Raw genomic sequence first — 144,179 nt, 5'->3', positions numbered from 1 at the left:
TACTAATGAAACACATTTGTGGTCAGGAAAGCATCGTCCAAAAAAAAAAAAATGCAAAATGCGTCAATTTCCGAGCCCCACTTATGCAATGCATCAATGTCCCTAGTAGCATTCTATTGCTGGTATTATTCAAAATCGTATTCACAACACTTCTTTTTATCAATGCTGTTGTAACTGGTATTGCAAGAGTATTTCACCATAATATTTTTTAATTTATATAATTTGCATCTGCTTAATCTAAAAATTTCATGAACAGAATCATCTGGTATCCTGATTTGTATATTCCATTGTAAAGCATTGATTCAATACAATCGCCGAACGAACATTTTTAGTTATTTTATTACCCTATTGGTATATTTCATAGTTTTATGTTTATTATTTTAGAATATTCAAATATTCTTATAATAATGTCTATTCTATTTCTACTCTTATTTATTTATTTTTAAATAACTGATAGTTAAACGCTAATTTTAGTTTAAAAAAATAATAAATAATAATAACAATTTAATCACAGTCGTGACGATATTACATTAACACTTAAAGGGTTAATAATAATACAAGTTACAAAATGTATTTTATACTATTTTATATTATATTTATATTATTATTATTAACACGGTAGTCAGTGAATTGAATAAATATTATTAACTTACAGAGGTCGAAGCTGAACTAATTACAGCATGGTCAGCACTCAGCACGAGTGCTCAATTCCATATTATGTGTAGTAATATTTTTTTATCAAATTAATAGCTGGCTGCTTTAATATTTCCACAATCTGGTACATGATTATGTAATATTTCTTTAAAAATTATTTGATCATTGTTAGAATGAATACAGCCTTTACACTTCATTTTTTATATTGGTCACATTTCCATATAGACTTCAGTTCCAAATTATTCAAAAATATACATATAACCGTTATATTGTTATAATTTAATTTATCTTTGCCTTTTTCACTCTTTATAAATTCTATTATTATACAATAAAAAACAGTTGACACACACAATATCGCACCAGCATCGACTAACAAACACAAGTATGTAATGAAAAATTGGTATGACCAACGGAATAGATGACGATAAGTCGATAACGGCCGTATAAGCTTATCGAAGTTATTGTCACACCAGTTCAATGATCTCGTGTGTATATCATTTAATCTTTCATAGTATACCTAAATATTATTATATCTGTTGACCTCATTGTAAATTTGATTACTGTCCGTTATTTAAAAATAAATCAATAAGAATACTTGAATATTCTAAAATAATAAACATAAAAATCGGAAATATACCTAGGGTAATTAAATAATTAAAAAATTAAAAACGTTCGTTCGCCGATCAATTATCCTGGCGACCAATTATATTCGCGATCTATTCGCCCGCGATTCACCGGCGGTCAATTCACCGCGATCCCTATTAATTGCTTGATGTGGTTATATCTAGGTAGTAGGTACAAGGTACATACTACATAGATACTTTAATAAAGTAAGAAAGTAACTTTATATATGGCAACATTTTTAAGTATAAATACAAAATATATCCCATTGACATTGATTTTGTTTAAATTTCGTACAAAAATAATACGATAAACAATAAATCATTATTCTCATGAGAAAAAAAATTAAATGACATATTTTTTCGTAATGCAAATTACGGTTAAATGAGCTCAAAATACGAGTACCTACATAAGTTGTCTCTAATGCAAAAACACGAGACTAGTTTTTCAAGCTAGGATAACACGGTAATATCTGCAGTAAGCTAGAAACTTAGTAATTTTAGCTTCGTGTAAACTGAGCTAGCTTTGTTTTTGAAGTAGCAAGCTAGTGAATATTCTAAAGTTAGCATGTCAAGCCAAGCTAGTTTAATAGGATTGCGTTCAATTTTTTTTTTGAACTAGCTTCTTCCAAGTCAGAATAGGTGCTAGGAATAGCTAGCTTATCAAAAAACTAGCCTCGTGTATTCCGGGCATAATTTCGTCCGAGAAGGAGGAGCTGCACCCCCCTCCCGGAGACATACCTAAAAGAAATATCGAGGAAAAATACAATAATTTGTCGACAAAAATATTCCTAGTGGTTGTCGACGTTTTGTAACACTTGATAAAAATTAAATAAATTCGATTTTCGAATAAATATATTACACAGGAAATGAAAAAAACATATACCTAGCTAGTAGCTGCGCTTCATAAGTTCACTCCTATAATAAGTAAAGCCCTCATTCTTCGTAGAAGGGATTCTAACCATGACCTACACCAAATAAGCAGATTTTTTGTTAACATTAATAGTCTAAGGAGCGAATTTAACGAGGCGTTTAATGAAGTAAAGGACCTCAATATAAGTTTAGGTATATAAACGAATAGATACAATAAAACTACCAGTTTAAAAGGCAACGTAAATTAATAAAAAAAAGAACTGAATACGAAAACCTTGTATTGCACTTCATCCCGGCGCAGGATAGTGGTGCTTTATTTTACATTTCAATGTATCTAATTAATGATAATATTATTATGTGCTGGAACCTTTAAGTGTTACTTATAAAATTAATTGAGTTCCTCACAAAAACAATTTAAGATTAAAGGTTTTAAACGTTTACTGAATATGAAAATAGGTAGTAAATATCCAGGTATACATACATTATGTCAAACGTCAGTAGCTACGCATTTTTTCACATTATATTTAATCGTCTAATCTTAAAACTTAAATCTATACAAATTACAAAGTTAATTAAAAGAAATCTCGTTTAAAGTTCATTGTCACATGAATAATTAAAAAGAATCGTTGTCATCATTCAAATATATAAAGTTCTATAACAAATGTTAATTGTTCACCTTATAGAAATTGGTAAATTTTTTATGGTTGTAAATGATCATATAGCTTGGTAAATTAGTAATATTTAACTCAGTTTAAATGTATTAGAACTAAAATTATATATTTAGAATAAAACTATAAAAGAATACATTTCGAAATCTGATTTCATATATATACTTGCGGCACTTGCGCCTTGCTAACCGTGGAGACTGGGATATATGAAATCAATATTAAAAAATATTAATTAATATGATATATATTATATACAATATAGGTATACCTATATATTTATAGTCACATTTTCAAATTTGAATCTAAAATTAAAATATTTTAACTTTTTATAAAGTTTTTTTGATTTTTCAAATAGTAGGTATAATATATAATTTTTAATTATAGGTACTTTATAGTTTTGATAAATTAGGACATGTGGGTTTTTTTAGATTTTTTTATTAGATGGGTCACGTCTCACGTTAAGCATAAAATGTGTAGGTATGCAACATATAAGAATAAGGTACCTATCTAGTACCAGCTAGTAGTATCTATCTATTACCTAATAGTAATAACTAATAAATACTCGATATCATCTCTTAGGTACCTACAGTTATTATCAATATTGTAAAGACATAAAGATAATTTTAGTTTTCAAACGGGTATTTAAAATATTTTAAATACTTTTGGTTATTTTTTTGTAGATTTATAATTGACATAACATCTATAATATATTATAGTAATAGTAATACTATAGTATATTAGTATATTCTAAAAATCAATGGTACTACTAAAGTATATTATACATTTATGATTTTGTAATTTATAAATATGTATTTATTAAATAGGTAATTGTTTTTGCACTTCCGAAACACGATATTTTAAAGGTTATCGTCCGTAATGTACCTATATTATAATTGTTGGTTCTTTATTGTATAGATCAGAGTAAAAGTCAAGTCCTTATGATCTTATAGGAAATTAATATAACTAGATTTAGTTGTATAGAATCACTTTTTTTTGTTATTAGTAATTAAATATTTGACAATATTAATTAAAATCACAAAAATGAATAAGGAACTTGTTACTTTACAGTCCAACGCATTATTATTAGGTATTTAGATTGCATAATAAAAAAACAAAAAAAAATTATCTTATTATTACGTATCATGATTAGTTTGACTATTTGTTTCACTTAATTTATATCAAAAACTTGAACAATATCTATACCCGACCGGAAAAATAAATTATTTAACACTTACCTACAATATTAATTAATAATTAAAAAAATAAAAATATAACAATATTATATACCTATTTAAAATGCATAGGTAATTAAAATATGAAATATCTTTTAATTTTAATTTTTTTTCAGTTAGTTTAATGAATAATTTAAAATTTCTGTTTAGTTTATTATATTATCAAGAAAAACTTACCAACATGCAGATAGATAAACATTACAGATATTTAATGCTTCAGACCATTTTTTTCTTTGCAATTTTTTTTAAGCATTTTTAACAGTGTTTATTAAATAAAGGTTTGAATTATTATACCACTATATTAACAATATAATTATTGTTTTTTATCTAACAATACCTAATTTAAGGTATTACGTAACAAAATATACACTGTTGAGAAAACGATAAATTTATTCTATATTTTATATATTATATTACTTTTATTTATACTTTTATACGCGGTTTGATGTTTACTTACACCAATTACATCTATGCCATATGGTACTCGAACTAATATTATTTCTTGAAATTATTGTTTCAATTACGTTAGGTATTGGAATTGTCTCTTTTTTTTATAAAAAAAGAGATGGGCGAGTCCTTAGAATATTTATAATATTTACTATCTTAATTTTCTACAAACTATGAATAAATGTGAAAACTGAAATTTTCTTTTTTCGGTTTCAACACGTTTATAAAATTGGCAGTTAGAAGTTATCTCTATATTATTTTGGCCTTTGATAAGCGGTTGATTTTGTAACCCTAAAAATTGTTATTGCTTACTTATTTCTACTGTTGTAATATTTATAATTAATAATTTTGATTAAATTATAATTACCGCTACCGGTATATACTATTTATATACACGAGAGTTTATATAATTAGATTTGGCAGACTTAAACAACGTTTGTAAACAAATTTATGTAATTTAATATTCCGAGTTAGTTCGTTTGTGGGTATATCGTATACCTATTTACCTACGAATAAAAATAATATAAATGTGTAGGTACCTAGTATGTAAAAGTATGTTTTATTTAAATACATAATTATTAAGAACGACACTGTGATAATTATGTTTTCTATTTTTGTTTTTTTTTTTTTTAATTTATACATTAATTTTTTAAAAGTATTGATAACAAAAATACTGTAAAGTAACTAAATATATATCTTTAACATATATATTTGTTTATCATTACTTCAATGTATACGGTGAAATATATAATGGCATAGGAAGACGTGAACGAACGGAAAAAAAATCGTGTTTATGCGTTAATACACCAACCGAGCAGTGACCCTATGCAACCCTGGTACTCGAACCGCGGTATTGTTACATAAAACTCGCGGTGCGGCAGAGATCAAGCGGCGGCCGATGCGCGAGGGAAGTCATTGTGTAATATAAATTTCATTATTATTATAATGAGGTGGGCATGACCACGGGCTTTACAATAGACATTTCACCGACTACGAGCATACGACATTGTACAAACCGCCGTGTGAGTAACAGGGTCGCATGACCGGTGGCGGTAATCTTTATGATATCGTACGACTGTACGAGTGAAATAAATATTATTATGATACATACGCACTACACGCGCGTGACCCGATTCGCAGACGCAGCAGTGTCAAAAACGAATTATTAAATAAATCGTTCCGTTTGGGAAAATGTCAAATTGCATGTAATTATAATAATTATTAAGATACAGTAAAATAATAGTAATAATACCGACCGTCATTAAGATTGTTCACAGTACCTACCTATACGACATAAGATACAAATCATCGGGCCGGACAAAACGCCACGTGATTACAATAAAAATATGAATACTTAACTAAAATATATCTACGTCTTACATACGCATAATGTTTGTAACTATAAGTGTGTATAATATGTTATCAATTTATGTACCTATATATCATTATTTATTATTTAATCACGAAACAATAATAAATATCGTGTTCGCTTTGTAATAATTATATTGTCAGAAACCCGATGTATGTATCAATAAATTAGTTTCAAATTCAAAACGTGGTTTTATTTTCGTATCTGACTTTATATTTAACCACCATAGGAATATTACCAATATAAATATATAACCCACCTATGCTAATATTACTTACTACATAATCTAACCTAAATTATAATATTATGTTGCAACGAAGTATATGATATTGACAATATTGTAATACAATTTATATATTGGTATATATAGGTATAATATAATATAATATACAATGTATATTAATTGTATATAAATCTAGTGAAAAAAGGTATGGGAAATATATCCACGGAAAAAATAAACTTATTCATCTATATAAATTAATTGTATGAATTTCTTTCAAAATTGTATTAATTATATTATTATTATTATTTTTATTAATAATTGTTATAACTCTTAATCTTGACCTAATCTTCTATCAAACATCATCGCTTTTTATTTTGGAACCCAAAAATTATAATAACTGAATGATGGAATAATAGGTACCTAATGAACTATACTAAAATAAGTACCTATTATATATTAAAATGGTGTAGTGTATACACACCTCATATAATTCTTAAATAATCAATAAAGTAAACTTCAAATATAAGCACTAAAACTTGAACTAAACATTTTTGACTTTTATGAACTTTTTAATTTTTAAAAATGTCTTTAGTTTTTGAACCAAATAACTATTCAATGTTAAAAAATGATACTGCATCTACATTTTAGTATTATTTATTTATAATTTATCAATTTATATATTTTATAGGACATGAATTCATTTGTTTTCAAGATATTAATGTTTATCTACAAAATATAAAACTGTTTTTATTTATTTTATGACATTTATTGGCATTTTGCTAAGAAAATTTGGAATTCCATTAAAACCTTTCTAAGATTAAGATGTAAGCAAAGATACCTAATAGGTTATATACAATAAAAAATACTTGACTCTAACATTTATCCCCCCCCACGCAGTTATTAGAATCTAACTATAGATATTAAATTTAAGAAGTTAAATGTCTTTTTTTAGTGTGGTTCACACGTTATCCACGTTATTTTTTGTAGATTTTTTTCTATTTATTTTAGAATAGCTTTATAGATCATCGTATTCACTATCCATACGTGACGAAAAATAACTATTCAAAATTAGATAGTGTATTGTGTATACATTACCTGGCGAAAGCGAAAATAGCTTCATTTTCTGTGTTATGAGTTTATGACTAATGTAAAATAATAACAATAATAATAAATTCATATATCTCATAATATAGGTGATGCTTGTTTTATTTACTTCACATAAATAATACAATATATTATGTTGATTGCTGATACCTAGTACCTACTACAAAAATTAAATACTACATTTACTAAACATATTAGTTATTACTTATAAGTGGTATTACTGTAATTAGTTTATTATATTTATTGTATTTTATTATTATGTAGCTATTGACAGTATTGTAAACTGTTAATTTAACACTAATATTTATTTTAATAAGTAAATTAAATATGATTTAAGTTGCAGTATGAATAATATATATATATGATAGATGATACTACATTTTATTTATAAGATTCGAATAAAATTACTTGTACTACTGTTTTTTATTTAAATTTGATTTATTTGAACAAGATGAACTTATATGATTTTATATACGTCTTACTATACGTTATACTCGTGAGATAAAATAGGTATAAATTTATTTAGATTGAATATTGTTTATTGGACGATAAAATATAATTATCAGCTAAAGTTATCACAAAAAATAAATGTGTATAGAGTATTATTGTATACCTACTGTATATATAAAATTATATGTATTTGTTATAAAAACGTATTATTGTATATATGTAATTCAATTATTTTAACGTAAGATTGCAAAAACCTAAAATAAATATATGTTTATAAAAATCATAAATCAATACACTTTGTATTACCATATTATTAGATGATTATGTATTAGTTACCATATAATTTATTATTGTTATTTTTATTTTTAAAAAGTGAATTGTATCTATGTACCTATACGTTCAGCACGCTTTTGTAAGTACAGTGCTATACTTGTTTATTTCCCGTTATTTGTTTTTTTTTTTCAATAGTGCTATAGTTAACAATAGTAATATGATGTAAAATTGGCAAAATATGCACAACAATTGTTTTATATTATTTAATTATTATACTATTAAATATTTATTATTTTTTCTTACCTAACTACTATTATTATTTACTAAATTATTTAACAACCAAAAAAATAAATGTATTTGTTTATAAATTAAATTTTTTGCATCAAACATTTTCAATATTTTCAATATCTTAACGACGACGATTGTTCGAATGATTTATGATTATAAATCTAAAAAATATATTTATTTTTTTAAATACTGTGACACTTGCATTTAATTATTATTTATTTTTCATATCTCCAAATTATATACATTTTATTATTTCATTGTAACAATCGTTTACATATGAAACTACAGGATTTGTGTATCGTGTTCAATTATTGTTTTATGAAATAAAAAAAATTAAAAAATAACTAAAAATGAATTAGTTAATTTACTAAAAATGCATTTATATGCACGAAAAACCATTAATATGCTAATATGCTATTCTTGAAAAAATAGTAAAATACACAAAAATAAATACAAATATGAACTCATGAATTCCTAACCTAATCTAGTGCACTAGGTTATAGAACAGATTTTTGACTTACTTAGATATAAATTTGAAGTCACGGAAAAATATATACGATTTCTATATAACTTCTTATCCCTAGTTATAAGCTCATGGCATATATTATATCATGTTAGTCGGTCGGTCAGTATACAAAATGATGATTTTGAGATTTTGAATGTCGAATGTCTACTTTATTTAAATAGTATTGTATTATGATGGCTAGACGTATAAAGACATGTATAATTTAATATTTATATTAAAATTATTTAAATAAAATATACGAAACGTTATCATAACGACTATGGATCGCACACCTACCTATAAATATTACACGTATTTATCCGTTTAATGATAAATATTAGTAATATTACTCAGTTTTACGTAGGCGTAAACAATGTTATGTAATTGAATTAATTAAATTTCATTCAGAATTAGGGTATAATGTACTTTTCAATCATTTTCGTTATATTATTAAATATATTGATATGTTAGAGAAACTTAAGTACCAGCATATTATACAAAAATAAATTAAATTTCTAATATTTAAACTTTTTGAAAAGTTATTTTGGTTTTTTAAAAAAGGCCATGGGTAATAATAATCTTATCACACCCACAACCACGGGGTAAGATATGAATATATATCAATGTACAATATATCATCCACGAAGTACATATGATATTATATAGCTTAAGGGCTATAGTTGTACATATATATATATAACTTATTTAAAATATGATTTTCACATATACATTTTGAATAGGGATTTTGTCAACTGCAATATAATATATAGTTTGATACATGTACAGTGATTTTATTTCCCATACTCGTATATTCAATTTAAAGAATTTTTTAAATAAACTGCAGAATGAAACAGCGAGGATCATATCGTCTTCAGCGATAAACTATTTACGTTTTGAACGTACCTATATAAACATATTATATACATGTGCGATACATGATGTATAGCTGCATTAGTATAAAATATATTTATTTGGGGCTACGTATTTTTATCCAAATACTACATTTAGAAAATATTTTTTTCAAAAGATTTTATACCCGACCAGATTTGTTATATAATATTTATTGGTATTTAATCAAGTTCACGTCCACATTTCCGGGAATTTTTCGTAAGGTCTTATAATAATATATACGCAATAGCAATATGTAAAAAAAAAGACATAAAAGTCAAGTAATATATAATATTATATACTAAAAAATAATAATACTTAAATATGTTTTTTTAGTATGGATCTACATTAAACATTTAGATTAATATGTATACAATCATTAATTATATGTAATAGAGAAACATCTCGAATTTAGAATTAGATAAATAAAAATTTTCAAAAAAGTTATACACATAAAAATTAATATTTAATAGTTAAAAGTGGGTTTTTATTTGAAAAATAAAAGTTTATATTACCCCAGTATGTTTGTATTTCAGTTTAAACGAAATTCAGTTTTCAATAACATGCTCTTCTGTAGAATTTTCACTCAGGTTGATGGGTTATTATTTACTAAAATATTTTAATATCAGTTATGTATTTTGTTTGTCTTAAACGATTTAATAAAATATAAGTAGAATTACCTTCATCCAATAGTACGTATTATTCCTTGTGTATTGATTTTAAATAATGTATTGTAGAAAATAATAGCTTTCACATCTTATGTACGTTCGACTTTGACATATTTATTCACTTTTTTAAATAGTACAAAATATTATGTCTGGAAGTAACATGAGTTCCAAATTTTAATAAATTTATTTTTTAAGTATATGTAATTTTTTTTTCATTAAATGTATGATTAACAATAAAATAAAATGATTTTCGCGTGCCATTAAAATTTGGCCAACGTGCCATCTGGCCTAATCGTTGGCTATAACGTGTACACGTGTCATAGGTTCGCCATCACTATTGTAATATTATATACACTCGCACTGTTAAATTTGGTTGAAATGTGTCGCAATAACTTTTAATCAATAAAGTGTATTGTGTGATGTTCAGAAATGTAGTAATTCTTGATTTATAAAATATGTATAAGAACGGTGTTTCAGAAATTCAAAGTTAAAATGTGCGTATTTCTTAGAACTCGAGTGATGACAAGATTTATAGTCATTTATTTTTCACAACAATAATGTGGTCTCTTCTGTTTTCCATTCTTTATAATATAACCTAGCAGGATAATTTTTTTTCAAGTAAACCCTTTGATAGTTTGATTAAAATATTGCGTTACATCTGTATTCTAATTTAAAACCAACAGCTATGTATAATATATAATGTATGGTAGAGGTACGCCCCGAGTACCTGAGTAGCATAATTACACGTGTCGAAAAACAAATTTCACGTCATTCTATTTTATAATAAGCTACAAAGTACAAAATCATTCATTATCGTTTGACACCTGTGTACCTAACCTATCTATCTATATATATATGCTACATAATAATGTAACAATTGACTCCTGCAGTGTTGTAGTTCAAGCACGTAGTGACTAAGGGTTGGTCCTTATTAACCAGCTCATACATTTTTACCGTGGCCGCCTTACTATATTTAGTTAAGATAACCAAGCTAAATTGCAATCAAGAAAAAAAACACGGACTTTTGTTTAGAGCTTAGCGTGTAAAAATTTGAAATAATATTTGTTGTAATATTGTTTGGTTATAGTTTATATACCCATATATAATGAGATCAAATTATGCATAAATTGAACAGCGCAGCATAACCAATCATCATTCATTAGTACCCCGTATATCCGTAAGGTCACAATTAATTTCCTCGTGTATTTTAATTGAATTCAACATACCTACTATACCTATACATATAAATATTAAATACAGACGAAATCGTCGTTGAATCCAGCAATATCATTATAATAATATTATCAATTATTATTTATTTAAAATATATCTTATAAAAAAATAATAATAATAATAATAATACCTCGTGTATATTGTCCATATTGTATTATGTTTATATTGTTATATCATTTTCACTGTAATCAATCGGTATACGTTGTGAGTGTGTGGTAGAAGGCAGGAGTCGGAAAACGATAACATTGACCACTCGAGAAGTCGAGATATTCGTATTTCGAATTTATGGTTGGCCTTTGCAGTATGTAGGTTATCACGTGTCTAGAATATAGTGCAATATTGTATTTCTAAACTGTAAATTTGACTAAATTATAGAAAAAAAGTTCAAATGATAAAATATAAAAGTAGAAATAAGTGAAGTTCAACAATGTGAAAACTTTTTATAATACGTATTAAACACGATTTTGCTTGGACAATATTATATTATATACTACTTACGTGCTAAAAAGTTTAAACTGCTTGTTCCATAGGTTGTGACATTGCGACTACGCAATATACTCTGATAATAAAGGTATATAGATGTACGTACTACATACATCGCTGTTTATAGAGGACTAAAGTTTACTTTTTGTTCACACACACATTAACATTATGTAGTTGTGTATGGGCACCAATAAGTTTGTTATTATTTTTTCTACTGCGATGACCACAAAAAAAAAACAGACTGGCCATCCAGGGATATACGACGCGTATAAATATAATATATTATGTTTACAGTTGCAGTTTAGATTATAAGACGCGTGTCCATGTAATATATAAGGGCCGGTGATCCAGTACAGAGTGATTCAGCAAGAATGTTCACCTCTTCATGTACTATACTTAAAGAATATCTCGTGGTAATACAAACTTCTGTTTTTTAAATAAGAGCACCTTTTTTATTGTTAATTATTAAGTGGATAATTTTTTTGAAAATTTTTACACATTATTATCTAATTCAAAATTTGAGAAATTTTTAAATTATTAAAATATTTATGTTATATTATATTAAAATTTTAAATAACTAGAGCTCCCATAATATTTTAGAGATTTATTATCATGGGCCTATTAGCTTCAGTACACAAAGTCGAATAACTCAATAACTACTCGTTCGAATTTTCAGAAAAATTATCGATAAAAATAATTTAATTTATTAAAAGGAAAGGGTTGTCATTTGAAAAATATAAGTTTGTATCTTCCAAAAGACATACTTGTAGTATTACAAAAAATCTCAAGATTTAGAAAATATGGTCTAATTCTTTAATATTTATAAGTCCCAAAAACCAGATTTATAAATAACTTCATTATTGAAGAAGAAAAAGAGGATGAGTATACTTGGTGGATCACCCTGTATTTTACTATGTATATTATATTATAAACTAACCCTTTTATATAGGCTACTTCCGCACTCTACATCACCATGCAACGATCTCAACATACACAATATATAGAATGAGAATGATGGTCATCTCCAAGTCAACATACATGGGCGGTTCTATTATATTATACATTTATATAATATGTATAATATTTGAACTTTATTACGTAGGTAGAACACGAATTTTGAGTGTACATAAAATATTATTTGTAAGTATATATATAATGTTTTCAACACTCTGAGCCAACTTGAGCACACCGGACACCACGTACCAATAAATACCCATGTTTTATTTTTGGCAATGCAATTTTATTTTGTATATACCGGTAAATATTACTAGGTTTTGTTGTTATATTTGTTTCCTCCGTGTGAATGACCCAGATAATTCTACGTAGATATACACACATTCAATTACACATATACTGAATAGCTATTAAATGAATACATATAATAGTTTCACCTTTTTTGCAAAAATAAAATTCAATCGCATGTTTTAAATTAAAAATCTATCTATTTTTATAGTCTGTTGCGATTTATTGAGATACAAAAGTAGGGATTATACCTGTAGAATATATTAGTACGCCATCTTAAATAGGATAATGAATTCGACAAACTTTTTAATTAATAGTAATTATTAAAAACAGCTGTTGTAGACAAACACAAAGCATCAAAATATTTTGTAAATTATTTCATGTCCTGATTATGACAGTTTAAAAAGTGCTATGATTACTTAACTAACAATTTCATAAATGAAAAAAAAGCTTATTTCCTCCTCAATAATATTGGGTTATTGCATCGGTGAATTAGTCTAGAATCACTAATGCTTGCAACGTTTCACCTTTTTTAAATTTTATTAATATAATTTTTTCACAGTTGTGTACTTGTGTGTAATAATTTAGATCATTAAAAATTACTTTTTTTTGCGAAAATTATATTTAATTAATATAAAAATTAAAAACGCTATTTAGTTGAGTTTTTCTAGTTGTAAATTTGAAAGGAAACTGTACAAGCCAAAAAGTAAATGTTAATTTTTAGCCGAAAAAGAGGTTATTCGTTTAACCTGAATGTTGAATTTGTTAGCATAAATTACCATTTACAGTGTATTATATTATTACCATTTTATTAATACGAAAATAGTTTCTATGTAAATACTTGAGATTCAACCCTACTAATTCAGTGCAATATTATGCAAATCTAGATAAATAATATAATGTTGTTATTAATCAAATTTTACTGTATAGTATAATATGGATTGTAGTTTTTAATGGTATTTCTACATTTGGTAAATATAGTGGAATAGAACTGTCGCCTTTTATATTAGACGACCACCACTTTGATATAAATATAATATTATTTGAGAATATAATTAATCAACAATAATTAATTAATAACTTGCTACGGAATTTTCATGAAGAATTATGTAAGTAAATATATTACAAAAACTTTAAATTGGATTATCTTGTCATACAATTTAGAAACTATAAATTATTTTAATTGAAATAAACGTGAAAAATATTTGACAGGAATCAAGCTGATCGATCAATAAAACCTCATAACTGGTATTACTCATGTAAATACTGAACTTTATTATAATATCTAATGCAAACACATATTATACAGAGAACCTATTCGTGGGTGGATGGTAAGAGATTAATATAAACGATATCATTAGAAATTGAAAATTATTATATATAAATAAAAACTGTTTTGGATAACATTTCGTGAGGAGGTGTTTGAACCCCAGACCCACTTGTAAATGTTTCTAACCTATTGAACAATAATAATAATAACAAAAAATTAAATTGTATAGTATATAAAAAACTATATAATATAACTGATTACTGCATTCAACAGTAGGTACAGGATCATTATAATGTGTTATACGATTTTATTATTACTTTTATATAATTTATTATATTAGTGTTTATTGATTGTGGTTGTAAAGACATCTAAATACAAAAAAAAAAATCGATTTACAAAATATAAGTGCAACAGTTGCTTAAATTTGATATTGATATTTTATTAAGAATTGTACAGCACATTAAATCCTGCATAAGCAGACCTCATCGTGACTGTAAATGTGAACAGCGAAGCTGTGTACTTGGTGATGCCCATCGTAGTTAATTGTAACGGTTTTTGTGTTCTCAGAATCATTAAAAGACCGACCCGTGCTAACTTTGGATCCTTGCATTTCACTAGCTTGAAATAGACGCAATCCCCAAGTTGTTTGTTCTGTAATGTTATTAAATTCGGTAAATGTTTTTATTTTTATCAATTAAAATAGATTGTCAAGATGTCAATTTACTTTAATTCAATAGTTGGGTAAATAAATTTAATTTTTCAATACGCAGATTAGATTATTTATAATTTCTATATGTAAATATTATTGATTTATATTTACCATCGTCGAAAATTGTTCACCAATCAAGCAGTAGAAAAAGAACTGAGAAACCACTATAATAAGAAGAGACATCATTTTTATGTGAAACGCTGAAAAACCATTTGCCATTAATACGCTGCTTGCACACAAACACGTCATTACCATGACATATACGATGTCGACAATGAACAACAAATTGAAATACGATTTAAAATGACTGAAGTATCTAAATGGAAAAAAAGAAATATTTTAAACAATAAGCTATTAAAAGTATTTATAAAAATATATTTGATTTTACTAATTATTAACATAATATTATGAAAAATATTATATTGTATTTTTAAATAGAAATTTACGTTGGAAATATTTTGAAACTAAATGTATAAAGAAAGAAAAATATATGTTTAACTTTTAAACCATTAAAACAATTAAGGAACACTAAAACCTACAGTTGTGTATTTAATTTCGTATTGTGTAATCCTCCAAGACAAAATTAATTAATAAAAAGCTTTAAATATTTGTTAATCGTCACAGTCCAGTGCTGACACTAAAATTTTTATAATTATGCATTAGTGTTTTATTGATACAATTGTTATTAATTATTCTGAAGTTGTATCTTTAATTCGTTTTAAAAATTAATTGTTTAATACTAGTGGTTCTAAATAATTTTATCCAATATTGAATATTTAAAATTTCCCTGCTAACCTCTCAATGGTTACTGATAAAACATATTATATTTTTATTATTTTTAACAGTTTTATATTATTTTTATTTTATATAATATAATACATTTTATTTTTTAGTTTTCTTATTATATTCAATTTAATACTACGAGTTATATCAGTTTTTTCATTGTAAAATATTTATTTTATTCTGTTTTATAATGTTATAAGTAAGTTGTTGGATTCACGTCCTTATATTGAATAAATAAATAAGCATTAAGCATATACTATTCGTCGATCACAAAAAAAAAAAATAATAATAATAATAACTTTAACTTTGTATGTTACTGCTATTATATGATTTTTGGCAAACTCTTCAAGGCAGTAAAATATATCAAAAAGTTTATGGGATAAATTACCGTTGTTTTCAAATATCTATTAAATAAATCCATCCACCCACCTAGGTTTATTTTTGGCCCACTGAAACTAACTGACTTAAAATTGAAATCTCAAAAACAATATGCAATAAAACAATACTCGAATGCTGTACCTTATTTGAAATCGAACTAAAGATTTACATAAAAATTTGGCATTATAATTGCAAATATTTCAGGTTCAAATAATGTTTTATACGAACACGAACTACAATATTTAAACCACAACGCATCTAGTAAAAGCTCTAATATCTTTAATATAGCCAAAATCGGTTTAATGAATTAACAACTATTTCACGCATACATAATATAACACGTTAGGAAAGTTCACTCCGTGAGCGTGCTTAATATTTTGTTTTTAAGCTTATATTTTAATAAAACACAATAAATAATATAAGTAAAGTTAAAAAAAATGTGTTATCTATTTGAAAATATTAGCTGGGAAGACGAATCTTTTTTAAATACTCATATTGTGATGTGTACGTACTGGCATTTAACGGGTGGACGAATACAACAGGGATATAAAGTGCTCTGAATTTGTGTTTTGAAATCTAAAAATTTTTAAACACTCGCGAATAAATGTATAATCATAGTTTGTATTCATTTTATCACGAATTACATGTTTGTTTTTGACAGTTAACTATAATAGCTACGCGGAGAATATTGGTCGAGTGCAAATAATAGCTACGACGTTATTGGTATGCATCGTGGGACGTACAGCTGTATAGGTAAACGTAGCTCAGGTGCAACGTTCTCCCGATGAATATTAAAAAGCGCTACGGTATTTTGCGTAAATGCTGTACACGCGTGGGTATAGAAGTCTGATGGATTATTTTAATTTTTTCTCAGCTGTAGGTTATCATGAGTATAAAATATTGTTGCTCGTACAATAGTTTAAGATGGAAAAACTTCCTCCGCTTTATTATTCGTGTAACTGCAGTTGAAGTATTTTCGTTCGTTGATTGTTGTATTGCAAAAATCACTTTTTGATTAATGTGAAACAACGCATAAATATAAATATATATAGACGTATGTAAATGACGAGTGTACCCCTTTGATATTATTTCGGGGTTTTTATTTTTTCGATCATATTGGAGTGAACATTGTGAGTTATTTTTATGAATGAAAATAATGTTGAGTTTCTAATTCTGGTTTGGACGACTCCTATTTTTTTGTTTATACGCATAATTCAGTTTTTTTTTATTGTACTCAAAATTTGTAGTCTAGCTAGAAATTAACTTTTTAAATTTTTTTTAATAACTGGTATAAGTTTTATTTTCGAAAACTTTTCATGGCTGAATTGTAAATTTTGGTTCGTTAATTTTTACTAACCCCGATCGTCGAGTGTTTAGTAAATAAATTAATAGTTTTGACCTAAATTAAAATAACTTGACTACATTTTCACTACAATCGTTTAATACTATTTACTATTCTCAAAACTTAAATCAGAAATCTTATAAGGTTTTTATATATATATTATAATTTATATATGTAAAAACATTCAAGTAAGTGTTGAAATATTGTATTTACATAACATAATGAATTTTAAAGTAAATAAAGAACAATAAATTGACGATAATTTAATTTTTTTGATTTCATATAATTTGCATTGATTCAAGTTTTAAATTGGATAAAAAAATAGTAAATAATAATATTAGAAAAATTGGTGGAAAACATAAAAATATTTGTATGTAACACGGCGCAATGATTAGGCAATATAGCTACATAACTATGTAGACTATCATTTTACAACGTTCAAGTCCTATGCTCGATTTATTGTTATACGTCGTTTTTTGTTTTATACGTTTATTTGGAGCTTTGCCAATCTTTCATTTGAAATTAACCGTTTAAGTTTAATGGATCGTATTTGACAAGATACTTAATAAGTCCTGATGGGTTTTCTAAACACTTATTAATTATGATTTATTCTGAATGTTTTTCAACCAAACAATGTGCGATTTACGTAAACATTTTGATAGTTAAGATATTTGACTGCGTTCTACGTTGGAGAATAAAGTAGTGATTTTAAAACTACCATCAGGAGGCACACGCATCTCCAATCGCCAATCGCCGTATGCTGTATGTCCCACGCTTTCGACCTGATGTGAAAAATTCCCGAGCGTGTGGATTTCAGTCGATTGCGTGGTGAACATATGTCCACTTATAACACTATCATGACCTGCAATAGTTAAACTAAGGAAAACCATAGGGAGGGATCTATAAAAATTTTAAGCGTTTTTTTTATACATGTCATAATATTTGAATTACAAATATCTTTTTTTTTTTTTTAAATAAAGTTTAATTTTTCACGTATTATTTGAAATTCCAGACGAGTCGTACGTGTATTAGAATAGAAGTCACGGGTAACAGCAATTATGTGTATACAAATTAAAAATCAAAGTGTATGGCTGAGGCTCGTAAAACTAAAAAATATTCGACTTATTTTGACGATTAAAAGAAGGTTTCGATAACAGATTGATGCGGATATTTTAGGGTGACTTCTGGAGTTAGATAATTATCATACTATTCACGAATAGACGACGGATTACTGGTTTAAACTGTATTCGTCCCCGGGCAATATTTTTGGTTTACGGGATGATCGATTTTTGAAAAATCAAACTCCAAGCTGGTAAATACCGGGAACTCACGTGATGAGCGTCTGATGGTGTTTGACGCACTTGACGAGACCGTCGTACGCAGCCTGACGGCGGCGGTCGGCGTGCGCGTCCGGACGGCCGTCTCCTTCGTCGTACCACATGTCCACGTGCAGGTCGCGGATGGTGTCGACGAGCGTGTTCACTTGGACCTGCATCTCAGTGACGAACAGCACCATGGCGAACACCATGCCCGCGATGCTGGTCAGCACGCTCAGCGATACGACGAACTGGGCGGCGTACACGGCGACGTACCGGGCGACCGTCAGCCGCGTCCACGGCGTCCACATGCGGAATATGAGCGCGGCCGGCGAGTCGATGTCACCGTAGCGGGACACCCATACGACCGGTGCCATGCACATCATCACGTTGGCGGCGGGCATGACGGCGCCGTACGTGCGCACGAACCGCGAGAACAGCGAGTCCGCGGTCTCCTGGCGCCCGTCGTCCCAGAAGTCGCACCGCATCGTGTCCAGCATCCGGCACAGCCCGGGCCGCTTGTGCACGCCGATGGCGAACAGGGCCAGCGTGCTCGACGAGCCCGTGATGTACGTGAGCATCTCGACCGCTTCCTCGTAGCTGGTGTGTCGCACCGCCAGCGACGTGGTCACCGACGTCATGATGAACGCCCAGAACGCGCATATCAGCCACGGGTACGCGGCCGCGATCCGCTTGACTGCAACTTGAAAAACCACGACCGGTTCACCGCGTATATAATATACGTATTAATGTGCATATTATTATTGCATTAATATATCGGTGGCGAACTCGTCGTTTTCAAACGGGGGAGGTTTATATTTTGATTATTCTTAGATCGCGTTGTAACAAAAAACAAATAAATAAATAATAATAATAATATATATAGCTTGTGATTCTTTTATCGAACAGAATTCGTTATTTCAAAATCTATCAACGTTTTTGAAAATAATTTTTTTACCTAATTAACTAGTGTAAACAACGTTTTTTCAAAAAAATTACATTTTTTATAGTTCAATGTTTAAAGTTTAACGAAGTTAACGGAGTGTACTGGAACTGTGACCTCCGCTCACCACAGATAAATATTCTGCTTCAGAATATGAATTTAAAAATGTATATTGTAATTAAAAAAGTCAAAACAAAAAAAAAATTATTAAAGTATTATTTTTTTTAAACGTTGTTTTATTTCGACTACAAATATTGTGTGAAAAAAATAATTACAAAAACTAATAGTTTTTGAAATAACAAATATTGTTTGATAAAGAATCATTCAGTTTATCCTTTCCCTTACCCTTGCAGATGTTAGCGTTAATTATGCATATATTATCATTAATTTTGTATAAGACGGTGGATTTGTTTATTACGTATGTGTGATTATAATATATTATTAGTTACATGTCGGCATAAATCACACAGCAGGCAGCGATCATGGTAAATATGCTTACAATACTTTATCATATATATTATGTTTTATCGTTATTGATCAACTTTTTTTTAAATTTAACGCGAGATTGAACAATGCAATAAAAATGTTTTTACGTGCCGTTCAGATTGGCCAACATGTCACAGATATACGCCATCATTGGTCTATATGAATGTATTCGGTGGCAAAACCAGAATTCATTTTCTGTGGATTTATGCATTTTAAAAATAATAATTCTAATCTGAAATCGCAATACGTGCGATTTTATAATATTACATAGGATCCGTAAAAAATTCCCATATTTCGGAGTGGGGGACAATTTCTTAACACCGCCTAACTGATTGTTATATCATTGATAGTACTAGGACCTATAGTAGCTAGTTCGAGGTTACTATTTCGTAGGTATCCTTAAGGCTGGACATTAACAAGTTATAAAGTTATATATAATATTTTCGCGTTAAGTTTTTTCCTCCTAATATTAACTCCATAGATTTGGATTTCAAAAAAATTATAACCGGAAATATCAAATATTTGTTCAAACATTTTTAATATTATAATCTATAGCAGTGGTTCTTAATCTTTTTAGTACCGCGGCCTAAATTTACCCCGAAAAATCTTTCGTGACCCACACGGTTTCACTTTTCAAAAAGTAGTTATAAAAAACCAAATGTGTATTGTATAAATATGTATACATTTGTAATATATATTTAGTATTTTATAGGTTTATAATCAATTTATTTTCATAAATGTACTTTTAATAATGAGGTGTATGCGAAATGTATGCTTGTTTTCTGTTATGGTTAATAATAGTATTAACATTATAATTCAAAAACCTGTTCGCGACCCACTAAAAATTGACTGACGACCCACCAGTGGGCTGCGACTCACACTTTGAGAAACGCTGATCTATAGGTATGTATTTTAAATAAGCACCTACTAAATTACATTTACTGTTGAAGTGTTATGCACTATTGTTGGATTCTATAATAGTGATCGAAAAATGTGAAACGAGTAAATAAAGTATACTGCATAATAATAAGTTATAAATAATAATAGTTTAATTGCATATTCTCAGAATATAATACAATGGATATTATACAATAGAACAGCTATAGGTGTAAACGTTATTGAGTAAATAAAAATATATATGTTTACTCAGTATCCTACACATATTTCGTTTCAATATCCGTACTATAATCACTAATAATTAATATATTGCTATATTTTTCTAATAACACAAATATGTATAATTATATAAAAAATAATTTATTTGTGTGTAAGCAATAAGGATAACTATTTATGTATTAACAATTGAAACTTCGATGAGTAAATAATTTTGGCATAGATTTTTGGTTGATAATTAAAGCGCGAATACAGAAAAACTTAATTAATGACAGTGTTGAGTATATGGGCATTTTAATTATAAGATTTATATATCAATAATTTGCCGAGAACCCCATATTTTCATAAAAAATAAAACATATATAATCATATCATTAATACATCACAGCATAAAAAAACCTTAATAAATATTTTTTATGTGATAAGAACTAGCGGAAATTAAAATAGCCCAAAGTTCATTCATATATTAAATAATTTAATAATGAAACGTTTATTTTATTGTTTTACTTTACTTAAAGGAATCTATCATACATCTTACAAATTATGCATCAAAATGAGGACCTATTGAAAATGTACTTACATACCTGATTGGCCATTCACCATGTAATTTCATCGTATACATATGAAAAAATGACATTTCGTTTACATAGAAGACAAAATCGAATAAAGCTTACAATTTTATAAAAAAATATGAATAAAATAATTTTAATCATCAAAAATAAGTTAATACTGTTTGAGTCAATTTTAAACTTTTGTGACATTATTATTGCAAAATTTTTTTTTCTAATTTTTCGTATTCTTTTGCGAATAATTATACCTCTAGAATGATATATTATGTTTATGACTATTTCGATATATTTTTCGTATAGTACAAAAGACGAAATAAATTAATCAAACTAGTTGTCTTCTCCGAATTTAAAACAACACGAACGTACGTAAGTCCTAATATCAGTTCAAGTTTATTATTTGACCAAAATCAACATTCACCTGTTCCTTTAGTTGTCTCCTCACTATATTATTGTTTTTCTTTAGTCGATCTGTAAAACGAAATAAAAAATTACCTTTATTGCTATGGCCCGGATATACGTTTATTCCGTTCAAAAGCAATAACGTCAGCCAGTAAACGGACATTTTCCGTGCCGTAATATTCTCCGATGTTTTCATGATGTTGTTTGTTCGTAAAAAACACTGAGGTTGATATTTGAAGCGCGACAAAAATGATAATTGTCACAGTCATTTGGTTTTTTATAATTTAGTTTTTGTATTTTTAATAGTCGACTACCAGACGAATGAATAATTAAATGGAAAAGTTCACGGAAAATTACAGCCGTAGGTATTCCAAAAAACTTTTAATTTGATTGTAAACCGTGGCAAACCCGCCCACTGAAATCAGTCAGTTGTAGTATAGTATTATAAATGGATTACGATTAACTTATTCAGTTCAAATAATCCCGTTTAAAATAATATATTCAATCATAGTTCTATTTCATATATTATTGAGTAATAAAAAATAGCATCATTTTTTTTTTCAAATACATACGTTAAGTACTTATATTTATCAAAGTTACAATAATAAATTATGATTATTATGTTATAATGTTATAATTATGTTATCATCTACAAACGTATACAATAGAAAAAAATCATTAACGATTCGACAATTCGACATTAGGTTTATCTTCGTTTGAAATTTGAATAGAGTATAGCAACGACATTTTGGGATAAGTTCTGAAGTGTTTGGATGTTCTCGAGTTTTTCAACCTTTAAATAGACGGTAAAAATGAAAATTAACATATTTTTATAATTTTCTACAAATTATTAATAAAACTGTGGGTACGCACGTCGTAACGATACGTGATGACGGTGGATATACGGAATAAATATTGCATGAAATATAACTAATTTAATGGCAATATACGAAAATATTATTAAGTAATACTAATATATTATGTATTAATTACTACGAAGCCTCTGCAAGCATGGTGTGAGTTTACTACAATTTAATGAATTTCTATTTAAAACGAGCGTTTATACATCAAGAGCTTATGGACTTAATATAGATTAAATTATTATTCTATATTGATCTTAGTTAGGAACTTGAACCTTACGTGTCATTTCAATTACTTATCATATTGATAATTTCTATATGATGTAGAAATGTTTATTTTAGATTCGGTGCAAAAAAGCTACACTAAATGTATTTATTTTGTAATGATGTATTTTTTTATAAGTCTTAAAAATACTACCTAGTAAGATTATATGATATAATATTATATTATATACGAATTGTATTTGCTAAAAATTAGTTCAACCTACCGTACTACTAATAAATAATAGAAAAATAAAATACTTATATAAATATATAATATTACATCTTTAAAAATATAGACTAACAGATAGACTTAGTATCGTTTTTATCGTAGATAATGATTTAATATCGATTTTAAATTTAATACATTCATTATAGTAATTTACTCAATGATTAGATGTATTCAACACCTAATATACACCAGCAGAACTACTTCTCGGGTTTTAATTTATTTTTTACATCTCTCTTACTTAATAATAAAATAATAGATTCAAATTCTTAAATGGTACCTTAACTGGCTTAACTACCATTAAATTTCTATATGTCACTTAAAGTTATATAATATAATGTAAATGATGTACTCACTATTCACTATATATGTATTTTTAGGTTATATATATGGTGTAATCGTGTAATATAGCTTTTCCTAATTTAGAAATTAAATAAGATAGATTTTCACAAATTATTTTTTTATAAACTAAGTTATTTTGGGCAACATAGGTGGCTCACGGTCGTTGTATTTTCATTTGTCCTGAGTATTTGTTTTTAGAAGTTTAGCGTCGCTGCGTGTATGGTCAGTATGGGTCATGCAAATTGCAACACACGACTACCCTCAATAGTCAATGATGTCCACCGTTTTATATCTATTCCTACTTTGCTAATGATTTTGAACGTTGTTCCTTTTTTGTATTTTATTTATAATATAGTAGTCTTATAAGTAAAAATAAATGTTTTATAAAAAATAACAATATGTGGTTGTGTGATAGTTTTTTTTTTCATAAAAAAGGAATCTTGTGATCCATTTTTATAGGTATCCAAGGTGATTGTCCGGACAAATATTAAAAGCAAGATTGAATAAAAGACGCTTTGGGAAACTGTGAAAGTTTTCATGAGATTGTTCATATAGTATAGTGGAATGCGAGGTGCGCAGGTTGCTAACACACGAAGGATCGTTAGCTATTACACCAAAGTTTATAGATTGGAATAATATATTATTTAGATGTTTTGATAAATCTGAAGATGGCTGAAGGTTGAGCTAATAGTTAATAAATTACGATTAATTATGCTTTTTAGAGAGATTGTGAAATCAAAAATATTTTCCTTAGTTTATGTAGTATTACCTACATTTATAGAATAACATAATTTAATAATTATAAATTATTACCTATAAGGACTTAAGTCCTTTACTTATCATAATGTAATAAATAAATATATTTTGGTTTTTTGCAAGTCTTTAAAACAAGTTTATTCGATTTCACATGAACTATACTATAGGTATGGCATTATAATAAACTAAATAAACAATAGTAAGTTCTTACCTCGTTTCGCTGAAAATTTGTTCCTCTCAAATGATGTGAGTGCAATCGGTGCGTGAAGTTTAATATCCATTCGATTGTCATAAAAATGTTGACTATATTTACTATAATATTATTATTATTCCATTCAAAAAGAACCTACTGTTAAAACTCTACTTCGATTATTATTTACATCGAAAGTAGAGGGAACTGATAAAGAGATTCCTCCTAATTATTGGGCCGTCATTATGGTGCCTATACGTTACAACTAATTGGACAGGTAACTTCGAGGAACATACTTTGATTTAGTATTCTGTTTATTATTGGTATAGAATATAAAGGTATATTGTTGTAGAAACTTTGAAATCCCATACATGTATAAAATATATAATTCAGGTTTAAATAACACTTTCACTCTCTCCCAAACACATTATACCGAACATCTTTAGTATAATATTTTATTCATGGAATATTAAACGTGGGTGTTGTGTAAATTATGATGTGATTTAAAATATTATAACTAAAACTATTATTATAGCTATAAAGCTGTAAAAGATGAATTTCACTTAAATAGGTGAATTCTGTTAACACACTATTATTATTTTTACAAGTGTCATAATTTTATATTCTGATCGGATGAATGTTTTAATCAATGGTCAATGATATATGTCTTGTGTGTGTGTTTATATAATTTAAAGTAGAAAAAGTGTCTCGATATTTAATTTCAATGGTGTTGTCTAGTAAAAATTTGAATTTAGTTGATATTTTTGGAAGGTTCAAAATGAGAATCCTACGAATAATCAGCAAAAAAAAAAAAAAAAATAAAAAAAAAAACAGAACTTCGTACATAAAACCAGTTTTTAATTAAATCCATTTTGTTGTTTTCTTTTAATTCAAAAATAAATTACCATGGCCTTGAAATGTTCACAAAACTCATATTGCCATTTACTATTCATTAAATATAACTTTTAAAATATTTTGGGTTGTTTGTACTGTTAATAGATGTTCTAAATTATTTTTAAAATTTCCTAAACTTTTAAATTTTGGTATGATAACATTTTTTATTTTGTGTAAAAAATATTGATAATTTAATATACAATTATCCATAAGTAGTTTAAATACCAATCAGGTACTTAGCCAAATATAGGTTTTTACTCAGAATCGTTTTCCGTATACTTACCACGATTTGTCTATTAATTCAAATTTAACATATCCGTTACAGTGACTTACTCAATGGAGAGGTACAATTGACATAAATGTATAGCAGAGCGTTTTCCTATCAGCTCCCACTTTTCATTTTTTGTGTAATATAGTTGTATAAATTGAAAAATTGACAAAACAAAGTATTGTCATCGGTCATGTGCAACTGTGTTTATTATACATAATATTATAATATTTATTAAATTACACTTGCAATTACTTTACATTAAAATATAATTTTTATTTTAGATTTATTTAATAATTTACAAAATATTTCTTTATTTAGTGTGAGTTACCTATTAATATCAATTCTTCCTATAATCTTCTCATTCATAGTGGATGGAACACCTGAACACGAATTCTTCCTAAATCTAATACCTATGTGATTAATTTACACAAGTATATTTAAATAATGAGTTACGTAATATACATTTCCACTTGTATATAACGCCCCCTTTAAATAGTTATGAGAAGTTTCTTGAAAAGCTTGATAAAATTAAATTAGAACTAAGTTTGAATATTAAACAGTAAAAGTGTGACTTCATTAAATACTACTTTATTATATTTTTTATTCACTTTGATAAATCTTTGTAAGACACTTTGTAAAATAAAACGACCACACAGTATAACATCATCAAATACGCATATGTAGGTACCGCGTTGACAATTGTTTGAAATTACATGATACATATATAGCGTAAAACACAATAAACATAAATTATATCATATATATGACTCCAAAAAATTAGCAATGTATTATGCAGTTGTACATTTAAATCTGAATTTAAATTGTAAATTTAAAAACACTGGTAGGTACGTTACTATTAATAAACTTGGAATAAACAATAACATTATTATACCGAACGATTTTCTATTTTTAATAATTAATAATTGCATGAAACAATAGTTGGTAAAATTGAACTATATTTCTCATTTATAAAATGCTTATAAACTTTTGTTGTTTTAGAAATATTTTATTTCAGAAATAAATACGACAACATGCATGATACATATTATTCAAGTTGTCAATAATCAAAATTTTATATATTTCAATGAATTACATGTTCTTTTAGTGGTGGTTAAAAGTTTAAAGGATACATATTATGCATTATATACTTATCATGCAGTAGGCATATGTATATTATATGACATAACATTTAATATTTACGTTATTAAAAAAATAATAGTAGAAGAAAAAAGTGTTATAATTGGTTGAGACCGAAATCCGGAAATAATAGTTATGATTTTTGTAGACATAACGATACAAAAGTGGACATTAACTACTTCATTAATTTTTTGATTAATTTAAAAATATAATTAGTTCGAATGACTTTTTAAATAATTAAAATTTTTTTGTAGTTAACATTTTTTCATATTAACTTTTAACTTTGTGAGTTAAATTTATTATTTTATATTTTATTGTTATATATAACTATTAACTTCTAACTTATCTTATGTTCCCTTAGCTTAGCTTAACTTAAGTTATTTTATTTCACTAACTCCTTTGAATAGACATATATCACAAGTAGTTTTGTTAGAAACTACTGTTAGATCTAACTCTAAGATCTGGTATTAATTTATAATACTCATGTTACAATTTGATTAATGTGTAGGAAGTGCATCTTTAGTGTAGTACGCCATGCGTGTACATGATGGACAGAGGTATAAATTTTGAAGTGTAAAACTAATAATAATTAATGTATTTTTATTATGTTTATTATAAATAAATGAGAATTATTTTTTTTATATATTGTGAAGACACCTTTATTTTAAATAGGTAGTGGTTTTGTGGAATAAAATAAAACATCACTAATACGTAGCAAACTAGTATAAATCTGAGTCCATTGTTGGATTAATGATAGGCGCAAGTAAAGATTGACGAAAACTGACAGATACTGTTGATTGAGTTTGGCATATTATATATTTACTAGCGACGTTTCTTCTTTCCAAGTCCTGTCCATAAAATGCCTGGGTCGTGATTATTTGTACCACGATATGATTCCCCATCGTCGTATCTTACAAAATTTCTTACATTATCTGAAGGTTTACGTCCTCGGAAATAATTTCCAGGATAAGAGATATCTGAAATAAACATAAATCAAGTTATAATATTTTAATAACTTATAACAGAATAAAAGTTATTTAAACTACATATAGATACATTATAATATAGTTATTTAATAAAGTACCTATTTAAAAGTGATGCCTATATCCTAATGATTATAAAATAAATTAAGTTTCAAAAAGTCATGTATATTATATACAAACCTATATACAAATATAAACTTTTCTTTAATATAGACAATAAAGTACTAATATTTTAGATACTATCTGCACAATTATACTAAATCAAATACGCATATTTTGTACGAATTTAGTATCCTCAAATATTATATAAATTTAATATTTTGTTCTCAAAATCGTGTAATTCTTCAAATTATTTATTTTATTTTATTCACTACTTAAGCTTTATAGTATTATAATTACTTCGTACAATTCAATTTGGCGTTTGTTATTCTAGAAAAGTGTGGTCCCTCAGGACAACATTTTAATGAAAAAACAACAAATTATTAGGATTATTTGGAATGGAGATTATAATTTCATGATAATTATATTGTTGAAAAAATAATAATATTTAACTTTATAATAAAGTACTAATTAGAAAAATAAATTTAAAACCACAATTATAAAATACTATTTTACTACTACTAATTTATTTTAAGAGTCAGTTAAAGCTGAATATTTTAATTTAGCAGGCAGTTAAATACAAATAAACGTTATTGTTGTCAAAAATGTTTCATATATTTTAGCTGATCGTATGTGTTCATATAATTCACCATTAGTCGAGATTGGAAGAGTGAAGTAGAAAGGGCGTAACGTTATAGTAGTTCCCCTAGATGAATTCAATTATGTTTAACTAAACATTCATAAATCATAAATACATAAAAAAATGTTTAAATGTCAACTATAGATATTAAAAATATATACCTATATACCTATTATAATATATATATATATATTTATGCACACATCAAACAGTTTTTACATAATATATATGAGTTCCACATTTAATGAAATTGACCGAACAATTTATAATGGGTATCTACTTAAAAAACGTGGATTTAGAGATAGAAATATATGTGGGCCTGTATCCAATACAAGGTATTGAGGAATTAATACCATATTCCAATAAACGATACTTAACTAGTCATTGATAGAAAAGCACGGCCAATACGCGCTATCGGCTCAAGACTTTCGAGGCTTCAGACACACGTTAGGCAATTTCTTTAGACACTTCAATACTTTATCGCTTAAAATGTATACGACCTGCGGGTAAATAAGAAAGCAACGGTCTCACAAATTCAGTTCAGGCATAGCCTCAGGAACGAGTCCACGAGGGAAAAAAAATTATACTTATGTGTTCTCTTAGAATACTATAGACTCCTACACATTTATTCCCAAAACAAAACGTATTCGGAACTAAATGTATTTGTACGAACCACGGAATTGACAAAAACGTAAAACTAAAACCAGTAATACCCGCTGGGTACGTTTCTTAAATAAAGCATAATACATTTATTGGAATTATAAAAGTTTAAAATATATTCATTCCTAATTTATTATCGTCTCTATATAATAATATAATATCTGAATGTATAGTTTAATTTTAAGTTTAAAACCCGCATTATTTCGACTCGGCAAGTGAAGCCATCTCAATTTTTTAATACGCATATTTCTATGAGACTATACAAATCCTGTCTAAAATTTTTCCATTTTTAGGCTAATTAATCAGTTATTAGATTTTAAATACGCAAATGTATACTTTGCACAATTCAAATAACACACCTGAAATCAGTCCAAAAATTCCAAAATTTTTTATAATTTATGTTAAAAACGACATAAAAAGTATACTAATATTATTCTATACCATAATGAGTTGGATTATAAACTGTTTTATTTTAAATTATTGTTCCAAATGTATAATTTATTCACAGTTTTACATATTTATAATTTATTATTTAATACAGTTAACGGTTCATTTTAACAATTAACAAACATATTAATTTTATATGTCATAAAATAATGAAATCAATTTAAAGCTCGAAATATTATTTAACAATTAAGTTATAATATTTAACTACTAAATTTTAAATTGAGTATAATAGTTCAGTAAAATTAACATTTGATATTACACAAGTTAATTGATTTAGTTATTAGTTAAATTAATTTCGAATTGCTAATTATTATTTACTAGTAACTAAGTAGGTACCTTTTTAGGTTAAGGATTATTAAGTTATATTTTATAATATTTCATAGTGTTTTAAAAAATTAAAATATTATATTGAATTCCATTTTTTAATAAATTAGAATCTTAGACACAAATATAATACATATTATCAAACAAAATTTAGCTAACCGAGATTTTCAACAAAATATATGATATTAAATTCATAGAAATCATCTTGTTTCAATCCTATAAACCAGCTAGTGGGTTTATTTCTAGCAGGTCTAAGAGATTAAACATTAAAATACAGTTTTAATGTATACTATTATATATGGTAATAAATCACTTGAGAATATAATATTTTGAGGTTTAACATTATCGTCGTGTTGAATGAATATCGAATTGAAATTGTTCGGTATACGTAAAAGAAATCATCTTGCAGTTTATATATGGCTTGGCAGATTACATTAAGCTAATGAAATAATTGAGTAAAATTGAGTAATACACTGCAGGTGTTATCTGAACGTCGAGTCAAACAAGATTACACTACTCCATGTTGTTCTGTAGAACAATCAACTTCTAAATTATAATTTATAACGTACTTGGACCATTAAATAATTTATAATTAGATCATATTTTATTTATGAATAAGTGAAATTTCTAAAAAAAAAAATAAACAATTTAAAAATATTAGAAATAAAAATAAAATTAATTAATAAGTAATGATAATATAATAACCCTCTTGTGAGATTCACAATACTTAAAATAAAAGGTCTATAAGAAATGTAATTAATAATTTATTTTGAGTTTAAATAATAAATTCAATACGAATCTTAAACGAAAGCAGAGAGGACATAAAATATTGGTAAAACGTAATTTATTAATTATTTTAGAGTTCGATCACTTATTTAGATAAAAGGAGGGTTCCAAAAATATCATAGGGCCAACTTATAAATTGGAAATTTGACATACATTATTTTTTTATAAAGATCGTAGCAGAAATTTTACTTGTTTTTTTTAGAAAATGAAAAAATATAATAGTGAACTATATGACAAACTATTTACAAGGGAAATAAATTACTACTATTACTACACATGATTATGGATTTATAAGTATGGATTTTAATATAGTTTATTTTATTCATAAACCATAATAAATAAAATAATTTTTGACCATTAAAAATGATCAAAAAATAATGTAAACCATGCATGTTTATATTTAATTTATATTTTATATTACTTACTCATATAAACATGGAAATTACTACGATTTTATCAAATTTATTATGAACAGAAATTGGGTTACGCACCGAACGATTGTATAAGGTGTACTGCCGAACACAAATTTACCTACCAACCGTTGGTGATAAACTGACAAGTTATGCTCCGGCGGCCGACGTATTAAAAAAAAATATAAAGTATATTATGTAACCATGTATGTATATAAAACAAAATTGTCACATGTTCACGTCTACATTAATTAGCCACATCCTACATATAAATTTCCAACAAATTTCGTGGGTTTATAAGCGATCAAATCCAACCAGTATCTAAGCCGATTATTTAAATCAGAATGTTATTATAGCAGTGTATAGTATAATATATATTATAACAAATATTATAGCCCAGCAGAACAGCGAACGAGAAAAACAATTACTTCCAGACCGATGGGTCTGATGTATTAAACGTGCAAACCACTGGTCATTCGCTATTTCTATATAGGTACACCGGCTACAGCTTATTTGAAATCCGATTAAATATGACAGATTAACCTTTCAAGAAAACAAGCTTCCAATTATGTTAACTCCAGCTGGAACTCACTCTATATATTGATATTATTCATTACAGAAAATCCCCACAAAGTGCATTTAATTTATAATATTATGTAAAATTATTAGTTTAATATATTGTTATAGGTACCTGTCACTTATCAGTCATCGCCAATCAATTCATAAAACGAGGTAGGTTAGTTTAAGAAAATGAATAAAAATACATTCGCAACTAAATAATATTAGTTGATAATAATTGTACGATTAATGTTTAAAACATAAAGGTTTATTATTTTATATTTATAATTGAGTGCAAAATGTAACCGTTGTCTCCCATACACATATTAATAACAATAGTTATTTTATTTTGAGCTTTCAAAATATATGCGACACACTCTTATTTTATAACTATATCCGTTTAAAATTCCAAGTTAAATAAATACTCTCAAAAGATGAAGCATTATCAAGGATAAAGATAAGTTGGTGAGTTTGATATTTGTATACGGTTTCCGTTTGTCTTATGAATACATTGTTTGATGCGTAGAAATTATAAATAAGATACATTTGAAAAATATGTAAAATTATTATACCCTCTTCAAACAAGAAAACTACAAGATGACTAAACCTATGGTTAAAATGATAAAAATATATAACAATAAAATAAATGTTATAAAAACTTGAATATCGGTAGTTAATTTTTTCTATAAAACTAATAATGTTATTATTATACAATTTAGTATAGGTATCTGGTATACCTATCAATTCTTAGATAAATGAAAACATTTAAGCATACATATGAAAGTTATGCTATAGATAAAGTGTTATACATACAGAAAAATAATATAACATATGGTGATTGGTGAGGTTAAGGCGAGTTAAGGTGTCGTAATCGGTGACGTAATCTATAGTACATTCCTGAGAGTGAAATGGTAATTTTAGGTACTAAGTAATTTTTAGGCAATAAACTTGCCACTGATACATAATATAAATATGAAAAATAAATTAAAATGTGAAAAGGAAAATGTACAGGAAAAATTCTTTCTACTTGAAAAAGTATATTACTAAGATGGCTATTAATTAAAATATGACCAAGGAAATGTGAGATAATTCAATATTATAAAAAAATGACAAAATCAAGTTGCTTAATACAATAATTAAAAAATATTTAAATTGAGTATATCAATAAAAAATATTGTTATTAAATGTAAATTATTTTATTCTATAAATATTAATTTTTATTATTTCTGTGTATGTACATACAAGTGTAAATTCTATTACCTGTGTAGATAAGGATAAAAAAAAATAATCTTTATCATTATGATTAAGCTAAGTAATTTAAAGTTGTATTAACAATAAAAGTTTTCATCATTTGTACTTAAATGTACGCATTTTATTTTTATTGATTACCGCCTTGAAAAAAGAAACGATTGTTCTAAAAAAAATATAGTAAGCACTAAATAGCTTAAAACAGGGGTGGCCACTAACATTAATTTTGGGAACCACAAATTTATGAAGCTAATTCTAAGCGAGCCACATTATTAAGAGATTTTTATAAAATAATTAAAATAGTTAATAATTTTACTCTAAGCTTGATGAGACTGACTCGAAAGTCGCGTGCGGTTCGCGAACCTCGTTGTGGCCACCCTTGGCTAAGAATATTTAAGGTAGTATAACTACTTAAAAACGAAATATTACTTAACATTTACTATTTAATACATTTAATAACAAAAACTAACAAATTACAATGTATTAATATATTTTTCTTCTAATTTAATTAAATCGTGAAGTCCAATAAATCATAAATAGACAGTTTGCTGTAGAATGCTGTATTTTTAACCTGTATCATCCCATCTTATACTTACTGTATATTTATTTATCGTACAAATTATATATTTCGTAATAAATATAAAATAAAAGTTATTTTTACATTGGTTTTTTGGGCATTCCTTTTTTCGGTTATCTTTTTGGTCAATACAGTTTTTTAAAATTTAAAACTTTAACAACTGAACTTTTTTTTATACTCAATTTTAAATTAATGTTATATCAAACAAATAATAACTCTAGTTTGTCTTTATTTCAAAGAAACTAACTATAAACGAAATTAAATTTACATTGAAACTATGCAAATAGTAAAATATGCGAAACAAAAATTAGTTTTTAATTTAACTATGAGGTAATATTATGTTTAAACATTTTATTTCAAATAATTATTTTGTTTATTATATTTTTATTCATAAATTTGTTAAACAAATATCGTATAATTATAAAAAATAAAACTTTATTTTAATTTTTAGCATAGGCATAGTTTTTTACACAGTTGTTTATTGTAATAATAATTTTAATAATTTAAAATCACATCCATAGATATAATTATGTTCAATTAAACATGATAATTGTGAAGTTTAGTTGTTATAATTGTAAATTTAAAAAAACTGTATTAGTCGATGTGAGAACTATAAGTTTTTGTCGAAAAATGAGAATAACCGAAAAGGAGAAAGGTGCATTTTTGACAAAAAGGGTGACACCCATTGTTTTAAGTCTACGCAGCTATATTTTAGAACCATAAGCTTATTGATTAATACTTTGTGTAGGTACCCTTAAATTCGTAAGACAATTTATAACTATTTTATTTTAACATAAATAACAATATAATATAATAATTACCTTGGGTACCTTTAATTGAAAAAAATTGAAATAAAGTTTAGATACTACATTAAAATATAGGTATGGTATATGTAGGTAATTAAAATGTATTACAATGTAAATGAAAAACGATATGATGACCATTTTAAAAATACATTGAATTAAAATTTGTAAATTACTATTTCTTACCATATTTTCTTTGAATATTGTACTTAGATTGTTGGTTTTCTTTCATTTGCTTAACATTAGCACTTATATTATCAAAAAACTGCTTCAGGTCACTCATGACATCTGTTTAAACAAAATAATATTTAATAATATTAGAAAAAATATAGATGGAAAACATTTCATGTAATGATAATACATTTTTTTTTAAATTTTAGCTCATAAATTCTTACTTTTTTGGAGAGAATATTTTCAACTTAAATCGAGTAAGTATACATTAATAAAAATTGTTGAAATTAAATATGCATTTATTTCATAAATATTGAATGACACACTTGATAAACAGATGATTTTAATTAATTATTACTAAAATTTTTAATACATAAAACAGTATTATTTATTGTGTTTAAAAACTATGGAAAAATATTTACTCTTATACATTTTTCATAAAAAGTGAAAATTAATAACAAGAAAATTTACCTACTGTCTTAAATTTAATAATATTATTTGGAATTTAATAAGACCTTGTGCAAATGTGTTATATTTTTATTTAAAGATATGAAATGTAAGTAGGAGTATATACAAATACGATAGAAAGTCATGTAAAAATATTCTCTCATTATAAATAGGTGTTTACAATTCAAGCATAATAAATTCATGTTTGTCATGAAATAATACATATTTGTATTTAATGTTTATTGAATACCTTTATTAATAATATATTTAGGCACGTATATTTTAATATTCCTATTGTATAACAGTTTTTAATTTCATATAAATCATGTAATACAAATAAAATAATAAACAATTTTTCTTAAAAAATGAATTCAATTTCATTTAAAAGTTAAATTAAGAAGTTCTTAGTCAATAAGACATAGGAGAATAGTTGAATACAAAATATTATCTAAAGTAAATATTTATGATAATATGAGCTAATATAATTTTTCGTTCATAACTAGTAATTTGTGTTTATAGTTCAATATCATCAAAGACACCTATCTATCTCGTATATAGAGAACTCACTAACTTAAATTTTGTGAAAAATTACTTCATTAAGTACATTCATGAATATTATGATTAACCGCTAGCTTTAGGAAAGCAGATCCATGCGTGCTCATTTTCATTTATTATCAGATAAGCAAACATATAGCAAGAAACTTCTATGGAATATTAATGCACGTGATGAATTAATTATGACATAAAGGATGGCATTTTGGGAATTATTACAATCTTTCTTTATAGAACATATAATAATAGAATATTACATTTATACAAATTTATTTTTATCAAAATAATTATATATATATTCATGTAAAAAATGAAACAGTAAATAAATAAAAATGAGTGTATACCTGCTCTCTTTGACTTACCAATACTTTCATATGGAGTTAAAGAAGTTTGTGTTCGTTTCATCAGAGATGAAAATATGTCGGAACTTTTAACCTTCTTTTTATTTAATGTATCTTTTGGGATATTACGGTCCAATATTTCTTTATCAAAATATAGTAGATCCCATACTGATTTAAGATTACTTTTTTCGATTCCTAAAATAATAATAATAATACAATTTATAAATAATATGTATCATAATATATTTTGTTAACATTACAATATATTATTTAGTAAGTTTTAAGAAAATTGCAAAATACTGTGAAATGTATGAAAAACCTATATTATAGTTATTAATAATTCGGTTATATGAATAAATAATACTAGAAATATTGAAAATGTTGGTAATTTCTTAGTAACGCAAATATGTGGAATATTGTACATATTTCAATATTTGATATTGTAATGAATTCACCACATTATTTCCGAGTCATTATTTAAGCAAATCATAACGTGTAATATTAAATTATTTTTATTCGTTGGCGTTAAAAGATATATTTATGTACCTAATAAATATTAAATATAATCGAAAAACATTAAACAGCCCAAACAAAGTAATATTCCAATTTTGGAACAAATATACATAGGCGTTGTATTAGATTATGACAAATATTGTAGATAATTCCATAGTGGAATATAAAATCAATCCGATATAAGTACAAAATATATTTAAAGTCAATTGACAAGCAATATTAATTAGCTATTAATTTTAAGGGCGTCACCGTTTTCGGCCAAAATGTACCCTTCCCTTTTCGGCCAGTGTCACTTTTCGGCCAACACTTACAGTTCCCTTTTCAGCCAAAACTTACCATTTACTTTTCGGCCAGCACAGTTTTCTTTTAACAACTTATGAGTTATGATTATATCCAAAAATGTGATTTTTTTTAAATTATTACCTACCTAATACTTTATGAAAACATGATAAAATAAAATAATATAAAATAACAAAATGTTACAATAAAATGTTATAATATAATACATTATTCGAATAAAAATTAATAAAGTATTAATTATAATTCTTAATTCATTGATATAACTATTAACTATATAGGTATTAACCTAAAATCAACGAAATGAAGCTTACATTGAAGACTATAAAAATAATAAAATATGTCGTTACAAAATTGTCAAACTAATATCATATAATTATAAAAAATTAAACTTCTGTATATTATTATATTTGTATTCGACTAATGTATTATATTATAACATTTTATTGTATTTCCAATTATTTTATTTTATTATTATAATTATTTTTATATAGGTATTATAATACTTTATTAATTTTTATTTGACTAATGTATTATATTATAACATTTTATTGTATTGCCGATTATTTTATTTTATTATTATAATTATTTTTGTATAGGTATTATAATACTATATTAATTTTTATTTGAAAAATATATATCATATTATAACATTTTATTGTAACATTTTGTTATTTTATTATTTTTTCATAAAGTATTAGGTAGGTAATAATTTTTTTTTTTTAAAATCATAGTTTTGGATACAATCATAACTCATAAGTTGTTAAAACTGTGCTGGCCGAAAAAGGAACTGTAAGTGTTGGCCGAAAAGTGACACTGGCCGAAAAGGGAAGGGTACATTTTGGCCGAATAGGGGGCCGCCAAATTTTAAACTGACATTAACCAGACACTGACTACAGATAATAATAATAGGCTGAATAACTTTTTTGGACGAGGTAATAAATTTTAAGCAAAACTGGTACACATATTAGTGTTGAGTTCCGAGGTTGACGTTTGTGCATCATTAATCCCCCAGGTAAACAATTTTGTTAGTCGATTGCTTATCGTGCGTTCAAACAGTAAGCAGGTAGTACAGCTACACGATTGGATGATAAACCGATAACAAAATATGAGTGTAAAATTGAAATATAATAACAAATTCAAAAATAATTTTAATTTGATATTCAAATAGTTTTTAAATTGTTTATAAATGTAAATAATAAGCTACAATTTACAATACTAGTTAGTAGTTACAATATAATGAAAATGAAAAGTTACATTTTATTTTAATAATTTTTCAATATATTTCTTTAACAATATCAATGTGTATACAACCTTTAAAAAAATTTATTTATTACAATAGTGCGATGCGAAAACGTCCTACGCCCGTTAATCTGAGGATAAATAGTATACAGTACCAAGACTTTTACAAAACTATGATAATACATTATAATGAATTAGGAATAATAATTTAAGAGGACCGTATTGATTAAATCTTAAATAACTGAGCAGTGAGCTTTTTACATTCATTAAAATGTTTAAATAAACAAAAACAATGGTACACTAATAATTATGTACAGAATGATTCACCAAGAATACTCGACCCATTTTTTCATTCAATGAATAATTTATTCATATTCCGATTTTTAATTTTATAAAAAAAAATTATTAATTATATTAATATTAATAATACTATAATCACTTATTTATATAATTTTAATTAAAAATCCCAAAAATCAGATTTCGAGCAAATACATACATTATACATTATTGAAGAAAAATATAAGTGAAAAATGCTTGATGAATCAACTTGTATATCTATAGTAAACACATACTTATATTTGTTAAAAGTTAAATCTGGAAGAAATTAATCTTTATTTCATAATAATTTTTATTCGAAGCCATTCAAAGATAAGTATTATTAGTTGATTTAAAAAAAACTGTGGTTAGCGTGTTTATATCAACAACAATAAAACAACTATAAGTTTTTATTTTCAAGATATATGAAACGGTTTTTTTTTCAATTTACAATATATTTTTGTTACCAATGATCATTTTTCCTTCTTGGCTTCTTATAGAAAAGTTTATATTTGCCTTCTTTATCTCATTTTTATTATTTTAACCATAATATGAGCAAAGTACACAATACAACAAGTGAAATTCATATAGTTCAAATATGATATATATGAACTTAGATCCACATTTTTTCTATTTATATACGAGTAGTTTAACTTGATAAATAAGAAACAAAGATATGACATTTCATAACGTGATTTGGACTCTACCTAACCGTCCTAACCTAACCTAACCATAATTTATAGAATTAAAACCATCCATCTTATTCAAAACAATTTAAAATTATTTATTTAAGTTTTTAGAAAATACATATTATTGATAAAACAAATCTTTTTATTTTAACTTAATATCAATACTTTTTATGATTTATTTTGTAAAATAATATCAATTTCCAATTTTCAAATAATTATACAACTAAAATAGTTTTTAATCTTTTAAACTTAAGTATTAATCGTTTTATAGTCTATTCAATTTTTTTTTTTATTATTATTTTCGTACATTTCACATAAACTGTCGAATAGATAAAAAAAAATACCATACAATTTAAATTTTTTATGCACATATAACGTGTTATTATAGAATTTTATGTACACAAATCCAAACAACTTTTTGTGAAAAAAAAACATAGAAACTATAAATCATATGATCTTGCTCTAATATTTAAATCAAATTATTCAAGTTATTTTATCCTAAAAATATTTCATATTAGAATTCAAATATATTATTTTCAAAGTATTGTTTCATATAATAAAATATATAAATTAACATTTTTTTTTTATTTATATTTTTTATAACTTTGGATCTTCTCAATTTAAAATAATAAAAAAAATTTTCTGTGTAAGCAATAAATTAGAATATTATATTAGATTAAAATTTGTTTTGCATAAAGTTTGTTTTGTAGAAAATTATTTTTGGAGCACTTTAAAAATTCCAATAAGTTATTTGGAATAGTTACCTTTAAAAAGATTAGAAACTGATAACTGATTAATGCATTTGACAGTTCATTTTTGGAATTTTCAATAACTAGTTAAAATATTTACCATGTCTAGGTTCACCATGGTCCTATCGCAATTGTAATTCAATTTTTAAATGCAATGATTTATTGCTACCTTTATATTTTTAAATCACTAGCCTCAGTGGACACACATAACTCTCGTATTTTACGTTAACCTATCTCAGCTTTTCAATATACTAATACAAATGGTTTTATATAACCTAACACAGAATTTATAATTTAAAAATATGATAATTTATTTAATTTATTATAAACAGTTTACTATTGATATATTTACAACTCTAGATTTATGTAATATTTACATAAATATAATTATATTGTTTTATTTATTATAATAACCTAAAAATATATTATATATTACAAAATAGTTGTCGATTATCCATACATCATCAATACATTTAATATTCTCAACAAAGAAATAGAGTTGTTATGTTCAATTAATATCTATATATACTTATCGACAACCGAGAGAACCTTTTTAAGTAAATTTTAAGTGAAGTGGGGAAACTAAAAAAAAATCGAATAAAAAGGCCAGACAAATGTTTTTGATTATTATTCATTGTTATCGTAACACTAGGAACGCAAACAAAATATTCATAAAAATACACCTAGTGTAGGGTTGCCATATTTTATTTTACTTAAGCCGAGGCGAACATTTTTTTATAATTTATAAGGGACAAAATTTACCATTCCTCTACAGTCAACCACACATTTTAACATCCTAATTTTTTCTACACCCCACTCAATGGTCCGCAATCTATAATGTACATTTATGGGGTAAAAAGTAACTCAATGTTGCAAATTGAAAAGTAATTGACAAAATTATCAATTAGCAACGAGTTATAACAAACATTTTCGTGAATATAAATTTATAGACGTCGACAAACTGAACAATTTTTTTAAAACAGATTTCATTATCCAATAAATTAACCAATTTGCTTATTTGATAATTTATTATAACAATATTGTTTTTCAGCCAGAAACGTTTTGTAAAAGATAAAAATATTGACATAAATTATTATTGAAGTTTGATACCCAAATACTTTATCGGTACCCCGGGACAATATCATATTCAAAATTGGTACAGCCCCGACTTAACCTAATGAGTAATGACCAGCCCTCTATTAATTTTATCCATTCACTATAGTTACCATGGATGCCGATGTACAGTTATACATTTTATCTCGAGTTGCCTATACGATAAGTGAGACTATAATATAAACTATGGCGTAAAAAGTGTTAAGACGTCCAGTTTTTAAAAGTTTGTCGTCGTGTCCAGAAAATCTTAATTGGGATTTTAGTGCGTCCCAGAAAAATAATTTGTTATTATAAGTTCATAATGCATCATTTATATTACCGTTCTGTTGTAGCTCCTGTTTTCGTCAAACCTATTTATTTAATAATGATATATGGGGTGTTTAAAATTATTTAAAATATTGATGAAATAAAAACGGCTGATTTATTTTACACATTTTATAATACAGGGTTGGATTGGATACTGTGGGCTGCATCGGCAATTTAGTAACAAAGAGCCTTAGCAACAGCCATAATTAATATTAAATTCACTTCAAGAAGATGGTTAATTTTTTTCACCAAAAATGGTCATAAATAAACTTTATTATAATTTTTAATACTGAAGTCTGAAGTTAACATATTTATTTATGTTTATTGTTTTCTTTAATTAAATTAGTTTACAATTCATTTTCCAGTAATTTTCAGGAATCAGTTATTATCATTTACATTTTTAAAATTATTGATATCTCATTTGGTAACTTAATTATTAATTTAAAGCAAGGAAGAAAATTATTTTTATTCGATAAATTAACAATTCTAATTTAATAACATTGTAATTTTAAATTCCTAATGGATTGATAAATATATTGAATTTAGAAAGATCTATGTTTTTTGTGTCTATATACATGATAAGTAGTTGAAAAAAATTTTGAATTTCAACTTTAAAAGAGGGATAGAAAATTGGATCTAGTTTGTACTTAAAAAAAAAATTTTTTTTTCTATAAATACCAATAAAAATTATTCGCTTGGTAGAAATGTTTGAAAATTTAATACAAAACATCTAATAAATTGTTTAGTTCTCAATTAAAAATATCGAAAATCTATATTCTATAATTGTTTTTAAACCTAAGATAAGAGTATAGTACAAAATTCGTTATAAGTTTTTCAACCTAAATAAAAACTTCTATCAAATTAATTTTTTATGAGCATTTGAAGTTAAAATGTTTACGACATTAGATATTCATCCATAAAACAATAATTTCTTCTCAAACAATTGTTGATATTTTGTTGTTTTTCAAAAATAAAAATAGCAGTAGATACTTTAAATTTTCACAAAATGTTTATTTTATCATTTTTGTTATATGATAAAATGTTCATAATTGTTTAACTATTTTTGAACTATTCATAGGCATTACAAATTTTCAATTTTTTTTAGTTTTTCTTTTTATAACTGTTGATAAAAAAATTATTTACTGGGTCATTTTCTTGAAAATTTTAGTACAAGATTCCTCGTAAGTAGTTCATACTGAAACCATAAAATGTATAAAATATAAAGTTAATTATTTTTTATAAACATTTTAATTTCGAATTTGGACAAATTATTTATTAAACGATAAATATTAAATAATGATATCAATTATTTTTTTAAACACTATTCTCGGGAACTTAAAATCTTTACATATGTTATAGTATTATGAATTTTCCTATAAAAAAAAGGAATTTTTGATTAATTTCAATATATTATCTATTTAACAGAATGGTATACCCACTTATCTACCTTTTATAACCATGATGCTTTCATTAATAATGAAAGACTGGTCCTATATAGCTATAAACATACGAAGACTAGATATTGGCTTTTGAAATTCCATAGTAATGACCAGTATGACACTGTTATTATAAATAATTATAAAAGTTTTTTTAGATTAAATCGTTATTGAATACCTACAAATTACAATGTTTATTGTTTGCTTATTTATTTTTTTGTATTACTATAATAGAAAATTATTGAATTGTAATGGAGCCAACGATCCTATCAATATAATAGTCTCAATTCTGACAGATCTTTTAGATTTTGAGGAGAGCAATAAATGTATTGGTTTGAACTGTGTCGTGGGGGGGCACTGGTTCTTTATGCTAACAGACTGGTTCCTCCACTCAGAATTGTTTTTCATATTTAACGATATATCGATGAATTAAAATTTAACATAATATCCATTACTATGACATACTCAATGGCGAGATAAATTTACACCTACGTAATACGGTCTTAAACTTAAATTTATCAAAAAAAAAAAAAACTTGAATATATAAATTAATTACCAACATCATTGCTTAACTTTATGATATGTAAGCTATAATTCGTTATTGTAGTTTCTTTATGATTCCCGACAAATATAATATTTAATTTTTAAAAGTTAATATTCTTTTAATTGTTGCAGGGAATTTATTGGTTTTATAACGGAATGTGTATTTTTAATTTTCTCTGTAAATACTTGTTTGGTAGGTATATATTTCTCAAAAGTTTCATATAGCCCATGTAATTAATTAGAAATTTGATACAGGTATTGTGCTTTGGATAATGTAGTATTTGGTAATTCGGTAACAGTTACGAACAATATAAAATACAATAAACTATACTATAAAATAATTTTTATCAATGTTTAACTTTAATGTATGACTTAATAAACGAGTAACGACAGTCCTATAGAATTTAAATTTTCACAAAATACTTACATTAGAATTTTATGTAGTGAAAACTCGTGTTATTGTATTTTAAATATTCGCTTGATATATCGTATATAATGTTATAAAACTTTATTTTTGTTTATTTTTGTAGTATATTTATCTGTAAGTGAAAGCTGTATAAAACATTAAATAACATTTGAATGTGCTGTATTACGGTAATATAGGTATAATTTCTCATATAATTGTCTATTTAATCCATCCAAAACACAATACCATATTAAGTATGCTGAATTTAATATTTCTTTTTTATAAATGCCTGCTTTAAAGAAAATAATTGGAAAATGATACAAATGTTTTAGACGTTTCAAAAATGCCAGTTTCGAATATTATCCGATCTAAAGAATAGGTTTACAAAAAACTTTTGCAGCTGACATTTACGTTTTTGTACTAACACTTGTAAATCAATACAGAAATACCATAATTTTAAATATAAAAGTTACTATGTTATACATCAAAAACTAAAATATATTTTTAAGTGATTACATATTTTTTGAATCATGTTTGTATATACCATCTAGTATAAATACTATGGGTTCTGAAATATCATAGAAGGTTTTTACTGATGTTTTCTTTTTAAATAAAAGAAAACAAATTGTTGCTCCTCATTTATTATCGCGGAATGGCAGTTTTCATATTACTTTAGAGTGGATCTAAGTACGAATCATCAGCCGGAATCAAATTACTAAAAGTTTCAGAGACCGGAACTTATAAAACGGTCCACTCAACCGAGGTCCATGTAAAGTCACCCATATTTAGTGTTATGTATATTACAGGGGGAGAAGATCGCCATATAAAACAATAAATTAACATTTTCATTTTCATTTTTTAAAATGCGTGATAATTTCATTCTTGTTGTACATTTTATAATACCTATATTATATGCATTACAACAAAAAATGTATTTTACTCGGAATTACTTAAGAGAATATTTTTAAATGGTTCAATATAAAAACTAAAAGATTTCAATCCAAAGATATTTAATAGCGGGAAAGTAATATTATTTAATTCTAATATTTATTATATTGTATAAATACAGTCTTAAATAATGTAATTCTATTTTCTTTTATACCATTGAGGTTTTTAATTCAATATATTAGACAGATGTTTAGGAAAATTGTTTTTTAACTTAGCCTAATTTTTTTTGGTTTGATTTTATTAATTTTACTAAGAGGAATTTTTTCATTAAGATAAAATAAATATTGTCCGAAAAGGTCTTTTATAAAAGTATAGTATAAATGTTCTATTTTTAAATATTTAAATAAAAAAGTGTAAAAACAGATTAATACAATACAGTAAAAATTACTTAAATGCTTTTAATGATTCCTATTTGTTAAATCCTGTTAGTATTAAAATAGACTTAACATTTTAAAACAATGGGTCACGATTTTTTAGGAGAATAATTTAAAGGAAAAACATTATACGTGTATAATACACGGATCATTTATCACCATTTCCGAATGATCGGGGTCTAAAAGCATTATTTTGTTCACTGATGCAACGGAAACTTGAATTTAATTTCATAATAAGACATTTTACAACTAATATAGAAAAACAATTTAAACAATGTTATTTTTTTTTATGTAATACTTGTCAAGTTATATCACCCTTCTGACTTTATCAGAGTGATTTTTCATTATTTTCTTAAAAATACATATTAGAATCAACTAGAAAATCCAATATTATAATTTGTTTACAAAAAATAATACTATTTACTATTTAGAATAATTTTAGAAATAATACTTATTATTTGTTACTACAACCCTAATTTAAACATGATTTACAATTGTATAATCTACATAACAGTTATTAGAATATCCAAAGTATAACGGTGAACACTAAAAATATAGGCAGGAGGAACCTCATAGTCATAAAATTTAATTTTATAATTATTAAAGTATATTTATACTAAATAAATGTCTAAATAATAGGACTGGTAATATAAAAAACAATAAATCAACATTTAGAATTTTAATTAACTTTTAAATTACAGTTTTAAAAATTAAGTAATTTTCAAAAATATTATTTGATATAGGCCACATGGTATAAATAAATGTTTTTAAGTAGAAAAATTAAGTATGCATAATAATAAGATTTATTAATTTAATTTTACCTCAAATAAATAAATTCTCTATACATACGAGAATTATTAAGTTTTATTTCATTGCTACTTACTATTCAGTTTAAACGTTAATACATAAAAATAAATAATAAAATAAAACCTTATATACATTTGGGTTTTTTCAGGTAAAAGTATAAAAATAAAATGGTTGTGACTTTGAATTGTATAAAGTAGTTAAATATATTGGTTTATGAGTAAGAAAAAAAATATAATATGATATATAATATGATTAGTAGTAACCTATAATATGTATTCTCAATAGAATATTTTATATTTAACATTTATTACAAATTCAATATGCAATATGCCTATATCTATATAAAAACATTCATTTAAGTTTCGAAAACCAAATTTTTTTAAATAATCAACTTTAAGTTAGATGTATGACATAAATAATATAATTTATTTTTTTGTCATCTCCATAATTTTATTCCGTTCCATTTTATGTATATACACTTAAATATTTTAACATCAAAAGTACAATTTAATATTTTATTTGAATTTTATATTTCAAGAATTTTTTTTAATTTCAACTTTATGAAAATTCTTTATATTATTATTGTTTGAATTGAATACTATCTAAAAATGTTCAAATAAATGTATAAAATTCCTGAATGAAAAAATAAAGTTTAATTTCATGTTGCATTATTAATACCTAAGTTTTACTCTAAATATGTATAAGCAATATTTACAAAAAGAAAACAATAGTATAATAATTAATATTTATGAAGAAACGATTGAATTAAAAAACATGTGTATGGTAATAACATTTGAAAATATAACATATTAAAAATCTATTGTAGATGCAGTTGCTTAATAAAGTTAAAATATAATTAAGATTTCTTTTAGGAAATAAAACAAATCCATAACATATTTTTTGAATAAATTACGGATTGCTTTAATTCTATATTTCTAATATTTAGAAATAACAATTTTAAAAATATTGTATTACTATGGAAATTATGAACACATTGTATAAATATTTTCAATTATCGCTTCAATTGTTTAGTTATTTTTGTTTTAGTTTGTCAATGTATACATTCATATATAATATATGGTCTTGCGTTCTAATAAATTATAGATAATTATCGGTATAAATATTTAAGGACCATCAAATAGGTGTTCATTTAGTTTACAATAGTTCATTAAATATAAATTAAATATTATAAAAAATTGTCTATATTATTAAAAAGTGGTTTCCGTTAGTAAATAAAGGAATATAAATATATATGCGTAAAAACAATTTTTTTTTTTTAAATTCTAATATTTCAATATATTAATTTATTGAATACTGAGATTTTATTAATTATTATATTTTATACATTTATTCATGTGATTTAATATTTTTAGATAATCCATTTTGTAGGAAATATTTTTCAAAAAGTTTAAAAGTAAAAAAATAAAATAATTCATAGAGTTTTGACTTTTCAAATTTTAAATATTATTATTTTAGCATCTACGATATTTTATAAATCTCCATATTATGAATACTTAATATAGATATTAGATATATTATTTTTCAATTTCAAATTTTTAAACAACATAAAAACTAAAAAATGTATTCACTTTAGTTAAAAAGTACCTATTACAAATAATAGAAAGTAAATAAATATTACTATCAAATACATTATAAGTTAACATCATGAAAATATTAAAAATTTTATACAAATAAAAGTTACATATTTAAATATTGTATAAAAAATTTAGATTTGTTTAAAATATTTTAATATTTACATAAGTATTTAGTAATATAAATTAAAAGTAATTTATATTTTCATTTTTTTTTTAGTTTTCTCAAATTTTTATAATATATAATGCTATTTTTTTAACCATGAGTTTGTAATAAAAAGACATTTATTATCTTAAAATGAGAATTTACAAATAAGGGTTATTTTTAATTTAAAAAAATCAAACTTAATAATTTAAATACTTTTTAATTATTTCACAAAAAAATTATAAATTAAATAAATAAGAATTTCTTACCTCCTGGATTTTTGTGATTTATAAACCAAGCATTATTTTGATTGAGCAAGAATACCGACAAAGCCAGTGGGATTAGGACGTTCATGACGCGACGTTTGAACACGAATGACTTAATCTTCTCACCTAAGGGTCTGTGAAACACTAAACTGCACAAGTAAACACAGCCCATTCTTATGCCTCCCACTTCTACTTTATTCTTCAATATGTTGCATTTTCATTCTCGTTTGAAAGCCTGTAGTTATAATAAAGGTCTTTTTACAATCATTAAGTGTAAATATATTAATTTCACGTTTATAGTAATATTATTTATTGGTTTATGTATGCAATTTATTTAACAATTAAAAATAATCATTACAATATTTTGTAAATAATAAACCTATATTGATATTTGATATTTATAATTTTAATTTATAAAATAATAATGGTTTTAAATTTTAAAATTATACACTAAAATATTTGTATAATCCATATATTTAGTATAGTTTTAATATTTGTATATTCGTTTTAATTTGTATTATTTAACCGAAAAATTTATCATTAAATTTAAAATGAATTAAATTAAAATAAGTAATAAAATAAAATGTTGTTGTACAATTCTATAATTATGACTTAATAGCTATACAATAATAACTACGATACTATTCATGTTAAGACAGTGACGTACTCAGAGTTGATCACAACTCTTTTTTATCTACAAATTTGAAAACATTATTGTATTTTTTAAAATTGAATTTCAAGTGAAACTTAGTCTAGTCAAAAATGGTTAAAATTATATTAAAATGTATAACTATATTGACTTAGTATTTCTTTCGTAATTTTATATTTTTATACTTTTAGATTCTGAACGGAGTGATGAATGTATTGATTTTACAATGATGTGTTTTTTTTTTATTTTTATTTTTTTTTTTTTGTGTCTGTCATCACTTTTTGGAGTAGTAATAATGCTTCGATTTTTGACTTCTGCCTCTCTTTGAAAAGGAAAATTCATCTAGTTGGTACTTTGGGGGGTCAAAAAAAATGTCCAATAGTTTTCAAAAGCGTCGGGAAAAACCCTGAAAAAATAACGGAAAAACGGGAATTTCTATGCATAACCACTTTTCGACAAAATCGATATTTTGATTTTGCTGTAACTCAAAAACGAATCATTGTAAATACTTGAAATTTTCACCAAATGTTTATATTAGAGTTATATATTTACGATTAAATTTTCAAAATATTTTGACCTTTTTTAAGCTACTTATAGACAATTGAAATTTTCAACTTTTTAAAGTTTTTTTTCTTGAAATGCCGATAAAAAAAATTTGGCTTTCCAAAAAATCTTTAAAATTTTATACAAGGTTTATTATAAGTTGCACTTATCGTCACTTAAATCGTTAGTTATAATTTTTGTTTATAAGCATTTAAAGTTCAAATATTTACGAAATATATCAAAATCGCGAAAATTTGCAAGGAATTTTGAAGTTGAAATTTCATAAAACTTTTGTGATTTATACTTAAGGTTCAAAAATCCAATACAAGGTTATCCATAAGTTTTTCTTTAAGTAAATGTAAAAAAAAATTCCAGCGTCAATATTGAATGAAATAGAGCGTATGAAATTTAATTTTTTACGAAATCGCGTAAAATAACGATATATTACAATTTAAATATAAGTAATAATAATATAATATATCCAACTAATTATCATTGACTGACAAATCATCTCCGTTCAGAATCGTTTTTCGTATACAATGATACCCGTCATTGCATTCAAATTTAACACATCCACACGACCAGTGACCTACTCTCCATCTCTACTATACAGCAGAGCGATACCCACTTGCCCACTTTTTTAAATTATATATTCAAAATTCGTATTGTATTTTTCAATATCGTCTTTAACGATTAATTCTGTGAGTTTTTTTTTTATCATCAATAATTTAATTTAACACTACTAAATAGAAGCGAGATTTTTTTATAATTCATCATTTGTTTTATTTTCTATAACTTCTTTAATTTTATAGTAATAGATATTTCCAATTTAAATAATCAATTTTATATTATAATATCAACTATAATATATTTTGAATATTAATGATATTAGTTTGTTGTGAAATCAATCCGGTCACAATAATGGTGGGGGTTCAGTTCCAAAATCATGTATTACAGTCGACAAATTATTGGTATCTACCACTGATTCGATTCTTCCCTTACAGTAAAAACAAACACGCGAATAAAGTATGTGATGATTTATACATAATCTGAAAAAAAAATAAATACAATTTGTATCAATAATTTTAAAATATAATACATGATAATATCATGATTATTCTAGTTCTTATTTACATATTTTCTATCAAAATAAATAAATTAATATGAAAATGTCAATTGCTTATAAATAACTCAAATAGAGGCAAATTATTTTAAAATACACACCATATTTTGGTAAAAATCTCAAGTAACTATATTTATTCGCTTTTTTAATAATCGCAAAATACAAAAAAAATCCTGTTTTTCCTTTATTTTATTTTATTTTTTATTTTTTGGTTTACCCGATTTTTTAATAATTACATTACGGGGAATTTTTTACTTTTGACACCAACTTATCAACAAGATTTAATTTTCTACCAAATATCACCTTCAAAGTTTAAAATCAAAACATTTTACTGTCCCAAAAGATGATAACAAAAAAAGTGCAATTTCTTATTGTATAAGGAATTATGTATAATGTACCTTTCAAAACTAGGTAATATCATTAAATTAATTTATTGTAATTATTTGATTGGTGGTACTACAGTCGACCATCGTTATTATATAATTTTATTCAAGAAACTTTGATTCCCACAACGCTTTCTCTCTTAAAAAATAATATAAATACTATATTAAATAGACAAATCCCCAATGTTGCATTATATTCCACAGAGACTTATTATATACCTTTTAGTTTGTAAAAAATGTATAATTTTTAATGTTTATTGTATATTTTTGCAAATAAATTAATTAACATCGTCGCATTAATTTGTGTAAATAAGCAGTTAAGCACTTGAATTTTTATGCATTTAATAAATCATGCCCACATATTTTTCACTTTTGTATATCATACTTTATAATTGTTAGGTAACTATTAACTATAACTTATGAGTATTGAGTAAAAATTTTAGGATTTTTTAAAATTATGAATTTTAATAACTATTAAGTTGATTATATAAATATGCTTTACTTGCAACATTGATGTTTACACGGTATCAAAGTGACACCATTTTTATTTGAATAACATATTATACATAAATCCTCCTCGTTTATGCTTGAAGCCATAGATTTGTGACGCTTCATGTACCAATCCAAATGTTGATACATATCACCAACTTTTTTAAGTTCTTCCTTATTAATATACTCTTTATCTAATGAAGACAAATTATGTTAAAAATTATACTAAATATTTACTATAGCTGTAAACATAATTAACGAATATTTAATAATAAATGTAAACAAAATTGAATTAATTAACTATACATAGTGTTCAACAAAGGTTTATTGTTATAAAGTTGTGGAAGTAATGTAATATCTATTACCCTATTTATCAGTTTACACTATTAAATTTTTTACTGAAATACTGTATATGTAACCACTAGAAAGAAAATTATTTAAATATATAATATAATATAAACAAGGCCGGATTTCCCGGGTAAGTTTTATTTTTAATTAGTTAACAAAACAACATTGATGTAAAAATAATAGAATTGTTAAAATATTTAAGATCCGTTAAAATGTTAAAGCTTTTATTTTAATTCACGGCTGGTTTTAGAAATATTAATTGAGATATTCTCTCTCTCTGCCTTTAATTTCCTTAATACAAATGCTATAATATTTTTTAGTTCAGATCATCGAAAGTATAAATTGAAATTCACCAAATATTATACATTTAAATTTTACTTAATCGTTTCATAATTATAGACATTATGATTAATTAATAAACTAAATCAATATATTTAATTTTAGCAGCTATAATAGGTAGGTAATTATAAGTAAGTACAATGATAGTAAAATAATAAAATATAATTAAGATAATATAAGAACAAATATAGAATATTTTATCATAACTCTGATATTAAACAGGTATTAATAAATAAGAATTTTTTAATTATAAATACTTTAAAATATAAATATAATTTACAAAAATTCAAGGAAAATGGTTCATCATTTTCATTTTCTGATAATATAATAAAGTCCAATGATGACAAATCAAAATTTGGATCTGAAATTAAAACGTCTGTAATTTCTGGAATACTAGAAATCTTGCTTGGTCTCTCGGCGTTTTCTTCTGAAACTAATAAAGTTTTACGAGTTGTTTAAATCATGAATTTATATATTTTACACATAAAGTGTAGTGTATAAATGGAGTGTAAAATATAAACATTTTTTTACTTATTTATTTTATTGATTAAAAATATAATATTTTAGACGTTGGTTTTTTTTAATAATTTATGATATTTGTTCAATCACCCTGTTTATTTATTTCACCGTCTAACATAGATAACAAAACACCAGTTGTTGCTACAAGAATTGTAAACTTATGTACACATTCCATGTATGGTAAAGATGATGTCAAAATTCGGCTAAACGTAGAAGATGAGGCATTTATACGATTAAGAATTTGACAAATCAACTGAAAAACACAAAACAAATGTACCTATTATATTTTAAGAAATTAAAAAAAATTCTAATATTCTTTACAACCTGAAAGACTCTGCCAAGTGATCCTTCTTGGTCAATTATAATATTACGATCAAAATGAATCATCATTTCAATAACACGTAATAAAGTTACAGTGTAAATAAAACTTTTACCGCACATTTTTAGCTTATTCGCTTCTTCCGGCGAAATAGTAAAAGAATTGTTTTCATTTATATATTTTACCTGTTCAAATTGTAAAAGTAACAAAACTATAGTCTCATGTATAAAATGAAACTAACAAACTTAATGTATGAATATCAACATAATCATACTTCTTGAAATAAACTTATAAACTCAGAAAAAGCCCAGTTTAGATAATTCAAAGAGCTATTGATAAAATTAGACGCTGTTTCTTTGTCGGAAGCTATGACTGTCCGTATGTCATTTTGAAGCACAATCGCAGGTGGTCGTACTGTCAAAAAAATAAAAATAAAACAGTAATTATAACTATTACAAGAATGTTATAAAACTATAACCAGTTCCCATGTTAGAAAACACAATTTCTTCGAGTGCTCCTTGCGTAGAAATGTGTTTATTTTTTAGATGAGGTGGCTGTACATAACGGAATGCAAATCCAGAACCATACCAAATTAACATCAATAATAAATTGGTTTTTATCCATATTTTTCGTTCCGTCGGTTTAAAAATTGATTTGATCGCACGCAATCGTCTAAAAAATAATAATTTTCTTCGTTATATTAAACATATTTTTATTTGCATATAAACCATGTATAATTATATAATATACGAGTAGTACATATTAATATAGTATAGCATTAATTATAGTATATACATCACAGACCACAGTTATAAAAAATAAAAACAATCTTTAAAATATTTGACAGATTAAATTAGTTATATTGTTAAATATTACATATTATATATTATTGAGTCTTACGATTTTTCGGAGACTTCTTGAAGAATGACAATTGATTTGGGATGAGTTAAGTATAAAGTTACTCCTTGTATTATTATTTCTTTTGTTTTTGGATGGATTATTCTATGGTCATTGAAAAAGTTTAGTAGTAATTCAGCAATTAACTTAGCTAACCATTTTTTACCTAAAATTAAACTTTTATTTAATATGAAGATAAATATTTATTTAATATTAATATTACCAACTATGATATCATCAAACTTCTGGGTTATGTTCGTATAATCGGGTAATATAACAGCTAACCCTAATAGATTATCTATATAATAGTCTGGGACGAATCCGAACAATTCTTTTTCTATGTCTGAACAATATTTTAGTGTGTGAGAAATGATGGTGAGAATCCATTCTAAAATTTGTTCATTTGCGGTTACAAATATCAAACTCTTCAGCCAGGCTATATGTCTCGTTGATAAACATACTTTTTTTTCAATGTCCTAAACAAATATATAAATATTTTTATATTTATAAAAATATTTTGATATATCAAATTTTAAATATATAAAAAATACCTTAAGGGTATGCTCTAAAACATCCCTGTTTTCATTGGAAGTTTTTAATTCATAATCTACTAAAGCATAATCTATTGATAGTTCGACTAATCTTTCTTTGAAAGCTACATACTAAGAATAATACATTTAAATTAAAAATAATAATAAATTAATAATATGTTAAATACATGTATAACGTTATAAATATATATATTATGTTATATCTTCTTACATCAATTAATTGTCTATGACAAGCTACATGATATAAACATATTATACTATTTAGTAGCACAGAAAATATGTGTATTTTGTCAGTAGGTAAATTATCGAATGACAATGTTCTATTGACAGCACCAGCGATATGGGTGTTTGCATTTCTGTCTTCTGTAATGAGTCTTCTTAAAACAGTAATTATATCTGCCGGCGAATCGATCTCTATTATTGCATCCTCGGCTTGAAGCATATCGGCTTGAACAAAATCATATAACGCACTATGACTATAGGTATATGGCCATATGGGTAAATCAAAAAGTATTGAAGAAATATCCCTTTGAATATTTTAACGTTACTCTTAATTAGTATTTCACGTGATAAATGACGTTTAATTACGGGATAATATAATAATACAATATAATTGAACAATATTGAATACCTATAAAATTGGTATTATAATATGCAATTATTATTTTACATATGCATAAAACAATCGAATATTATTGTTTGATTCGTATAATTTATAATAATACTAATTAATACTATAGTAAAGTGAAGTGCAACAAATTAAAAACTATTAAAATGTATAAACTGTATAAAAGTAATACAATGTAGGTATGTAACATAAAATTGGAAAATCGTGCAGTCATTTTATTTTCCTAAATAATTATTCTAACAGGTTTCGCGCTATTGTTTTATTTTTCCGTGAATAATGTTTAGTATAATTTATTGCGATCATACGTCCTGTTTTGTGCAAGATTGTCCTTTTTCAGTTTTCCGTCCTACTGTCCTGACGAACTTCTTTCAGGACGTCTTTTGTCCTATTTTTTTTATATCGATGCTAATTATTCCGTATGAGAAATGTATTAAATTAAATATAAATATTTTAAAGTTTTAACATACTAATTGAAATTTTATTTTATTTTTGAATCAAATAAATTTGTTAACAAAACTATTTGTCATATTGTGTCATATTTGTTACATTATGTTGAGCGGTGAATGTAATCTCATCGGAAATCAAAGTTATTTTAAAATAGTTTACTTTTATGTTTTCGAAATTCGATATAATTTCAATAGTATTATATACATAAATCGATGGCTTAAGTTAGAACTATATAAAATTCTAATATTATAGTTAATAACTTAAAAATTAAAATGCTTAAAAAATGCGTATTTAATACTTCCAATTTATAAGTTGAATTAAAAAATAATGATACATATATATTGGCTGTATCAAGCAGTTCTTCGACTAACGTAATATAATTTTTTATTAGTAATCCAACAAATTAAAGCGAACGTATTGCAGCGGATTGGGTGTATTTTAGTATCATACTATAATACATAATCATTCGTTTCGGTTTAAAAATTATAAATTAATAATAAAAAAAAAAATCACGACAAAAATTTTCTTGTGCCCGTACAAAATGTGAATCTATAATTGTGAATGCAGTAGCTCATTTTGCCATTCAACAGATTTTAGAAGAACTGAAATCAATTAAATTCGCGAAAATTATAGTGGACATGCCGATCATAAATATTTTTAATTCAGTATTTTAACCCACAAGTAAGAATGAAAATAAAAGTAATAGAATTTAAGAATTTAAAAGGAGCAACATCAACTATTTTAACAGACTATACCTATGATGAATGTTTAAAAAAAAATTACAATTTATTAAATAAAATCGTTGCATTTTCAGATGATTATTGCAATATAACACTTTCAGAGTTAATAATATAGATATGATTATGGAAAATTAACGAAAAAACTATAATGATTAATTATATCACTTATAGAATGTATTACTGAAATTATTTTGTCCTGTTTTTTATTATTTTTTTTAAATATGGTCACCCTAGTGTAGTTCATGCATACACCATAAACGGCATAAACTACACGTGCTGTAATATACATGTTTCACTTTTGATTTTTGGTGTTTTTTTTTTTACCTCCTTTGAATATTGAATATAGAGCGAATATCAAACCTCTCAGTTTTCATACCGTTTTAGTGTGTAGTGTCCGTTTCAAACCTCGCACGTTAGGTATATTATGTACATTGTTTTAAAAACATAAATAAATAAATAAAAACGCATTATGACCAGCTTTACAGTGAACAATTTAAATGATATTTTTTATCAGGTGTTAATGTATATGAAATTATGAAATTATTAAAACTAACTCAACTTGCTCAATCCTTAAATCAGAAAAAAATAATTAAGATTTTAAGCAAAATACGTTTAAAAGCGCAAAGGTGATGGCAATAAATAATAATATCATTATTTATAAAATATGCTACAAATTGTGTATTTATTGAATAAATTATTCGGGTAGACATAATTACAAACATATTTTCCCGTGAAAGATATGATAAAAACTAAAAATAAATAATTGTTAACGACTAATTTACAATTCGATCTAAAAATTCCAACATCCTATGTATTTTAAATTTTAAAATACTAATATAATATGTAAGCTACTATAAGATTTAAATCTGCCACTCCGAATTGTTTATTTAAACACAATAACTCATAAGTTATCATTGTTTCAAATGTTTAATAAAAAATTATTGAGCCTATCCTTAAATAATCTTTACACTTAACATACAAATTCAAAATAATTGGTTACTATTCTATGTAAACAATTTTTTTGTACATATTTGATTACAACTTTGAAATTCAAACATTTGTACATGGGGTATAGTATAAGCACTATAAGCCAAATAAAAAATACTGTTACTCAAATATAATTGAATCAGAGCCAATAAATATATAGGCAGGGTATTAATACTAAACATTTCGTTATTGTCGTCATAATAGTTACCTTACTATAATTAAATACATCACTTGTAAAAATATTACTATTGTTATCATCATCATTTCGACTGTCAAACGGAGGTCCCAGTTTCGATTTGATAATTTCATTATATTTATTTTTCAAGTACGAAAACGTGCCTCCTATTCGTTCGATTCCAAAAAAATTGTAGTTTTTCAAATAAAAAATATTTGGGTGTATTCTTAAATCATTAACGTTTACTAGTTCTTCCCTCAGCAGTTCACGTAATAAAAATGATAAACGAAAGAATGTACTCAACAATACTGGACCCGGTTGTTTTAATATAGGATCATTCTAAAAAATATAAGGAAATTTAAAATACTATTTAAAACACTGAAATCACAACATTTTCATACATACATTATAAATTACTAATACAACTATTTTTTTATTTTAATATGATAATTTATAAAATTACCATCAAGTATTTTTCTAAAATATTAGTAGATTACTTTCGTAATTACATAAACACGGTCACTCCTTCCTGGAGAATTTTAAATAATAATAGCTTAATGTAAAAACTTTAATTACAACTATAGTAAACTGTAAACTATTTGATGTTTAACATATTAATCAATATTTGATGAACTATTTGGATGATAATATGAACAGTTTTAAGTTCCTGATTTAGACTCCGTGGAGCAACAATTTTAATACAGGATTTCAATCATAATCATGTCTTAGGCGCACTAATACGTGTACATAATTTGTATTCCAATAAGAACAAAAATCCTTTTCATAAATATTGTAAAATTAATATTACTGTTAGTTATAATTAACTAAATTAATAACATTTTGTTTGAAATTTTGAATATTAAAAATATTGAAATAATACAAAATCTGGTAAAATTTAATAAAATTCAGAAAAAAATTAATAATATCTATGGTAAAAAAAACTTATAATATTTACCCTCCAATAAATTATATTTTCTTGCGTAAAAATTTGGAATCGTCTGCTAAATAAAACTCTGGAGCTCACTATTGTGTCAGTTTGGTCATTGTCGTTTAATAAGGTTTTAAGAAATATTATCTGAAGTTTTTCTATTTCTGTTTGAATAAATAATGATTAAGTGTAATTAATTATATTTAATATGGTTTAAAAATATAAATCATAAATTACGAATCAATAATTTTTTGATTTTTTCACTCGCTTCATTGTAAGCCGATTTAGATTTTTTATAATCCTGAGGAAAATTTTTTATCAATTTATTTTGCATATCTTCTGCCAAATCTACATTTTCTATACTCCAATACACACGTGGTATCATTTTTTTAAGCATTTCGTCAGATGGAGAAATAATGTGTAAGAAGTTAGAAAACCTATAAAATTAATTATTTTTTTAATGCATATTATATCCTTTTATCATTTTATTACACAATGTAAGAATAATAATATTAAATGCTAAACTATTGACAGTCTATTATAATATCTTTATGTATATAGTATACCTATAAAATATTTCAAAAATAAAATGGACACTACACCCTACAATAATAATACGTTTAGTTTTTCAAATTCAAACAATACTGAAATTTATAGATAGGTAAATCTTTGATGAGAATAATTTTAAATAAGCAAAGGTTGTAATTACAAATATATTAGAAATTAAAAAATAAATGAATACAATACAATATTAATTACTCAATTAGTTTTGTAGTAACGCCATTGAGTCAAACATCATAAATTTAAATAATAGAGATACAATTTGATTTAAACATTTTAACATATAATACTTAATTTACCGATCTACATATTGTAACATGGTAGGATAAAAACAAATTTACTTTATGCAAAATAAAAAATATTTAATAAATAAAAAACCGATTATAACTTAATAAATAGTCGTTGATACTCTAAACCGAAAAATAAGTACATATTTGCAGCATTATTCATGACAAGTGAATAGTTATATATATATATTATATTATATAGAACAATAATAACTTATGAACTGTCAAGACATTCTTTTATGCTCAACATTGAAGCAATAGCATATTGAAATATGTACAATACATTTTGAAACACAATGTTTAACTTTCTTATTACTCATTTTAATTTTGAAATTGTGCTAGTATGATTTTGTGTTATTAAATGATAAATTGTAAATATAACACAATTCTTTAATGATAAAAAAATTATAATGATTAAAAAATGTAATATTATGAATATAAAATTTATTATTAATAAATTTATACTTATACTTGTACATTATGGTGTATTTGTATTATAAATTAGAATTGCATATTTTATGAATAATAAACAATAAACCAATACTAAATTCGTTTATTCATTTTAAAGTATATTTTCGAATTGATTATTATCCAATAAAATTTTACAAAAAAACTACTATTCTTGTAGCCACTTCCCTTGTTATCCAATCATCTCTAAATCATTTTTCAAATTATAAAAATTAATATACAATTAATGTATACAAAATGTTAGCAAAGATTTAGAGATTATGAGTGGAGAGGGGAGGGCTGTGTATATATAACAGAGCGCCAAATCACTTACTTAAAAAAAAGCTTTTTAGATGAAAACAATAGTTTATTAATTCTAATAACTTATTTTCAAATGTTTGTAAAATTTAATAATAATCTTTATTTGTCGGAATTTCATTTAAATTACAAATACAATATGGTAATATCAATACGCGCGTTACATTAATATTGAGGAAGGTTTAATGATAATTGTTTAACGTGAAGAGGGGATTTAACTCACGTAGTATTTACACTATTCAGTCTAATTAAGGTAAATTGTATAACTATATAGTACCTATATAATATGTATAAATGATTGAATCTTAACAGTTATGTTCATGTTTAATCTAATTCTAAATGAACAATGTTATAAATACATAATATATTATATTATTATGAAAATTTATATTTCATGTGTTTTTAAGCTGTAACATCTTATGAAAAATACAAAAAAAAGTCACAATTAAACAATTAATAATATTTTACTAAATTGATTTTTATCAATCAATATAATATATTTTCATGGCACCAAACCAATATAAGTACTAAGTAGTACAAGTTATACATATTTGACTATTGCAGTATTACGTAATAATTAACAAAATTATTGTTTCATGTTAATTATTTATTTATTACAATCAGAAAATTGAACCTTATAATATAGTACAGTTAACTTTCGTTTTGTTTACGAATACAGTTAATTATAATTCGAATAAAACCACGAATTACTACTATTATTATAACATGTAAATACTTCCAATTTATTCACAGTAATAATTTATTATAATAATCAATGGAAATCAGATTTCAGATTTTAATCAGATTATCGTACATCTAGAATTTTGTTATATTTTATTCAACTCAAAGTAATTAAAATGAGAATACTAATGAATAATGATGCAATAAATGTTGTTAAGATTATCCTAATGTTCTTCATTGAACTATTGAAATTTGAGTTCTAAAGATAAAACCATGTTGTTTTCATTTATTTTTGTATTTTTGTTATCATTATATTTATTTTTTATATCGATATATTTGATTTTAAACGAAAATGTAGGTTTTAAATGTTAATAATATGTTATTAAAATTATGTTAGTATTTTCCTATACTAAAGATAAAATATTTTATGTTGATAAATCTAAAACCGTGCTAAAAATAAACTAAATTGCTATTGAAATTTATTATCGGTCACATTTTCACTATAATTAATAAATCAAATACTAACAACGATAATATTATGATGTACTTATATAATCTATAATATAATAATATTACATACATTATACATTATTTTAAATTAAAATATTTTCCTTGGTTCTTTCTATAAATAACAAACACTCATGCATAACATTATATAAGTGCAATGTTCTACTAAAGAAATGAGGAATAATTTTAAAAAATAACTACCTAAATGTGGTACCTACTATCTAATGTAATTGTACGTTTAGTTATACAACTTCTAAAGCATTAAAAGTATAATATTGTCTAATTTAAAATAACAGTACGTACTTAATCTTGTCGAAAAAAATATTTATAATTGTCTCTTTTCTAGTATTGGTTTCTTGACAAATTGCAATTAGTAGTTTGAGTGCAGCTGTTTGATGAGATATGTCAAATTGATTTCTCCATGTACATTTAAATTCACAAAGTAGACAAAATATTAAACAATTCATGATGGAAACCATTCTATGTTTCTAGACAATTGGAAAACTTTATGATTACTGTACATTTTAATTAGTTGAACTTTTAAGGCTTTAACCATACAACAAAATAAATTAATAAACACTTCATATTATTCTATAATTAATGTTATACAAGCATAATTTAATATAAAAGAATAAAAAGTATAAACTAAAAAGAAAATAAATATTCCTGAGGACCATAAATATTGCGTTGTTTAAAATATGTTCTAAGTAGTAAAGTCTAAAATAATAAATATATATTTTTAAACGAACAACTTAAAATGAAATTATTTAGAGACTGTTCTCCAAAATTCTTATATAGGTATGTTAACTTCAAAAAAAATTTGAAAGCAGTAGAACTGTAAGTATAATTAAATAAAAATAACATACTAATACCGGCAAAAAATAGTTTTTATTTTTTATACTGCCATTATCTCAATTGTAAAATTCTAAATAGGTACCTTGTGAATACAGATCTTAATTTAAAACAAAACGTAATTTTCATAAGATCAAATCTAACCTTAGATTGAGTAAAATTATTAATTATGACTAACAACAATTGACTACCAGAAACCATCCTAAAATTTAAAGTTATTAATTTTTTACTGCTCTAAAAGGTGATAACAGACACAAAATAAAACACATCATAATATATCACAAATCAATATATTCAGTGCTGTACTCGGAATCTAAACGTACATATCAATTGTGTTAGGTATATTGATAATCAAATTAGTCAGCTTAATAAATTAATGACCATATAATATGTAATATCATGACGTGTAAAACGTAATATTATTAATCTTATTATATTTATTATATTCTTAAACATTATTTATCACGTTAAAATGTAACTTACAGGTATTATTTCCCACATTAATTCAAGAAGAACTATAAGCTTTTGAGGACTTTTTTTGTTCAAATTCTTTAAAAATAATATTAAGCAGCTATCTACAACAAATTGATTTTTCAATAAGTGCTCAAACTGACGAAATAATATATTTTTTATAATATGATTAACTCTTATTTTATCGTAGTGTTTCAAATTATTTTTCGTCTGAAATATAGTCACTAGAATTTTTGTAACATATTCGAGTATAGAAATATAAAACTCACATTAATTTTATTTAGACTGATTTGGCTTTCAATTAGAGAAATGATATTTTTTTCAAGACGTCTGAAATAATTTATTAAGGCTATTGGGCTAGTAATTATAGGTTTTGATCTCAACACTGGAAATTTAAATGGTCTTTCACCCAAATTAACAACTACATTTTCTTCATCGGAAAGAGTTAATGCAGGAAAATACGTCAAGTCGTCTTTGTTTAATAACTCTTCAAATATTACACCAAGTGATTGACCATTACTAAAAAAAATATAAATAACAATACTATAATTTTTTAAACACTACTTTTCTAAAAGTATAAACCTAATAAACATTTAAAAGGACTATTTGTGACCATTTTTTTTTTTAAGATGTTAAAGAAATGTTTATATCTTATTTATGTTAAGTTTCCATCTAATAAAATACAGCATAATAAATTCATGTTTATCAGAAACGATTTTGTATTATTTGTTTAAATATGTTAGTGCACTAAATTATTATCAAACATAAAGACAATAAAATATTATCTGTGTATGAATATTGATTTTTTTATAGCACTTCAATTATTAAGCGATTTACGAGCATTTAAAATATCAAAATTCAAAAATACACATAAATAGCTAAAAATTATAATATCTTAAAAAACTTAGGAGTTAGTATGATTAATAAAAAAACAACACATATATTACTTCGATTATTATGACATTTAAGAAGTGAAGTCCTATTTCAATACATTCTATTTTTTTACTGTAATTTGTTCAATCAATTATTTTTTTATTATTATTTTAATATACCTATTACTTATCTACTTTAAAAGTATACACTTTAAAATTCCAAAAATCAAGGTTTGAATAAATGCATCACTATTAAAAGTTTAATAAACTTGTATAGCTGTATATAAACATTATAGCATTGTTTCAAATCTTAACCCTGCCATTGTTTGTACAAGAAATTTTTATATGAACCAAGTTACACCAACGTAATGTTTTTTTTCTAACGTCTACCTAGTATAGTTTTTATTTAAACTTGATAAAAAAACTTATATAATTATAAGACAAATTAACTATACTGTAATAACAACTTTTTTCTCCTTGACATTTTAATGAAACTGTGTATTTTATTTTTTACTTTTTTAATACCAATTTAATTTAATTATACTATTCTACTTATTACAGAAAAATTTCAATTATAATACTTGAAAAATTCCATAGACTTTTTTGCAAAGTCAATAGTACAACCAATTATATTTCCGACTCTCCATTTTCGACCGTATGTGCACGCATTAGACATATTCCACTTTTCTAAACGATAACCATCAAAACCATACGAATTTTCTGTTTCTCCTGAAAAATTATAAGGCATAGATATATTAAATTATAATATTAACATATTATTTAGTTATAATTATTATTATTATATTATAGTATATTATTTTATATTATAATAAATCATCATCAATAATTCAATAGCTATTATAACTGTCTAATAGATTATATTATTTTTCGTGAAAAAATACCAAATACCTACTCCCAGTTCATCAGTAAAGGCACACCTCTGAGTAGCCCATCCTATGCGCATCGGTCCATTAGAACTTAACTGTACTTCATATTGATAGACATCATCATCGTTTCTTGTACCATGTGCCGACTTCACAGTGGCCATATTACTCCTTGAATACATCGTACCAAATTCCGTGAACAGCATTTGTCCATTTAAATAGGTTGAATTAAAAGATTCAACATTTTCAAAATATGTTTTTTCTACATTTAACAGTTCATCAAATTCTGATTTGTCAGCTAATATTTCCATATCATCTTTCAACTTATCTATGCTTTAATGACAATTAATATTCTCCATTAAAGTTTAGATAAGACACATATATTTTAACACTTTACTCTGAATAGACTTTTTCATTCTTTACCAACGTTTTTAATTTGTTTTTACCGTCTTTTCCAAATATTTTAGTTACTTCTTCGACCACAGTGTTTACTAGACAAATTTATTTAAAAAAAAATATATTTAAATTAAATAAATTAATTAAATGTTAACTATCGTAGTATTACACACTTAAACTAAAAAAATATATATAAAATATTTTAAAATAAATATTGTTTAAATACTATTATAGATGGTACTTAATCGAATCAAACAATGGTTTACCATCAATATGGTCAATATTTGAGTTCTCCATTAGTATTTTATCTTATGATTAATTTATTTCAAACAACTATTATGAAATAGATTATACGTTGTATTAATACAACTATACCAATACGTATTCCATGACAATTCAAACGATATATTTATTTTTTAATAATAATTAATAGGCCAGAAAATATATTATATTTGTGTTTTTTACTAATATTAAGTCTGCAACCACGATCAAATCGATCTACATCCTGCCTATTACACAAAAACTATAATTAATCATTAGTTTACACTACACAAATAATACAAAACGTATTGCTCATATGAACATGTTAAAACTGTACATTTTTAGATATTTTTACTATTTATACTGTTACTGGTGCCAAAAAAAGTTTGAAAATATTATATTCCTAGTTAGTAAATTAATATATTTAGCTATGGTGTTCGGTGTACACTCAGCGACGAGTGTAGGGGACTACTATACTGCAAAGTGACCTCGGATTTTTATTTTCTTGAATTAAAACATCCAGTAATGCCTAGGCATAATGTACCTATTTTTTTATTTCAAAATAAAATATAATTTTTTTTTCTGTAAAAATTAGCAATTATGATTTGTGATAAGGTCGATACGGAACTACGATATAGTGATAATTTATTAATATACTGCAGATCATTGATCAATATAATATTACATTACATAATATGTTTCAAATCTATGTACATTAAGTATAGAAAAACGGTATGTGTTTGTCTAGATTTGTTTCTTTTTAATCAGCCGTTGACTTATTGAATTTATTATAAACGTTTGGGATTTTACATCATAAACAGGGTAATCTACTTAACATAAGACATTCATTATTTAAGAAAACACTAACATTTTCGAAAATATATCTTTATACTATAATATTTTAAACATTTTTGAAAAAAAATTATAGTTTAACTATTTTTTAACTGTTTTTATTTATTTTTTTTTTATTCACAATAAACAGGGAAAGACCCTTTTGGTGAAAACAGTAATTTGGTGTATGAGATAACAATAATATGATCTGAATATTTAAGTATCTTACAGTTAACAGAAATTAGACTACATTAATACATTTATGACAAACAAATAATGAAAATAACAGTTAAATAATATTAATAATAAGACTAAATTTAAATAATTATTTCATATTTTGAAGCAAAATATTATTTAGAGCATTTCAATCTATTAAAATGAAATTTTGGACGTAGTTTATTAGTTATAAGTATAGGTATTTAAAGTTTAGATGAGTGGAATAGCGGACTAAAATTTTTCGAGCTAGGTAACTACTTCTGTGGCCCGGCACCACACTACTCCTCCCATCTAAATTTCTTTAAACTACTCATAAACTAATTACCTTAAATTCGACTTTTATTTACTGAAGTACCTTAAAAAATATTTTGTTTTGAAATAAAGAATTAAAAATGCATATGGGAAAACGTTAAAAATTTTAAAAATAGAAAACATATCTTATTTAGAAAAATAATGTTTTTAACGGCTTAAAATAATGTAGAAAACATATTTTCAAAAACATTAGCAGTTTTTGAAATAATGACTGTCTTATGTTAAAAGGATCACCCGATTTATTATATACATATCACTTCGTATAATATAATACCAATCGACTATCATGTGTGTAGGTGTAGAATGTAGAATGTTCTAGGCATTTCGCGAAGAAGTCGACGGTGAGTAATACTGAACGGTGAAGTCATTATTTAGATAAACAAAGGATTAAATAATACCTTATTCTATTATGGACACTATTATCGATCAACATTAATTATATATTAGATATTACGATGTAATCATAATTTATAATAATACACCTATTATGTAGATAGTACCTACCTATAACCTATGTATTAATGATGGGTACATGGGTCGCGTTATATTTTTATTGCTGTGTTATGTCTTGCTAAAACCCGATGAAAGTTCTAGAACATTCGCGTCTCGAATGATCTCCGCATTTTTTTTTTTTTTTGTAGGTATATCATACATTCTAGCATTATAAATAAAAACTTAATATCAAGCTACAAATTAATTTAAAAAACATCTTTAATATATATGTAGACTTCCAACTTTAATTAATTAGTTAACTATATGACATATGTATATATATTAAACAAAATGCTCAATAATAAGCATACGAATGAAATCAAAATATATGATTAGTTGAATTTAAATAAGTTCCTTAAATTATTACTAAATTATCAAAACAATATTATATATAGATATATATATTTATACTCATTATATTCATAATACACTATGCCTATAGTTAATAAAGGAAAATGTTAGTGTTTGGTTTAGAAAAGTATTAATTATTTTGTCAATATTTAATAAGATCTAAATTAACAGATAGGTATTATTAAAAATAGTTAGATTAGTATTAAATATTATAGCATTTTTCAGAATAATTTAAATTTATAAAAGTGAAAATATTCTATTTATATTAAATTATCTACCTACCAATGTCACTTACTTGTCGGTTTATATTTTACAAGTAGGTACTTAACTGTCTTAAAAATGATTGTATTATTAAAAAGAGGCGTTCTCAGGATTTTTTATTGGGGGGGGGGGGGATATGACAATGTATTAAAAGGTGAGCCGTAGAGGCAGCCTCCACATCCCTTTTTTAAATTTAAAAACAACATACATTCAATTATAACAACATTATATTTTTAATTAAAATATTAAATCTACAAAATTATATCAAATTTTCTTGATTTTTGAGCCATCACATCAAGAACTTCTTTGGCATCAATTATTATATGATATACGAAGTTATAATATTAATAAAATATGTACTCACTACTCCTTACTACTCCTTACTTCAGTCATTGAGTTTCTTAAATAGGTTAAAAAAAAGCTTATACCCACCCGTTATTTAGCACTAAAAAAAAGGCCATGGGGTGGTCTATCCCCCCCCCCGTGAGAACGTCCATGTTATTAAATATGTGTAGTATGCTAAAATGTTAACAATTTTTTACCAAACCACTGCATTAAAAACAGATTTAGAATATATTTAATATGATTTTAGTTCTAAATGATGTTATTGATTTAAAAAAAAAATGCTTAATTGACTCATAAAATACATGTGTAAAACTGTAAACGAATGACACACTTATGCAGTTTGTACCTATATAAAATATCCAATGTCACACCTCTTTGCTTACACATTATATTTTATAATCAAACTAAACCACTACACAAGACAGTACAATAATACATAGTATGTATCTATTTAAAATAATATGATTATATTTTTAAAATATTTACAATATTATTTATGTTATTTGTTTTGTTTAAAAAACAAAACAATGTATAGGTATTTAATAATAACATAATATACTAATCGCAATGGTTCATATTTCATAACATACTATTACTTATGTAGTTTATATAAACTTATTGAAAATTAGATAAAAACTATACGAATAGTCAATAATTGATTAAATTAAAAATCATAATATGTATATTATGATCAATACATTATATTAAATATATACATGGTATTAAATATAATACTATAACATACAGTTAAAATAGTTTTCCTTTACTGATAACATTAACTCGTAATATTTTTTATTATTAGTTAGGTACATGTAATATTAATTAAGTGAGTTAGTGAGTAACTTAGGTAGTAGAAAGTCAATGGTCTTAAAAAAAAAAAAAACTAAAGATTATAATTACCTGACGGCTGACAAATTACTACCTCCGTCATAACATTGTTTAAGAAGATTTTCTAAGATTGAATAAATTATTTACAATTCCATTAAAGATATCTTACGATGATAATACTAATCAGTAATCAGTAAAGGCAAATTACTAGTAAAATCACCTAATGTATTATCAATTCTTAAAAGAAGGATATACTTTATATGTGTCACTACATTCCTCATAAAATATGTTAGACACTGAGACAAATACAAGAAAACTTGGGAACTTGGTGTAAGTAATCTCTTCTTAATACCTGCCACACATATTCACAATTATTGATGTGTAAATAAAAAAAATCCAAATATACTTATAATTTTTTTGATATTTAACATCTTGCATTTCTGAATCTAGTCTGCAATTTTAAAGATTACACCCCTCCCCCACCCACCCCCAAGTCCTGACATTGTTGAATTTTTTTTAATGTCGCCCCAGATAATATAATATATTAACTACAGGTATGTATTATTTCAAAGATTTGTAAAATTATACTTAAAAAACATCTAAGATAATAATATAAGTTTCGTATTCAAATGTGAGGGGAAAGGAGTGGCTATTGGCAATATGTGTCTTCTATAGTACAATCATATTAAATTAATGTTATCTACGTAGAGCATTTCTAAATATTGTTATGTAATGATTGTTAGCTGTAGCCTATAACCCACAGTTATACCTATATTAGGTAGTAATAATATATGTTACCATATATTTTAAATTATTATTGTTTTTAACTTATAAATACGTATACCCTTTAGACACATATTATGCTTAAATTGTGATAATCCGTTTACTATATATATATATATATATATTTGTACATACAGAGTGTAACAGGAATATTTAACAAATAAAGTAACATTTGTAATGGAAATTTGTCAAATAGTCTTATTACACCTTATATATGGTGTAATTTTAATACTAGATAAATCAGAAATAAAATATATTTCTAAATTTGACTACATTTATTACATTTACAAACATACGAGTAAATATATAACTAGATACATATTTAACTTGAAATACAATTTTAAGACAAATATCAGTACCTAGTTGTTATTTATATTTACTTAACTATAATTCATAGAAATATGATCTAACATTTAATAAGTGAATAAAAACTAATAATAGCTAAAGTACTATATTTATTCACCATAAAATGTGTAATGGGTATAATATTGATTGATATTCAAAAACGTTTGATTATATGTTTTAATTTTTGACTGCAATAATTTTCTATTACATTTAAATTTTTCAAAAAAAATTTTCTAAACACGATATAGATTATAATACATTTTAAAAACCATCTACATGAATAACAGCATATTTGCCGAATTTTAACCAGTCTGGATCATTTTTTGATATATTTTCTGCTAAGCCTTCTGCTAAGCCACAAGTGATATCTGATTTCAATGTTCTTAGTGCCAGTAATTTAGAAGGTTTAAAACTTCCCACTGCTTGAGTAAAAGGTACAGTAGGCTCCCAAAATATATCACCGACTAATTTCCTGTAGTTAAGATCTCCTTTAAATATGATTAAAAATGACTGCGAAAGTTTGGAGTATAAATCATTATCTAATGATCTCATTTTATCAAAATTGAATGGTAAGGTCCAAAATTGTTCACTTTCAAATATCCATTGACCTGTAACAATAATAACATAGACATTGTTTTATTACCATGAATTTATTAAATTACTATTTACTTATACATTAGTATTTTATTGCCACATTGTAAAATTGATTAATTTAATAATTTAATACATTTAACAGATCAATCATAGGTCATTAAATCATGTTTAAAGACCGTTAGCTTACTTTTGTTTCATTAAATATTTAGTGATTATTCATCCGCCCGGTATAAATATTTTATTATATTATAAAATTAAATAGCCATAATGTAATTATACTATTAAAATCAGAAACGTTGCTTAATTTCTAGATATTATTAATCTATTTTTATATTTAATCTATAATAAAAATGTACATACTACTTGTATTTAGCACAGTCGCACAGATATATAAAAACAAAAGATTAGTCATTTGGCTTTTATTTTATTAAATAAAATCTGAACATGGACCTCTTTTATGACAAAAATTCGCCATTTTCAAGACTTTATTTCTAATTATTAAAATATTTGAAACTATATAGTTTTAAATCTTTTTTTTATAAAAATTATTTGATATCACATTCGCATAAATACCTGATTTAAAATAGGCTTCCCATCGCTTGCCTAATTCTTTTAATGTTTCACTTCTAGATGTATGAGCTACACAATTTATAGTAGCTGTAAAATCTTGAATGGTTACATCAGATACAAACCATGGTATAGCTTTTCCATGAAACCGTACAGTGTTTACAAATTTGTATGTCATCAAGTAATCAGCTAAACATAAGTCTGTGAAAAGTTCATAGCCCGCATTGTCCAATATAATATCTGAAAACAAATTCCATATAGATTATAGATAGAAGTATAAAAATTTTGTCAACACACGCGTAAAATACGTGTTTAAAAAGTAACACTTTAAACAACTTTAGGAATCTTATTAATATAAGCCATAGATTTAAAAAAAACAAGTACCTAAAATTTTATTGTCATTGGGTTCGTTGAGTGAAGCAAATAAAAAATCAACTACTTTAGATGATTCGTCAGCAAGCATAAGGGGTTGCAATGAATCAACCAAATCTAATGGGCTCTCCGTTTGTGCAATAGCATCACCACCAGTTTGAGAAAGATCGCAACGGTTTCCCCATAAGGAACACTTGATGATTTTCGGCACATCTTCACGAAGATCTTTTAACTGAACATCTTTTTTATTGAAATATTTAACTAAGAATTTTCCCAAAATATCTGTAGCATCTTCACAACATGTTAAAGCTTTCATTTTTTGCTCAAAAAATGGATCATAGTTTTTTAATAATGTACTAAAATATACAAAATAATTACATAATTACGTATAAATGTAATTTTAATGAAAATAAATCTATAATAATTTGACGAAAGTAATTTAAAGACGACCACTAACCTAGTTTCAAATGCTTCAAATAAACGACGATGTATATAACATTCAGTATACAACCAGTTTGTATATACCCAAGTTGGCCGATTTCCATCTTCGTCCGAAAAGTCATCAAGAACTTTATTCCAAATTTTAACGTCTATGTTATCAGAGTTTAATTCTCTAAATGGCGTATTACTTAAAATATCTGCTATTAAGGTATCCAATTTTTTCAAAATTGATGTAATATCATTTTCAGCTTCCTAAAATAATGTTATGTACAAAGTATTATACTAATTTACTCCATAAAACAGAAGACCAAAAAAACATTGATACCCATACAATAAAATGTAGAACTATATTATATGATATACAATAGTTAAGATACCAATGATATCATACGTTTTATTTTACATCATATTATATCATAATTTATAAAAAATTAATTTTATAAAATATAAACTAAATTTAATCAAACAAAAAAAATAGGTATTTTACAAAAATAACAAGGCTTTCAAGAATAAGAATTATTGTAATTAGCTATACACCTTGATGTAAGTTATATTATATTTTTAAACATGGTGAATACTATATTATCGCAAAACAAAATTAGTATATACTTGAAAAATATAAAGTTGTATTAGTAAGTATTCATAATATGCTAAAATATATGAGTTAAAATTAAAAATATAACTACAGAATACACAATATACTAATTGTTAGCAGAATTGGCTCAATTTAAACATAATGCAATTGAGGTAGTAATTTGCGCTTGAAAGGAGGTATTGATATTTCAATGTTTACTAGAACAATATTGTTTCTATTCTAAAAAATATATCCTTGTACTAATACGAGTAGTATAGATTAATTATGTAGATACAATAGGTACATATAGTAGTCAATAGCCAAATATGACATATGTGACATAAGAACATGTACATATTTTTATGTAGGTACTCAATATCTTGCAACTACAAATATATACCTAAACTACACGTGTTATTACCTAATGACTATTTTTTATGATTTTAATTAAATTCTAAACATTAATGATTTCTATATAAAAAAATCATATTTTTTCTAAATTAGTTTCGTATACAAAAATATTGTATTCGTTTCAAAGCTGGATAAAATAATGTGATTACTAGAACCATTCCTGTCAATAACTTTTTAATACTTCAAAAAATTATAGTAAAAATTATAAATTATTGATCTCTTTATAGCTGTTTGCAATATACAAAAAACACCATTACAAATAAAGAAAATGAAGTGTACAAAATTATTATTGCTATAAATATATTTAAATAATTTTATTGTCGAATATATGTTAATCATTAACATGGATAAAAATAAAACTTATTTTATGAATAGCTAAAAGTCATCCCAAAGATATTACATAAGTAGGTATATATAAATTGTTTAATGCATGAAAAAAATGTAAGATAATCTTCAACATAATATTAACATAAGTGATGACAATCATAAATAAATATAAGAACTAATCAGAGAGTATAATAATTAATAATGTTATTTTTAATATCACAACAATAATTCAATATTCAGGTCAAGGTTTAAAATGGTTTTTACTAATATAGTTATAAATATTTATAATAATAATCTTCATTTTCATTATATTAATCAGTAATCACTTTATACTTTCAATTTATACTAGTCTAAACTCTATAAGCAAGTGGTCAATCATGTTTTATAATAATCTGATAATCACACGTTAATCGATATTATACTTTATTTTAAACGTAAATGGAGTAAATACAATTAGTGAATTGTTGCTCATAGCTCATCAGATTAGAATCACAATTTAAAACCAGTATAATTATTATCTTAAATGTACATTGTACATTATACACTAACTGTGTATACCTACAGTATAGGTACACTATATAGTATACACAAAATGTCTATTAATATAATGCAATTATTATTATATTAAAAAATAATATGAACTTTGTAAACGAAAAAAATATATTCATCAGTCATAAATTATACACCTATTAATACAATTATATACCTATGTATCCTGCTATACCCGTATAATTATAAAATATTGCAGTCTAAGCCTATTAAGCATAGAATGTATTAATTGAAGTATGTAAATACATAAATTATAAATGTAAATTTAATACCTATGAATATAAAATGCAAATTACTAGTTATATTTTTATCATATTATCTTATATTATTATTGTAACAAATTGTATCTACTTTCTCAATAATTCATTTAAAAAAATTAGATACTTACCGCTCCATATTTTTGTAAAATAACATTTTTATTTGCTGATAAATAACTACCGGTTTTGGATATGTTAAATGGAGATAGTTTCGATAGTACTGGAAAAGCAAAACTCCTATGGACATTAATTAATAAAATAAATAGGTACTTAAACTTAACAAATTAAAAAAAAAAATTAAAATACCTCATGTACTTGGCTATTAATGGTTCATTCCTTGGTGGACTTTCGTCAATACACAGATTAAACAATTTACTTTCAATCGTCATTGTGCTGAAAATAATATTTTTAAATATCTATATTATTTTTGACAATTATTAACTGTACTAGTAAATAGTTTAATCATTTAAAAATTAATATTATTCTAAAATAAATTATATATGTAAATTGTAAGTATATACAAAAGTTAATGAGTTTCTAATAGATTTGAATAAAAAATACAAAAAAATTCACTACTGTATAATAGCCAGTAGGTTTCAAATTCCCAAATCATTGAGTAGACAACTATATAATGAATAATGAATTATTCTATGTACGAAAAGATAATTTTCAGCGAAGGAAACGGGTAGACAAAATTGTTATAGAAATGTCCGAATGTGTGATATCAGAGTCGTGACAACTCATGATCAGTTAGTAGTTTTTTGAGTAAAATATTAAGAATTAGTAGGTATACTTAGGACCTAGATACTTATTTGAATCATTTTTTAATTTAACTTAGAATGGAAATAAAATTATTGTATTGGCATCAACCTTTCTTGGCGCAAAATTATTGAATAATGAATAAAATGGGAAATATATTATAGACTTCACGTGTATTTGCTGACTATGACGATATTAATTATTTACTTAGCATTTATACATGTTACATCGACTAACGAAAGAGTATTCACTATTTAGTATAGTTATGTTTGTTAAAAGTTATTTCCAGCCACCATGACCATTAATCAGTTATAGATAATCTCAAGGCCATAGCGAGCAAAATATTTTGGGGAGTTTATAGAGTAAAAATGTATTATAATATGTAATAAAATATGAAATTATTATAAAATCTTATTTCAAGAAAAAATTCCGAGAGGGTGGGGTCTGAACCCTAAAACCCCCCTGGCTACAGCCATGAATAACTCGATTAAGAACATTGTTGACGATATTAGTACTAATCAAAACCGTGATAGAGAGTTTAGATTTGGGAAATTCTAGCCAAGCTGTCAAACCGTATAAATACATATGAACAGATCACATACAATTATACAAATTGTTGTAAAAATATTTTTACTGTTGTAATTTAGGAATATTTTCTAGAACTAAGAAAAATTACATTGACATTTTATTTTCCTTTTTTTACTACTTACGCGTACTATCATTTTAACATAATATCGTGTATTTAATTTATACCAAAAATTTATAAAACTTTATTATTTATAACTTAATTTATAAATTGTTGACAAAAACATTTTATAAAACTTTTATATATCTAAACCAATATACCATATTATGATATAAAAAGCTCAAAATTAATCTATTTTGAAAATTGTATTGTGTATAATATGTATTGTATAGAATTATAAAAAAAAAAAATATAAACAATAGTAGAATATTTTTTTTAAATTACAAAAATAAAATATATATATATACTCAATTTTGTTTAAGTTTATGGCCATCTTCAAATATTCATTGAGTGAATGTATTTTCGATATTTTTTAATTAATAAAAAGAAAACATAAAAGGAGCCTCGTATTAAATGTACAAGCTTTTTGATTGAGAAACCAAATAATTATTAACATAAATTGAAAAAAGTCTAAAATTTCAAAAGTTTACAAATAGCTCAAACCAAAATACACATAATTTAAAACCAATACATTTATCACTCCAAATAAAAACTATACTAATGAAATAGTGTTTTTATAAAGCTTCCAAGTTATTTTATATAATTGAAGTGTTGTACAATGATTAAAATATTGTAATTCGTAGTAATAGCATTGATTTAATTTGAATCGTATTTTTGTTTTCAAACTCAATGAAAAACTATACTCTTGATACAATATAATAATATTATATAAAATACATTTTTTAAAAAGCACTAAGATACATGATGAAATTTTCAAAATATTTAGATTAATGTTAAGCTATTTATACCACAAACCTATTCACAATTTGTTATGGTATTGCGCGATATTAACTTACCAATAAGTTATCTTAAAAACAATAATAAATTATATAATAATTATTAATTAATAATAATATAAATGCTATGTTTTCGCCACAATAAGTTTAACGTACTAATAGGAAAATAAATAATAAAATATCCTTAATAGTAGGTTCAAGTTTACACGTCCATTTCAGTAACCTACTTAATGACGATTAACAATGTACATACAAATAATACTTTACAGTAGAGCGCAACATATCAAAAAATTAAAAAAGTACGACAGAACAAAATGTATCGTGTATAGATTTAGTTTCTTAACTATGATCTACTGCAAGTCTATGACAACCCTCAACAATTCTTTTTCGCGCGAACCGGTTTTCAAAAATAATGTATATATAAACCTATGGGTGTTTATGAGCATCCTTCTCAAAAGTATATTGTAGTACTATTTAAACAAGTTAAAACATTTAATTCGTTAACCTAGGAAAATTTGAAATTATAAAATAGTTTTTTTTTTATAATCCAAGGTTTTGTACCTAAATAAACCTAAGGTTACATAAATCATAATAGCACTCTGTATACTCATAAAAATCCTAAATTGAATTTATTATAAACCCTAATGATCTTTTAAATAGGCACATATAACTTCGTAGATAACACCTAAATAAAATATTAGATATAAGTTAAAACTTATAATCTCATCGAATTGATATCTCACAATTTACAAGTCAGGTGAAGAATTTGCTATCAATTTTATATTACAAAATAATTACACTAATACCGTTTTACTTGTTAAAATAAACAATACACACGTTTGAAGTATAATTAAAATTATTGTTCTACATTACAGTACATTAGTTTCATTCGTGAGTGAAAAACTCAAAGATTGAATAATCTTACCTATACCTTAGGTTATAATTTGTAAACAATTAAACTTCAATGATATTGTTTTAATGTGTATAAGCTATGTGTTTACTTTTTTATTTTAATGATAATTATACTATTTGTGAATACTGAAATTATTACTATTTTATGAGTTCATAGTTCTCGTAAATGTTTTGGTAATATACCCACTCTTCATTGGGTATCTAATGTTCACAGTTCATGATTAATCTGATTGTTTTGTAAATTATATTATTCTTGTTATTCTTTCGAAGTGTACCATTTATCCGAAGAAAAAATATAACGTACCTAATGGATACACCACAACTAATGGTTTTAACGGTGTAAACAATTTTTAACGCCAGAATTATATTGAATACACAAAACCTAAATGACCTATTCAAGTTTAATGTCTTTTTATTTAAATTTATTCTAAATCAGCAAGTAACTAAAAATAATTTACTTACCTATGTCATTTTACAAACTTAACGAAATTATTTTGATAAATTATTAATTGCCACTCTTATCTAAATTTTTTTTCTAAATAAGTAAGGCATATTTATATAATAAATTAAGTAATGAGTTAGAAATATTTATATAAATTCCAAAAATTAATAAAATATTTAACTGATTTTGCAGTTTTATTATTGCAAAAAATAAAATTAATAGATATCTCCTTACTACCATTACCTATGTTATAGACTAGTACCTACTTTGTATAAGCATATAGTGTCAAAATATTGATTCTAAAGTAGAAAAACTGCAATAAAAATGTTGATATTACCTATAAAATTTGAACAAATAACTAAATTATGACACCACATTTTCGGATTTTGTAGAAGTTTGAATATTAATCAATTTAACTTATGATACATTATAAGTTAAAGTGTATTAGGTACCGTATATAACATGGGTCATCAAATGGCGGCCCGCGGGCAGGATCGGCCCATGAACACATTTAATCCGGTCCGCAGACAAAGAATAAATAACAAATAATATTACGACAACATTAAATGTATTATTGTTATAAATTATTATTTTTGTATAATATTATGGGTTTTTAAATAATGCAAACTATTAACAAATGTACTAAGAATTATGATGGCTAGAGAAAAATTTTCAGATTCCCAATGTGGCACTTCAAAAATATTAATTGTTGACTCCGGGTTATAAATTTATAATATACAAACAAATTATAAATAATCATCTATAAATAAAACATAACTAAAAAAATATTGTTCTGAGCTTCAAATTTATAAATTTATTTATTATCATAACTCAAAAGTAGGTACTGAAAACAAAATATATATTGTATTGACATACCTATCTTATCAACGTATACCATTATTATAGTAATACCATTTTTAAAACTTATATTCTACAGTACTAATTGTGTGTTGTAAAAATATTAATATTTAAAAATATGTAGATACTTATAACTCACTTAAAATTACAATATCGAATAAAAGTAACGAGAGAACATTGATAACGTTTTTGCCTTTAAGTTTAATAATAGGTAAATTAACTCTGATATTTAGTTAATAACACAAAATTAAATCGGATGAACGTATATTTTGGTATTTTATGAGTTAACTAGACGGGACAACATATGCGGATATAACGTTCTAATATAAACCCAAATGTTTTACCAAACAAAAATGAAATATTTTAAGTATACTGCCTATGCAATATGTATGTCATATTTTAACATTATCAAAGTTAAATAGTTAAATGAGTGAAATATTTTACTAAGAAATGTTCGTTTTCATTTTAGTAATTTTTCCAAGTTTCCATTGAAAAATTAGACTCAGCATATTGACCATAAGTACACATAAAATCCAATATATCGTGATCCGATGACGAATTTTATAATGTGTATAGTTCCGTATAGCATATTATGTATATAAATATAAATACTAAAATATCAATATTTCTCTAATTTATTGATATCTAATTTGACTTTTAAAATTTCTTGGATCAAAAAAAATAAAGTATGAGCTAAAACAGTATTTCACGTTGAACTTAGGATTTATAGAATACATTTCAACTTTTTTTCTACCTACCTAAGCTAAAGACAAAAAAGATTTAAATTCACAATAAAAATTATGTACCTATTTAATTTTGAAATGGATAAATGATAGAATATTAAATAATTTTTAAAATTAATTCAAAATGTTTTACATTTTATATCTGCTACCTGCTATGCATAAAATTATAGAAAGATAAGTAATAATAAACTGAAAGGTAAAGTAAATGTATCATTTCACTTTTTACTACCATAATTTATTTTATTTTAAATTAATATTCCAATATTAAGTATTAAATAAATAATTCAATAATTTACATTATGAATAAATCAATAATAAATTTATAACTTATTAATTAACGAGTTAATTTGACCGATAATTTTTTTTTCTTTTAAAATAATTGTATTACCTATAGATAGGTACCTAAGACCTAACTACATAATATATGATGTGCCATATCCAGTTAAAATTTAGAAACATACGTGTACTTACGAAAATCGTTTAATGTTGGTCTGAAAGAGCAATTTAATTTGAACGTCAACTGTCCTCGCCAAACGATACTTCAGTATTGGTTCTCGACAATTATAAGTTCGGCAGACAGTACCTATTTATATTGTCGTGAAAAAATTAGATTTTAACTTTGTCCTGAGCGGCTATTTATCAGTGGTACCACCAAAGCGATATAAAATGTTGTTTGACGATAAATATGAAATAGTGCGGGCAACATAAAATAATAAATGCGCGTCATTTTGAGGTTAGCCGATAACTCCTATCAACTACAACTACGGCTACCAAATACAAACAACGTCCTTTTCTATTCGTTCGTGGTTGATTCCCTTCATTTTCGGTAAGTACATGCAATTTTATTTTATCCGCTTGAATCCTGTAACTCAAGGCATTTATTTGTCTTAATTTTATTTGAATGTTTTTTATAAATCACGTCAAATCGATATTATAATCCTTAGTAGTTAATTTTTTAATTTTTATTTTTTAATTACACCCTACTTTCCTTGTTGCACTTTCGTTGTGATCATAACCGCAATCGTTAAACGAATCATCTTTTGTCCCTGTTTAGGATATAGGTAGTCAACAACTAAAGTCATCAAGATGGCTCCAAGCGGAAACAATATGATCCCAAATGGGCATTTCCACAAAGACTGGCAACGTTACATTAAGACCTGGTTCAATCAGCCAGCTCGTAAATACAGGCGCCACCAAAACCGTATCAAGAAGGCCAAAGCTTTGGCACCTAAACCAGCGGCAGGTCCTTTGCGACCGGTTGTACACTGCCCCACGTTAAGATATCACACTAAAGTTCGTGCTGGTCGAGGTTTTACTCTGCAAGAGCTTAAGGTAAATTTATTTGTTAGTATTGAATAATAAATATCTACTAAACTCGTATGTTCACCATTTATCAGGGTGCTGGTTTAAATAAACATTATGCTCGTACCATTGGCATTGCTGTAGACACCAGACGCCGAAACAAAAGTGTAGAATCATTACAAGTGAACATTGAACGTTTGAAGGAGTACCGTTCCAAATTGATTTTGTTCCCACTCAAGAGCAAGACCAACAAGATTAAGAAGGGTGAAGCTACTGTACGTATACATAAATAATTAGATTGCTCTTTTTTTTTCAGGATATTTCTTATATTGTATATTATTTTATAGGAAGAAGAATGCAAGACAGCTACACAATTGAAGGGAGTTGTATTGCCCATCCAACAGGCTGCCAGCAAAGAACCTGAAGCTCGGGCTATCACTGAAGAAGAGAAGAAGTTCAATGCTTTCAATGCTATTTGCCAGGTAAGAAAAATATGTTATAAAATTCTTATTAATGCACATTTTTAAAATCCACATTTTGCTATTTTATAAACGTGCGAGTCATAGGTGTGCAAAATTATCAATTATTTTGTTGCTTTTTAAAACAAATTTTTGTACTTTACAAAAATATTAATAAAGTCAAATTAACATATTTACAATTTATCATATTATACCTAGAATATTAAATGTACAATCCTTAAAAGAGTTACTCTTAACCATCTTGGTTTCATTCATGAGTAATTCTTGAGTCAACCTGTACTAAATTAAATTATAGATTAGTAATTTCTCATCACTTTTTTCTTAAGTGTTGTAAAACTATCTTTAAGACACAATTTGGGTTGATGCTGCTGTAAAACGCATAACTGTATGAAATAAGTAATTTATTGTTCTGTCTATTATTTTTTCTTTTTAATATGACTGGAACAAGATTTATAATTTATACCAAAATCTTAATCTTGGTAAATAAAAGGTTTTTAAAAATTATCACTTTCGTATAAATACACAGATACTTCATACATAACACAAATTAAATTATATCAAATGATAATACATTTTGTGACTAACTGCAATACCTCATAATTAACACTTCTCAAAAATATATTTTTGATACCAATAAACAGATAATTATAGTTTAAAGTACTTAAAACAGTTCTACCAATTTTATTATGATATAATTATTATGTATTTACTTCATCACTTAAAATTCACACGTATCTGTAACATTAGTATTTAATCAACATGGTATGCAGACAAATACGAAAAAATGTCGTACACAGACAATTGGTCCCGTCATAATTGTATACTCGGACAATTAGTCCCCGGCATAAAAGTAAAATGGTAAATACAAAGTATTTTTTACCAATCAACAAACGTTCTTAAAAATGTTTTTTCAATAATATAATACTTTTAAAATATAATAGGTAATAGTTATTTGTTTAAAAAATAAATGAAAATGAACATAATAATAAATAATAGATATCGTCAAAACCTGTAAGCGACAAAGAAAAAAACATTATTTCTATTTGCAATAGTTTTGATTATAACTTTTCCGTCATCTTTAAAATTATTTGTTTAGGCTTTCAAGATTTACATAAATTTTAATTAAATTTTGAATTTAACTTTTTACTTTTACGCCAGCGACTAATTGTTCAAGTATAAAATTATGATGGGGACCAATTGTCCTAGATCCAATCAACATATAATATATGATCTTGTATATCCATCGATCTCCTCGTGATACTTTTTTTAAGTACAATAATTATGCTATTAATGAAATATAATATAATACATGATATTATATTAAAAATATGGATTGGTTATTTTTTTAGAAACAAATTAATTAGTTTTTTTTATCCCTCCTGGACAGTTTGTAGTTAAGTAATATTTCAGTTATAAAGTTATGATATATTATTGCTGTTTCATTTGGAAATTTAACTAATTTGAATTATATGAAGTAAAACTATAAATTTGGAAGTGTTGATTATTTTCACTTGTAGAAATTCACTATTTCTGTGTTGATTATCTGAAAAAATATTGAGTTCTATTTTACTTCATTTCTAACTAGTCTCAAACAAGAGATTTACTCAAAATTGTCATGTTTTGTTACTTTTGTAATAATATATAGACATTTTAACAGTAAATACACAATAGTTGAATAATAATTTAAATTTTCAAATTTGAGATCTATATTTACATAATACATAATAATATCAAACTGATTAGGTACTCATTTTTATGAAAAATATTTGTTTGGCATACTAATTAACTCAGTATACTGAAATCTGTGATTTAGTCTCGCATTCAACCATTCAGATAATATTTAATTTATTTAATGACCTGATGTGTCACAGTCAGCTATTTCAATGTCTGAATGACATCATTTATTTATATATTAACCATAAAATATAGTTCTGTCATTTAAAACCATCCTACCCAAGTGAATATTGTAGTATTTAAATTGAATATATTATTACTTTATTTTATGTAATTCAAAGTACTTAATAACTCCATTATATGTATTTGTGGTTAATTAAAAATGTTATATGGTTGCAGGCAAGACTTGAAGCTAAATTAATTGGTATCAAAGAAAAGAAGGCCAAAGAAGCTGCAGAAAACCCAGATGCGGCAAAGAAAGCCACTGACAAGAAGGGTAAAGGAAAGAAGAAGAAGTGATTGGTGGTGTATTTTGTTTGACTTTTATAATAATAACTCAATAAAAACGTTAAACTTATCATTGAGTATTTATTTATTTTTTCAATGTCATATCAAAAATATTAAATTCTTAGTTGTTTAATTCAAAATAGATGCCAGAGTTACATCAGCTCAAATAACTTTTTCTATAAATTTCAAAACAAACTTAAATGCTAAAATGTTCATGAAAAAACAATTAGTTTCTTGGTATTTGAGAAATCACTTTTGGTACATATCGTGAATCATCTAAAACTTTCTGCATGTTTATATTTACACATGGAGTATGTATTTTAGGAGTAACTGAAAACTTAGTTCCAGCTATATCTATTTCATATTTTGCGTTTGGAGACAATATATAGTCATTTGTGACAACCATGTGATTCCTATTACGACTATCTGTAAAAGGTCGACGAATATATGCTAAACATACTAATTTTCCCATGGTGAAACCATACCTGAAATATAACACATATTTTTTTTCAATAAATCAAATTTTATAGGTGTTAATTGAAGATATAATATTTGTTATAAGTACACTTACCCAGCTGATGTTACGGTTCCGACAAATTTACCATTTCTGTAAATAGGTTCCAATCCCCAAGACCATATGTCCTTATCGGGATCTAAATCATCTAATATAAACATTACAAGTTTTTTGGTAATTCCTTGATCTTTTTGACGTTGTAATGCAAATTTTCCAATGAAATATTCTTTCTGTAAAAAGAGAAACATGGAATATTTTAAAATAATGTAGAGACATGAATGATACTTTAAAATATATATGATCACATACGTCAAGTTTTACAACATGATTACAGCCAGCTTCAAACGGTGTAGTGTCACGAGTTAAATCTTCTGCCCAAAACGGTATGAATTTCTCAATTCTCATAAACCGTTGTGTTAAACTTCCAACGTCCCTAATTCCATAGTCGAATCCAACTGTAATAAAACGATCATACACATGCAGTGCATATTCAGATGGTATATAGAGACAAAACCCAGGTTCACCAGTATGTGTAAAAGCCATCATCATAACATCAGAAGCGTAACCAATGTTTACAGTCTAAAATTATAATTTCAACTGAATTGTTAGCCATAGCTTTATTTTTTATTTTAATATAACTGTCAAATTACCTTATAGGTGAAAGGTTGTACATTAATGTCAACATCAGTTTGTGATAGTTCAGATATTAAAGCGCCTGCTTTTGGACCAATAATGTTTACGACGGTATACATTGAAGTTATATCTGCTAACTGAATTGATTCATCTTTTGGCAAATGGTCTTTAAGCCAATCTAAAACTCTAGTTTGTTGGCTAGTCGGTGATACCATTAGGTAACTGCAAGTATGTAATTTTATTAAGAATTTGAATATTATCAAAAAAATTTTCCCAAAAACTTAACATACATAATCAATGTTATTAATAAAGAAGTTTTTTCATTTCTCACCAATTTTCTCGTTCACGCACTAATAAACAATCATTTTCATAACCACCTCTTTCATTCAACATTCCTGTGTGGACAATACCGCCAACCGGAATATTAACATCATTAGTACACAAAGATTGTAACCATTCAACAACACCATTACATTGAGACTGAAATTAATGCATTATAAGAAAACATTAGTCATTAATAAAACCAGTATCTTTAATCACGTTCACATAAAATATAATGTGTTTACCTCGGTTTCTTCGTTCACATCTTGTTTTCCCTTAATGTATATATACAAATAATTATTACATAATATATGGTTTAATGTTTTATATAGAAACAAATTTAATACATAATGCATGAAAAATAATAAACATGTACCTATTTATACATATAATAATACCTGAATTTTCATTTTTGAAAACGAAGACATATCTATAATACCGACAGTTTCCCTGCATGCATAATATTCTTCTAACATAAAATCAAAGAATTTTGGTTTGTAAAATGTACCCGGTGGCATTTCTGGTGGAGATCCCTTTCCTGTAAAAAATATTTAATCTTGCATTAAATTAAAAGAATTAAACTTTACATAAGAACACTTATTTTTTATCTTTAAAAATAATGTAATATGTAGTTTTATTTAAATTATTTTTATCTACCATTATATGTTGTGTCAAAGTATAAAGGTCGTTCATATCCCATTCGAGTACCAAAAACTGCTCCTCTTTTTTCCAAAACACTGAACAACGGTGAACACCGTAATTTTCTAGCATTCTTATATTCATTTTGGTGAGGATATGGTATTGAATAGTGTCTTAAATAATAAATTTATGAATAAGGTACTAACATTTTTAAATTATTATATTTAATTTAAAGAACAAATTAAGAATTATTGTTAATGTCAAAAGATAGTTTAAAATTTTTTTTTGCTATAAACCTAATAGTGTCATTAAATTAAATCATTATATGGTAACTTTAAGTAACTTAAAACATTTAAACTTCTAAAGAAGATACTACACTCACATGTGTTGTCTTCTGTTCATCTTACCAATGTAAAACAGCAAAAATTATACGGGAAAGAGCCAACAAAGGTACATAACAACTAAAAAATGAAAATTCCACCACATAAAAAAGGATAACTTTAACTTTGAAATATTGTTTTTATTTTTTTCATGTAGAAAATACAAAATCAGTTATTTTAGAAATAATGGATTTTGAAACAATAATAACTTTGTTTATATAAGTGATATAAAAAAAAATAAAAACAATATTTCACAGATAATGTTCTCAACAATATTGTTTATCAATTTGGAGTCTTGAGTATCACTACAGCTTCAATGGTTCTATTTCGTGCAAAACAGTTTTTGCTATGTTTTACATTAATAAGACGGAAACAACATAATATGCAAGTATAGTGTCCTCTTAAAAAATAAAAAAATTTCATATTTAAATAATCAGAAAATCTATGAATAGCATACATATATTTGATAGTTTAATGTTGATAATACAATTAATGATTTTAGTATTTATAAAAACATATTATTATTTATAGAATAAAGTTAATTAGTTAAAAATAATACCTGCCAACTACTTCTTTTGTACGTTCTTGTAAATACATCCTATTATTATGAAGATCTAAAAATCGTTGTACATCAAAAGCTAAATGTTCTTGTGTAGGTTTTCCTTCTATGATCCATTCAGCCATTGCTTTTCCTATCCCTCCAGCTCCTTGTAATGGATTACCATTCATTCCAACAGCTACAAAGTAGTTGTCAATCTAAAAAACAATTGTTAGTTCATTTTAATATTCAATAATAATTAATATTTTATTGAATAGCTCTTTGACAGATATTCATAGTATGTTAGATACACATAGAATTGGCACCTTGTAAATATATAAAAGTTTAAATTGAAACATATTTTTATACACTTAGATAATAACTAAAATAAAAATTATCAAAATCTAGCCATGAAAGTGTCCGTTATTTAGATAGTTCTGTAAAATGATTTTTCTATAGATAAGTAGTGAAAATATTCCTAATTCCGAAAAATTGTCTGTTAAGGGAAGTTTCATTGTATTTATTTATGTAAGTTCATATTAAAACTATTTTATATCAAAACGTATATTATATTATTATTTATTATTTATATTTTTTATATTTAAAATTGAAAAAATGTGATTGGATACTAGCCAAATCCATTTGTAAATGTATTTAGTTTTATTTCAAAATAGTATTATAGTTTCATCTATCTACATGTAGGAATATTGAAATGTATTTATGAAAATGTAAATAAAATGAAAAACTATTAAATGGTTATATTAATAGTTACATACATAGTTAACAATTATTTTTCAATTTAAATTTAGCCACTAATATTATATGGAATAAAATTAATGTAACTTTTGGGTATTTTTAGAATTGTTAGGCTAAGTTTATTCGTAAATATCCTATTTCTACTTTAAAATATTTTACTTCTGGGGTTTCTCCCAAAATCCATTTTCCGTTTGGTGTAAATGTATCTGGAGAATTTGCTAATGTTGGATAAACAGCATCCTTAAGAATTGGGATCCGAGACATAGCTTTTTCCCAATAGGGCACTAAAACAAATTTAATTTAAATTATGTTATATTGTAACACACTATTTTAATTTACTTACTAAAATGTTTCCAATCTAAAGGCATATCTTTTTTCCAATCTGGTGGTATTAATTTCATATTAAGAAAAGCAGGTTTAGCTATTTTTTCAAATCCGCCTACTAGGAATCCGGAGTTAAACTCTCTGGCATAAATATGAGAATCAAAATCCCTTATACATGGTAAATCAACACCAATCCCGGGCAATGGACTAGTTGTAACATAAAAATGTTCTGCTGGATATACAGGCACCCTGACTTTAGGAGAACACAAATTTCCCACTTCTCTTGCCCACTAAAATAAATAACTTATCATTAGCCTTTGTTTTAATAATCATATCAGAATTTTTGTTTAAATATTGCTAAACTTAAAAGTAATTAATTAATTTTACCATTCCTGCACAATTCACAAAATATTCACAGTAAATAAACCCTCGACTAGTGTGCACACCCTTAATTCGATCTTCTTCAGTAACAACTTTCTGAATGTGACAGTTAGTAACATAATGAGCACCACCTTCAGAAGCTAATTTAGCTAATGATTTACATATTGCTTGAGGGTTTGCCACTCCATCTTCAGGTACCCATACTCCACCTTCTAAGTCATCGGTATTTAAAAACGGATGTAATCTTTTCAGTTCATTTTTTCCCAACATCTAATAAAAACAAATATTAGATAAATTAAGAAAGTAGTTCCAAAAATTAAAACTAATATTACTCTACCTCACAATGCAATCCAGTAGGTGAACTATATGCAATCCTTCGTTTTAAAGCTATCATTCTGTCTTTAGTTTGAGCTAAATTTAAACTACCGCATTGTTTTAAACCTAAATGCAAATTAAATTTAAACATTATAGAAATAAATGTGCAATACTTGTATTTATCAATAACATACCAATATCGTATCCTTTAGCTTCTAACTGCCTGTATAGCTTAATACTATACATAATAATGTTGCGTTCGGCAATTGGTTTAAATAAGCCCAGAGTTCCCGAACCAAAATGTGATGTCCCTCCACATGGCCTGAGTACACAATGGGGTTTACATTTTAGAATATTTAACTTAGCATTCAATAAGATACATACTTTCCTTGGTCAATGAGTACAATATCAGACCACCCATTTTCCACTAAATGGTAAGCCAATGAATTGGCAACTACTCCTGTACCACATATCACAACCTGAGCTTGAGTTGGGAGCACAGACTCATGAGTTACTGTAGAATGTGTACGGGTACAGTCACAACTGCTGAGGCTAATGGACAAACGGTTTAACTTTTTCAAGTACAATCTTTTTTGCCATCTGGTCAAGAACATATTTGAACCGAAACTATTCACAGACCTATAAGAGTGTAAAAAACATTACACATTACGAAACTACTTCAGCATCTGAGACTAAATTTTAATTAAAATTATTTATAAAACATTATAAATAATACCTCAGATGAGCAGTAGGAAATCGTATACGATTTTTATTCCATGTTATTTTAATTGAATTTTTATTTACTTTAAATTCTTCAATTCAAACTTCAAAGTCGACCAAGTCGAACAATTATTTAAAACTGATAAACGTAATACCGATAAAATGATAATAAGTAATAACGAGATAACCAAGTCTGATAACAAATTATTCAAGCACGGCTTTATAAAAAAGTTAGTTTATCGTGTCTATAAATTGTATCTAATTGTAGATTCAATATTGACATTTGTCAGATCATAGCATGTGCAATTATTACTTATGGACCATGGAAATTGGACATATAATATTAATATTATAATATTTATGCTAGACCGCCAGTTATTGTTGAATGGCGTATCAGAGGAAGAACTGACTCCCATCCCTCGGTGTAACCCATAATACCATTAAATATCATTGATAAGTACTAATACCACTATATTAATACCTATAATTTTGTCTATAGTACAGACAATACAGTAACACGTATCTACTACCTACATCATAAACTATTATTAATTATTCTAAATAGTTTCTTAGAGTATATATTTGAATACTCGATATCTACTTCTACATCTACACGTAAGTACTGAATTACTGATTATAATGGTGACTTGTAAGTGTAGTTGTAACGTTACAAAATTGTTATCTGGTTTTGGACTTGACACTTGAATATTTGATAGTGTATTTTACGATTTATCACTCGTTTATGTAACATACTAACATATAATTCGAAAGTTGTCAACGTGTGTTTTAATTAGTACTCCGTATTCCGTAATCTATTAAATTGATATCGACTTTATAAGAAAAAGTTTTTATATTTTATAAATTTTGTATCCATTAATAATCCCGTTACGGATTTATCATAATAGTTTTGGTCTTTTGGACTAAGTAGACAATAATTGTCACTGTATCTAATTAGGTACGATGTCGAACCAAATTGTAGCCAACGAGAGCAACAAGGAGAATGCACCAGAAAATGAAGAAAAGAAAATTCCCATATTTTCAATTGAAAGTATCCTTTTTATATTAATTAATTAAATTACGCATATTTAAATTATAATTTATGTTTCATTTATTTTACGCTAAATGTATAGGAATGGACAATATTAAAAACAGTTATCCTCCTCATGTACCAAAAATAAAAATAATAACTTGAGTAACCAAGGATTTTATGTGTAATGTCTTACCAAATTAATATTATATTATGATAAAGCAATTTTTCATACTCCTGTTTATAAATTATTTTTTTATTTTTTTATTTTTGCTTATCTGAAATCATTGAGATCTATCACTGCTTCTATTGAGCCTCAAACATCCTATACTGACCTTTCTCCTTCCCTGATTCCTGCTTTCTTCTTAGATTCCTACTTAAAAAATATATTTAATGTTATAATTCTCGAAAAGTTATTTAGTATCAAAGGTTACTCGTAATTAATAAGCAAAAATGTATTATTTTACTATTGCGATTCCCCAATATTACAAATTATATTAAATATAAATTATTACTTGGTATATTTTCCATTCATTATTGATTATTTTTTATGAATAATTACTTACTTATATATAAATAAAAATAGATTTGGCGACAGAACTGGAATTTAGTGAACTTAAATATATATAAAATACATTTAATATAAAAGTATTTAATTAATGTTAGATTTAATGAAATTAAAAAAAAAAATGGGTATCTAGTATTTAAATTTAAATATTCTTTAATAATATTCTAACAGTATTAAAGATTATTAAAGAAGCTCAACAGCAGCATGGCTTAAGGCACAATGATTATCAAAGATATAGGTAAATTTTAAATAGTTAATATATTTTAGATTAAAAATATTTAGAAATATTCAATTATTTATTTTTAATTTAAAGAGGTTATTGCACCAGGCGTATCAGACGTTTACGAAAAGTTATGCATTTACAACAGGGAGATCGTAGACATTTTCGTAAGAAAAATGTTACAGAAACCAATCTGACAGATGAAAGGTAAAGATATTCATGTAAATAAAAATAATCAATTATTTAATTGTAACATTCAATTAAATTTAGAGCTGTTTACATTCCATTGATGTTGGCTGAAAGAGCATGGAGTTATGCAATGCAACTACGAGTTGAAGCTAATACAGAACCGAGGAAAAAGTTCCATTTGGTATCTAGATTAAGAAAAGCTGCTAGTTATGCTATACAACTTCAAAAGCTTTGTGAGGTAGAGTTATTGTAATATTATATACCAATTAATATAAAGTTGATCATTTTTTGGGTAACAATAAATTTGCCAGCCAGAATTTATTGAATTAAATTTGAAGTTTATTAATAGGCTAAGTCAAAGGTTCCCAAACAGTGAGTAGTATACATTTATAAAAAACAATAATAAAACATAAACAATTTAATACTGAATTAAATATCTTTTATGTATAAGTATATAATACACTATTTGTCATATAATTATATACTGTACATTTATTACTCTTTTTGTTGATATTCAAATTCAAATCATTATCAGTTGGCAACAGTAGTGTCAATTGGGAAAGGGAAGGATTAGGATGCACCATTATTAATTTATATAAATAAAATAAAATTGTGTTTTAATTTTTATATTAATATTTATAATGATAATGATTATCATGATGTTGATTTTGATATAATAGCAATATGTGTAAAAGATTTTCCTATCGCTTTAATTAAAACAATAATTATTTCATTAGTAATAAGTTTACTGATTACTACATCAAATAAAAGGTTTGTTTTTATCGCTCAAAAGAGTAAAGACATATTTTGATATAATAGTAAATATTATTTACTCCCATAAATGCATATTAGTATCATGAACTTCTATTAAAATTCTGGGTTCAATCAAATATAATCTTTCCAAGAAATTTAATGTTACCTATAAAATTTGTCATACATAATATAACTACATTGGTAATAATAGACAATTACCAAATTTATCTTAGCAAACAATATTTTTAATTATTCATAATTCAAAGTATTATAATTAGGGTTAGGAACTTCTAGGAGTTTGCATGTTTTTCAATAATCATTAAAAACATAGCTAAGTAAAATATAAATTTGTTTCCTAGCAATACTAATGTATATTTAAAATGTATAGCTGCATATATTGCATAATTGACAATTATTTATATAAATTATTATTATTTAAGTTAAGTAATAAGTTTTATTATTTTATAAAGAAATACTTAATTTTAAATAGATTTTCTGGACCCGAAATATTATTATAATGGTTTTATTCATATAAAATAAATATTTTAAAATTATTGTTAATGTTTCTCGACAATCACTTGCATTGTTACTTATCGGTACATCGCAAGCGTGATTCAAAAATAATAATTAAAAAGATTTTTATTTAATACTATGATTTTTTTTTTTATGCATATTTACTATTTAGTGGTTCTTTAGCATATAAATGCATGCATGTTTCAAGGATTTTTAAGGCATGAAGTTCCTAGCCTTAATTATAATATATAAGATGTTCAAATAATATAAAAATTGTTTGTATAATATTATGTAAATGACATACATATTTTAATTCAAAGTATTTAATTAAAAAAATATAATAATTTTAGATGTTTGAATAATATGTTTTAATAAAAACAATTACATTTTAGTCAGAAAAATTTGATGCTCGGACTCAATTGGAAACTCAAGCTTATGTAGCTTGGTGTGAAGGAATGTTGCAGTTTGAATTACAAGAGTGGAAACCGGCCATTGAAAATTTAAAAAAAGCTCAGTAAGCAAACATTTTTAAGTATTACTTGTTTACAATTACAATTTTTATTAAAATATTAATCTTTGTCAATCATTAAATATCTTTCATGCAAATGTATATGTCCAAATACTGTATGTGAAATTTTAGTTTTACATTTATTAACATAAAATGTCACCTATTTTGATAACAATATTTTATTTTTCAGAATGATTTATGAAAAATTAGCATCCGCACTAAACGAAGAAGATGCTATTTTATATAGAAATCGTTATGAAGAATTAGAACCAAGCTTACGCTTCTGTGCTTATAACATTGGCAATGAGACAGATGTTAATCAACTATTACACTTACGTAATCAAGCACAAGGGGATTTATTAGTGACATTAGATGTTAGTTATTTTGACTAGTAAAAAAAGAATATCATAGTTAATTAAATAAACTATACATTTTTTATAGACTTTGATGGCACAAACAAGGGACTCATTAAGTGAAGTGACTTGGAGAAATCGTACAGTGCCTGTAAAAAATTCTCGTGTAAGAACTTTCTTATTAGCAAACCGTGATTTTAATAGTTTGTTGGACAAATGCACTACATTAGCTGAAAAAAGTGATTCATTGGAACAGCATTTAATGGACTGTAAAGATGCTATGTTAGCAATAAGGGATGACATTAAAACTGAACAGGTTAGATGTTTAAAGTTATTTTAATTTTGTTATTAGGTTTGAATTATATTGCTTTAATTGATTAATACACATTTTGTATGCAGAAAATGGATGGTTCTTCAACTTCTTCAGCATCATCATTACAGTATCTTCATACTTATTTGTCATTCATTCGTTTAGAAAGGTCAATACAGCGTAATTTGTTGTTAATTGAAAGCGCATTGGAAAATGATGGCAAACAAGGAACAGTTGTAAGTTTTAGTGCTGTTTAAAACTATAATTTATTTTTAAATAACTGTATATTCTCTTGAATTGTATCCTTTTAATTATTTATTAATAATTATTATTGTGACATAGGGAAGTAAGAAACTTCAAGACATAACTAGATTATATGAGATTTTGATACAAAATATTTTGGAGGAACAACAATTGCCTGGTTTGGAAGACGACTCAGATTTTCAAGAAAAATTGGTTATTAAAGCTAAAGCTTATAAAGCATTTAGGTATATTTTAAAATATTTCATCATAAAACTTTTCTATGTAATATTATCATCTTATTCTAAATTATAATTTATATATTATTAAAATAAATTTATAATTTTTTTTTAGATGCTATTATATTGGTCAGAGTTTAAGTACTCTGCACCGTTGGAGGGATACAATGGCTATGTATGAACGAGCATTACTTCATATATCTTCAGTTATAAATCAAGTTGATGATGATTTGAAGACGCGATTGAGTAACTTAGTGAACACCATCGAGTCTTCCAAGTATTGCGCTCATGCTCAAAGTGTTCTCGAACAGGACAATGAAGAAGAATTAGATAGTTTGAAAAATGCCAAACTTCAAAAGGTAGTATTTCAACATAATTATTGTTCAACATAATTGTTCATTTAAATACCTTAATTAATTTAGATGCCTTTAACGAAACGCTTGGACGAATACTACGAAGATTCGAGTATATTAGGTAAAGATCCAAATGTTATTAAAGTACCACCTGAAATGGAAGAAATACCGTGCAAGCCATTGTTCTTCGATGTTGCATTAAACTTTGTGCAACTTCCCGCGTTCAAAAAACAACAACAACCAGTTTCTGATCCGGCTAACAAAGAAGGAATTTCCGGATTTGTTAAAGGTCTGTGGGGTTGGGGTGGAAAAAAGAAGTGAACGTTTAATAATAAAACACATATTTTGTATTTTTGAACTTGTACAATCCAAAAATCAATATGGATAAAATACTGTACAGTCAAATATTTTATCTTTCAACATAGTTTAAATATTAAAAGTTTGTTCAAATAATGATAATAATATATTATACATCAATAAATTAATGATTAATTAATTTTTCTATATTATATATTAATTGTATACATTATAATAATAAATTACTGCTAATGAACTTAGTTTCATTGTTTTAATAACAGATATTTTTTAATATTAAGGAAAACATTGATAATGACTAATAACATGATATTTACAAATTCATAATAAATATGGTAATGGTATATTATAATGCACTCACGTATAATTTAATATTAGTTTATAAGCGACAGTAGTTACAAGAGTTGAATAACATACATATTATAATAATAATATGTATATGAATGAAAATCTTTAATTACAAATTGGCAAATCGTTTCGTGCTTTGACTCATTACATTCTGTCCGCCATGGTGTCTTAACACGTCTGTCCACTACTTTTATCTCTCCTGGCCGCATGACTTCTGGCGTGCTTCCTCAAATGATCTTTCCTGTAAAACGCACGGCCACACTCTACGCAAGCGTGTCGCTTCTCACCTGTGTGTACCACCTTGTGCAGAGTCAACTGCTCCTTGCGTTTGAATGCTTTGCCACACACCGTACAGGCATACGGCCTTTCGGAACTGTGGCTCTGCCTGTGTCTCGTCAAGTGGTCCTTGCGCTTCAGCCCGGCACCGCAAATGTCGCACACGAATCTCCGTTCCGTGGCGTGAGTGCCCAAGTGTTCCTCGAGCAAATGCTTGTCCAAATACTCGGCCCGGCATTCCGGACATCCGAACATAGTGGTGCCATCCGCGCAGCTCGTTATCCGTATCTGGCCGGGCTTCGGTTTGACCTGTGGCGGCGTTGTTGTTGTCGTTGTCGTTGTCGTCGGCGGACAGCGGTCACTTGCGGATGCGACGGTAGCGTTCGCTTGTTTGCTTTGTTTTTTCCTCTTCTTCGGGGGTTTTGTTTCGTCCCGCACGTCTTTACAGATCGACTCACCCGAGTACTTTAGGAAGTGGTGCAGCGTGAGCGTGGCCGGCAAGTGCGACAAGTAATCGGCCACGGTCGACCCGGGAGCAGCGATGCTCTGCCACGACGGTGGCATGCCGTTGGGCTGCAATGTCACCTCGCCGTCGTTGGCATAGTGCTGTTGCGACCCGGCGCCGTTGAAGTGCACCCCGCTGATGCCCGCGAAATCTTGGTCGATTTGCAGCGGACCGGAAGCGAAGTGGGTGCCAATCATGGCGAAGTCCATCTGCTGAAGTATGTCGCTCGAACGGAACGTGGAAGTCATCGCTGCTGTCGTTTATCTGTCTATCTGACTGCCTCGGTAGTTACCAATAAATCGGAGAACGCTTATCTTCAACACCGTTCCTCCGTGGACGGGACGACTCACGTCCGAGACCGCCGCTGCGATTGTTACGGGAAATTGAAAAATGCGATACAAGATGGCTGCGTTGATTTCGTATAATCAATAAAGTATTAAACATACAAAAAGAAAAACCATACGTACGCCTTTCCATGAGCAGCATTTTGGCGCCCTTTCAAACAACCCTTCCTGACCCCGTTATCAATACGCACTTGCACGACCTATACCGGCAGCGCGCCCCTTCGTCCCATAAAAGACCAACTGTGGCAAACCGTTTTAATATAGAAATCACGGCCATCACGTTTTATTTTTTAGTTTGTTTAAATTACGACCAGTATATTTACACACTCCAATCATCCCTGGCCAATGGTGGTGCCAATGTTTAAGAAAGGAAGTTGAGTCCGGGCCCACCTTTACATATTTCTGATTGGCGTATTCAGGTTAGCCGGTGTGGTATAATCGATTCGGGCAGCTAATTTTAACGAGTACATGAGTAGTTTCTCAAGTACAGAGCCGTCCCGTGGGAGGGGGGTGGCTAGGGGGCATGGTTTAAAGGGGCGCCAAAAAATTGAAATGCATAATGATAAATAAAATAGGGGGCGAATATTTTTAATTTTGCTCTGGGAACCAAATCTTAACGGCACGGCTCTGCATAAGTACCTAATTCATGAAATGATCAACGATAAAATTATAACGTACCCTGTAAAATAAACAAACTAACGAGTGACGACCAGCGAGTAATGAACATAAAATAACGTTTTTTATTAAGATAATTTACGCGTACTACTGGTTTAAAAGATATCTATATTTCATTCAGATTAATCGTATACTATAAAACGAGTTTAAACAATATAAATATTTGATGACTTAACATCTTAATTACCTACGTGTCTACGTGTATAGCTATTATAAATATTTAAGAAAATGTTTGATACATATTACGTTTAAAGGTAAAATATTTTTTATGAATATTCGGTAGGTGATTCAGATATTGTAAGTAAAAATAAATAAATATTTTATGTTTGTACTAAAAATATTTTTAAAAAAAAAGGAACTAGTTCACGTTCACGTTCCTCTTGTTAAAAAGGAACTAATTCCTTTCCTCGTTCCTTTTTAATGTGAAGTAAAATAAAATAAAATACATAGGTACATTTTTATATTATAATTGTTTTAATTTTAAAATTTTAAACATAACACATTGTTATATAGTAATAGCTTTAACTTTTGTAAACATTATCATTTTATCAATAATATCGTAAATAGGTTTATTTTTATACCTCTTTATATTAGCTACTAAATTATTTCAAAAGAAGCTATATATTTTTGATGATTTAATTACTTTTATTTAAAAAAATAAATGAACGAAGAAAAGAACGAAAAAAATAGTTCATGTTCCTCTAAAAAGTGAACGAAATTCCAATACATTCCTGATAAGTTCCTAAAAATGGAACGAAATTAAAGGAACGAATTCCTTTAAACGCGTTCCTTCCAGGAACTGACTATATTATACATATATATTTGATGTTTACCGGAACTACACATATTTATTGTGTGATTTTAATTCAAAATTGGTGTAAATTTATAAGTTTATTACGTATATACTATATACCAATTACCAATTTAGTGTATAAATTGAATTAAAAAATGTTTAGAATGCATATTTTACGTCTATAGGTACATAATATATATGTAGCACCAGTAATAAGATTTTATTAGTTTTTGCCGTTTTTGGCTAACTCAGATTCAATATATAAAAAACAAAAATATGCAGAAAATCAAAGTACACACATCTATTATAGGTGTATGAATATAATACCTATACCTATGTCTTATTTATTTTCGTAGTTATTTGAAAGGTTTAACATAAAATAAATGTATCGGAAAAATCAGTACTAGATTTTTGTAAAATCATGAAGGATCATAAATGTTTAGGATATGGAACTCATCACCCAAATAATATTCAAGCCTGGCAACAAATCTAATGTGCTAATGTGCTTTAACTAATGAGCTGAATGAGCAATATAATTTTAGGCCCAATCGATCTGTTAGTTGTTACTTCGAACTTGAGATACCGAAACCACATTATGAGCAATTATCCCATACACTGTATACACCCAACATTTAATAATCACACATTTTTAATTTCATTGATGTTTTTACTATTTATACATAATATTAATACCACAGATAACATTGATTTTTAAGGTGCTAATTACAAAACTGGAGGCGCAAACAGAGCCGTATTAATACCATTGAGCACTGTAGACACTGTGCCAACTGCCCAGAGCCTACATCAAAAGTAAGGGCTACGAAAATATAGCTAAAAATATAAAAAAAATAGTATTCACAAGTACCTATGTTATGAAATTCAATTTTTTTCCAGTGCCTAGGGCCTACGGATCCGGCCCTGGGTGCAAACCACACTAAACAATCTCCCTCCAAATCGTGACTGCTGACATAAGTTCTTTTTCACTACCTTCCCTTCATCTGTTAGGTTTTCTACCAACATTAACCTTAATCTTATGTCAATATTACCTACTATTCTAGTAATCGGATAAAACTTCTGAAAACCAGAAAACATATTCGAATTTCTCATGAAGTTTACTTGAAAACGACTTTTCTACTTTTGTGAAATTAAACTCTTACACTCTTCAATATTTCGTTTTTTAAATCTTAATTCTATATTTATCTTTAAAACTTAATTTAAAAATATAAGAATTTTAAAATAAATAACTTTATGATGAATTTAAATATATTTTCAAAAATTTTACCGAATATATAACTTAAAATTAGTACATAATATTATGCACAACTGGTAAAATAAAACTTTTAAAAGAAAACAATAATAATAATTTATATTTGTGTAGTGCAACACTTCGCTAATTCTTTTATGCTATGTCCAGTGGCGGATTTAAGGGGCACGGGTCCCCCCTTGGTAGTTATATATTCGTAGTTATAATAATTATTATAAGTCATGGTTCAGACATCAAACTGGCACCGTCTATTTTCGGATAATATAAAACGATAAAGCGATAATGATGACTGTAATCTTATCTTATCTTATATTTTATACTTGAGTTATACTTTATTTGAAGACCTACCTAACATCAAATCCTAAATATTGTGCTTATAAATTGATCACCATAAATTTATAAGCACAATAAATAGATGATAAATCTTTCATTACGTATGGGTACATACTAGACACCTTAGAAAATTGCCTATATCAAACTCCTTAAAAACAATCTTTATTTACAGTAAAAAATCATTGTATACAAAAAATAATTCTGAACAGATGCAATCAATCGGACTAAATATTAGTATAAAATATAGTATTATAGTCATTACTAACTAGATACTAAGTATATATGATTATGATGTCATCAATTATTTATATAATAGTTACTTTTTATATTATTATTATTTTTAATATCTGCTATTCTGCTAGTATAAATATGATAGCATTGGTAGCACAACGATTACAATAAAATAATGTAGGTACAGTATATAATATAAACAATCGGTATATTACCTATATAATGATAAAGCTTCCAAAACAAAAATGATTACAAGTTTTATAGCAGATAAAAATTGTGTAAATATCAATTAATGAAATCGAGGTTGAAAAAAATATTTAAAGTTTTCAGAGAATTTATTAAAATTAGACGTTTGACCTGTAAAGAAAACAAATACAATATGAGGGAGATCACAGATACTTTCATTTAAATGAAGTGTACAAAGTGGAGAATCATTTAAGCCAAGTTTGAAGGAATGATTTAATTTTAAGTACCTACGTCACATACTAAAACGATTTAATTGAACAATATTAATTATTAGTCTATAAGTTTAGGTTATTGAACAAATTTTTTTTTAATAATAAATTGGATATAATGTTTCTGTATCTCGAAGAAGTCTGCTGATATGTTTTCGCAGTATATTGCCATTATAGTAATTTATTGACTTATTGTACTCTTTTTTTGTATTTCCTATTTTAGTATTTAAGTATTTAGTATATAAATATAAATAAATACCTTGACAATAGATCGGCACAATGCACATCATAATATCATAATTTATAGTTTATATGTTTACAATATAGGTACATTCATTTTTATAGTCGCGGTAATACGTATAAATAAATCCTGGAAAAAATATTAAAGAAAACACCTCAAATTAAGAGCTGCGTAACGCTACTGACATCTGCTGTTTTGGAATTTAAATTTAATTAATTTAATGATTTATAAACTTATTTATTTATTTTGTTCATTAAATAATATATACCTATATTATCATTATTAAATATATTATTATTTATACATTGAAATTCAATGATTGAATCAGAATTTAATTAAGTATAAAAAATATATAGTACCTTGACCCAGGGTATCTATAAGGTATCTTCCAGGAGGAACGATTTTTTTATATAGTTATATTATTATATTTTACACGATGATATTTTCAAATGCATTGTTTTCGACAACAATTAGGTAATTCAACTTCTGTTTTACTAATCGTAAAATAAATTACTTTAATTATAGTAATATCATAAATCATAAAATATATATATTTAGTGATATAGCCCGATATAGGCTAGGCTGATTGACTGTCTTTGCTCAGAATTGTTTTTCGTATATAATGATAAATCATTGAATTCAAATTTAACACATCTATTGACTATTACAATGACTCATCGCATAACTATATAGGTAAAAAATTTTGAAAAAGGCTTTGATAATATTAAAATTCACCAAAAATTATATGAAATAATGCATTAAACGGTCAAAGCCCAAGTACGAGTATTATATACATTCCATAAATTTAACTAAAAAATAGATAATAGTCGGCAAATTTTCTGACGAGTAAGCGGACTTTGGCGTCGAAATCCAATTCTATATCGTTCTATGACCAACTTGAACTGAATCCTATAATTATATACAAAGGACTTGTATTGCTTTAAACGACTGAAGCTGTATTTGTCTGGCATAAGCTTCTGTGATGTAATCTGCAAGATTTAAGATGTACTACAAATAATACTACATATCTAATATTATATAATCTCTAGCGGTGGTCGTAACCGATTACAAAATTCTGCAGTACGCAGATTTCGAGTTAGTACGAATCTCATCAAAAGTATGACTTTGACATAATAGGTATAGGTAGTATACCGCAATGCTGGTACGCGAATGTCAAATGATGATGTCTTCGAAAACACAGACAGATATTTATATTACATACATTGCGTATTTGTGTATGATGGACGAGACACTATAGTCAGTAAAGATGCTGTATAATATGGCGCAACAAATGAAAATGTGCGTTAGGCTTATCGAGACCGGATCGGGCGGGCATATACGTGCGATCGAATACGACTACAATAGACATTGAGTTCACGGGCGGTCAAAACAGATGTGAGAACAATATTTTAGGACGCCACACCCGAACAATATGCAGGTATAGTTTCCGTCTTGCAACATTATACAACATAACATAAAATTTGTTTTCAACAGTACCGATTTTGAGTAGTAACCTGTAATAACTGAAGGAATAAATGTATTTCCAAGCTTAAAAGAATAAGGAGGTTTCTATATGATAAGTGCATTTTCGCACGGGTTTTTACAATTTTTAAATTACTTGTTTAAAAATTAAAATATCGTAAAAAATCAAAAACATATGTGAAAACATAGATAATATTCTTAGTATTAAATCTTATAAGTTATAATATATCAATTATCTACCCACTATTGTTAAAGATTATTATACAAAATTGGAACTGTTTATTAAAGTTTGAACACATATATTTGCCATGTCGTACGTTTGTAACTTTGTAAGACTAATCAGAGTCGTGCCGTGGGGGGGGGGGGGCTAGGGCGCATGATTTAAAGGGGGCGCCAAAAAAATTAAAATGCATAATGTATTCTTAAAAGTAATTAAAAGGTGTTCCAAAGTATAAAATAGTAAATAGTTATTTTTATAATAGGGGTATATCGTCTGTATAACGGCCAGTTATTACTAGGGCTGTGAATTTGACATTTGTAGAGAAGTGCATTTTTTTCGGTGACTGAAATATAGCTTTATAATACAAGTACATAACTTAAATTATGTAACAACAAATCCATTTATAAAACTTTTATTTTGTATTTTTTTTGCCTTTTTAGACCATATTTTTCTTTTTTAGTTCATTTTCCGGTATTTTTAATTAAATTCAGTCAACTAATATCTATGAAAACCTTTTTTGTTTTACACAGCTTGTAAATAGGCACGTCAAATTTATATTTTCAACTTAAAAATCAAAAGTCAAATAAAATCAGGTAACTTATTTATATATTTTTTTTTTATTAATAAATACATATAATATACTATAATTTTTGGCATTTTAAGTGCATATTTTAATGTTTTTTGGGGCATTAAATTCACAGCCCTAGATATTACTATAACAGTGTTTGAATTGGGAAAAAAATAAAAAGGGGATGTAAGTGTGAAAAAAATGTATACCCACTTGCCACTTGCATATTTAAATATCTTACTACCTTTATTGATTTGGATAAAATTAGAAGAAAAGGTATGGGTAAATATTTTTTTTATAAACAGGGATTTGTATCCGTCCCCTCTTAATTCAAGAACTGATTAAGACGATTAGGTACTAGTCGTTCCAACATAAAGTCCGCTTTCGTGTTTAAGAATGTGAAAAAGATACCAATTCAATCTGCTTGCATTTTTAGTTCTTTTTCGTTCGTACAAGGACTAAATGTGTAAAAATTCTCGAATGATTAAGACGACCATTGATTAAATACATTTTTTTGTATTTAATCAATGAGTAGGTGATATTAAAAAATGTAATTGATTTATATCACATACCTATCCTAATAGTTTTTTAGCTCTCCAATAGTGTATAGTTCCTTCTACAAGTGTCTGGGTCTATGTTTTTATAATTTATTTATCATTATAACGATACCTATTATTTATTACCTACGTATAATGTATAAATAATACGAAAAAAACGCCGCGTTCCAATCTCCCGAGAATACATGATCGTTTAAAGCAGACTAGAGGGCCTTGTCATTAGCCTGCAACACTTAGGAGGTGATGTCTCTGACCACTCAAGAATTTCTGTTTTTTCAATTACTGCTAAGGCGTGTTGACGTTTATATATCAACATATTGTACTTGAATTGTTTGACACATCTGAGGATTACTGATTAACAATAAAAACTGTTACACCCATTCCTATCTGACACACTTCCAAGTCGTATTAATTGACCAATAGCATCGACCATCATCGTGGATAACATAGCCAAATAATATGTATACTGGGTCAGACAGCAGATATAGGTATGGTTATACACACTAACTATATAATTTAACAAATTCAATAGCCATTTGCAATTTTTTTGCTTTCTACTTTACTAGCAGATAATAATGTATAATGACCTTGATGCCAGTCAAAAAATTTGAAAATTGAGGTGTTTGGACACTGTGGACGATTCTAAAAAATAAACTACTGGTTAGAATTGTATAAATATGTATGTTTTTTTATTCATGGTCAAAATCAACACGAAACAAAACATATTTTTAGTATAATTAAAAAAAAAGGGGGGATTTAGAAATTACTTGAATAAAAAAATAATAGGGTGATGCAAGGTTGGACAAGTTAACTAATTATTTTAACTCGTTAAGTTAATCCAGAAAAATGTAAGTTTAAAGTTAAAAGCTACTTTTTTTATTTATTTCTCGTTAAAAGTTAAATTGAAAAAAAAAAGTAACTTACTTTAGTTAAAAATAATTTTTTTTTCTTTTTTACGTGTAAAATTAATTACATGAAAGGTCATAGGAAACAATATGAATAAAATGTTATGAACAAATAATAATTGTTGACGACACAACAAATTTATTGCTTGATAGTTAATATATTAAAATCATTCTGGGTTTTCTCGTTAAGTTAGAAGTTACTTACGAAAATAAAAGTAACTCGTTAAGTAACTTAGTTAAATTTAACATAATTTTTTAACTCGTTAATGCCCAGCTTTTGGGATGATGTGACAAAAACGATTAATTAGCTATATAATTTTCTCTTTGAAATATCATACCTGGAATTAGAGTGACATAAAAATAAAAATGTCACCATTTCTAAGGCAATAGAAAATTATAGACATTTTCAAGATTAAATTTGGTATAAATAAAAAAAAAAACACTTGTTACCTTAAGTAAACCATCAATAAATACACAAATCACATGCATTTATTTTTATAAGTAAAACTAAAACAAAGAAAAATATGTTGTTAATCATTGATAATAAATGCATGTATTATTTAAAACCGTTTAACCAAAAATATTAAGACAAATTATAATGTAAACTGAATTAAATAAAAATGAATTAACCTAGCCCATACAACCAACAAAATTAATGTATTATATTTATACAATACAAAACATTCCTTACACATAAGTATAAATGTTAACATAAATATAAAAGTGATAGTAATTATTAGTTAATAACATTCAATTTTTCTGAAATTTTAACTAAAAAATATGTGAAATTGTCCTCATTCATATGGCTAACAAAAATAGCTGTATAAAAATTCATATCAAGTAAAAAAAATATTGTCATTTTTGTTGTAACATTTTAAGATCTAGATGATGATATGCACCTCTATTTACACTGTAACTTATCACATAGTTCACATTTAAAATTATAGAACATTAAACATATTATCTAGTATGTGAATTACATTTTTTTTTTGGTTTAGACAATTTTAATTGACAACATAACAAAAACAAAAAATAATCTTAATACAAAATAACGGATTTCTTAGGTTACATTAAAATTACTTAACTTATTGTGAACATACATAAACTAACATTGTATTATTTTACCCTCAAATCAAATTATTATTGCTAAATTTCTAAAATCATAGTGTACATTGTTTATAAATATGCATGAGTACATACATACATATACATATTATATGTATGCATGGAAACTACAACTTATCACATAATTAATATCTGATATCTTTAAGACATTACAGAAAAGCCATAGACATAAATTAAATTTAGTTTTTTTTGTATCACAGTGCTTACTTAAAAAAAAATAAAGTATTAGATGTTTTTAAAAGCATTAATTTACAATTTATTAAAAAATTATAGACTTAACTTTTAATTATATTTGGTAATAAAATATATGTAATTTACCAAACTTTGGTCAATTATAGTATCAAACACATTTTAAATCAATTATTTAATATAAAACTAATTGTATTGATAATGTACGATTTTTCTATTAAAGAATGTGGTTAAAAAAGTCATAATATAATAAAACATAAAAAAAAAATGAAACTATCAAGCATTAATAGGAAATGTACACATTAACTGTTCAATAAATTAAAAAATATATCATATTGTTATAAATAATTTAATTTAATTTAAATGTAGAGCATGCTACATTTATATTCAAGTTTTTGTTAATAAAGTAAAATATATTATTATTATACTTTAGACATAAATATTTTAATAATAATATAACAAACAATAAAATGTTTAGTAAAAAATAAAAATAACATGTTTACACAATATTTCCATCAATAATAATGAAAGTTAGAAATATACAATTTCGTTATAAATAAAATAGACTATACAGTTTTTATATAATAATTTTTAATTACCTTAATGTTTTAAAATTTAAAAAAATATAAAATATGTCGTCTATTATTCTGCTTTTAGTACTGCAGATTAATCTATATTTTAGGTTTTAATTTTGTCAATGGGATGAATTATGTATCTTCAACAAATAAAGAAGGGTGAGCAAGATTGGTTTTTTTTATTGTTTTATCCTATTTACTTGAAATAAGCAATGAGTCTTTTCTCCTCACAATCTTCTATTTAACCAAAATGTATTCAAAATTCAATAATAATATGATGATATAATTATAGTAAAATAAAATATTATAACTTGATGATCTTAAATAATATTATGCGTCAATATAATGAAAAGGCTAGGTTAACGGAAAATTTTAGTTGACATTTACTTTTGACAGTCAGAAATAATAAAATATAATATGTTTGTATTAATAAAATATTGAAACTCACAAAACTATTTGCTGTTCATGCAAAACAATGTCATCCATGTAAATTTTATTATTTACAATATTGAGCACATCTGTTTCTATATAATTGTTAAAAAAAATAATGGAAGTTATTTTTGGTAGAATTTAAAAATAGTATCATATTATATATGTTAACATTGATTTTAGATCAAATGACTTTTAGGAAACGATTAATATAGATTACCAATAGTATACTTGCATTATTATGGTGGCTCCTGTTTAATTGTCACCTTGGCAATTGAAAGTATAGGTCATTGAGATTGATGGTGTAGTAAACCAAGTGCTTCCCTAGCATCAGACTGAGTCAAAACAATACTATCATTTTCTCTTGAATCTTCTGCTGGTTCTAGTTTAGTAATAACGACTTGATGGTGTTCCACATGTGGTGGAGATGGACTATGATGTTGTTGTCCTACAGCCTCTATGATCATTTCTTGTTGGGCTATATTTGGACTATTTGGTTGCTGTTGCTGTTGTTGTTGTTGTTGTTGTTGTTGCTGCTGTTGTTGTTGTTGTAATTGTTGCTGCTGCTGCTGTTGTTGAATCTGCTGTTGCTGCTGCTGTAGTATAATCAACTCTTGTTCAGTAAGTTTTTGGTTGCCTTTGGTGATGACAATTTGATGATCACTTGGAGGGGTAGGGCTGTCGTGTCTTCCACTAGCAACAGCATCAATTATCATTTCTTGATGAGCCAAGTTAATGATTGGTCCTGAATGACTTTGATTTTGGATAAGCTCGGGGACGGACATTTTTTGACGATCTGATACTGTTACTTGTTCTGCCATTTGTTGAAGAGCTGCATGTTCTTCTTTTAAACGTTTAGTAATATGACTTTGAGTATGTTTTCTTAAATGGTCTCGCCGATAAAAACCTTTACCACAATCCTGACATACTTCAGTTTTTACACCAGAGTGGATCACAGCATGTAAATTTAAATGCTCTTTTCTTTTGAAACCTAAATTATAAGAATTTTTATTACTTTATATTATGCATTATATATATTTTTATTTAACAATGACTGATTATAATAAACAAAATTTACCTTTACAACAAACATTACAAACAAATGGACGTTCTGGATTATGACCTAATTTATGTCGTTCTAGATGTTCTTTTCGTTTAAGTCCAGCACCACATAAGTCACATATAAATCTCCTTTCTATTTTATGAGCAACTAAATGTTGTTCAAGCATTTCTTTATCGGGGTAAGCCATACTACATTCTGGACAACAAAATAGAAGTGTACCATCTAAGGCAGTTGCAATATGTATTTGACCAGGTCGTGGTTTTCGAGCAGCTGGTGGTTTCTTTTTGTATTTTTTTTTTCTTTTACCCTTTTCCTAAAAATGTAAACAATATTTTGTTAAGAACTGGATTAGTTAACTAGGATAAAACTTTTGTTTAAACACATTATTTTAAGAAAACACTGAGCTGTAGATATTTAAAAAAATGTCATATTTTCTTTAATTGGTACTTTCTACATCTATAGAAAAATATTTTATTCAAATTCACAAAAATTAACATACAAGAAGAATATTTTCATACTAATATTAAAACTAAGTTTTTGTAGCATTTTAATATCAGTTAAATTAATTAATATGGGTGATGAGAAATGAGATCATAATTACCCCACTATTGGTATCTTCGTAAACTACCATTTCACTATTGCCATCATCTTGGTTACCAGATGATTCCATACTATCTCTTTTATTATTGTCAGGTGAAAATTTTAAAAAATGTCCAAGAGGTATATTATCGTGATTCATTGAAATATAATCAGCCAATGAAACAGAATTATTTGAATTAGATGAGTAAGTCATAACATATTGATTTGCTGGAAGTAAAATAATTTATTAAATTTTTAATTCAATAAAATACATTTTGATATTTTTATTATTACCTGGATCTTGTTCATTTTGAATTCTTAATCGTTTGTCCGCCTGATTATCTTTTTGATCGCCAATTAGTTTGTTGTCTTGCTGATTACGCCGCACAACCATGTCTTGATTTACCACTACTGCTAATGGAAATGGTAAACCATTACTATCTGTGCCGCTTTGTTCGATAATTACTGGTTTGACATCTTGAATCATATCCTAACACATTTAAAATAATACATGTATTTACTATTTATCATGTAAAACATCAAATGAATAACATAATCAATGGAAAGTAATTACTTGGTCTTCTTGAACGTCTTGTAATAAATCAGACGATTGCATTGAATCATTGTTGTTGTTATGTATTTGGTCATTTGAAACATCACCTTCTTGCTGCAACTAATACAATAAAAAAATAAAAATAGAAAACAATTTAAAGATGAGTGACACTAGAGCAAACTTAAATCATCACTTCCAAAAACAGGGTCAATTATAGTAAAAATTGGTGATGTAAAATAACTAAGACATTAGTTATGTTTTTAAAAGATATTTTCATCAAACCAAAGACTAAAAATAATACTATCATAAAATATTTAGGTTTTATAAACAGTTTTTTTGGCCAAAAAATTAAGCATCTATTTCTCATTTATTTATTAATTTATTATATGAGATGACTAACCTGAAGTTGAATGGTTCCATTGTCTTGTTGTTGGTTATATGCTAGTTGTAATACTGGACCAAAAACAGGCAAAAGTTTATCGCCAGATATACCACCTTGCCCAACTACTTGAATTTGTATAGTTTGGCTTTGTTCTCCAGGCTTAGAACCAGGAACAGTTATGGGAATAGTAAATATCTAAATAAAAACATTATGAATATTAAAAAATATATACATAAATTAAAAATAATATTTAACATACTTGTCCTTGTTGATTAGATGATCCAACTCCTGCTAGATTTACAGCAAAACCATTTGAATCCAGAGGCCTCAAATAAGTTACACCTGCTTCATCACTGTTCAATAGTGCAACAACTTGTCCACTAGTATTAGAAGTATTAACTACTGTATTAGTGTTAGCTGTATCAGTTTGTTGTTGAACATTTGTATATTTGTTTCCTGAATTCACTTGAGTCATGTTTGCACTTGAACAGGTATTAAATGAAGTTGCCGGCGCAGCGGTCACAAATGTAGGATAACTTCCAGTATTCATACTTTAATCTAAAATAAAAATAATTAATTATTTATACATACATGCAAAATAATTAAATATTCTAAGCAAACATAATTGAAATGAAAATAAATAAAAGTTCAACAATAAAATTAACTTGTGAATATATTTTTATTATCATTCCATTATTAGTTCAAACTTGTGAAATCAAAATAAAAACAGGAATTCAAATCTTGATATAAATATACATATTTATAAATAAGAAAATATATAAGATGAACGGACATTTTTATTATCAGTACCCAACACTAGCATTGTATTAAACTAAATTTATTCTCTAACTAAATATTTAATCACTGACAATATAAATTTAAAAAAAAATGTTTGGTAATCAGTTTAAAACAATTTCCAACTAACGACGAAGTTAATACCTATATACATTTAAAACTAAAAATTTGTTTAAATTGTTAAAAATAATTCATGATAATGCTATTTATTGTCACCTTATATAATAATTTCATAACATAAAGTCTGTTATTAAATATTTTGAATATTATTATATATTTTTTATATTATTTACCATATCTATACAAGATATACTTATCAAACTTGGAATTTAAAAAAAGTTCACAAAATCAGATAAAATATTTATCTATTTTAATTTTTAAATATTGTTTTGTAATTGATTATTTAATGTAATAGATTTTATAATTTTCTTTGTTATAGAAGTTATGTAAATATATTTAACCTAATATAAATTTATTAAAATTAATTAAGCCTTAAATATTAGTAATTTAAAACTCATGATTTTATTGAATAGATAGGTACTTTCATATGGAATAAATATAGAAATCTAAATTAGAAATTTCAAGGTCTATTAAATCATTATATAATGAGGCAATTAAGAAAACTTTTAAGAAAATAATTGTACTTCAAGTTTTATTTAATAATATATTTTTTTCAATGATTTTCTAAGAAATTGATTGTGCATTTAAAGGTAAGAGCATACAATGCATTTTAATAACATAGAAATGTTATTTCTTTATTATAAAAACCAATAATACACTTAATAATTGATAATAAGACAAACACTATTTAAAACAGATTAACTGTAAAAATATTTATAAATTGCTTTAGAGAATTCTAATATGATATTAATTGCTTTTACCTAATACTATTCACATTTAAATTTTATTTATTAAATATTATGTTAATATCTTTCATACAATTAAGGACAGCAAATTTATATATTTCTAAATTGTTTAAAAATAATATTAATCAAGAATACAAAATCAGTAAGAATATTATTTATACTTAAATATTGCAGGTACAAGGTATAAGGTCAAATTAAATAGGTATCCATGTTACTTTTATTAATTTCTAAGGTAAACAGTCAAATTGAAAAATGTGATTATTACCATAATTTAAGTTTAATTTTTAAAGACCTAAAAATTATTACGGTCATACTTTATTAAATCATTACTTTAGGAAGGTCATTGATACATAACTACATAAGCCATAATTTAACTTTATACATTTTAAAGGTATTAAAATTTATTTAACAATAAAAACAATTTTTTTTAAGTACCATTTTAGTATGGTGTCTCTGGTTAATTGTATATAATGAATACCTTTTTTTTTTTTTTTTTTTTGGATTGAGGATTAGCTACAAAATATTAACAAATTATGTTAGTCTGATAAGATCTCCAATGTTTTTATAACTAATTAAATTATTTTATTTTAATATTATTACGACTGAATTAAGTTACTTAGTACTTTGTCCTTATTAAATACATATGATATTATTAAAATTCAACATATAATTTAAGAAGCAGGAAGTATAAAATCATACAATGAATTATGAATTGTTCAACAGACAATATCAAAGACTTAAGAAAACAAAACAATTGCAATTTTAAGAGTGAAGTAAACATATTATATTTAAAAAATTATTATATTAAAATTTCTAGAATCTATCATGAAAATATTATTTTCTCAATAAATAATCGACGGATACACAAAATCAGAGTATAAATTCTTTGGACAAATTGACAATCTCAAAATTAATTTGACCACTAATATCTCTTATTGGCAATATAAAAGTAATAAAATGGGAAGTTAGATAATTAATGTCTGTCCTATAAATAAATGTACACAATTATAATTAATTTAATACCTATACCTACACATAATATAATTTATACTCAATAATATTATATACAATATTTAGTATTAAAAATCTGAAGAGCCATGATATATCTATTAACTGGTATAATATTTAAGGTAATTTTAAGTAAGAGTTGTTCACAAATTAGAATGTTAGTAAATACTTAGTTATTTTAAAATATCATTCATTGTTTATATTTACTACCTTAAAGAAAACAATATTGTTTAAAATTATTTTTTCATAATATAATGCTTATGTTGGTATAATGATTATGTAGAAAAAACAATAGATCGGTGTGTCATAAATAAATAATAATAATAATGATAAAAACAGTAATAAGCAGCAGCGCAAAAGGATTTATGCGCTAGAAATGTAAAACAAAGACATTTTTTATATTGTGTGTTATTGAAATTGAGCAATGATACTTTATACACAAGAATTGGAAAAAAAAACACGGGAAAATAACAAATGCAAATGTGTCGTCGGCAATCGTTGCTATCGAAGACATTTATGGTTACATAATTATTTTGCGAAGAAAAAAATACCAATAGACTCGATTAATCATTAAAAAATCAATTGAAAATACGAGATAAAAAAAGTGCCAGACATCGAGTGGGTAGATAACAGAGAACCGAGGTTTTAATGACATTGTACCGAAAATAAATAAATAATGTGATAGACCACTAAGAGTAAAAAAAAAAAATGAAAATGCATACAGATCCGAATCTCGTTTAGAGGAAGTAGTGGTGTCGTCGTCAGATACCACTGGTTATCCGGAAGAGGAGAAGGACGACGATGACGAGTGACGGAAAACGACAAAATTAGATCATCGATTGGAAAAATGGAAAGAGTACCTTTTTGTTTTAGGCTGGATGTAATAATACCGATGTGGTTCGTACTTAAAAATACTACAACGGTATCATTACTACACCGCTGTTCGTTTCGTATGCGGCGCTGAAAACAACGAAAACATTAAAAAAACGTCGACGCGGACCGACGTCTGTAAAAATCTACTCTTGTCTGTCCCACAGATTTTTCTCGAATTTGTCGCGAACGCGTCCCGAAAAACGTACACGCGTACGAATGCGTTTTTTACGAAAGGTAAATCGCGCGCAGGCAAACAGGGCCCAAACGCACACGCGTACGTACAGTTCTCGCAAACAAACACACACACTCGCTTGCCAGCAATGTAATAATAAAAATATAAAATATATATTATTATTACTATAGTAGACGGTCGTACAAACCGTACGTACACGCTTTCACTTTCTACTATCCAGTCGCGTGTATAATGAGCGGAGGAACGGAATGGAAAAAAAAAAATTGTATTATTCTAAAGAACCAGGATGTGACTATCATATGCCGCAAGACCTACTTATCGGTACGGAAATATTTTATAAAAATCGGCCGCCTGTACTTTCTCGAGACGCGCGCGCCGCGGTCCTCTCGTCATCGTTATATATAATTTTAATAACGTGCGATCGAAGGGCGCGCGCGTTCCGATCGCACACGGTCCATGGATTCGCGCCCCCAGGTTTCCAAGGGTTAGAAAAAAACGGATCCTTCAGAAGATTTCGGTTGTTCTCCGAACGATCGAGATCGACGACGACTACGGCACGATACCACCGTTGGCGTGCGAGGTGCGTACCGTTATCTCGCGGGAAAAGAACGCGACGGCGCGTTCGATGCGATTATATAAAAAAAAAAAAAAAACACGACAACGGGAAAAAATAATAAAAATGCTCCTAGGAGAGGGACACCTCGAGCGCGCTTGGAGGGCGGATGGGCGGGCGGGTGACGGCACACCACCGTTGACCCAAGTCGGGATGAAAACGCGTACGCACACGCACACGCACCGCCGTCCACACATACATGTGCGGGCCACCACTACGTAAAGGTAGGGGCAGAGCCATTTTGGAGAGAAGGCCCTGTGTTGTACGTGAGCGGGGACGACGCGGCGGCGGCGGCTACTCACACGGATGATACTCACACGCGACGGCGACGGCGACGACGCTCAGACGTCAGCTTTCGGTGGCTCCGATTTGACGTCTTTTTCGCAGCGATACCAGACGACGGGGGAGGCAGCTTTTCAGGCAACGGCGGCGACAGCGGCAGCTCGTTTTATGTACAATATAATATTTTATTATGTACAACAACAACAATAATAATAGTAATAATAATAATATGTTCGGTATTGGTTTTCGTGATTCGTTTCGCGGGCATAAATCAAAAAACTATAATGGATAAAATATAAAATACATAATATATACGTATGTTGTATATATTCTGATTGAAAAAAAAAATAATAATAATAAAAATAATAAAAACACTAACACTACATAACGCGCGCGCGCTGCTCGATTGTCGTAGACGTGAACACGGGCCGCCAGTTAAAAACTACGGAATACCTTTCGCCGTCCACGTACACGCCATTGCGAATGGACGTTTTCACCGAGGCGACAGTGCCGCCACACGGTCCGACCGTCAATTCTCCGGCCTCGGGCGGCGACGCGGTATTACCGTGTCGGGGCCGCCCGCGGACGGTGACGACCGGTTCTCGACCTTGGGGTGGCGGCCGCGTTTTTTACTTGTTGAACGCCGTCGGGTTACGACGCACCAGGCTATTACAGTAGTAGTCCTATGGTGCTTTGCCCTCCTCGCGGGAGGCCCCCTTATCAGCTACTAGTGGGCAAACGTGCGCTCTGTTGGTCACACTGTATTTACCGTTATGTTACGGCGACGACGACGTCCGGAAACTAGAAAGGCGCGCGAAACGAAGCTTCCGACCAGCCGCCGCGGCTGCGACGCACAACGTATGACCGTACAGGTCTACGTTTGGTACGGGTCTGCGCAACACGTCACTTGCTTGTTCGCATTATGATAATGTCATAAAAACCATTATTACTATACGTTATGCTACGTCACGTGGCGCCTACCGGAGTACATGACCGTCGAACTCCTGATCTTACCTTGTCATTTATATCATGCACACGCATCAGCATTCAGCAGCAGCTGCTGTGGTCTTCGGTTATGCCACCGTCGTATTTTTAATGTTTTGTTTCGTTTATATATTTTTTTTTTTTTTTTACAACGGATCGATTCCTAGTTTTATGCTGTTATTTTCTTACTCACACATACCGCGTAATACGACAATAATATATAATTATTATAGTACGTCACGATACAAACTCCGTATTATACGGACCGTACACACACTAATGGTGTTATGTTTTAGGATAAAAAGAAACACTTGGATACTTCAAAATATGTTCGTCGTACTTCGGAGAATGGAGGGAAAGACGATTAGATATTTTTTTTTATATAACAACACTCAAACTAAATAATTTATAAATTTAATGTCTCAACAAAATAAAGTAAATAGTAATCTTATATTACACTTACAAGTGTGCTAAAAAAGTATTGCGTTGACTATTTTTATTCCTTAATACAATTTGAATCTATTATATTATGATATATATAAATACTACTAACAACATCATGTTTATTACAATCTTAAAAAAAAAAAAAACATTTGTGCTTGTCGGAATTGCTTAGGGTTATACAACTAGAGATGGGGTACACATAAATATGGTAGAGCCGGGTTCCACGCACATTCATCGAATAAAGATGCCCCAAGACAGTAATACAATATTTTATAAATACACATTTGCATTTGTGCATATTATTATTATTTTTTAGTATTGAACTAAATGAAAAAATAATTATTTGCTGATTGAAAAATACTTTTGAAATATTTATAATATATAAATAAACAAGAAAAATGTACAAGATGTTTAAAAATTCCAACATAATAATTTTGTTTATGTTTAAACCCAACAAATTGAGTATAGTTTAAATTTAATTTTATATAATTTTAATACCAATGTAAACTAAATCTTTCTAAACACAAATGGTAACACATTTTTTTAAGTAGACAAAAACTTATTTTATAAAAATAATTATATTATATTTTTTGTATAATATAAAATGTCCAATCACATATTTCTTAAAAATGAACTTTATAACATCAAAATTCTCAAACAATTAAAAACCGAAAAAAATAGCTTTTGTCCACATACAGATTAAAAATTATGGCAATTTATTTTAATTTGATAACATTTATAATCAACAAAAAATAATAACAAAAGAAAAAATATAGAAAGATTAAATGTAATTGCACTTTAAAAAGAAATAAAATTCCCTATCAACCAAAAATAAATTGTCAATTAATTGGAATTAAAATTTTTTACAATAGATATGTTATTACAGTTATGTACAAGGAACATAATGAGACATAGGATAAAATGATAATGATGGTCATCATGTCAAATTTAGGGCTACCTTGTTCACTTGGATTTTTTTTTTATAATTGCAATGATAATTTGTATAATATCATAATAGCTAGAACAATCATAAAAAAATGTTTAGCAAAAATACAATATTCTTACAATTACACATTGTTATTAATGTAGTATGGTATCTTATAACATAATAAATAAACTGCCTATAGTTCTGCTCAAGCAAAAAATAATATTAAAAAAAAAAAAACATATTACTTATTAATTCATAAAATAACTAAATATTTTGACGGAGAGAAATACCTAGTTTGATTAAGCTAGATAATTCAAAATTAATTAAAGAGAACAATGTATTACAATAACAATAATTTTGTAGCCCACTTAAAATTTATACATAATTTATGTACAGAAAAAAAATGTCTTAAGATAAGACCTATTTAAATAACAATAACATGTTTAAACTTTTAATAATTATAAATTACCTTTAAGGGACGCCATTTATTTCTTGTTGATAATAATTTAATTTGGCACGCTTAGCTTGTGGTTCTTGAAAATTGTCAGAATAGTTATTATCCGGTTCTTTGGATTCTTCAAAATTGTTATCTTCAACTACTTCTTCTTCCTCTTCAACTTCTTCACCAACGACTTGTTGATTTCCATTTTCAGAAGATTCTTCAGATTTGAAATTCTTAGATGACTAAAAAAAAAATCACAAAATGATGAATAAAATAGGCTTATGTATATTACCATAAAAGAAAAAAGATACGATAAAATACCAATTTAATGTTTAATAAATTGTGAATCATATTTGTTATAATCATATTAAAATTACATAAAACACAAGACAAATAAAATTTAAAAAAAAAAGAGAGACTATTAGACAAGCATAAAATGGCAATGTTTGAGAGAAACACTATCTTCAATTAACATATTAAAATATTAGTAATGGGTGATTTTAAATAGATTAAGGACAAAGGTTGCTAAAACTAAGAAGGATTTAGGACTTTGGGAAATAGTAACAAATAGTGAAATAGACAAATGTGAATGTAAGAATCAGGATAATATATTATTAAGATATAGATAATATCATTAATATCTAATACATATTATGTTGGAGTACAACCTAGTAGGAGTCTCATGTACGTCAATCTCTCTTTGACCACTAAATGATGATATTTTAATACTAATTAGTAATTAGGTAATAGCAGCCACCAGGAAAACATGACTTTACTGATAGGTTAATTACAATAATAAAAAAGAATTTTATAGAACTAAAATCATAAAAATATGTGCTGTAATATAAACTTAATATTGCAAAATTGAAAATACACAATCAAAATAACAAAATGTACACAAAAAAAGATTATTCATAGGTTATATAGTTTAAATGTCGATAAAAATACTAAAATAAGATAAGTTTTTGTATTTATTGTGACTAGTGACAAAAAAAAAAAACAGATAAGAAATTTACTATAAATCTAGTATGAGACGTATAATAATAGATAACAAAATTGGATTTAATGACTTGCAGTAGATAAATATAGAATAAGATAATATTTTAGAATAATTTACAACGTTAACAGCAGATAATATTTTAGAATAATTTACGTTAACAGCAGATCACATTTGAGTATAGTGAATATTATAGAGCAGCGTTTCCCAAAACGTGTCCTGCGGATCTTTAGGGTTCTGTGAAACAATTTCAAGGGTTTCCAGATGTATGTGATTATTGAGATAATTATTTTATATTATTTTAAAAAAAGGGAGTTCCACGAAACACTAACTATTTTTATATGTGCCGTTAAAGTTTAGGAACCGCTGTTATAGTGTATAATTAACTGAACAAATGGTGATTTCAAAAATAAATTCTTTAAAATCAAAAAATTTAAATATTATTGTATAACATGCACATACTTATAAAATAATATTTATAAGAGACGCTAACAAAAAATAAATAGTTTAATCATAATGCATTAGATAATAAGATATAGCGCCAATAAAAAAATTAGCATCAATCAGGATATGCTACAATGCAGTAAACGCGTTAATTGCATAAATTAAAATTTTCTATAAATATATAACATTCCTTTTTTTGGTAAACTGACCTGTTCTATATTTTCTCCTGTTGTCTTTTGAGTATCATCAATAATTTCTTCATGAATATCTTGAACTCCGAATTCTCCAGATTCTATTTCTATGCCTTGAGTAGGGTTATTTTGAGATATATCCTCATGTAGTTCATTATTTTCAACTTGTTTATGATGGTTAACTGCCTTATCAATATTTAATGCATGATTCAGCTTAGAACTAGAATTGAAAACAAAAGGATTAAGAGTAATTGAAATCCATCAATTTAAATTTAATAACTTAATAACTTACGCATCAAATGTCTGATCTAAAGCTTGCACAATAACAGGAGCTTGTGGCAATAAAGACTCCTTGATTGGTGGAGGAAAGGCAATAAAGTTTAAGTTAGTTTTAGTTGTGCTTCCTATAAAAACAAACAAATTGTGTCAGTTAAATATTAATTCCTAAGAGAATATTAGTTGACTTTGAATAGATTTGAGTGGATATCATCACAATATTTTATTTATTTTCACACCCATACACAACATAAATTAAATGCATTAATGTAAAATAATCTGTTATAAAAAATTCACAAAAATAATATTCTTAAAGGTCTGTTATATAATATTATTAATTTATCATTTAACTTAAAAAAATGTTTGTCAAGTTAAATGTATATTAAATTGTTTTTAAACAATATTTTGACAATCATTTTGCATCATAAAAATAAATAATCCTTTATAATCTTTGTAATAGGTAATTTTACTTTAAAATAATTTAAAAAAATAAAAATAAAAATGGTTTTGTGAGAATGTTTTGTTTATTTTATATGTAGGTTAAAGTGACAGAAAAAAGTAGTGTTGATATCCTCTTAAGTTCTGCGCCAATAAGAGTGTTTTTTTGTTTGTAAATATTGATTTTGTATTTATATTTTTTAATAAATTATAATTACCTGACTGAGATGTTGGAAGTCCATTGTTTACTATTGTAATATGTCTAGTTGTAGATTTACTATAAGTTGTCACTGGCAAGACTAGTCGTGACTTTAAGAACGTTAATTGTTGAGGACTTTGCATTTCTAAAGTTTCATTGTTAGCTAAACAAAAATTAAAGCATTTTTTTATTAATTGTTGTTAAGATTAAGTAGTGAATATTTTTTAATTTAAAAATAAAAAAGCAATTTTTTGTTATTAGTTAACAATATAAAATAAAAAAAAATAAAATAAATATACATTATATGTATCAAAATACTCAAAAAATTATTCTGCTTCGGAATATGAAATTAAAACTATGTTGTCATTCAAAAAAGTAAAAAACTTAAAAAATATAATTTTTTAATAAAAACATTGATTTTTTAACAACTTGAAACAATGTAAAAAAAATGTTTTCAAAAACATGAATACTATTTGAAATAATGAGTGGTTTGTGATAAAAGAATCACCCTGTATGTATCATAAGCAAAATAATAACTACTCGAATAGACAAATTGTTTATGAAATTATGTTATTATTAATAAAATATAACAATTTTAAGATGTGTGCACAAGAAAGATAATTCAAGATTCATATTGTTTGTAGCATAAGGAAACTATGAAACTAAATAAATTAAATTAAAGAATAATATAATGTTGAAATTATTATCTATCAGTTAGATTTTTTAAGTTTAAAGATATATGAAATTACAAATTCAATACTCTTCTATAACCTTATCTATATTTTAAATTTTTACATAATTAAAAATATTAAAATTATATATTTAGACAAAATATATTATAATAAAAATATTGTCTATATAAATAACTGTATTTATTTTTAGTTTTTATGTGTTAATAAATCAGTAAATAAATTTTTCAATATTTCATTAAGAGGGTGTAGAATCCGCATATGTTGTCTCCGTCTTACACACGTGTGACACAGCAAATTTTTGTTCACAAGTTTCAATATTGTGCTGTTAGTTTTGATATCAGAGTGACTGACCTATTATACAATTTAAAGGTAAGATTATTATCCAGGGCCCCACATAGCCTTTTATTGATATATTTATTTTTAAGTAAGTTATGATTATTTTAAAATGTACTGTTTCAAAAAGATCATAACTTACTTGAAAATAATAATATCAATAAAAGGCTATGTATGGCCCTGGATAATAATCTTACCTTTAAATTGTATAATAGGTCAGTCACTCTGATATCAAAACTAACAGCACAATATTGAAACTTGTGAACAAAAATTTGCTGTGTCGCACGTGTGTAAGACGGAGACAACACATGCGGGTACTACATCCTCTTAATGTTGATAGATAGTTATGCCAATTGACTTACAAATCTAAGAAATGTACAAATACTTATACATATATACATTAAAATTTTTTAGAATAGGTTATAGAATAGTATTTTTAATTTTCTCGATTCAATTTTATATGATGGTTATTGTTACAAAAATCGAAATTACAAGTCCAAATAATATAAATATTAGTATGGACTGTAAGAGCACAAATTATAATGAGTAAAAAGTATAAATATGTAAATAAAGATAACATTTTATAGATTTTTTTATTACTTTTACAGAAATTTAAGAAAGCTTTTCAAAATCTAGAAAATGCATAAATAAATACTTTAATGATTAAAAACCTAAAAACAAGAAAAATACAATTTTGTATTTAGATTTATTATATCTAAAATAAGTTATTTACTAAATTATTCAAAAATATCGAGCAAATGTATGAAGTCTCTAAACCTATATCTATTACTTGAAAATAAATTTTAAGAATAATTATTAGCTAATACCATATAAGTATATAACCAGAGAATACATTAAACCAGCAGTTCTCAAACTGTGGTACGCGAAAGACTACATGGTGCTATGCGGAGGGCCGCTTTTGGATAATAAACCCATTTAATTATTTAATTCATATCTTATTTTAAAAAGCTAATAAATAAAAAATTATTATACTGTAGTTGTAGTATTTGTACTGCCTTATTATTAAAGAAAAAAATGTATTTAACAGTACAATTTGGATTTTGGATTGTTCTATTTATAGTCATTAGTGGTACGCGACTGATTGATATATGCGTAAGTGGTACGTAAAACAAGTTTGAGAATCGTCGTGTTAAACAGTAATACATTGAATTTAAATACATTTTAGTATTATGTAACATACATTTTAATTATATAAGAATTATTACCTGTTGATGAGACATAGTGAAGCACACCAACACCATTTGTATGAGAAATTTTATTTGGTGATTTAATTTGGTTTGAGATAGAATTTGTCAGACAAACTTCATCTTGTTGTTGGTCTGAAGAAGATACTGGAGGCGATGGTGAAGTTTCTCTAGATAACGAATCTGCAATTGATAATTCGCCACCAGTAATGTGACTTGGTGATGGAGGAGCACTTCTAAAATAAGATTAAATTAATCAATGATATAACTTAGATGTTAAATTTTTAATAAACTATTTAAATATTAAATTAAATTACCTTGAGGACATTCCAAATGAGTTATGAAGCCTAAAACTAGGCACTCCTCTTATACGTCTACGTCGAAAAGCTTGCTCAATCAATTTTTGTTCAGATGAAGGATCAATTCTCCAAAAAGCTCCTTTTCCAGGTTCTTCTTGTGAACGAGGAACCTTAATAAAAATGGAAAAAAAACAATTAGTTACCTAAAAGGAAATTCTGTAACAATTTAAATAAGCATATCTAATTTTTTGTATATCATTTTTTTTTAATTATTAGGAGTCACTTTATAATAAAATTTCTTAAATCACTTCTCATAATATTTTGAATATATTTTTTAAAAATTCACAGAATTAAAATTAGTATATTTTAGGTAGTAATAATTTAGTAACGAATTTTACTTTTTATTAAATTTTACCTTATCTAACTATAGTAAACTAATTACCTTTATAAAATATCGATTCAATGACAGGTTGTGTCTTATAGAGTTTTGCCATCCTTTATCCACGAATCGATAATAAGGATAATTTTTGGTAATATAGGAATAAATTCCACTTAAAGTAAGCTGACGATCAGAAGCTGAAGCAACAGCTTGTACAATGAGTTGAGCATATGAATAAGGTGGTTTGGACTCATCTTTAGATTTTGCATTAGAATTACTATTATTGTTATTTATAGGTGTTGATCTATCTTGGATCACAGTTTCAGGAGGACTGTAATTTTGTCCTGTGGATGTTGATGTACCATTTCTATAAAAATCACCAACAAATGGTTCATTACCAATGCTAACATCAAAAACAGTTGCATCTAATGGGCTAGTTTCTTCATCTCGGCTATTCTGACTAGACATATTATTTATGTGTTTACTAAACAAACAATTTACACATAAATTATTAACATAAATATATTAATGAAAAATTCACACAAAAATCTTACTTTTCTTCTACATAAATAGCAGATGATGTGGGTGTAGAAATTACACCTATTTGACCAGGATGAGCTACTGCAGCAGCATATGCTGCCATTTGCAAATCTGGTCCAAGTGTATGTCGATTGTGTCCTCCTCTAGGACTAGTTGGACATGAATTTGCAGCACTAAACAAATAAAAATCATAAAATAAATGTGTCTATTGTCAGTTCACATTAAGAGTATTACTCAGGGGCGGTACAGGTTTGTCTGATTGCAACTATTATGCATGACAATGAGCCCACCACCGCTAATAAATACTCTTAGTAATAAAGACTTAAGTTTTATTTTGCATTTTCATTTTTTTAAATTATCTTACCAACATATTCTTTATTTTTTTTATTAAAGTAAAAACAATTAATAAATATGAATTGTAGAAAAAAATAACTAATAAATAAAATAAAAATAAAGATATAACTAATTTTTATTGAAACATTTAGTTATAAATTCTCTAATAATTAGTAAAATATAATAATAATAATAATTATAATAACAAAGCTTTTTATACACATTTATATATATTAAATAGAAATTGATCACATTGTATCAATCTAATTAATAATATTATAATTATATATTTATATAATATATTATTATATTATTTATAAAAAAAATATGTTTAAATTCAATTTATGCTCACCTTAAAGTACCAGTAGGAGATGGAAAAGGACTCATAAATCTATTTTCCTTTGACAAATATGTTGAAGGCTCTTGTTTGATGACTTGAGGAGGAATATTTATACTCAATGGACTTGCATAACTTCTTGAAGGTGTTGCAATTGATCTAGTTTGAGTTTGAATAAATGTATTCTGAAGTACAGGAGGTGGTGCCATTTCATCTATCAATGAATAAAACACTAGCCGAATTGTTGTGCTAGGAAATCGCATTAAACACCTACAGAAAACAAAATAATTACTATAAAATTTTTTGCATTATTAGATTAATAAATAATTTTAATTGATTAATGTTTATTTATTTTTTTTTTTTGCAAAAATTAATTATAAGAAAATATAAGAAACTACTAGTTCTAATAAGACATATTAAACCTTGTATTAAACAATAAGTACCTATTATTGATAAATAGTACCTAAATATCGAAACACAGATAATCAATGGAGTAATTAATTATTTAAAATTGAACATATACTGCGTACTGCGTAGGTAATGATATAAAATAAATACAAGTCTTGTAATCAAAATAGATGTTGCAATTGTATCTTCAGACTAATATTAAAAATATATTAAAAGTCTATGAGTGGTAATAATAGTATAACACTATTTAAAATACTGTATTATTATTCATTAATATTAAAAACCAATTGTATATTCATCTAGTACTTTTTCCTTAAAATGAATGTTTATGTGTTTATTTGTAGCTAGTAATAATCATTGGTTTAAAACTAATATTTTTATCAGACATATAAATGGTATTTTACATTTATGAATAATTCTTATTGCAAAAGCTAACAGTTTAAAAACATATTTGACTTTGTAATGTAAAAAAATTAACAATTCTAATTTTATATTTAATGAAATATTTAAGTATGTACTATTTAAGTTTACGTAATTCAACAAATATTGTTTAATGACTAAAAACCACACAAATCAAAATTAATATATACAAATACAATATTAAAATTAGACTTTATAAGATTTATTGAACTATATTTTATAATTATTTTAGATATAGATTAATTAAAGGTAATGTGAACAATAATTATATTAATTCCTGTGTGTAATATACTTTAACTATTATATTAAGTATTTAATACATATAGTTTGACCAATTATATTGTGAGGTATTGAGATCTCAAACAATGATGAATTTTGTGTATATATATATTTTTTTAAACTCAATTCTTTATTCAGCAATCTGTTACAAATTAGAACAATAAACCTAATTGATAGGATAATAATAACACAGGAATAACGGAATGAAGAGAACTCCCATTGGAAATACTTCGTCAAGGAATTTTGTATATCTAGTATAGTTTTATTTAGACTTAAACGATGTGGTTTGATACTTATATGGGGAAATTCACAAAATACTAAATACTTTTTAAAACATCAATGGAATTGTAAGCTGAAAATAAGGGTGATAAAACCTAATGTGTTTAGAGAGAAGCAAGTCGGTGGTCAAGTGTCATTAGAACGTTTTGTTAATACACCGATGATTGGGGTGGCTGTCGGACCCAGAACCTAATGCTGTGTTCGTGAGTCCGGCGAATCTGAACGATGATAAGGGAAAATATTTTTTTATGCGTCGCATGCGCGTGTACGAACAACAATCGACAATTTTGAACTTTGGCAACAGGGAGACCTTGAAAACCCGTTACACACGCACACACTTGCGCGCAGCCATTTATAACCAAACAACAAAAACACGTTATCATCGATCGCCCGTAACAACGTCGTGTCTCCCGATTCGTTTATCATTTCGTTTGGGAAACAAAACGTTGTGTGTAAACACAGCGGCCGCCGGGCCGGATCGAACTGATCGACGGGGGGAAGGGAAGAGGGGCGGCGCCGCGTGCGATTTTTTAGCGTAGATCAAAAAATATAAATCGAAATGGAAAAAATCAAATGCCGGGATGGTATCGTCAACGACGACCGTAAGCAAAGACCGGGTATTGGCGCACAGAGCCGGCGACGGCCTTTGCTGCGGGCCGCCGCCACCACGACCACCGTCCGGGTACCGTACCTCCTGGGCAGCTGTAGCGCCGGGGCGCCCTTCCGCTGGAACACGCCGTCCACGAACACGCCGTTCTTGCCGTGGCACGTCAGATAGAAGTTTGGGTGTTCGTAGAGTACGTCCAGGTGACGCCGCGATATGAAGCTCGAGTGGCCCATGTTGACGTCCACCTGGCCCTTGGAGCTATTCCGGCCGATGACGATGCGCTTCTGCCGGATCAGGTACTCGAGCTCGCGACCCTCGAGCTTGGCGATCACGCCCGTCACGTCCTGGTCCGGGGCCCATTGCACGTTAGTTGGGCTACCGGGCATAGACTTGAGCGCGTGCAGCGTCCAATCCGTGTCGGACATGGTCCCCGCGTGCTGCACACGTAGCACCGTGTCGGCTGATGCTGCTGCGACGGAGGTGTGCGTGTGGCGTGTACACTGCACTTCGGCGGGCGGCGACGGCGATATGCGATATCGCGACGGACGACGATAGAGACGATAACACGCGACGACGATATCGCGCGGTACGGTGGCGGTTGTTCGTTTCGATGCTGCGGCGGCGTTGTGGTCGTCGGGCCCGGGCGAGTGTAGGCGAGTAACCTGCACCGGTGTGTGTGCACGAGACGTACTCGGCGCGGCGGAATCGACGACGCGTTACGCGCACACGCACAGTCGACGGCCGTGTACAGACGTTCCGACCGCAACAGACGGAGACAGAATGATGGTCGGACGTGATGGTGAGCGAGTGGAAGACGGCGAGGAGTGAGGGAGTGAGCGAGACCGCGAGAGTTGCTGCTGCTGCTGTTATTTTTTTTTTCCCCGAAACGGCGGCGATGACGGACAGCGACGCGAACGACGAAAAACCAAAGTACGAGTGCGAATGAACGTGTGCGTGTGTGTATGTGTGTGAGTGCGTGCGCGTGACTCCTTGTGGCGTGTGTGTGTGCGCGCGCGCGCTGGCGCGATAGTGTGCGTGTGCTTGGGCGCGGGGGACGGCGGCGGCGGTGTGCCCGTTTGTTTACCAGCAGATGACCGGCGGCCTCGGGTGGAGGGTGTGTACCACGTGACGATCGAACTGCTGCGGCGGCCGGTGCTGCTGTTGACGTCGAGTGGCGGTGACGGTGACGATGTGGGCGGCGGTGTCGTCGTCGATCGTCGGACACGCGTCGAACCGACGACGAAATCCCACGGCGGCGGCGGCGGCGCGCGCGCCGGTTTATCGTTTTTTATATAATTCTTTCCCGCGTCCGTCCGCCCACCAGCCCAATGTTCCGTCACTGTTTCTCGGCAGTCGACGTAACGACGTTTTCTTCTGTTTTATTAAATTTTTTTTGGGGTTATGACGGTACTCTACGCGGGCTGCACACACCGTTGTCGCGCCGGCCGATCGCGTTTTTGATTATAAATAACTGTAGAAGACAAGCATGACAATATTATTTGTAATTTACAAGTAGGAATATCGTTGTCGTTAGCGTCGAAATGAAGTTTCAGATTAAGCGCGTGTGCGACCACCAGTTTGAGTTTGACTGTAAATTTGCTTCGCTCCTCATTCTGAGTATGTGTACACTTAGTTCCCCGCTGACGACGGATCTACCAATCAACACGGACTTAGGAATAGAAAAATATTATTTTTATCGTAATATATGCTATTATATAATATTATTGTCTTAAAAAATACGATACACACAAGTCGGTCCGCGAATGTGTGTGTGCGTTACTATCGACTATCGTCGGAATCGTGATTCGGGGAGCTATCGCAGAGTATCGCCCATAGTTTGGCCTATCAATCTCCAACGACTAATAAATGTTACGTAATAGTGTAATACGTACTACGTACACTTAATAATATACATACATATATATATAATACCGATACATGTATAGTACTGATAATAATAATAATAATAATAATAATAACAGTGGTAATGACGACGGCAGCGCGTGCGCCCGACAAGGACAGAAATAAGAATACACGATCACTGTGTGTGTGTGTGTGTGAGCCGGGCTCGCGCGCACGCACATGCGCGTAGTTGGCTAGGAAATACGATGTGTTGTGTGTGTTCGTTTTGCGCATGCGTGTAAGTCACCATGGACGAATGTGTGCGCGCGCGCATACGCTCGTTTCGGCACAAAACAAAAAACAGCTGAGATTGCTGCCGCCCGGTGGACGAGTCATGATCAACTCGTCCGGTTTTTTTTATCACCACTGTGTACACACTCCAAAAACGTTGTAAACGAGAGCGTGGTCTCAAAGAGGTTGTAAATCTATCCACCGTATGGTACAACATTACAGTCTGTCGCACTTGTACAGCACAGCTGCTCAGGCCGCAGCACGGCGTGTTCGGCGACGGTGACGTCGTACGACACTCGGTCAACGCCACCGCTGTTGTTTGTGTTCTACTCTTTAGACGACTTATTATTTGTACTATTATTATTGTTATTCGGTCGTTTCCCTCTGCCCTCCCATCTACAACACTCGTCGCGTTTTCATTTACCTGATCATCCGTCCGACCATACCTATCTATAAAAACGCTCGTCTGTTGTTATTCTTATTATTACTATTAATATTATTATTGTTGTTATTGTTATTGCGCCGCTTGTATTCTGTTGAATAGGTTCACAGTACAAACACGCACACACACGCACTTATCTGCGTTATTGTGTATGTATTGTAATTATGGTGTCGGGTCTCCGATAATATTATTATGTGCTCACCACTCTTCGAAAGATTATAATATTAGTAAAAGTATATTATAATATTGCCCACCACGGCAAACGACGAAAATCGAATTACAGATAACAAGAAAAAAAAATATCACTATCGATAAAAGCAGAGTATTAGAGAGTAATAAATAAAAGCCGTGGCATCGCGTAATTTAATGCTTTTTTTTTTGTATGCGATACACCATAATATTATTATTTATATTTCTATATAAGATCCATCATCGCCGGCACTTGGGCGGCGCACCTACCGCGTTGTTCGTGCACACGTCATGACAATACGTCTTAGAGTATTGTTGCGATCGAGCGCCGTTTTTTAATTTTTCACACCGTCTGGCAAACCGAACGAAATTCGACCGAAAAAAAAAATATCCGATCGACGAGGTTATATGTGCTTATCTGGGGCCGAGTCCGCGTTTATTTTTATACACGTGACACACGTCATCCCGCCGGCCGTGCTTAGGAAATGGGAAATCTGAAAACCCATTACGGACGTGACGTTTACTTGATGTATTGGTCGGAGGAAAAAAACCATGAAAATAAGCAAAATAAAAAGACTAATTAAAATAAATTAGTCAAATTAAAAATAAGCCTAAAAAAATTGAATAGTACACATTTTTAATAATTTACATGTTTAATCATTTTGAATTTCTCTCTTATTATTAGACCTATATTGGCTATATTTATTGTGATTTGTGATCTATATCAGTTATGGTTATCTGTAGCAAAAACCCACAAAAGTTATCAAATCAATGTCATCATTAATGTTGTCTATAAAGTGTACAATATATAGCGTGTAATGTGTATACTATATACTATAATATTGTATAATAATATACATGTTGTGTAGAGGTAGATAGTTAATTTTTTCTATAAATTAATATATTATACTATTTGTAATTTTTAGTTTTTGTATTAAACATAGAAAAACAAGTGCATTTTTTTAATCAAATGTTTTTTTCTTGGACTATTTTTAATTTGTTTTTTTGGGGAGTTTTTTTCTGTTTTTAACGGTCACTTGGTGTACCTATTATAGACTATAAAATCATTAAATCAAAATGCGAGTGTATGCAACGTGTGCGACGTGCGTAATGTGTATATATGTGTACCTCTCCTAAGTTCTTATCCTACTGTGATTTTAATTTTAAATTACCTAAATATCAGAAATGATCAATGCCCAATTCTGTGGTAATTTAAGTAAATTTATAAATTAATTATTTTCAATACGGTATAATAAGGTGCCATATAGAGTATAGTTAAAAAGTTAAAAAAAAAGTTTATTAAATTCACTTATTGTATAAAAATAAAATTACAGATCGTATGCATTCCAATATTTAAATATGTAGTTATGTAATGTTTAAACTGTTGGCAGGACAGTGCTATGGGAGCAGTTATGTTGTACAATGGACGAACACCGAAAGACTGATGTTTTTAGTTTTTACTCGATAAATATTTGAATTGAACAATTGCGAATCGAATCACAAGTGATATTAATTTACAAATTACAATAGATTACTTATATTGAATAACATAAAAATCAATAAAACAAAACGTAGGATTTCAATTTTATTTCAATTTTATTAGATTAAAATATTAGTAAATAGGTACAATAATAATAATATTATAATAAAATATCATTTAGAATTTCGATTAGTTTATGTAGTTTGTTTTTACATTGATTTCATGTAGACAATGCGTGTTGTCATTTTGAACCAATTGAGAAAACACAGAATGATGCCCAAGACGTGTTTTCATTTAAATTAATTGCAATTTGATATCATGAATCATGATAGAATATTATTTAGACGACTTGCACTTTGAATTTAAATTCGATTTATTGAACGCAAGTGTATAGTATTTTATAAATAAAGAATACTAATATAAAAGTTAATTGACTTCAATGGTGTTTATTGAATAGTAAATGTAAAACTGTTATATTTGATATGTAATTTGTTAGATTAAAATGTGGATGGATAAAAAAATATTTTAAAATAAATAAATAGACAGGAGTAGGATGAGGTCCCTATGAATAATAAATAATATTGTTTGCAATTACATAAAAACACACCGAAAAAGTGGAAAATAATGTTCATTATTACATTAAATAATTCTGTTAATACTTTTTTTTATTGTAATGTTTATATTTTTTAAATAATACTTCAATAGTTCTCAATTGATATGTTATGAATGAAAAATGAATCTATAGGTTATAGGTACTTATATTATTCATTAGTTTGTTATATATTTACATAATACACACAGCTATAGCCTATAGCCTATAATATAGTATTAGTATCAAGTATAGAGTACTTGATGGTAATTTAATTACCTATTTGTCTGCAGAAAATAAATGTTGAAATGTAGCTGAATTTCATATTACTATAGAGTTGAGTATATTTAGTAGAAGTACCTAACGCAATTAACTAAAATAGTATAATGGTACGATTTCATTTTATTATTCTGTTAGATTTTATCGTGTTTACAATGTTTACATTGCTATATTATTGTTGTTATTCAGCGGCTGATCTATAAGTGGAATGGGAAGGGATAAGGCAACAAACAAAAAAATATATTTTTTTTTTTTTACACATTATAATGCCTATTTATTTATAAACCTATGAGTTAAGAGGGATAACCTCCTTATCCCCCCTTAATATTCTATCCAGTACCAGTTGTTATGTGAAGGTGTGCATACTACGCATAGATTATATTATTATTGTAATTTTAGATTTACGAATAAATTATACTACGATATTTATTCTATCTTTTGTTGGTGCTATTATAAATTCTTTTTTCTTTACTTTAATATTTTTGAAAATGTTAGTTTCTAATTTAATATATTTTATAGCATTTTTTAAATGACTAACATTCTAGCCTAGTAGAGTCACGGACTACACTGTAAATATAATCTGAGCTAAAGATATATTAATCAATAATAATTGATTGGAGGAGGGTCAATAGTGTTACTCGATGATTTAATTGTGCTTCTAAATCTATAGTTAAAACCATAAATATAATTTTACAAGAGACACTAAAAATATGGTATTTAGTAAATACTATTTACCAACATAATTGGTTTAATTTAATAAGTATTTTTTTTTATTCTATGATAATGATTAATGGATGCATTAATTAATAATCTTCTGAATTGACTCGGAAATTATTAATAACATAATCAAAATTATCTTTATTTTTGACCAATTGACCACATAACTATGGAAGGATTTTTAATTATTGTGATTTGTATTAGGGTTATAGTACCATTGATTATAAAAACTGAGTAGTATAAACAGTATAGTATTTATAATCAATGATAGTACTTAATACGTTTTGGCATTATATAGTATTATTTACAGTCTTGTTTCGTTATACTCTGTTTTATTTTTAAGCGTTTCAAATTTCAAAATGCAATACAAACGAACGATGTAAAAGTGGGTATCATTTAGATATACGGTAGGTGTCAAGTGGGTCACTGTAATGGATGTGTTAAATTTCAATTCAATGATATATCAATACAAAAAACGATTCTGAGCAGACCTACTGTCAGCCTATATCATTAAGTATATTTTGTACATATGATATGTTTTTTGATATGTCTATATTTAAAGTAATTTATTTTACTATTTGTATTCAAATAGGTTGATTTAATTCTTTTCCAAAAACATAGGTAGCATTATATAATTATAATACCTATTATATATTTATATCATACCTATTTTACTATTGTTAATTGTTATACATTTTTGAGTCAATATCACCTTGTACCACTGTAAAATAGTGTGAATATGTTTATGCCGTTTATGGAATAAATAAGAAATATCTTAAAATTAATTTACATATTTTCAAAACGACATTACGTAAGTACCTACAGTAAAATGTAAAATACACTTAAAAGTTGTAAATTCCCACGAATAATAAATTACAACAAAATAATTAACATCATTATTCATTGAAAAATATGTAATTTCATCCAAGTTTGAACTTAAAATGTCTTTACAAAATAATTGTGTTTATTATTTTTTTAAATTTGTTGGTTCCAGTATGAACTACCTACCTATAAGAAACATAATCTTAAATTGTTATAAATGTGTTAAATTTTAATTCAGTGATAAGTCATTGCATATGATAAACGATTTCGAGCGGAGTTAATATATTATGTATACTCTATATTACTAACGATATTGTATGATTCATTTATTACACTACTATTGTTTTTATTTTACAGTTAGTAATACATTGAATTACTTTATTGCTAAAATATTTTAATTTATTATATTATTAATTATTATAATAGTAGTATAGTACTCGTATACATAGTGATTCACCAAGCATGCACCTTTTTCTTCAATAATGTAGTTCTTAAAATCAGAATTTTTGGAATTTTAAATTTATCTAAAAATATTTTTTCAAATTATTGAGATTGTTGTTACCTATTATTATAGGTGTATCTTGTGGAGATACAAACTTTTTTTCAAATGAAAAATACATTTAAAAATTTAAAAAAATAGATTTTGAATAAATTCATTACTAAACAGGAAAATGAATGTGAACATAATATACTTGGTGTATTATTCTGTATATTTATACCATATACTATTGTTATAACTTTTGAGTAAATACCGACTTTTGTAGAATGGTGTGAATGAAACCGAAACGGTTCATAGTATAAATAGCTAATAGTTTAAAATAAATATTTTATAAAATTCCATAAATAATAATAATAATGTACTATGAAGGATTGAAGGCATTAACAAAAGTTTCAAGTTCCCTATATGGCTAAATATAGGTATATTATTTTTTGAATCACAACAATAAATAATAAAAATTGTTGAATCATAATAAAATACTATAATCAATATTTTCAACTTTCCGCTCATAATCTTAAAAGAATTATTTAGAATAATTTACATTCGTAGTATATATTTTTTTTTTTGAGTTTTATCAATAAAAAACCAAGTAATGTGTTCTATCATTCTACGTATGTGTCATAGAACGCATATTATGGAAGTATAATAATTTGTAGGTTTATTGCATTTTATGTTTTTGTGATTTAAATTTCAAGAACAACTTAAAATGAATACATTAATAAGTATAGTAATGTATAAAAAACTTTTCAAAATCAGGATGAAATTAACATTACAAATCATGTTACATATATATTTTTATTTACTATAGTTCAGTATCGTATCGGATAAAACAACTTTTACCGTATTCTATAATAACAATATGCTTCTTGCGAGATGCAATACAACGATCATATTGCATCAGATATTGTGTATGCTCATATAGGCTATTACGACTATTCTAATTTCTTTCCAGTATTATACATTCAAAAGTTACAAGTTTATTTGTGTAAAACTATTGTCATCACTTTCTTACGTTTGCATTTGTATTAAATCCTTCTAACATTTTAAATTACTTTTTTTATAGCCTGTAGAAATAACAAACAACAACCACCTAGTACTAACATTATGCTAATAAGAATATAAACTATTAGGTATAGGTATAAGTAGGCGCCTACTTTGTTAAACTTCCAGGTGTAAAATAATTTTAAATTGTTCGGTACTAATAAAACTTCTAAACGCCGTGTGAAATATTTACACATCTGTGTTGAAAGGTTGAGTAACCGTAACTATCAATTAATTTTACACGAATTTATTGGTGTTCTTATAGTCTACTATACCAATTATTAAATTTATTTAGTAGAATTTTATCAAATTGTTATGTATACATAATGAGATAAGGGATAGATAAACTAATATATTATTGAGATGGTATGTACTATGTAGTAGGTAGTAGGTAACTACTAATGTTGAATTAGAAATATCTACAAATTAATTTGTTACTATGATTTTTTAGTTATTAATGCACCTACTCATAATAGAATGTTATAAATTGAAAGTTTTAAAATAACTAGTATATCTTGTAGAATTATAGGCATTACAGAAAAATAAAAAACATTTTAAAATAATTTTTACATTAGTACTTTTGCATTGGTATTGTTGGGTAACTTACGATAAATTAAAAATTACGCGATGTGTAATGTATTAAATTTATAAAACTCTTAAATACTAACATAAAATATAGAACCTACATAAAATATTGCATGTGTTTCATTTTCATTTGCATTATATAATAATTTAATTTAATACCATTTTAATCAAATATTGTACAACACAAGTGTACAACTATTTAAGTTCAGACATTTGTTAGATTGTTTAGGTATAAGGTAGGTTTATTTTTTAAAAGTATAGTATTTAGATTTTGAAAATTACATTTGGAAAATACTTTTTAAAATTTTTTTTAAGATGAAATGTAATTTAATAAAAGAACAAAATGAACAAATAATAACCTTACTAACAATAAATCATTAGTTTTTTACTGATAATAATTATGGAAATTGATTATTTTGTGCATGTATATAAACTATATAAGTATTATGACGTAAACCAAATTATAATATGTTTATTTGGACAGATAAGAGTATAAGACAAATTACTAATTAGGTTGGTTATTGATAAATAATAATAGTTATTACTCATTATTAAATACAAATACCTATTCGCTATTCAATATTTTTATTACATGTTGGTTTTTGCTACGAATAATAAATACATTAAATAATCTATGTTATATCTTATTCACTGATGAACGATAATCAATGAGATATTTATAATTTATAATAAATAATACAATTAATTTAAAAATTTAATTAAATATATAATAAACAACTCCAGTACAGTATACACACATACTATTATTCCTATCAATAATGAATATTTAGGTTCAGTAAAATTAAATTGAGAATTGATAGATCGCTAATATTTAAGAGCAAGTATAAAATGAACATATTTTAATTCATTTTAGTAATAAAATAATCATTTGTACAAAAAAAAGATTTTATTTAATTTATCATATAATATAGACTGTGTGATAAGTGTTTTTTATATACAGCATGGTTCACCAAACATGTTCACCCCATTGTTTCCATTCAATAACACATTTATACAACTTTTGATTTATGGAATTTTTAAATATACTTTTGTACTTTATTTTTAAATACTTAAGTTATTTATACTACTTAAGAAAAATATTAAGGTAGGTAATACCAATTTTTTTTACAAATTAAAATTATCTTTTTTTTGTGAATTATTAAGCACATGATTTTTTTTGGAATATATATATTTAAATTAATATTTGAACGAGTAGTTATTGTGATTTAGATGCATTATGTTTTCAGAAAAAAAAAATAATTTGTTTAACAAATTATGGTAAAAAGGTTGGTTCTCATATGAAAAATATAGTTTGAATGGTCATAGGACTAGCTCAAATGGTATAAATCATTTAAGTGTTTGAAAATATGATCTTAAAGTAAACTTAAAACTTCTAAAATTAGAAATTTTATTAATTCATTAAAAGAAAAATTGAGGTGAGCGTGATTAGTGAATGTGAATCACCTTGTATTGATTGAACTATAGAATTATATTAATCGATAAAGATATAACACTACTTATAGAATTAATAAAAATTAGCATAGTATATTAATAGCTTCGTTTATTTTATTTAAATGTGAACATTGCAATAAAAATATCATTAAATTATAAACTATTGCTACTAAATATATTTTTTTTATGCAAAAATGTCGGAAATGATAAATTATGAGCAATAAAAAATATACAAAATCAATTACTATAAATACGCCGTTTTTTAATCTTAAAATATTTAAACGCAACCTAATATACATATAACTTAATTTAGTTGATAGTAAGTTTTCCTGATGTATATTATTGAATTGTATGGGCACAACGTGTAGAGTTTAAAGTTTTTTTCCCTTTTCATGAAATTTGTATATATAATGAACCGATAAAAAGCTTATATAAGCTCGCATTCTTACAAATTAAAAAATTATAGGTGAATGAGTGAGGGGTTATTGTAATATTTCAGACTATAAATTATTATAGTATTTTACCTTTAAGTCCGGTGAAAAAAGTTCAATTAATTAAAAGTCTACAAATATTCGTATTTAACACGAATATTGTTTTATTATTTGTATAATATGTAACTATTATATTTATTTTTAAGTGTAAATTTTTCCCGGTTTTGTCTGGTTTGTGATGTTAGTTTAGTATGTCTTATAATATATAATTAATTTTCACATAACATAGGATTTTAATAGTGTGTATAAATTATTATTTTATTAGGTATTGTATTTTAATCAATTGAAGATACTTTACATTATAATAATCAAATTAATTTTTTTTACAAGTTTACTCGTCAGTGTTTGGGAATTTGAAGGTTTATATTTTGTAATTTTAATGTTTTGTGATAAAATCAAAGGTTGTCAGTATAGGGTGATTTAGACATGACGGGTTGTATTATTTTTGGTGATTATAACCATGGCGGTATTGCATCATCACAGAATAATTGAAAGAATCACGATCTAAACAATTATAATTGTTCAATAAGCAGGTTTTTTTCACCGTTTCTTCCCGAAGGCAGTCTATAATCTATATGAATATGACTAATGTGAAGTTTATATTCGTAACAAATATAGTTATAATTATAATTTAGAAATTATTGGAGCTGAAATAAACAAGATCTAAAATTTGTAAAAGTTTTTTTGTTCCACTAAATATGTTAACTATTATTTATTAATATTGTTATACTGTTAGTGTTATTGGTATATAAGTATATTACAATATTAGATTTGTCTTATGAAATAAATGAGAAAGAAAGAAAGATATGATATGTGGAAAATTGGTTGTACGTTGGTTAAGTTAACTATTGAATTTTAACATTTTATCAGAAATTAGTATTAGTTAAATATATTTTCCATCTCTGCAAAGTTATTATAAACTATATAAATGTTTGGTATTTTTTCAATAAGTTGTTACTCATTACATTAAATAAATAAAGTATTAAACAATCAATATTGTCTTTAAATTTTGAATTTCAAATAAAATATTTTTATAACTCGAAAAGTTTCGTTCAACGATTGACTTGTATCGTTGATTATCGTTGTCCCCCAAGATTGGTGTTATGTGGGATGTGAGAATAAAACACAAACACCAAATGCAAATTTGAGTGTGTAATAAATGTCAGATTTTATTAAATCGAAATACTAATATTAATTTTACACTTTGTTATAACAGACGATATTTACCCCCGGTAATTTTTACTTCCCCATAGTAAATATATACTAGGATTTTTTGACATTCTCTGGGAAGTAAATGATATTCAAGGATATATACTAGGATGGAATTTACTCCGAGAGCAGTAAAAATATCCTAGTATATATTTACCAGGAGTGGTAAAAACTATTGAGGCTTGAGGTTAATAGAATTCCGGGACACGTATTATACATTTATACAGGCATACAGCCGGCTGTTTGGTTCCCCGTTCCACCTCTCCCGAGAATTGGTAAAGAGGGAGTGTTGACCGAGTCGTGCTATTTGTGTCTCGAAGTGGCGGTTGATAAGAACAAACGGTGGTGGTATGCTTTAATAAAGCTGTCTAATACGAGTACATCACGAATTTGATTTAAGTATTGGTCATAACATGACGTGGCTTTAACCGAGTTCCCCAGCGAGTTGGTTTGGAAGGAAGGGGTTTCCAGGATTGACTGTTTTAAATAATACAGTTTATGAAAGGGCTTTTAAAGAAACCTGATTTACACTTGACACTAGTTTATCCACTCTAGGATAATGCACATGAACTTGTTCTGCAATTCTGTGTAATCCGTGTTATGTTTGTTATTTTAGGATAGAGAATTTTTATAGTGTCACCTGCATTTTTCATGTGAGGTGCTGCTGCTGCATCGTACAAAAATAATAATACGACGTAGCTGTGATGGCGTATAGTAGTAGTATACTATCAAGCATTCAGACCATAATAAAAACATACCATAATAAATCATGGCTTATTACGTATTATACTTATTAGGTATTACCTATAGTTGGTACCTAACTACCTAATAACTACTTAGATCATTTATAACAGCGTATACCTAATGAATACTATGTATACTATTGATTATTTGGAAACCTGTACAATGTACATTTATCATTTATTATATTATTGTAATGTATAATATTATCTTGTTTAAAATAGGTGGTACCTACCTATTCAAAATTGGTCCATCGGTCCATGGCTAAAATGTATTATTTGATATACATACCGGTTATATATTTTATTATATTTATAATGTACGTATTAAATAAAATATGTATATTGTCTTTTATATGCCGATTATTTTAGTTGTATACAAATAAAACAAAACACAACAAATTCAAATATAAGGTAAAAGCACTTAATTAATTAATAATTATTAACACAAGTTTTTTATAGTACTCTTCACAAAATTACTGCCACATTAGGCTTAATTACGCTCTGGGGCAAAATACAATTTTTTATAAAAAACTTTATATTTTATATTTATTGTTTAAAAACTGTAGACTTGTCCATGGTTAATTGATTCTTGTCGACACTCGACTGTCAATAATAAATATTCAAATACCTGTCTTATTATTTTGTATTAAATGTTTAAAAATAAATCATTCATATTGATATGTAAACAATTACTATTAGATTATACAACACTTCGCTGTGGTTCGACCACAAACTAAAAGCTCATTTTTCATTCCGTGTACATCGTTATATCAGAAGTAAGAAAAAAGTATACTGTTGAATAATAATAAATATTATTATATTATAGTCATAGATACATTGATACATATCACAGATTATCAAATATTATACATTTTTAACCCTGGTTAAAATATTGTGTATTTGTTCAATATTTCATATAAGTTATGAGCTTATTTGTAATTTTATGTAACTTGTGTTACTTATAATTCAATATTGAGGGTTTTTTATGGTGAACTTGAACCATTTAAACAGGACACTTTAAAATTATTTTCTGTACAAATGTTACTATGAGTTTGTGTCTTTTTAAGCTATTTATACATTGTAATTGAAATATTTGAATTTTTTAGTTCATCTTTTTGTTTATACTCATAACAACTTATTTCTAGGTTAAAAAACTAGAAAACTTGACACGTGATTTTTTATAAATTGTTCTTAAGGCGATTTAAAAATGTCAAAAGTACCTATACATTGACATACGTTTTTAGAGTTTAAACTTATTGTAATTAAATACAAATATTAATTGTTAAATTGAAATTTCCTGCCATTGCCCATTATGTGATTTATAATTATTATCTATGTATACAATTTTATAATTTTGTAAATATTAAGGCCATAGTTTTAAGTTATTTTTACCACGAATCTATTCACACCATTTTACGGTACGTTGGTATTGACTTATGCTAACTTATACAGTTATATACTATTGATTTTATAACAGTTTATTATAAAATCAATGCTATAATGAATACTACATTGACACTGTCAAATTTGCGATAGTGCATTTGTTCTCGTGTACAGAAACCACGTACGACATACCCAGTAGAACCTGTCGGCTGTCAATTAACAATAAAAGAAACTAACAAATAACATTTTGTGAGTATTAACACATTCAATTAATTATTATAATAATTAATGCTGCGAATTTGTATAGAAGAAAGCATTATTTTTACCATACTTAATTAATTCATTTTTGAAATGTTAATTTTGCATTTTTGAAATTTTTTATTTTTTCATTTTTTTTTTTAACTTTAGGTATAGGTATATTTATATTATTAATATTTTTGATATTTGTAACATATCCATTGATCACAATTTTTACATACATTTTATTGATTTATAAGGTTTATAAGTATTTTACATATTCTGTAAGCACATCAAATTAAGTTCTTTATTCCACGTCTTTTTTAATTTAAAATATATAACGCTTTTGGAATTTTTATATTTTTTAAATTATTATTCTTTAGTATACTATAGTATAGTGTATTAAAGAATAATATAGCGACTATACCATAGTGACTATAGTATCTAATGTATTTTATACTGATTTTTTTGCAATTTCAATGTATTTAAAAGGGGTTTCAGACGTTTCAGTGAATTTTTCAAGATTTCAAGTACATATTTTAAAGTTTTTTTTAATACATTTAAATATTCAACTCACAACAGTTATATTATACAAATATTATACGTATCTATTATTGTTTACTATTAAAATCAGTATACTATGATTAATGGTAACGATAACTACTCGGACGACGAGTACGGCGTCGTTTATTATACGCCAGTAAGTGCCTACGTGGTTACGTTCGTCAATTCTAATCGGGCGATTCGGCTTCCACAAAATATGCTGCATACTGAAAATAAGTATATTCGAGAGTTAAAAACCAAAATAGATAATGCAAGTCAAAATAATACTAATTTTCAGGTGGTTATTCACGCTGATAGAAATATAATAAAATTATATACCTATTAAAATTATTATTATTTTTTATTATATACCTATTAAAATTAATCGTCTGTCTTGGTCTGCGGCCGTCCGGTTAAAGTTGGGCTGTAGACATTTTTTATACTTAAACCCGGCAACGACGGGTAATTCAGCTAGTAATATAATATCAAAATTGATATAATGATAAAATTGATGATATAAACGATTTTATTTGCTGCTAACATATTTGGTGGTGGGAAATATAGAGACATATATATACATAAAATTTATATCGGATTTGTTTTGTTGAGAAAATTTAAGCATAATAATATATTATGTTTGTTGGCTGAAAAGAAATCAACAATTATTTTGTTATTGAATTAAGAATAAACAATATATTATTATAATAGACTTGCATAAATCAGAAAATATATTTAGTACCACATTAATTCGAATTGCATTTAAACATCACAATGGCACGTTGTCGACCTTTTTACATTCACCATTTGTCAACTGATATCGAGATGACTGAAGTAGTGGATTCACCATCTCGTGACAAAAAAAACACAAAAAAGACGTCTGGAACAATACGGTAGTACGTGCGGCATACAACAGCTTTATGATGGCTAATAGTTAAGTTTCCTAACAGTTACAAAAAGTATAAAATATACTTAAAAGTTAGAACTTGATGATCATTATTTATCGTAATCTAAACAATACCTATAAAAGGAGTTATTTATTTTCAATTTAAAGAAATTAAATAAAAATAAAAATTAACTATATTATTTTTCAAACACTAACGTATTGCGTCGCGCATCGATGAAACTAAAATTAGTTATTATTTTATAATTGGTTGCTAAGTGTCAGCAAGTGTACTATATCGACACCGCCACGTAAGGTGGCTGAAAATGGTATGGAGGACTCTCCCCTACTCTTATAAGTGCCGGAAAACGTTATATCACCTACTAGATACAAATGTTAAATTCACGCTCTTACCTTCCTTCTAATCTTCGTAGGGTTCTCAAGGTCACGTATTAAAATTTGATTAAGTACACCGTATAATACAATTTGTATACAAAATAAAATATTAATTCGAAGTATAATATATGATAATAATGCGCCTAATCTGTCTCTCGCAGCTGTATATATATATATGTATTGTGCTGTAATATAATAAGGTGGCTCAAATAAAGTACTATCTGAAAACGTGAATCCAAATAAATACAACACAGATTTAGCTCGTTAAAAAATGAGGTCCAGTTTTGCAGTTTTGGCTCATAGAATCCAGTGTTAGGTGTTGCTGATGTGACTGGTGTACTGGTAAAAAAGCTGACACGGTTATACCGACCAGAGTGATTGGTGGCTTTAGCAAAGGTTTCTGCGTTTCTAAAAATTACCTTTCTCCTTGGAGGCAGATAACTTTATTCGGTCATCCCTTATCTCTAGTGGCACATGAGAAAGTTACATGTACTGCAATTTATTGTCACAAATATGTGTCAGTTTTTATATAACTCTACAATGCTAATCATCCTTTTGATCAGTGATGAAGATTTATATAATTATATAGGAAGTAACCATATTAACTGCGCGCGACAACTTGACTTAAACTGTTTTCAAAAATGAGATACACCTTTTTCTCCGTAGTCAATTTTTGTTGATTTTCCTACATAAAAAAGTTAACGTACCTATCCATTATCTTACAAATAATTTTTGGACTAAAATTATATCAATTTTTTTCAAATATTAAAATAATTTGGTTTGTAGTGTTGTGTACAGTATGCCCATATTACAAAGGGAGAGTAACACTAGGAACTCAATATTCGTTGTATCTGTTGCTAATTCCATTCTAGACGCGAATCTGCAACCAAACGCAAAAAAATCATTAAAACAATATAATTGTTAGGTAATAATTCAGAGGTAATATATTTAAAAAAAAAGTTAATATAATATAATTTAAGAACATAATATGGAGATGTTGTTATTTTCTAATTTTTCTTTATTGGAGAAAAATAGCTAATTCCTCGTATTTTGACCTTAAACGATAGTAAAGAGTCATTCCGTATATCGAATATACACCACGCATTAATCGAAATCTAAAATTTTGTTGAATGTTTATTAAGTATCTATAGCTATGTATTCACACTAAAATGCTATTAAAAATATATCTAAATAATATTACATTCATTTAATATCTAAATTGTACAGTTCAAATATTATTCAGACGCAATTATAATTGTTCAACGAAAAATTTTAGAAAAAAATAGTGATGTGACCAATATTGAGTGTTAATAATTTTTACACATATTACCTATATTTTATTTACATAAATATTAGATTATAATATTGTATAAATATATAGTAGAATGATGCGAAAAATTAAATGTTCCAAATATCTGAATAATAATTATCTTGTGTATAATTCATGGGCTTAATTCCCAATGCTCCGTGACTGGAGATTTTCAATGTAATCTTAATATAACGTACGAGTATCTATACCATTCACGTACATATTATATTAATATATATAACCTACGATTAAAATATAATATGCAATAAAATATTATAAACTTATAATTTTTAAATTATTATTATTATTACACTCTAAATTATTGAAATTCGTAATTATATTATAAGGTGGATCCCGTTGATCGTTTGGTGATGAAGTTTAGTGTAACGTCATAAAGCAACAAGAGAAAAATTAAAGAGACTTCAAAAGAGCATTTTGTGAGTATTAATACATTCAATTATTATAATTATTAATATTGTGAATTTGTATAGAAAACTACATTATTTTTACCTTACTTAATACTATAAAACATAGTTTTATTAGCACAAAGTAGAATTAGATAATAATGAATTCATTTTTGAAACATTAATTTTGCAATTTTGCAATTTTGCAATTTTTTTTTATTGATTTTTTTTTAATTTAGGCTTATAATTATTTTACATGTTCTGTAAACACGTCAAATTAAGTTCTTTATTCCACGTATTTTTTAATTTAAAATATTTAACGGTTTTGGAATTTTTATATTTTTTAAATTATTATTCTTTAATACACTATTGTAATTTATTTTATACTGACTATTTTACAATTTGAATGTATTTAAAAGGGGTGCATTTTTCAAAATTTCAAGTGTACTTTAAGGTTTTTTTAATACAATTAATTATTTAATTCAGAGCATTTATATTATATAAATATTATACGTGTTAATGTTTGCCATTAAAATCAGCATACCACGATTAATGGTCATACCTTGAGTATCATACAAACGCATAGGCCTTTGATTTAAATATAAACAATGCACATGAATGTTATAGTGGGTAATGTATATTATATTATAATGTACTTTCTATTATAGTTTATATAGAAACATATTACACGTATAATAGCGATTAATGTAAATTGTAATCGATATTAATGATATTATATTTTTGTTGTTATTAGGAGACTTTCCATAAAGATCGTTCATACGCACGGATCTATTGGAAAAGAATGAAAGCTTAGGTTAGATGAATATTATTATTTTTTTTTTGCATGTTTTTTTGTAATAAATTATTCGGCCAACTACAGACGTTGCTCAGTTTACTAATCTCATTCAGCTCAATATAATTCTAAACTTTTACGTAATATGAATATTTTTTTTAATACATAAAAATGTAATACGTAATCTATAGTTATATTTAAGTATTAATATAATACACAATATTGTTATTATTATTTTATTTTTTTATTACAATGTTTTATACTTAAAAAAAAATACAAGGAGTAAAGGAATATGATTATGGTGTAAAATAGATTGTTATTTTTATGTTTTTTAACAATTTAATTTTCTATACATTTAGAGACTTGGAGTAAAATTAGTTGTTTTTAAGATTTGTTAAAATTATTATCACATAATAAGTTATAAAAATTAAGATTTTATTTTATTTTTTTATTTTTAAAGAATTATATTCAACACATAAAAACCAACATTTTGGGGTCTAACATTTTTTTAAGTATAAATACTGAAAATGTATAGTCATTAAACTTTATTCACCACTAAAATGTTTCTAATTTTATTTGAATAAGAACAAATGGACATAGCCGTTTGCAGGACGGGGGGACAATTGGACCTACGAAAAATATAAAGAAAATAAATAATAATATAATAGATCATCATCAAAATATATTAACCTAACCTAAAAATTGTTCAAAGTTATGACACTAGAACTTAAATATAATTTTTACGCGGAATCGCTCAACATATTTCTCTGCATTAAAATAAAATGTTGATCATCTTTTAATATTATTACATAAGATGGGTAATATAATTAATATAAATAACTATGTTTAACATTCAAACACTTTTTAGATATTTTAAACAATAAATATATTTTTTATATATTTTATAAACATTTTTATGTACTAGAATAAAATATAATTAGTATAAATAACTTTTTTTGATATTGTATTTTAATTATTGGCGTATCTATTATAATAAAACATTTGTTTTAAATATATTTTTAATTTTAATATTTTATACAGTGTCCCGTGAAGATTTACCCTTTGCGTAATCTCCTAAAATAATGGAGATATTATAACTCTGGTTGTTTTAATAAGATTCACAGAGACAAGAACTACAAATATTTCATGTTTTAATTTATTTTAATCTTTTGGTATAAAAGTTAAAAAATATAATTTTTTATTTAATTATTTTCAAAAAAATTAAAGATAGCCATTTCATAGAGTTCATTTTTTATGAAAATATTGACATTTCAATATTTAAATTTTATTAATCTCCTGATTTTTAATATTTTTTCTAGTTTTGAAAAAACTGCGAATTATTTTATACGATAGTGGTATTGTATCAAACATGTAGCCCGCGAGCTAGTACAGCCGGTGAACTATAAT

General features: G+C 26.4%; 10 protein-coding genes across 15 annotated transcripts; 2 read left to right on the top strand and 8 right to left on the bottom strand.

Moving 5' to 3' along the window:
• Positions 1–14,777: 14,777 nt before the first annotated feature.
• Positions 14,778–22,754, bottom strand: LOC132917346 (uncharacterized). Its single transcript, XM_060978050.1, has 4 exons — positions 22,622–22,754; positions 19,034–19,721; positions 15,311–15,515; positions 14,778–15,141 (listed from the first exon to the last, which is right to left on the bottom strand). Exons 1-4 carry the CDS (start codon positions 22,722–22,724, stop codon positions 14,932–14,934), a joined length of 1,206 nt encoding a protein of 401 aa, XP_060834033.1. The 5' UTR covers positions 22,725–22,754; the 3' UTR covers positions 14,778–14,931.
• A 5,297-nt stretch (positions 22,755–28,051) lies between these two features.
• LOC132931739 (uncharacterized) lies at positions 28,052–48,442 on the bottom strand. Its single transcript, XM_060997700.1, has 4 exons — positions 48,259–48,442; positions 36,536–36,709; positions 35,190–35,291; positions 28,052–28,445 (listed from the first exon to the last, which is right to left on the bottom strand). Exons 1-4 carry the CDS (start codon positions 48,425–48,427, stop codon positions 28,291–28,293), a joined length of 600 nt encoding a protein of 199 aa, XP_060853683.1. The 5' UTR covers positions 48,428–48,442; the 3' UTR covers positions 28,052–28,290.
• Positions 48,443–50,360: 1,918 nt separating this feature from the next.
• On the bottom strand, positions 50,361–64,893 carry LOC132931654 (E3 ubiquitin-protein ligase RNF123-like). Its single transcript, XM_060997560.1, has 17 exons — positions 64,863–64,893; positions 64,598–64,691; positions 64,226–64,533; positions 63,898–64,045; positions 62,714–62,963; positions 57,464–57,731; positions 54,627–54,847; positions 54,416–54,526; positions 54,088–54,340; positions 53,868–54,030; positions 53,446–53,639; positions 53,242–53,381; positions 52,973–53,152; positions 52,739–52,901; positions 52,410–52,562; positions 51,456–51,636; positions 50,361–50,496 (listed from the first exon to the last, which is right to left on the bottom strand). The coding sequence occupies exons 1-17, from the start codon at positions 64,891–64,893 to the stop codon at positions 50,361–50,363; spliced, it is 2,994 nt and encodes a 997-aa protein (XP_060853543.1).
• Positions 64,894–69,711: 4,818 nt separating this feature from the next.
• On the bottom strand, positions 69,712–79,512 carry LOC132928995 (damage-control phosphatase ARMT1-like). Of its 2 annotated transcripts, none has more exons than XM_060994004.1 (7): positions 79,381–79,512; positions 74,020–74,106; positions 73,845–73,950; positions 71,612–71,847; positions 71,167–71,510; positions 70,789–71,022; positions 69,712–70,229 (listed from the first exon to the last, which is right to left on the bottom strand). In XM_060994004.1, exons 2-7 carry the CDS (start codon positions 74,100–74,102, stop codon positions 69,883–69,885), a joined length of 1,350 nt encoding a protein of 449 aa, XP_060849987.1. In that variant the 5' UTR covers positions 74,103–74,106; positions 79,381–79,512; the 3' UTR covers positions 69,712–69,882. The 2 variants fall into 2 exon arrangements, with proteins under 2 accessions (XP_060849987.1, XP_060849996.1); XM_060994013.1 differs by having other exon boundaries at positions 79,371–79,474.
• An 80-nt stretch (positions 79,513–79,592) lies between these two features.
• LOC132929021 (large ribosomal subunit protein eL13) lies at positions 79,593–82,944 on the top strand. Its single transcript, XM_060994048.1, has 5 exons — positions 79,593–79,735; positions 79,964–80,241; positions 80,307–80,486; positions 80,559–80,693; positions 82,764–82,944. Exons 2-5 carry the CDS (start codon positions 79,996–79,998, stop codon positions 82,881–82,883), a joined length of 681 nt encoding a protein of 226 aa, XP_060850031.1. The 5' UTR covers positions 79,593–79,735; positions 79,964–79,995; the 3' UTR covers positions 82,884–82,944.
• Positions 82,929–88,559, bottom strand: LOC132928975 (pyruvate dehydrogenase phosphatase regulatory subunit, mitochondrial-like). 2 transcript variants are annotated; one of them, XM_060993968.1, is made up of 16 exons: positions 88,409–88,559; positions 88,057–88,311; positions 87,867–87,994; positions 87,695–87,798; positions 87,364–87,627; positions 86,996–87,266; positions 86,812–86,936; positions 85,918–86,114; positions 84,997–85,151; positions 84,738–84,877; positions 84,585–84,614; positions 84,350–84,498; positions 84,036–84,240; positions 83,695–83,964; positions 83,443–83,615; positions 82,929–83,356 (listed from the first exon to the last, which is right to left on the bottom strand). In XM_060993968.1, exons 2-16 carry the CDS (start codon positions 88,284–88,286, stop codon positions 83,098–83,100), a joined length of 2,700 nt encoding a protein of 899 aa, XP_060849951.1. In that variant the 5' UTR covers positions 88,287–88,311; positions 88,409–88,559; the 3' UTR covers positions 82,929–83,097. The 2 variants fall into 2 exon arrangements, with proteins under 2 accessions (XP_060849951.1, XP_060849960.1); XM_060993977.1 differs by lacking the exon at positions 84,585–84,614.
• Positions 88,560–88,922: 363 nt separating this feature from the next.
• Positions 88,923–94,222, top strand: LOC132928989 (signal recognition particle subunit SRP68). The gene is made up of 12 exons (XM_060993989.1): positions 88,923–89,007; positions 89,348–89,440; positions 90,159–90,225; positions 90,301–90,414; positions 90,478–90,634; positions 92,055–92,176; positions 92,361–92,544; positions 92,612–92,839; positions 92,923–93,069; positions 93,176–93,321; positions 93,428–93,671; positions 93,735–94,222. The coding sequence occupies exons 2-12, from the start codon at positions 89,353–89,355 to the stop codon at positions 93,984–93,986; spliced, it is 1,749 nt and encodes a 582-aa protein (XP_060849972.1). The 5' UTR covers positions 88,923–89,007; positions 89,348–89,352; the 3' UTR covers positions 93,987–94,222.
• Positions 93,990–95,540, bottom strand: LOC132929013 (replication initiator 1-like). Its single transcript, XM_060994038.1, has one exon. The coding sequence runs from the start codon at positions 95,355–95,357 to the stop codon at positions 94,497–94,499; it is 861 nt and encodes a 286-aa protein (XP_060850021.1). The 5' UTR covers positions 95,358–95,540; the 3' UTR covers positions 93,990–94,496.
• Positions 95,541–103,644: 8,104 nt separating this feature from the next.
• Positions 103,645–113,204, bottom strand: LOC132917358 (zinc finger protein squeeze-like). Of its 4 annotated transcripts, XR_009660271.1 has the most exons (9): positions 112,738–113,202; positions 108,332–108,630; positions 108,091–108,267; positions 107,712–107,810; positions 107,432–107,627; positions 107,160–107,365; positions 106,574–106,871; positions 105,731–106,486; positions 103,645–105,590 (listed from the first exon to the last, which is right to left on the bottom strand). XR_009660271.1 is itself a non-coding variant. In XM_060978067.1 (8 exons), the coding sequence occupies exons 2-8, from the start codon at positions 108,620–108,622 to the stop codon at positions 105,783–105,785; spliced, it is 1,971 nt and encodes a 656-aa protein (XP_060834050.1). In that variant the 5' UTR covers positions 108,623–108,630; positions 112,723–113,204; the 3' UTR covers positions 103,645–105,782. The 4 variants fall into 4 exon arrangements, 3 of the variants coding, with proteins under 3 accessions (XP_060834050.1, XP_060834049.1, XP_060834051.1); XM_060978067.1 differs by having other exon boundaries at positions 103,645–106,486; positions 112,723–113,204; XM_060978066.1 differs by having other exon boundaries at positions 103,645–106,486.
• An 880-nt stretch (positions 113,205–114,084) lies between these two features.
• Positions 114,085–125,921, bottom strand: LOC132917357 (forkhead box protein K2). The gene is made up of 11 exons (XM_060978065.1): positions 124,241–125,921; positions 122,179–122,433; positions 121,508–121,666; positions 121,017–121,437; positions 120,593–120,744; positions 120,297–120,511; positions 118,065–118,208; positions 117,425–117,536; positions 117,151–117,352; positions 115,528–115,742; positions 114,085–115,148 (listed from the first exon to the last, which is right to left on the bottom strand). The coding sequence occupies exons 1-10, from the start codon at positions 124,579–124,581 to the stop codon at positions 115,530–115,532; spliced, it is 2,214 nt and encodes a 737-aa protein (XP_060834048.1). The 5' UTR covers positions 124,582–125,921; the 3' UTR covers positions 114,085–115,148; positions 115,528–115,529.
• Positions 125,922–144,179: the final 18,258 nt, after the last annotated feature.

The sequence above is a fragment of the Rhopalosiphum padi genome, chromosome 1 (genome assembly GCF_020882245.1).
Source record: "Rhopalosiphum padi isolate XX-2018 chromosome 1, ASM2088224v1, whole genome shotgun sequence".
NCBI lineage: Eukaryota > Metazoa > Arthropoda > Insecta > Hemiptera > Aphididae > Rhopalosiphum > Rhopalosiphum padi.
This window is presented reverse-complemented; position numbering and strand designations above follow the sequence as displayed.

Bases quoted from the DNA above. Each gene is read 5' to 3' on its own strand.
- LOC132917346 (XM_060978050.1), bottom strand. From the start codon at position 22,724: ATGAAAACATCGGAGAATATTACGGCACGGAAAATGTCCGTTTACTGG. The intron at 19,722-22,621 runs GTAATTTTTTAT...TGGTTTTTCAAG, and splicing joins TCCGGGCCATAGCAATAAAG to TTGCAGTCAAGCGGATCGCG. The intron at 15,142-15,310 runs GTAAATATAAAT...ATAACATTACAG, and splicing joins GTGAACAATTTTCGACGATG to AACAAACAACTTGGGGATTG.
- LOC132931739 (XM_060997700.1), bottom strand. From the start codon at position 48,427: ATGGGCTGTGTTTACTTGTGCAGTTTAGTGTTTCACAGACCCTTAGGT. The intron at 35,292-36,535 runs GTAAGTCAAAGA...TTGTTTAAACAG, and splicing joins AACTCCATATGAAAGTATTG to ATGTCATGAGTGACCTGAAG. The intron at 28,446-35,189 runs GTAAGAAATAGT...TGTTTATTTCAG, and splicing joins CAATATTCAAAGAAAATATG to ATATCTCTTATCCTGGAAAT.
- LOC132931654 (XM_060997560.1), bottom strand. From the start codon at position 64,893: ATGGAGAACTCAAATATTGACCATATTGATG. The intron at 54,031-54,087 runs GTAATATTAATA...GTTTAATTTTAG, and splicing joins GTTTGATGATATCATAGTTG to GTAAAAAATGGTTAGCTAAG. The intron at 53,382-53,445 runs GTTATAGTTTTA...TTTTTTTGACAG, and splicing joins GTTTTCTAACATGGGAACTG to TACGACCACCTGCGATTGTG.
- LOC132928995 (XM_060994004.1), bottom strand. From the start codon at position 74,102: ATGACGATTGAAAGTAAATTGTTTAATCTGTGTATTGACGAAAGTCCA. The intron at 73,951-74,019 runs GTATTTTAATTT...TAATGTCCATAG, and splicing joins TTAATAGCCAAGTACATGAG to GAGTTTTGCTTTTCCAGTAC. The intron at 70,230-70,788 runs GTATTTATGCGA...TTATTGTTACAG, and splicing joins GGAAGCCTATTTTAAATCAG to GTCAATGGATATTTGAAAGT.
- LOC132929021 (XM_060994048.1), top strand. From the start codon at position 79,996: ATGGCTCCAAGCGGAAACAATATGATCCCAAATGGGCATTTCCACAAA. The intron at 80,242-80,306 runs GTAAATTTATTT...ACCATTTATCAG, and splicing joins TTACTCTGCAAGAGCTTAAG to GGTGCTGGTTTAAATAAACA. The intron at 80,487-80,558 runs GTACGTATACAT...ATTATTTTATAG, and splicing joins TTAAGAAGGGTGAAGCTACT to GAAGAAGAATGCAAGACAGC.
- LOC132928975 (XM_060993968.1), bottom strand. From the start codon at position 88,286: ATGTTCTTGACCAGATGGCAAAAAAGATTGTACTTGAAAAAGTTAAAC. The intron at 84,499-84,584 runs GTAAACACATTA...CATTAATTTCAG, and splicing joins ATGTGAACGAAGAAACCGAG to TCTCAATGTAATGGTGTTGT. The intron at 83,965-84,035 runs GTAATTTGACAG...TTATAATTTTAG, and splicing joins TACAACCTTTCACCTATAAG to ACTGTAAACATTGGTTACGC.
- LOC132928989 (XM_060993989.1), top strand. From the start codon at position 89,353: ATGTCGAACCAAATTGTAGCCAACGAGAGCAACAAGGAGAATGCACCA. The intron at 90,635-92,054 runs GTAGAGTTATTG...ATTACATTTTAG, and splicing joins AACTTCAAAAGCTTTGTGAG to TCAGAAAAATTTGATGCTCG. The intron at 93,322-93,427 runs GTATATTTTAAA...ATTTTTTTTTAG, and splicing joins AAAGCTTATAAAGCATTTAG to ATGCTATTATATTGGTCAGA.
- LOC132929013 (XM_060994038.1), bottom strand. From the start codon at position 95,357: ATGACTTCCACGTTCCGTTCGAGCGACATACTTCAGCAGATGGACTTC.
- LOC132917358 (XM_060978067.1), bottom strand. From the start codon at position 108,622: ATGAATACTGGAAGTTATCCTACATTTGTGACCGCTGCGCCGGCAACT. The intron at 107,811-108,090 runs GTTAGTCATCTC...TTATTGTATTAG, and splicing joins ATGGAACCATTCAACTTCAG to TTGCAGCAAGAAGGTGATGT. The intron at 106,872-107,159 runs GTAATTATGATC...TTACATTTTTAG, and splicing joins ACGAAGATACCAATAGTGGG to GAAAAGGGTAAAAGAAAAAA.
- LOC132917357 (XM_060978065.1), bottom strand. From the start codon at position 124,581: ATGTCCGACACGGATTGGACGCTGCACGCGCTCAAGTCTATGCCCGGT. The intron at 120,745-121,016 runs GTAATTAGTTTA...ATTTTTATTAAG, and splicing joins TGAATCGATATTTTATAAAG to GTTCCTCGTTCACAAGAAGA. The intron at 118,209-120,296 runs GTAATAATTCTT...ATTTTTGTTTAG, and splicing joins TCACTATGTCTCATCAACAG to CTAACAATGAAACTTTAGAA.